Below are 121,896 nucleotides of genomic sequence, written 5' to 3' on the forward strand. Positions count from 1 at the left end.
AGCTATACATACATACATACATACATACATACATACATACATGCAAACTTTCACATTTTTTAAAAAAAAGAACTTAAGGCTTCCACTCATGTAATCAGCCCTTATGAACTCTCCTGATTAGCTGCAAGGAAAATCTTCCTTTCTCCTCTTTCTTGCACCATCCTGGGCTCCCTTTTGACTTTTTTTTTTTTTAACTTATAAATGAACAGCTCATATTCTGAAGTTTGTAGTCCCCTCCCGCCCCCTCTCTCTCTATACAGCTCATTTACATTGGCAGCTGTCGTGCTGCTGGGCATCCTCAAACCCACAAGTTTCCCTTTAATGTTTGAGCAGACAAACATGATCATGCACTAGGCATCACTGTGCCACTCAAAATGCTTTTTTGTTTTTTTTTTATTGCATCTGGGAGAAATCTCAAGGTTGCAAACCTGGAGTCAGAATTGTCTCCATGTGTCTCAGTGGGAAGAGTATCGTGTGAAGAAACAAGTTGATTCTACTAATCAAAAGGAATTTTTTTTGATATCAGGTCATCCTCCGAATGAATTTATATTACCGAGAGGAGGGTCACATGAAGAAAATGGTCAAACAGCACCACCTAGAGCAAGAGCTGAGAAGTGCAGCGGAGCCGGGCTGTGTCAGGAAAGAAAAGCAAGCTGGGGCCTGGCTCAGCGCTCTCCCCTCTGCTCCTGTCTGCACGGAAAGATTAGGATGACAGTGGCAGGAAGCCTGTGCACCTAGTATGCATCACTTGAAGGGAACACACAGATTCCAGTAAACAGTTGGAAGGAAATGTTAATACCAGGCTCTGCTAAACAATATGAAATGACTCCTAGATGAGACAAGCGACTTTCATCAAAGTTTCCTGATACCTGAAAAGACAGCCCAGGGGATCCTGCACTACATGTGGTGTATGTAAATTAAGCAGGGTTTTTTCCCCTTTGTAATCAAGGCTCATACACAAACAAAATCACACTTTAGAAACGGCCTATTTCAACTTGTAACTAGCTTGCTTTCAGGGGCTCCAGGTCAAAAAGAAATAGAGCACAAAGACGCTTTCTCCTTAGGGATCATACACAAATTCACTCTGTCCGTTTCTTTCCCACATGGAGCAACAAAGCCATCAGACCTCTCCATCCACCCATCGGGTCCTTCCTGATTAAAGTGAGATAAATCACAGCCCTCTGTCTCCAGATGGCAGGCGACAAGAGGGGGATGCTTGCCTCAAGAACTCCTCCCCATCCCTCTGCATTCATGCAAGCCCGAGCGGAGAGATGCAAGAAATTATGGATGCATTTTAATTCCCCAGACCCTGCAATTAAAAATGGAAATTTCTTGGCCACGCATGTTGGCTCACACCTGTAATCCCAGCACTTTCAGAGGCCGAGGTTGGCGGATCACCTGGGGTCAGGAGTTCGAGACCAGCCTGGCCAACATGGTGAAACCCTGTCTCTACTAAAAATACAAAAATTAGCTAGGAATGGTGGTGGGCGCCTGTAGTCCCAGCTACTCGGGAGGATGAGGCAGGAGAATCACTTGAACCCGGGAGGCAAAGTTTGCAGTGAGCCAAGATCGCACCACTGCACTCCACTCTGGGTGACAAAGCAAGACTTCATCTCAAAAAATGTTTTTAAAAAATGGAAGTGTTGTTCTTTCATTTGTAAATGTGTTTTGGTAAAAGAGGGGCAGTTTAAGCAACCCTTTTTATTGTCTACATTGTTAAAATTCATCAGACATGGACTCTTGACTCCGTTTTGCCTGGGCAGACCCAATTCAAGCATTTACAACAGCTATAACCTCCTCAAATCAAAAAGAGGAATCAGCATTATTGCTAAGTTCAAATAAGGTCTTGTTTTATTTCATTTTTATTTTTGAATGCAGCCATTCCTCCAGGTGCTATCATCAGGTAAGATTGTCAGTCCTGATTAGGTAAAGGTATTATTACAAAATGCAATTCTTAAAAATTCAGTGTCTAACTACACTTTTAATAAGCCCTTTCCCCCTCCCCTATGTATTCTCCCTTAGACACCCTTCTCAAATTTAAAATCACAGAAACTAAACTATGATGCCTAAAGAGAGCCTAGCGACTGCCCAGTCCTCTAATTTGATGAGTGGGAGTACTGAAGCCCAGAGGAGGTCAAGTAATTTGTTCCCAATGTCTTAGATAAGAAGAAAATGACCAGCTGGGAAATCCCACTCATGTCAAGGCAGAGGCACAGGGCCACAGACTGTGGTTGAATTGTGCCACACTCCTACATCCTTCTTTAGGAATCACAGAACATTCCTGTGTTGAGTCGGAGTCACTGACTTCCTTTTCAGGCTGATTGAGTTCTGTCCTTACGGGCTGCGACAAGAAGTTTTGGTATTATGCTACACCAAGACCATTTATCTAGTTCAAGAAATGAGCACAGTCCTTAGAGCCCAGCAACTTTCCCCATGTCCAGTAAATGTAGCTTCTCCATTAGAAGCTGTCAGAATGGAGCCTTCTGGCTCATCTTGATTTTGATTTGTGCAAGAATGAATGGTTGTGCTAAGACAGCTTTCCTAGCTGATAGTGAGCAAAACTTTTTTCTCATAATCTATAAAAAAATTAAATTAGAACTTTTTTCTCATAATCTGTAAAAAAATATTAAATTAAATCTGGCTCGTCTTGATTTTGATTTGTGCAAGAATGAATGGTTGTGCTAAGACAGCTTTCCTAGCTGATAGTGAGCAAAACTTTTTTCTCATAATCTATAAAAAATATTAAATTAGAAGCACAGAGTTTATTTCATGACTTTTATCTTCCTGCAATTTTCTTGTGGGCATAAATGATTTGTTTTTATCCTGCCTGCCCCCCCAATCCCTTTTCCAAGAGACTAAAAGAGTATCTAGTGCAAAGTAGAGACTCAAATATGTTTTAATAAACAGTGATCCCAGCCACCCAGTGCATGTTGCCAAATGCCAACCCCATAAATGATCAAACACATTATCTCATTCAGCCAATCAAAATCAAGTGCTACCTATTTTTTTAAGTTTTCATAGCCCTTGGGCATCTGCTTTCTCAGCATTTCCCAAACTTGAGTCATTCTCATCCTGCCTTCCTAATTTTGCTCTGTCAATTACCTCTACTATTATTTATTTCATATATTTTTAAATAGCCCCACTTTTGAAACTTAAATACATGCCTTTTAAAAGGAAGCTTTCTTACTACTATACATCAAAAGCCATTATTACTTGTTCTAAGTACTCATAACAACATGTTCACAACTATTAAAATTTAGTAATGTGCATCCACATACTCTCTAAATTCATGGAGCATCTGCATACACTTTAAGAAACAATTCTGCATTACTCACTCAATTTTCTTGACATCCTTCTGAGTCAGGACAAACCTTGGGCCCAAAGAATTGAGGTAGGAGTCCAAGCAAGTTGCCAGCCACATAAAGGCAAACCTTGGCTCGGAAGTCAGGACTACCAGCCCCTAGGTTATGGTTCATGCTCTTTCCTCTGCTCTCCAGAACCTCCTATCTCCAAGTGTAGTTAGCAGCCCACATGCAGCAGCATCCTCTAGAGACTTGTTAAAAATGCAGAAGCTCAGGCTCCACCCCAGGCCTATGCAGACTGAATCTGCATTTTAACAAGGTCCAGGTAATTCACGTGCACATTAACTTTGAAAAGGCCTGGTCTAGATCAGCGGTTCTCTAACTTAGCAGCACATTAGAACCATCTGTAGAGACTTTAAAAATACCAGTGCCTGGGCTTCACCTCCCAGAGAATTGATTTAAGTGTCTGGGGTTTGCCCTGAGTCTAGGTATTTTTAAAAACTCCTCAGCTTATACAAAGCTGGCAGGGCCGGGCACAGTGGCTCATGCCTATAATCCCAGCACTTCGTGAGGCCAAAATGGGCAGATTGCTTGAGTCCAGGAGTTTGAGACTAGCCTGGGCTAAAACCCCATCCCTACAAAAAAAAATACAAAAAGTAGTTGGGCATGGTGGTGGCACATACCTGTAGTCCCAGCTACTCAGGAGGCTGAGTCCTCGCTTGAACCCAGGAGGTCACGGTCTGGTCAACAGAGCAAGACCCTGTATCAAAACAAACAAACAAACAAACAAAAAATGCTAGCAGCTTACCAGCTAGGGAGGCCTGTACAGCCAAGTTTTCCAAATGGGGCTACATTAGTTGTTCCAGAACTTTAGCTGCATCAAAACCACCTGGATGGCTTGTTCAGCTACAGAGGGTCTGGCCATGCCCCTAGAGTTTCCAGCTGAGGGTCTGGAATGAGGCCCGATGATTTGCATTTCTAACAATCTCCAGGCGATGCTAATGCTGTGGGTCCAGGGACCACATTTTCAGAATCTATGCTAAATGAACCGGACAAGATCAAAGCTCAAACTTATTCCAAGAACTTTTCAAGGCCCACCTGCAAGTTGTAGTGGAAGTAAGCATCTAAGGGTGCAAAAAAGTTTCACTGTAGACTAAGTCTCTAATAAAATACAAAAACTAGCTGGGTGTGGTCGTATGCACCTGTAGTCCCAGCTGCTTCTGCTTGGGAGACTGAGGCAGGAGAATTGCTTGAACCTGGGAAGTGGAGGTTGCAGTGAGCTGAGATCACTCCACTGCACTCCAGCCTCAGCAACAGTGCAAGACTCTGTCTTAAAAAAAAAAAAAAAAAAGAGTCATGGAGCTGGAGGTTGTGCTCTGGTTGTTTAAGTAGCTTGTGTTTAAAGGGAAACTTAGAAAGGCCCCCAGAAACAAGTGGTTTTGTTTTAGACAGCAGCCTGGCAGCTTATTGGATGCCCAACAGAAATGACTAGCAGTCTCTCGAAACAAATAAATGGCATTTTGAATAGGACAGAGGCTCAGGAGGAAGAGGTCATAGCGGTAGATTTAACTGCAGGTCATCATCATAAATATAACTGGTTTCATCAGAGCTGTGATAAGGTTCTTGTGGGTGGTGTGTGCTGGTTTAGAGGTCCTAGCAGTAGATTTAACTGCAGGTCATCATCATAAATATAACTGGTTTCATCAGAGCTGTGATAAGGTTCTTGTGGGTGGAGTGTGCTGGTTTAGAGGTCCTAGCAGTAGATTTAACTGCAGGTCATCATCATAAATATAACTGGTTTCATCAGAGCTGTGATAAGGTTCTTGTGGGTGGAGTGTGCTGGTTTTGCTGTCAGAAATTGAGTAATGCAGTGTTAGTGCTACAGCTATTGACAGCAAAACAAATTTCTATGAAAATTACTTTTAATATTGAGTTACTACAATTTAATGGCCACAATTTTTTTAAAGATTGGCTAAATCAAAGAACACTGACTCCTCTCATCATTCATAAAATTAAAGGTGAAACAGCAAACAGAGTTGAAAAACCTACCTAGTCAATGAAAACACTGTGCCGTACCTTTCCCTTTATTTTTATGCGTGTATTTATTTATTTTTGAGAGACAGGGTCTCGCTCTGTTGACCAGGCTGGAGTGCAGTGCTGCAACTGTGGCTCACTGCAGCCTCGACTTCCTAGGCTCAAGTGATCCTCCCATCTAAGCCTCCTGAATAGCTGCAGCTACAAGTGCACACCACCATACCCAGCTAATTAAAAAAAATTTTTTGTAGAGGCGTGGTCTCACTACATGCCTAGGCTGATCTCAAACTCCTAGGCTCAAGGAATCCTCCTGCCTCAGCCTCCCAAAGTGCTGGGATTACAGGCGTGAGACACCTTTCCTTTTATTGCTAGAGATAGTTCTAATATGTTCTGCAAAAGGGCCTAAAGCAGTGTTTCTCATGTTTTTTGATATTACTAATTTTTACTCTGTCTTAGCTCAGGCTGCTGTAACAAAATGCCATAGATTGAATAGTTTAAACAATAGACATTTATTTTCTTACAATTTTGGTGACTGGAAATCCAATATGTGGGTCTAGCACAGTGAGATTCAGGTGAGGGCCCTCTCCTGGGTTGCAGACCGGTGACTTCTTTATCCTCACCTGGTAGGAAGACAATGAGAGCTCTCTGGGGTCTCTCTTTTTTTTTTTTTTTTTTGAGACGGAGTCTTGCTCTGTCACCCAGGCTGGAGTGCAGTGGCGCGATCTCGGCTCACTGCAACCTCCGCCTCCCAGGTTCAAGCGATTCTTCTGCCTCAGCCTCCCGAGTAGCTGGGATTACAGGGGTGCACCACCATACCCAGCTAATTTTTGTATTTTTAGTAGAGACGGGGTTTCAACATCTTGGCCAGGCTGGTCTTGAACTCCTGACCTCGTGATCCACCCACCTTGGCCTCCCAAAGTGCTGGGATTACAGATGTGAGCCACCGCACCCAGCCTCTCTGGGGTCTCTTATAAAAGCACCAATCCCACTCATGAGGATTCCATCCCCCATGACCTAATCATTTTCCAAAGGCCCCACCTCCTAATACCATTACATTTGGGGTTAGGATTTCTTTCTTTCTTTCTTTCTTTTTGAGACGGAGTTTCACTGTCACCCAGGCTGGAGTGCAGTGGCACAATCTCAGCTCACTGCAACCTCTGCCTCCCGGGTTTAAGCGATTCTCCTGCCTCAGCCTCCAGAGTAGCTGGGATTACAGGCTTGCACCACCACGCCTGGCTAATTTTTTGTATTTTTAGTAGAGACGGGGTTTCATCATGTTGGTCAGGCTGGTCTCGAACTCCGACCTCGTGATCCGCCTGCCTCGGCCTCCCAAAGTGCTGGGATTACAGGCGTGAGCCACCATGCCCGGCCAGGATTAGGATTTCAATATATGGATTTTGAGGGAATACAAACATTCGGTCTATAACACCCTTTCTAAGCAGAAAATTTATGGTAATTTAATAAATTTAAACTAATTAAAGTTAAATTAAGTTCCATAATAGGAAATTATAACATATATATAATTTAATTCCTCGCTAGTGAGAGAAATATTAAAGAAGAAGAATTTGTCAGGTAGGATTTGACTTTGGAGGGCTACACACCATTGTAATATCTAGGATTTCTTGGCCTCCCAAGAACCAGTTTTAACTTCTGAGAATTCATGGCCTAAAGGAGAAACAAAGAAAACACACACACACACACACACACACACACACACACACACACGTTGCAGAGCAGCATTATCTTATGATCTGTAAAGGATTGTACTAAATGGGAACTAAATGGTCATTGTGATGGTTATTTTGTTTGTTTGTTTGTTTTTGAGACGGAATCTCTCTGTCACCAGACTGGAGTGCAGTGGCACAATCTCAGCTCACTGCAACCTCTGCTCCCCGGTTCAAGTGATCCTTCTGTCTCAGCCTCCCTAGCAGCTGGGACGACAGGCACAAGCCACCACGCCCAGCTAATTTTTTTGTATTTTTAGTAGAGACAGGGTTTCACCATGTTGGCTAGGATGGTCACTGCAGTAAGCATTTTGCCTGCATTATTTGTTTAATCCTCAGAACAACCCTATGAAGCATATACTACTGTTGTTCACCTTTTATAAATTAAGAGAGGCTCTGAGAAGTTAACAGCTGTCAGCTTTTAAGTAGCAGAGCTGTGAATCCTACTCATCTCTGTTCCCCACACAGCTCCCAGGCTGCAGCCACTGCAGAGGATAGCATCCTCTGGAAGTGTTCTTAGTATCTATGTGAATTTTGTCCTTGCGGCCATCTCACCTCTCCTTCCCCTTCTCTTCCACTCCTGGCCTGCTCCCTGGTTCCTATTACCCAGTGTAAAACTTATTCCTCCTGAATCAGGGTTGGAAAGCAATCTGATAAATAGTTATTATTGGCTTGGGATTCCTAGCATTTGCCTTTCAGCAAAGGATATCTGTAACTCCCAAAAACTGAGTGGTGGGATTTGAGCAGGGGGGAGGAATTTCAGCAGGTGGGTAAAGTATTTGGAGGCTATGTGAGTTAGGCTACTGACAGGAGGAGGGTGGTACCCTTAGGTGGGGAATGGAGGAGAATTTAATAAAGAGATAATTTACAGAGGTTTGAGGAAGGTTAAGGGAAACCAACATGGGATAGCAACAGGCCTCCCCGGGGATGGCAACAAAGGGAGACACAACCATCCGACACCTGAAGGGACAAGGAATAGTCATAGGAACCCAAGAAAGGGGCTGAAGCTTTGGAGAATGCCATCTGGCAGAGACCTTGGCTTCAGCAGAGACCTGCAGCCAACCTCTGGTCACCCAGCAGGGAGAAAAACAAGGAAAGAAAGACTCCTTCCTTGCCCTTGTCCTACCCTCCTACTTTTAAGGGTACCTCTTATGACCACACGCAAACTAAAGCCAGAGGACAAGGGGCCTGCTGATGCAGTCCATAGAGGCCAGATTTTGGGACACAGAGCAGTGTGGAGAAGAGGGCACAGGGGACCTGGAGGGCAGCGTTACAGCCTAGGATGGTGGCCATCTGTGACAGGTGAACACAGGGCCAGTTTCATAAATGAAGCACAGAGGATACCTCAGTTTTCATCAAGTGGCTGGGAGCATAGCAACGAAGGACACAGGGAGCTGGACTGCCTGGCTTGAAGACTGCCCTGCCATTTCTACATTGGTGACTTTGGTGAAGTTCCTTAACGCTTCTGTGCCTTGGTTTCCTTATCTGTGAAACAGGCATGATAATCTCTACTCATAGGATTGTGAGGATAGAATTAATTGTAGCACTTGAACAAGGTCTGACTGAATTAACACCATCCTTATGACACTCCAGGTACAAAGCAGGTAGGAAGAAGCAATGTGCCCTTAGGTACTTACACGCTAAGGGGGAGACACACACACCAGCCCTCACGACACAAGGTTAGGTGAGCTGGCAACTGAGGAGAAAGACTTGGCCGAAGGAGGGGTTGAACCTGCACCTCAGTGGGTCAGGTAGGGTTTTGCAGAGGAGGAGCCTTGAGCAAGGACTTGCAGAATGAGTTGATTTACAGATGTGCCCAGTACACATCAATTAACAGTTCTGGAATTTTAAGGAAGGAAGGAAGTCCAGTTGGGTATTAAAAAGACTGGTAGATTTGTGGATTGTCAGAGGACAAGAAAGAACCCTGGAAATTAGGGCACAACTAAGCAGTGCAACAAGAATCCAGTAGGTGGCATAAATACGCCATTCATTTGGAGTTCCATTTGTCGTTTTTTTGTTTTGGTTTTTGGGGTTTTTTTTTGTTTTGGATTTGGGAACTTTCTTTTTTTCTTCTTCTCTTCCCTAAGCTGCCCATTTCACCAACACTGTTGTTAGCAGTTTTACGTGATCTTTATTTAATGTGATTAGATTTGTCTTTAGATCAAAGCAAACTATTTACAATTGATAAAATAACTAAGCACCTCTCCAGAAAGAAGGTTGACTGCTTTGCAAGTATGAGCCCATTGTCTTAGTCCATGTGTGCTGCTGTAACGAAATATCACAGACTGGGTAATTTACAGCCATGAGCCACTATGCCCGAGGTGCTAAGGCCACCTCTTCACCTCTTTTTTGTGTGTGTGTGTTGGAGTTTCACTCTTGTTGCCCAAGCTGGAATGCAATGGGGCAATCTCGGCTCACTACAACCTCTGCCTCCCAGGTTCAAGTGATTCTCCGGCCTCAGCCTCCCGAGTAGCTGAGATTACAGGCACATGCCACCATGCCTGGCTAATTTTTTTGTATGTTTAGTAGAAATGGGGTTTCACCATGTTAGCCAGGCTGGTCTCGAACTCCTGTCCTCAGATAATCCGCCCGCCTCGGCCTCCCAAAGTGCTGGGATTACAAGTGTGAGCCACCGTGCCCGGCCTAAGGCCACCTCTTAATACATCATATTGGTGATTAAGTTTGAACACATGAATTTTGCAGGACATTCCGACCGTAGTACCATATTTAAAGAAAGGCTGATTCACGTTGAGGTGAACCATCTAAACCCAATTTTCGTTATATTGTTTTCTAGAAAATAGATTAAAAATTAAAATACTCCCAAGCTTGGCATGGTGGCTCACACCTGTAATCCCAGCTACTTGGGAGGCTAAGGTAGGAGAACTGATTGAGCCCAGGAGGTGGATGTTGCAGCAAGCCAAGATCACCCCACTGCACTCCAGCCTAGGCAACAGAGCGAGATGCTGTCAAAAAAAAAAAAAAAAAAAAGGAAGGGAGGGAGGGAAATAATATTATAGAAAGCATATAAAAATATTAAGAAAGAGAAAAAAACAATCAACTCAGGTATCTTTGTAGAAAATGCTAGCAATTTGAGGTATTGCCTTCCTTTTTCTTTTTTTAAGAAAATTAAATCACTTATTGATTACACATGATAATAGATGATACAAGCTTCATTCCAATCTATAATTTTATCTGGTAGCATTATTCAATTTAGATACATTGCATAGGATGTGCTAACAACCATTTTTATAACCACATGATTTTGCTTGATCCCTTTTAATGGTGAACTTCAGGTCACAACAGTAACTATCAGATCAACTACACCAAGATTTCTGAAGACAATGGCATCTCCACCCAAGCGGGTTGTAAATAAATTCCGAATAGAACCTGTCATCACCCTGAAGGAATTCTAACTTCACACTGTTGGGGAAATTTACCAAGATGGCTTCAGAATAGACTAACTTTACACAGCACATTTTTCAGAAAGACATTTATTCAGCATCATGATCAGAGTATTACATTTAGCAATCAACAGCATGGGTGCAAAAAAAAAACTACATTAAAACCCTTTGTTGGAATGCTCTTCACTTTCCACAGAGCAGAAACTAAAATTACCTGTTATACAATTAGTCACAAATACAGTCCTTGAGTGTTTTGCCCATACACATGAGCATTTGTCTAAAACATGTCTTATTTGGAGCAGCTATTGCCTTTCTTTTCCTTTGCATATTTTCTTTTTCTTTTCTTTTTTTTTTTTTTTTTTTGTTTGTTTTGAGATTTTGTCTCGATTTGTTGCCCAGGCTGGAGTACAGTGGCGTGATCTTGGCTCACTGCAACCTCTGCCTCCCAGGTTCAAGCAATTCTCCTGCCTCAGCCTCCCAAGTAGCTGGGATTACAGGTGCCTGCCACCATGCCTGGCTAATTTTTTGTGTTTTAGTAGAGACAGGGTTTCACCATGTTGGCAGGCTGGTCTCCAACTCCTGACCTCAAGTGATCCACTTGCCTCGGCCTCCCAAAGTGCTGGGATTACAGGCGTAAGCCACCGCACCCGGCCACATATTTTCATTTATTCATGGAACAGATAGTAACTGATCAAATGTTATTCTGGGATATGGGGATCTAATAGCAAACAATTGGCAAAGCTCCTGTTGTCATAAAGTAAACAAGACAATGAATGAATAAGCTGAAATAAGGATAATTTCACATTCACTGGAGAAGAAAATTGAACAAGGTGATAAGGAGGTTTGTGTTCTCTTCTTTAGATCGGGCTTTCAGGGAAAGCCTCATTAGGGCATGATGTTGAGCCACACTTGACTTGAATTGCTAGGAAGGATGTAGCATGTGAAGAGAGGGAGAAGGGCATTCCAGGCAGAGGAGCTGTGCAGAGATCCCAGGGTGCAAACAAGCTGGGTGTGTGTGAGGCACCAAAAGAGGTCCTGAGTAGCTGGAGCACAGCAAGAGACCAGGAGAGAGGGAGGAGATGTGGTCAGAGAGCTGGACAGAGGGCTGAATCATGCAGGCCTGGACAAAGGTGTGGGACTTTATTATAACTGTTAATCATTGTATATGAGTTTGTAAGAACACATTTATCCTTCTGCCTTTTTCCCTTTGACATTATTAATACACTTTCTCCATGTCATTACATAGAGCTCAAAGCCATCATTTAAAATCAATACATACAATTCCATCAAGTGGATAATAATTTACTTAACCATTTTCCCCGTGAAAAGCATGTCCTCTTAACAAATATCCCTGAGTGGCAATATGTAGGCCAGGCACAGTGGCTCATGCCTGTAATTCCAGCACTTTGGGAGGCTGAGGCAGGCGGATCATCTGAGGTCAGGAGTTCAAGACCAGCCTGGCCAACCTGGTGAAACCCCATCTCTACTAAAAATACAAAAAAAAATAGCCAGGCGTGGTGGCGGTTGCCTGTAGTCCCAGCTACTCAGGAGGTTGAGGCATAAGAATCTCTTGAACCTGGGAGGTGGAGATTGCAGTGAGCCGAGATCACACCACTGCACTTCCAGCCTTGGTGACAGAGCGAGGCTCCATCTCAAAAAAGCAAAAACAAAAATCAAAAACAACAACAACAAAGCAAAACAAGGAAATAGTTGGGACACAGACATGCGCACAGGGAGAACACATGAAGATGAAAGCAAAGATGAGGGTGATGCTTCTGCAAGCCAAGGAACAGCAAAGATTGCCAGCAGACATCAGAACCCAGGGGAGTGGGCCGGAATAGATCCTTTCCTTACATCTCACAAGGAACCAACCCTGCTGACACCTTCATCTTGGACTTCTAGCCTCTGGAACTGTGAGACAGCAAGTTTCTATTGTGTAAGCCACTCAGTTTGTACGAAACCCTAGCAAGCTAATATAATATCTGTGCCTGCTAGATAGCTAATGAATTAGAGAGTCCAAAAATATGTGACTGTGTCTTGGAAAATATAGAAGAAATAAAGCCCATCAATAGGTGATATTCATCTGAAGCCAATTTGTGGCTGTGGGCTTGAGTGCCACAAATTGCCAAACTACAAATTACAAAGATTTCACAAAATTCAAATTAAAGCCCATGTGGTTTCTGGAGACTCTGAATGGTCTGGCTTTGCCCAACTATGGTGTGTTATCGACAAATTATGCTACCCCATATTAATGCTGTTGGAGGGAGTTGCTAGGAACTGAATGTAAGCATCTTGATTAATTCTTTGTATTTTTAGCAGGTTTTCATGTTTTTCTTTGATTTCTAGGTGGTATAATACATGGCAGTTATTTTACATTTTGTTCCTTTTCTTTCTTGAGAGCTATACCTTTGAAAAGGGGAAAAGTCACGTTCCTGTTCAATTTTAAATTCTTCTCTTCTAAGTTGTGATTTCCTTTAGCTGTCTCCAGCCCATCACGTCTAATATTCATGCATAACAGTGTGCAGTGATGTTATGGAGGAAGCTGACGAGTGGACACAGTGGGGACAGTCTCCAGCCTCCCGGCTCACTCACACCAAGGGGAGGAAAGCATTTGCTGAAGCAGCAGTGGCCAAGCCGTCTGATGGGCGACAGAGCCACCCTTCCCTTCCCAAAGCGCTACAAGAAGGGGGCCTTTTGGGGCGACTCACACTTGGTTTAGATGACAAAATCTCTCTTCTGAGGACTCAGCAGTGAAAGTACACAGTCTCAGCACAAAATCCAGTACAGTATAACCTTTTAAAGCCTTTGTCCTATTAAAGGCTATTTACCTGAGTTGGCAGGTAAAATTACGGCCTGAGGATAAAAACATGTAGGGCAGCAAATGAAAGAATTAGTGCACTGTTAAAATGCGATTTGTCATTCAAGCAGAGAAATCTTTACCTGTTGGGGCTGTCGAGGGCACCTTCAAAGGTCTTGGGCCAAGGACGCTGACAGGGCCAGAGAGGAGCACATTTGTACCCACATTTCAGCAAGAGCCCTTTCCCACACTCACCTCCCAATTCTGCTCTGGCAAGAAGAGTACAGGAAGGGGTGGATTCATTGTGGGCACTGCATTTAAAGTCCCCTTGCCAATCTCCTCACCGTTATGATGTATTTATTTTTCTTGTTTGGCTCTGATAATGATTTTGATTATCAGGTGGCCTGGGGTTTGGGCCACTGGGATGCCTTTGCTTTTTAAAGTGCAAGAAAATGGGCAAGAATTACAAAAAGGCAAGTCAGAACCAAGGCATTTCAAAAACAACTTTATCGCTCTGCCTCCAATGGCCTTTGGAAGGGGAAACATAATTGAATCACTGACTTTGAATACTGAGCCGCTTTGCATGACTCATTAAACTGCCATTTCCAACACTTTTGGCTCGTGCTGTAAGAATGATAGAATCCTATAACAATCTATATGTTTAAATTCTTTTCTATTTGAAAGCGCCTTGTGGTACAAGTGCCTTCAGATGTGAGCACAGACATCAGTTGAAATACAAGACAGTCGTAATAGAGCTAAATTTGATAAACCACTCAAGCATGACCCAGGCAACCCAGCCTGTTAAATCAGGATGCACAATTAATTGCTACTCTTTTATTTATTATCTTTAATCCCTCATTGGATACAGTTGACTTGCTACTTCCTGGGATGAGGCCACAGCATAGGCAGGGATGAATAATTTTTAAATTATGAAGCAATTTCTTTGTTACAAACCTGGGCTCGGATGTAAATTCTAATCATTTCCTTTTCCCAGGACAGTGCCCTCTGAACTCAAAAGGGCGTTCATCCTTTTCCTCCTTCTACCCGTAGCGGGCAGCAAGCCAGGCATGTCTAGTTCTTAGAGGTCATTGTTGTTTTTCTTGCCCTCACTAAGGAATTGGCATATTCCCCTGAGACTCCTTTTTGACACCCTAAAGGCTCATTTAAACCCTATCTGATATTACAAATAATAAAACTCTCCTGGGTGAACTAGCTCTTTCTCCAACCCTCTTCCACCCTGCCTCTCACTTTGCTTCTTCATTCATGTTCATTTTTTGTTGTTGTTTTTTTTGAGATGGAGTCTCACTCCATCACTCAGGCTAGAATGCAGTGGCGAGATCTGAGCTCACTGCGACCTCCACCTCCCGAGTTCAAGTGATTCTCCTGCCTCAGCTTCCAAAGTATCTGGGATTATAGGTGCATGGCATTATGCCCAGCTAATTTTTGTATTTTAGTAGAGAGGCGGGTTTCACCATGTTGGTTATGCTGATCTCAAACTCTTGACCTCAAGTGATCCGCCCTCCTTGGCCTCCCAACATTCATGTTTATTTTAGCAAGTTTTGTACCTCTTAGGAAATAAGGTTTTTCTCACTTTGAGCTGTCAGTGGTTTTGAGCTGAGCCAGAATGAATAACTCAACCAAATGAATTAACAGGCTTTGATTTCAGGAGCACCAGGAAGCCGTTTTCCTTCCTGCTTATTCCACAGCTTCCTCCATTGTCTTGGTGTTGCCTAAAATGCCACTCTTAGGAATTTCATCCTTTGTTTCCTAGTAAAACGTACATTCTTGTGGCAAGCATAATGCTTTATGCCTTTTTACAGTTGAGCTTGAGTTCACAGAATCCCATGCTGAGAGGAGGCCATGTAAGGGGGAGGAGAGGAGGGAAGTGAAGAGTGGGACAGTTGTGATGGGAGAAGGGCCACACGTCTGGAGATACCCAGAGAGCAGGAAACTGCATTGAGGGAGCACTGATGTGGAAGAAAAGCATTACCATGGAGGGTGCAGCACAATCGCCCCTCGGTCTCCACGGGGAATGGGTTCCAGGACCCCTTTCTTTTTTTTTTTTTTGAGGTGGAGTATCACTCTGTCGCCCAGGCTGGAGTGCTGCAGCGTGATCTCAGCTCACTGAAACCTCCACCTCCCAGGTTCAAGTGATTCTCCTGCCTCAGCCTCCCCAGTAGCTGGGATTACAGATGTGCGCCACCACGCCCAGCTAATTTTTTTTTTTTTAATTTTTAGTAGAGACGGGGTTTCACCATATTGGCCAGGCTCATCTTGAACTCCTGACCTCAAGTGATCCTCCTGCCTCGGCCTCCCAAAGTGCTGGTATTGCAGGCGTGAGCCACTGTGCCCGGCCCGGGACACCTTTCAGATACCAAAATCCACAGATGCTCAAGTTCCATGGCGTAATGTTTGCGTATAATTTACATAGACTCTTCCATGTACCTTAAATCATCTCTGGATTACTTATAATACCTAAAACAATGTAAATGCTATGTAAATAGTTGTTATACTGTATTGGAAAGGAATAATAACAGAAAAAAAAATCTGTACATTTTAGGTACAGAATCAGCCATCCATTTTTTGCCCCAAATATTTTCCATCTGCTGTTGGTCAAATCCACTGATGAGGGTACCCACAGATATGGACAGCTGACTGTACATATATACCCTAAGATGCTTCTTTATTAAAAACAATTCCTGATTATAGAAGTAATTGATACTTATGATAGAAAACTTTATAAAATTTGTAAAATATTAAAAATGCCCATAATCTTTACAGGCCAGAGATATCTAATAATTTTCCATGGTGATGTTTCATGGCCCCATAATATCCCGTCATTTATTTTACCAATTCCCCATCAATTTTTGCTATTACAAGTGATAATAGCTAACTTTTACAAAGCCTTCTAGGCTCTTTTCTAAATGGCTGGTGTCAGTTAATTCACTCAATCTTTAAAGCAGCCCAGTGAGGAGGTACAGGTATTATTCTCACTTTAGAGATGAGGAAACAGGCAGTGGGGGATAAGCTGTCCAGAGCCACACGCTAGACAACAGTGAATTCAAGATTCATACCCTGGCAGTTTGTCTCCAGGGCTTGGGCTCTTAATGTTTCTGCACAAATTGTTTTCTGAGGCTATTTTCCCTAAGATAGCATCTCTGGGTCCAAAGTTCAAGAGCATATTTAAGGCTCTTGAAATATTGCTAAATTGCTCTCTGTAAAATTTACTCATTTGGCAATGCGTTTCCACTTCATTTGCTTCTTTGATGTTTGAAAACAAAATGAGGCCGGGCGCGGTGGCTCACACCTGTAATCCCAGCACTTTGGGAGGCTGAGGCAGGCAGATCACGAGGTCAGGAGACCGAGACCATCCTGGCTAACACGGTGAAACCCCGTCTCTACTAAAAATATAAAAAATTAGCCGGGCGTGGTGGCGGGCGCCTGTAGTCCCAGCTACTCGGGAGGCTGAGGCAGGAGAATGGCGTGAACCCAGGAGATGGAGCTTGCAGTGAGCTGAGATCAGGCCACTGCACTCCAGGCTGGGCAACAGAGCGAGACTCTGTCTCAAAACAAAACAAAACGAAACACCTGTGTTGCTGTAGCTGAATAGCTCTATTTACGTTTTGTCTCCCATCCCTGAGCTGGCAGCAGGAGAAGGGACCAGAGAAACAAAGATTTGTCTGCACAGGAGACCTGAAGTCCTTGAATTATGACAGCTTTGGAGATTTCTAAAAGCACATTTCGATCAGGCACATCCCGGGCTTGGCCTCCCTGTTCTTTGAGTTGCCTTGGACATGAGGTGAATTATCAGTGTCACTCCTTTTGGGCTTTTCTTTTTTTTTAAACCACATGTCTGGGAGGCAATGACAGAATTCCTCCCCAGTCCTCTGTCTTCAGAGCACAGTATGTGCACTAGGACACTGGCATGGGGGAGGTGCCCCTCGGAAGGGCAGCAGGGACCAGATAGTAGCCTGAGCTAGAAAGCCCAGAGGTTTACTTGGTTGGTTGGTTGTTCGTATGTTTGTTTGTTTGTTTGTTTTTTGGAGATGGAGTCTCACTCTGTTGCCCAGGCTGGAGTGCAATGGCGTGATCTTGGCCCACTGCAACCTCTGCCTCCTAGGTTCAAGCGATTCTCCTGCCTCAGCCTCCCGAGTAGCTTGGATTACGGGCATGCACCACCATGTCCAGCTAATTTTTTTATTTTTAGTAGAGACGGGGTTTCACCATGTTAGCCAGGCTGGTCTTGAACTCCCGACCTCAGGTGATCCACCCTCCTTGGCCTCCGAAAGTGCTGGGATTACGGGCATGAGCCACTGCGCCCAGCCTATTTGTTTTTTATAGAAAAGGCTTTTAAATGTCTCATGAGAGATCAGTTAACTGAATTATGGAATATCCATTCAATGGGATACTATGAATGAGGTAGATCAGTATACACTGACATGGAAAGATGACCAAGGCATTCTTTTACGTAAAAAAAGAAACAAAGAACAAATTACAGAACTGCACCCGTCATATAATCCCATTTCAGAAAATGCATAGAAAAGATTTCCTCTAGAAACTGCGATGGGCCGGGCGCAGTGGCGCACGCCTGTAATCCCAGCACTTTGGGAGGCCAAGGTGGGCAGAGCACAAGGTCAGGAGATCGAGACCATCCTGGCTAACACGGTGAAACCCCGTCTCTACTAAAAATACAAAAAATTAGCCGGGCGTGGTGGCGGGATCCTGTAGTCCCAGCTACTGGGGAGGCTGAGGCAGGAGAATGGCGTGAACCCGGGAGGCGGAACTTGGAGTGAGCTAAGATCGCGCCACTGCACTCCAGCCTGGGCGACAGAGTGAGACTCCATCTCAAAAAAATAAATAAGTTAATAAAAATAAATAAAAGAAACTGGGATGGATAGAGTTTAGGGCCTTCCATTTTCTTTTTGAGATGGTGTTCACTCTTGTCATCCAGGCTGGAGTACAATGGTGAGATCTTGGCTCACTGCAACTTCTGCCTCCCGGATTCAAGCGATTCTCCTGCCTCAGACTCCAGAGTAGCTGGAATTAGAGGTGTGCACCACCACACCCAGCTAATTTTTGTATTTGTTGTGGAGATGGGGTTTCGCCATGTTGACCATCCTGGTCTCAAACTCCTGACCTCAATCTGCCCGCCTCAGCCTCCCAAAGTGCTGGGATTACAGGCGTGAGCCACCGCGCTGGGCCCCATTTTTTATTTTGTATATATTTCCTTGAAATTTTCAGTGAACTTATGTTACTTTTAAAATTAATATAAAATCAATAGAGACTTTATAGTAAGGTGGAACGGTTGGATTATAAAATTTTAAAATATGCATCACTTGAGCCCAGGAGTTTAAGACTAGTCTGGGCAACACAGCAAGACCTCATCTCTCCAAAATAAATAAATAAATAAATAGGCCAGGCGCGGTGGCTCAAGCCTGTAATCCCAGCACTTTGGGAGGCTGAGGCGGGCAGATCACGAGGTCAGGAGTTTGAGACCAGCCTGGCCAACATGGTGAAATGCTGTCCCTACTAAAAATACAAAAATTAGCCAGGTGTGGTGGCACATTCCTGTAGTCCCAGCTACTTGGGAGGCTGAGGCAGAAGAATCGGTTGAACCCAGGAGGCAGAGTTTGCAGTGAGCCAAAATTGCGCCACTGCACTCCAGCCTGGATGACAGAGCGAGATTCCATCTCAAAACATAAAATAAATGAATGAAATTTAAAAATTGTATCTTAATTAGCTGGGCATGATGGCATATACTTGTGGTCCCAGCTACTCAAGGGGCTGAGGTGGGAGGAGCCCTTGAGACAACGAGGTTGAGGCTGTAGTGAGCCGTGATCACCCCACTGCATTCCAGTGTGGGTGACAGAGCAAGATCCTGTCTCTAAAAAATAATATTAAAATAAACATTGTAAATATGCAAACATATAAACTCATATTTATAAATAGAGAAAATTTTACATGTAGAAGTAGAAAACAGGATCTCAAGGAATATTAAAATAGTACTAACTGAACTGGTGTTTGGGGAATGGAAATATGTTGTTTTCCTTTGTATTTTCTAAATGCTTGGTAATTTCATTGCATAGCTACTGTACACTATTAACATACTTTAAATATAGATGCAGTGAAAGAAGGAATGAAATCATATTAAAATTAAAAAGGCAACTCTGAAAGGAAAGGAGATAACGTGGAGCAGCCGTAGGAGTGGAAAATCAGGATCCAGACACCTGGCTTCTCCCCGAGGCTTAAACTGTGTGATCTGGGACAAGTCACTCTACCTTTCTGGGCTTCAGATTCTGCATCTAGCCTGGGGGTCCTCAAACGTAACTACACATCAGAATCACCTCAGGGGCTTTAAAGCAATCAGTGTTCCAGCCCCTCTGAGGTGGGGGCCTGGGAAGGCTCAGCAGGTGATTCTGATGAGCAGACAAGGCTGGGAACACTGAGCCAGCCTGAGCTCTGGGAGGGGCTCACCCTCCGCCCAGGCCCAGAGTGATCATTTAAATAAGTAAATAAGTAGATGTTTGTGCAGATCTTGAAGAAGAAGAGCTTTAAAGACACAATGTGGCCAGATCGCCCATCAGTTTTGAAAAGTGGTTGCTCCTGACTGTGCGCGGTGGCCCACGCCTGTAATCCCAACACTTTGGGAGGCCAAGGGGGGCGGTCTGGCCAACATGGTGAAACCCCGTCTCTAGTAAAAATACAAAAATTAGCCAGGCATGGCGGCACACACCTGCAATCCCAGCTACTCGGGAGATTGAGGCAGGAGAATTGCTTGACCCAGGAGGTGGAGGTTGCAGTGAGCCGAGATTGTGCCACTGCACTCCAGCCTGGGTGACAGAGTCAGACTCTGTCTCAAAAAAAAAAAAAAAAGTGGTTGCTCTTTGCCTATAACAACCACTTTCCACTGGGGTTTTCACTCGGCATTTGGATGTAAAGAGTATGCATTTTTAAAGCTGTCCAAATGCCTATTTATGCAGCAGACCATAACTCCTCTCTTGATAGGCTGCTATGCTTTATCAAATAAATGATACACATTTAAAAAACTGTCTGAAGGAGCATTTACCTGAGGGACTGTTATTGTGTTTGGTTTTTTTTTTTTTTTTTTGAGCTCTCATGTTTCATTGGGTAAGTAATATCTTTTAACCAATTTTTAAATAGATGTGTCTAGCAAGATGCCATTTTATCAATCTTACATACCCTTACAATCTCTCATACCCTTCAGAGAGGGCTCCTTTAGGTCATTTTAGTTTTAAATTTCACATTAAGGCCAGGTGCGGTGGCTCACGCCTGTAATCCCAGCACTTTGGGAGGCTGAGGTGGGTGGATCACCTGAGGTCAGGAGTTCAAGACCAGCCTGGCCCACATGGGGAAACCCCATCTCTACTAAAAATACAAAAAAAAAGTAGCCAGGCGTGGTGGTGGGCACCTGTAATCCCAGACACTTGGGAGGCTGTGGCAGGAGAATTGCTTGAACCCGGGAGGCAGAGGTTGCAGTGGGCCGAGATTGTGCCATTGCATTCCAGCCTGGGCGACAAGAGTGAAACTCTGTCTCAAAAAAATAAATAAATACAAATAAAAAATAGTAAATTTCACAGTAAGATATTTTACAAAAAAGGAAAAAGAAAGGATCAAATCTTTAAAAATGGCTTTGAAGCAAGCATCTGGCACCTGACTTTTTTTTTACCTTTAGTAGATAAAAATACTTTTTTCACTTCTTCTTCTGTGGTGCTACTTCAGTGCTAAAATCAGAATATTTTTGCCTTTACGGCAATAGACCCCAGCCGTGTTGTTCAGTGAGGATTCATGGATTATTTTTTGAAGAAGGTGGGGAGATTGGAAATGTTGCAGAATGAGAGGGAGTTACTTAGATATGATTGGGAAGTAGAACGACTTCTGGTAGGACAGGGCTTGTGTCAGCATGAGTCATGTGACTCCTCTAAGAACAAGAGGCAGGGACAGAGCATTGACATAGGGATCCTAATGAGGAGAAGAGGAGGATTCAGTAGAAAATGGCAAGTGACTAGAGCATCATAAATAAAACCAAGGATCTTATGTGGATCAGTGTTCTTAGTTGCAGACAACAGAATTCACTCAAGCTAGTTTAAGCAGAAAGGGGTTTACCAATGGGTATTACTGGATTCACAGAATCCCCAGGAAAGCCACACAACCTTGGAAGTTATACATAGGAACAATGCAGCCACAGATACAGCAGCCACAAGAAATGAACCACACTTTTAAAGAGTGGTTTCCAAAGTGTGTCCCCCAACCAGTAGCATCAGCATCACCTGCGAACTTCATAGAAGTGGGAATTCTCCGGCCACTCCTCAGACCTCCTGAAGGAGAAACTATGGAGTTGAGGCCCAGCAATCTGTGTTTTAATAAGCTTTCCAGGTGATTCTGATGTACAGTGAAGTTTGCAAACCACTGCCTGATGATTCTAGTGCAAGCACTAATGCTGCTGCTTCCCACTCTTTGGCACCTGCGAAATTAGGGACTGGATGCTGGAGATTCTGCCAGAGTTAACGCAGAAGAATCAGCTGTGTCTGCCCGTGTGTTTGCCAAAAGAACTCATTCCCCCCTGCCTATATATGGCTGCTGTATCACACCGGTTACTTCTAGCTCTGAGACTCCTGGAAGTCATCCTCTGGGGAGAACCAGAACCATGTTACGTATCTGCACCCTAGCTGCAGAGGACACAAGAAATCACGTTTAGGCCGGGCACAGTGGCTCATTCCTGTATCCCCAGCATCTTGAGAGGCTGAGGTAGGTGGATTGCTAGAGGCAGGGACAGAGCATTGACATAGGGATCCTAATGAGGAGAAAAGGAGAATTCAGTAGAAAATGGCAAGTGACTAGAGCATCAGTAAATAAAACCAAGGATCTTATGTGGATCAGTGTTCTTAGTAGCAGACAACAGTATTCACTTAAGCTAGTTTAAGCAGAAAGGGAGTTTGAGACCAGCCTGGGCAAAATGGCAAAACCCCATCTCTATAAAAAATACAAAAATTAGCTAGGCAGGGTGGCATGTGCCTGTAGTCCCAGCTACCTGGGAGGCTGAGGTGGGAGGATGCCTTGAACCCAGGAGGTCAAGGCCACAGTGAGCCAAGATTGTGTCACTGCATTCCAGCCTGGACAACAGTGAGACCCTGTTTCAAAAAAAAAAAAAAAAAGGAATTTAGCTTTCCATAATCTTCAGCTCAGAATTTAGCTAGAAAGCAACCGGAATGGACATTGAGAGAGCTAACATCAAGCCATTGACTCCATATCCCCTTCCTCTTGTGGATGTCCATGACTACATGTAAGGCAGCCTTTTACAGCAGGGTGGGCACAGAAAATGAAAGCTATTGAGACTGGCCACCCAGTCCTGGCTCCACACGCAGGACAGACAACACCCCATAGGAACCCCAGCCACTGCGTGGAATCCAAAGACTTCTCCCAGATTTCAGGGAGCCTTAACTCAGACTGTGTATGAGTTACCGTAACCGTGACAGAAGAATGGCAGAAGTGGCCTGTGGTTTAAAGAAAATAACGTCCTTCCTAGCTCCCTTTTAAAATAGTAAATTTAGGTAGAAGTTGTTCCCAAGGGAACATCCCTTCCCTGCCTTGATGAAGTGGATTGTTTCCCATACTGAACAGTTAACAAGCTTACATCCAACTGTGTGCACACATTTATTTCATAATCAGAGCAAAATCTTTGTCAATACGTTTTTTTATTTACATTTGCCCTCTTAAGCAGTATTGCTTTAACAGTACTGACTGGAAGGTATATCAAAGCTCATTACCAACAGCCGAAGTTCATTTACTTGGTAGGGGCTGCCTGCCCCAGGTGGAGGCAGGCCAGGAAGACTGAATAAATCCAGCATTGTGTCTCTTGAGGCCCCGCTTCAACGTAACAACGCTGTACCTCCTTGTGATTCTGCTCAAACATCATCTCCTTAAAGAGGGTCTGCTTGAGCACACAGCTCACGTTGTCCACCCAGAGGTCGCCGTGGGTCACAGTGCCCTGCATTGGCAGCTTCTCAGTACTTAGCACTCTGAAATGAGCTCATGTTTATGTTTATTTCCCTGGCGGAACAGAAGCTCCATGGGGGAGGGACTGGTCCATCTTGTTCACCGTGGCGGCTCCATGCCTTCCTTCTCCAGTGTCTAACAGGCTCACGATGCAGTGACTATTGTGGAATGAACAAGTGAGTTTGGGTGGCCCCAGGGCTGCGGTGCTGATGTCACTAGAGTGCGGTGGGAAGCTATCACTCACCTCGCAGGTGGGAGAGGTGATGTTGGGGGATGTGGCTCCTTTAAAATAGCCGCCTGTTCTGCTCGGCCGGTGCGGTGGCTCACACCTGTCATCCCAGCACTTTGGGAAGCCGAGGTGGGTGGATCATGAGGTCAGGAGATGGAGACCATCCTGGCCAACGTGGTGAAACCCCGACTCTACTAAAAATACAAAAATTAGCCAGGCATGGTGGCTCACACCTGTCATCCCAGCACTTTCGGAAGCCGAGGTGGGTGGATCATGAGGTCAGGAGATGGAGACCATCCTGGCCAACGTGGTGAAACCCCGTCTCTACTAAAAATACAAAAATTAGCCAGGCATGGTGGCACACACCTGTCATCCCAGCTACTCAGGAGGCTGAAGCAGGAGAATCACTTGAACCTGGGAGGCGGGGGTTGCTGTGAGCTGAGATTGCGCCACTGCACTCCAGCCTGGCGGCAGAGTGAGACCCTGTCTCAAAAAAATTCTGCTTGTTCTTTCCTCTAGAGACGGGTAGAGTGGGCTCACAGGGTACGGCCAGGAGGGAGGCACCCCGTGGAAGAGGCATCTCAGGCACGGCCTCGGGAAGGATTGTGTTTGTGCCAGAAGGATTGTTTCCTCCAGCCTACTCCTGAACCTGGAAACCAGCAGCTGCTCTCTCAATCAAGGAGAAAGAAAGTAGAGGCGGCACCTTCCTTACGTGGTGCTCATGGCTTCAGGGAAGAAACCCACATCAAGACATGAAGGTATCTTACCTGGGGTCTTTGGTTTAAACTTGCTGTGTGTGACTAATTTAAAGAGATTTGTACTGTTTCTCATAGGTAGGCTTTTCCTTTCTCATTGCCACACAGTTGTAATTATCCTGGGTAATTTCCTTTCAGATATTTTTGTTTTATTTTAAAAATGTGAACATTGGCCGGGCGCAGTGGCTCACACCTGTAATCCCAGCACTTTGGGAGGCCGAGGCGGGTGGATCATTTGATGTCAGGAGTTCAAGACTAGCCTGGCCAATGTGGTGAGACCCCTGTCTACTAAAAATACAAAAACTAGCTGGGCGTGGAGGTGTGCACCTGTAGTCCCAGCTACTTGGGAGGCTGAGGCAGGAGAATAGCTTGAAACCGAACCTGGGAGGCAGAGGTTGCAGTGAGCCAAGATCACGCCGTTGCACTCCAGCCTGGGCGATGGAGTGAGACTCCGTCTCAAAAAATAAATATAAAAATGTGAACATTTATGTAGTATTTCCCCCACATATTTTAGTTTTACATTTCCTAAAACTACAAAAAGCAAAATAAGCAGAAAAGAAGCACACTTTGTTCAGACCTAAGTGCTCTGATACCGTAGTTTCCCACCATACGCAGCAGAACATGTGGGTTAAGAACATGGGCACAGAGGTAGTTTGGTTCACCTATGGGGGCCTCTGTAGTTCATTTAACATCTCAGAGCCTTTAGTCTCCTCTTTTTTAAAATGAGGATGGTGAGAGCCTCTTAAGATTTTTGTGGTAATATAATGAGCTACTGCGTGTAAAATTAGATACGGCCTGGCCCAGAGTAAGTGCTCAACTATCATTACCTGGGAGCAGACCAGGGGCTAAGGTAAGGGTATCCTCAGGAGAGTAAGCTAATCAGCCACTTTGGAGCATGCCCCCAGCTCTCACACAGGAAGATTTAGTCACTGTCCTGGGTTGACAATTGTCATATCACCCCCACCCCCAAATTCATGTTCACCTGGAACCTCAGAATGTGATCTCATTTGGAAATAGGGTCTTTGTAGATGTAATTAGTCAATTTAAAGTGAGGTCAGGCTGGGCACAGTGGCTCATGCCTATAATCCCAGCACTTTGGGAGGCTGAGGCGGGCAGATTGCTTGAGCCTAGGAGTTGGAGACCAGCCTGGGCAACATGGCAAAACTCCTCCCTACCAAAAATACAAAAATTATCCTGATGTGGTGGCGTGCACCTGTAGACTCAGCTATTCAAGGGGCTGAGGTGGGAGGATTGCTTGAGCCCTGGAGGTCAAGGCTGCAGTGAGCCATGATCCACTGCACTCTAGCCTGGGTGACAGAGACCCTGTCCAAAAAAGCCAACAAAAAAACAAATTGATGTCATACTGGATTAGAGGGGGCTAATTCAATTCCTGGTATCCTTATATGAAGAGGGAGAATGTGGACACAGACACACAGGGGACAACACCATGTGAAGACCCAGACACAGAGGGAAGAGGACCGGATGAAGACAGGTAGAGTTTGCAGTGATGTATCTACACACCAAGGAACGCCAGGGTTGCTAGCCACCACTGGAAGTGAGTGGAGACAAGGGCTCTCTTATATTCTTCAAAGAGAGCTTAGTGCTGCCAGCACCTTGATTTTGGACTTCCAGCCTCCAGAACTGTGAGACAATTTATATTGTTTTAAGTCACCCAGTTTGTAGTAATTTTGTTATAGTAGTCCTTGCAAACCAATAGTCATTTAGCAGAGACCACACTGCATTGAGCGGGCCTTATGCCCTGCTTTCAGCTAAAGCCTCTTGCTTTCTTTAGTGGGAAATTTTAGCATGAAGGAGATTAAGAGAACAAGACTTTAGGGTTTTGACAAATGGGCTATAGCTGATACTTCATTAGATTGTCAGGCATGTGAACAGATTGAGGAGGATCTTAGAACATGCATTAATTACTTAGAACATTAATTAATTACTGAACTCAGAAATGTTGCTGCAGCAGCAGCAGCACTGACAGGCTTTCCCTGTGACTTTTTTTTTTTTTTTTTTTGGCCAAGGTCTCACTCTGTTGCCCAGGCTGAAGTGCGGTGGCACCATCACGGCTCACTGCAGTCTCAACCAGGGCTCAGGCAATCGTTCCACTTCAGCCATCCAAATAGCTGGGACTACAGGCATGTGCCACCATGCCTGGCTAATTTTAAAATTTTTTGTAGAGATGAAGTCCTACTATGTTGCCCAGGCTGGTGTCAAACTCCTGGAATCAAGCAATCCTCCTGTCTTGGCCTCCCAAGGAGCTGGGTTTACAGGTGTAAGCCACCACACCCAGTCTCTGTGACTTTTTTTTTGTTGGAGTCTCACTCTGTTGCTAGGCTGGAGTGCAGTGGCGTGATCTTGCTCATTGCAACCTCCACCTCCCAGGTTCAAGCGATTCTCATGCCTCAGCCTCCTGAGTAGCTGGGACTACAGGTGTGTGCCACCATGCCCAGCTAATTTTCGTAGTTTTAGTGGAGATGAGGTTTCACCATGTTGGCCAGGATGGTCTCAGTCTCCTGACCTCATGATCTGCCCACCTTGGCCTCCCAAAGTGTTGGGATTACAGGTATGAGCCACTGTGCCCGGCCCCCTGTGACTTTTAAGAGTCCGTGTAGCACTGTGCAGTTAGGGTATTTTACAGTGCAAAGTGCTCATCAACAGAAAACAAGTGAGAAACCAGCACCACTCAGTGTGGTGCAGAGGTGCCAGCCACACCAGCCTTCCCTCATTAGACCCTGTGCCCTGGCCTGCAGGGTATGTGCAGTGGCCCAAGAAGCAGCCACACCCTACCATAGCATCCTAGCTGGACTCCAGCCCCGCACAGCATCTTGTTCATTTATTTGCTTACTACACATCTATATCTCTCCTAAACTAAGCAAAATCAATTGAAGCGACAACAAAAATCTTTTCCTCCATCTTGCAGCCCTAGTTACTGCCATTTAGCCAACCACATTTCCCCATTCAAGTGTCCATTTCCTTATTCAGCATAGATAGATGGAGCTCATTTATGTGCTGGACGCTGGACAAGCTGGGAATAACAGATACTTAGCACTCTGTTGGGCACTGTGCTGAAAGATTTGCATATATTATCCCTTCCAATCTTCACAACCCCACTAAATAGATAATAGAAAATTTTCTATTTTACAGATGAAGAAACAGGCACAGTGTTGGCAGGTGACTTGTTCAAAGAGCTAGACCAGCTCAAGGCCTACGTTCTTTACCACTGAGGCCTGTGTGTCTCTTAGAGTAAGATACAATCCCACCCTCCAAGGAGCCCATCTGGAAACTTCCCAGCACCTTTTCCTAAAAGCTTTGATCCTGGCCAGAAGACCTCAGCTTTCGTTTTTTCATCTATAAAATATGAACTCTAATACTCTCAGCTTCTTAGAACTGCTGAGTAAGTAAAGTGATGCTTAAGAGTGATAAGCCGAGCGCTCCAAGGTGTCTGTTGAATGGAAGTGACAACAATTTATATTAATTGATGCCAAATGTGCATTTATTGTCATGGAATCAGGTGCGTTCAGCTCAGTTTTGTGGGTTCAAGGTCATGACACCCCTTTCTGTCCTGCTCTCTGCTACATACTTGGCAAAAGGGGCCTCAAAAGGGCGGCCTCCCCTGCTACAGAAGCTTGTGATAGGATAAGACCACATAGATGAGAAGAGAGCTAAGATTTTCTCAATCCTTTTCATCTTTCTTCGACCAAATGCATCCTGCCAACCAACTGACTATATACAGATATCTTCACAAGCTCTTGAAGACTCCAAACAGTACCTTTTGGAGGGTGGCTATTATGGGCTGAATTGTGTGCTCCCCAGCAAAATTCCTATGTTGAAGTCCTAACCTTGCAGGACCTTAGAATGTGACTATATTTGGAGATAGGGTCTTTAAAGAAGTACTTCCATTAACATGAGATAAATAGGGTGGGCCCTGATCCAGTATGACTGGTGGCCCTCTAAGAAGAGGAAATTTGGCCGGGCACGGTGGCTCACGCCTGTAATCCCAGACCTTTGGGAGGCCAAGGTGGGTGGATCACCTGAGGAGTTCGTGACCAGCCTGGCCAACATGGTGAAACCCCGTCTCTACTAAAAATACAAAAATTAGCCAGGCGTGATGGTGGGCACCTGTAATCCTAGCTACTTGGGCAGCTGAGGCAGGAGAATTGCTTGAACCCAGGAGGAGGAGGTTGCAGTGAGCTGAAATGAGGCCATTGCACTCCACACTGGGTGACGAGTGAAACTCTGTCTCAAAAAAAAAAAAAAAAAAAAAAGAAATTTGGATACAAACATACATGGAAAGATGTGAATACACCTGAGAAAGATGGCCATGTACAACCTAAAGAGGCTCGAACAGATCATTTTTTTGTGTGGTCTTGGAAGGAACCGACCCTCCAGAAACCTTGCTCTGAGACCCATCCTGCAGAACTGTGAGGCATACACTGTTGTGAGGCCGCCCAGTCTGTGGCGCTTTGTTCCTGCAGCCCTAGAAACCGAATACAGTGGCTTGCACATGAACAGGAAACTCTTTAGGCTCCAGAAGGTTGGGGGAGGTGGGGAGATTTTGTGGTTTAATCAGTCTTTAGAGATATCCACACAAAAAGGCCTGAACTACAGTGTGAGACAATCAGTGAAGACGCTAAGATTTATAAAACTTTTAGCTCCCAAAGGGTATTGTGGAATCAACTTTATTGAAATTCCCTAAAAACTGAGCAGACTCTCCCTTATTATGGATTAAATCACTGTAGAAAGAGTTTTGGAGTAGCTGTTAGGAAGATGCTTGATTTTTAGTCCTTTCTGCGCTAGTATTAGGATGGGCTAGGTTATGCTGTAGAAACCTACCAGCTAAAAATTTCAGTGGCTTAAAATGACAAAGATATTTTTGCTTTTTTGTTTTTGAGACAGCTTTGCTCTGTTGCTCAGGCTGGAGAGAAGTGGCATGATCTCAGCTCACTGCAACGTCTGCTTCTGAGGTTCAAGTGATCCTCCCCTCTCAGCCTCCCAAATAGCTGGGACTCTAGGTGCATAGCCGGTTAATGTTTGTTTTGTTTTCATAGAGACAGGTTTTACTTTGTTGCTCAAGCTAGTCTTGAACTTCTGAGCTCAAACAATCCACCCCCCCTCAGCCTCCCGCAGTGCCGGGATTATAGGGTGAGCCACTGAGCCTGGCCTGTGGGGTTTTTGCTCATCCAACTTGTCCATCAGTGCACTGTTGGCTTGCTCTGCTTTGCATCCTTCCTGCAGGCCCCAGGCTAAAGGAGCAGCCAGTCTCTAGAACATTCCCAGTCATTGTAAAGGGAAAGGGAGCTCTCGAGGGTTTCACACTGACAATTACATACTCAGGCTCAGAGGTGACACATGTCACTTCTGCTCATGATTCATTGGTCAGAACTAGTCATTCAGTCTCTACCAACTACAAGGGGGACAGGAAGTGCAGCCCTACCCTGTCCCCAGAATAAGAGAGAACTAGAATACTTGGTGAACATCACTGATAACTGTAACAGTTGACCCATCTGGTAACCAAATATTCAATTCAGCCCTCCTTCCCACGCAATATACCCATCCCCCTCCCATTTCCCAGGGAGCCCCAGCGTCCCATCCAGTTTCAGTATTCAGCTCAAAGTTTAGGATGTCACGATGGTGTCTACTTTAGTGAATGAGGCACAGTCTCACTGATGTGGAGTACGGCTCCTCTTGATTGTGAAACCAGCGAACTAGGAAAATGAGCTATTCGTGTTCTCTCTCTAAAAATGCAATCGTTGAATAAGGCTGGGATAACAGCATTAAATGCTCCCAGTGGAAATGGGAGAAGTGGGAGATATACAGCATTTGCTGGTCCATAGCAATCCTGAAGTAGACTAAGGGTGGGCGGACGTTCCGAGACCTCCACTCTTGCAGAGACGGTATGTTTCTTGAATCGGCAGCCCTGGGTCAGCTCCCACGAGTTGTTCCCTGTCTGTGTTCTCCATGGCCTTTGGTTCTGCTTTGTTTTTTCTTTACTTTCTTGGGTATCATCTGAAGAGGGCATAAATGAGATGATCTGTTATATATTATGATATATATGACATATTTGAAAGAATACACACAGGTTTTCATCCACATTTCCTGGCTCATAACTCCCCTAGCCCTTGTTATAATGTTAGGGCCCTTTAGGCCTTAGAAAACAGAATCTCTCTTTCTCTTGCCCTCCATTCACTTGCTTGTTTTCTTTCCAAGGCAGGAATGTCCCCTAGCCTTTCGGTCTTGGAGCTGACTATAAAGAAATTCTCTGATCTATCTTGTCTGATTATAGGCCATAAGATGTCAAGAAAGGGTCCTGCCCCATACCCAGGAGGAAGGAATGCTGCACAGAGAGGCCAAGAAGAATCTGAACAGACAGGCCTTGCTGGGTTTCCCCACTCAGTCTATTAGTATTTATTAGATCATACCTTTTTTGTTCAGCCATTTCCACATGGCTATCCATCTTTCAGTCATGCCTATCAAACGAAGTCTCTGTAAAAGGTCCAAGGGGGTGGATTCTCCATACCTCTCTAAAAGTATGGAGAACTTCTGGATAGCTCAATACGTGGAGGTTCCTGGAATGCAGTGTCCTTAGGGAGGGCATGGAATCTCCATACCCCTTCTATACATATCTATGTATCTTTTTATCTGTATCCTTTGTAATATTCTTTTTTTTTTTTTTTTTTTGAGATGGCATCTTGCTGTGTCACCCAGGCTGGAGTACAGTGGTGTGATCTCAGCTCACTGCAACCTCCACCTCCCGGGCTTAAGTGGTTCTCCTGCCTCAGCCTCCTGAGTAGCTGGGGTTACAGGTGTGCACTGCTATGCCTGGCTAATGTTTTTGTATTTTTAGTAGAGACGGGGTTTCACCATGTTGGCCAGGTTGATCTCGAACTCCTGACCTCAGGTGATCCACCCACCTTGGCCTCCCAAAGTGCTGGGATTACAGGCGTGAGCCACTGCGCCTGGCCTGTAATATTCTTTCTAATAAACCAGTAAACCTAAGTGTTTCCCTGAGTTCTGTAAGCCATCCTAGCAAATCAGACTCAAAGAGGAGGTTGTGGGATCCCCAATTTACAGCTAGTTGGTCAGAAGCATGTAACACAACCTTAGGCTTTCAACTGGCATCAGAATTGGGGACAGTCTTGTGGGACTGAGCCCTCAGCATGTGGTGTCTGACACTGTCTCCAGGTAGAGAGTGTTGGAGTTGAACTGGATTGGAGGATACCCAGATGATGTCACTGCATGTTGATTTACTTGCTTGGCACGTAGGGAAAAACCCCTACACATCTGGCCACAGAAGCCCTCAGTGTTGATTATTGTGGAATGAGCATAGAGGAAAGACAGTTTGTGATTTGACCTCACAACCTCCTTGGGGGATGAACAGCATTCTCTGACTGGTTGCTGCTCCACAGTGATGGTGGGCGGCGGGGAGGGGAGGAATAAGTGAACTAAGGACTGGGGAGGGGAGAAGGAAAGGGGAAAATGGGGAGAAGCTGGCCAACAGGTACCAGGTTTCAATTAGATAGAAGTAAATTCTGGTGTTCTTTTAGTCAGGTGACGATGATTAATGGTAAAGTACTGAATATTATAAAACAGCTAAAATAGAGGCTTTTGGATGTTCTCGCTGCAAAGAAATAAGTGCCTGAGGTGACACATTAAAAACCCTGATTTGATCGTTATACAGTATATAATATCAAAACATCAAATTGTATCCCATAAATATCTATAATTACAAGATGTCATTACAAGGATCATTTAAAATCTCCAGCAGTCACAAACATTTTTAGGCTAGGCTAGTGATTCCTTTAAAAACACGGTTAACTTCTTGACTATTTTAGTCTAGTCAGTGCTGAGACTAAAGCAGCTCCATCTTTGATGCTAATCTGCCACGTTGACTTCTTCAACGCTAGTCCCGGGAATGCCTGTAAGATTTCTACTTTCATGTACCACAAATCCTGCCATTAGATTGTTTACCTTGATGTTAATGTAAACACATACTTACCATAAATACTGCCCTGAGGCAAATTCCCTCTAATATATAAGCCCTGGGTCTGGGATGGGGGTAACAGAGAGGGGATACACCATCTCTTCGCCTGCAGCCTGAGGCATGGCTTGTGTTTTTAAGGGCCTATTACATTTTTGTTTTGTTTTTTGTTTTTTTCCCCCCTGAGAAACTGGATTTGTTGCCTCCTCCTCTAGCCCCTCAGCTTACTCAGACTTTGAGGGTAGGTTTACATAGACCTGCTTAGCACAGAACATTTTCAGGTGCTTTTTTTTTAATTGACATCTTGTAATTATAGATATTTATGAAATACAGTTTGATGTTTTGGTATTATATATTGTATAATGATCAAACCAGGGTATTTAATGTGTCACCTCATGCACTTATTTCTTTGTGGTGAGAACATGGCAAAAGCCTCTATTTTAGCTGTTTTAGAATATACAGTACCTTCCCGTTAATCGTTGTCACCTGACTAGCACAACACCAGAACTTACTTCTGTCTAACTGAAACCTGGTACCTGTTGGCCAGCTTCTCCCCGTTTTCCCCTTTCCTTCTCCCCTCCCCAGTCCTTATTTTCACTTAACATAATGTCCTACAGGTTCATGCATATTGTCACAAATGACAGGACTTCATTCTTTTTTATGGTGGAATAGTATTGTGTATGATAACTACATTTTCTTTATCCATTTGTCACTTGCTGGTCCCTTAGGTTGATTCCATAGTTTGGCTATTGTGACTAGTCCTGCAGTAAACATGGATGTACAGCTATCTCTCCGACATACTGGATTTCCTTTAGCTATCTGGTAGTGAGACTGCTAGATTATGTGGTAGTTCTATTTTTAATTTTTGTGGAACCTCTGTACTATTTTCCACTATTCTAAAATACAGTCCCATCAACACTGTATGTTCCCTTTTCTCCACATCCTTGATAAATCTTGTTTTCTTTGTTTTTTATTATAGTCATTGTAATTGGAGTGAGGTGGTATCTCATTGTGGCTATGATTTGCATTTCCCTGACAATTAGTGATGTTGAAAATTTTTTCTTGTACCCTCTAGCCATTTATATGTCTTCTTTTAAGAAATGTCTCTTAAGGCATTTTGCCCATTTTAAAATCAGGTTGTTATTATTTGCTGTTAAGTTTCTTATATATTCTGGGCCAGGGGTGGTGGCTTATGCCTATAATCCCAGCACTTTGGGAGAGCGAGGCAGGTGGATCACCTGAGGGTCAGGAGTTCGAGACCAGCCTGGCCAACATGGTGAAACCTTGTCTCTACTAAAAATACAAAAATTAGCCAGGTGTGGTGGCACATGCCTGTAATCCCAGCTACTCGGGAGGCTGAGGTAGGAGAATTGCTTGAACCTGGGAGGCAGAGGTTGCAGTGAGTCGAGATTGGGCCACTCCACTCCAGCCTGGGCAGCACAGCAAGGCTCTGTCTTGGGTGGGGGAAAAAAGTTCCTTATATATTCTGGATATTAATCCCTTGTCAGATGTAGAGTTTGTAAATATTTTCTCCCATTCTGTAGATTTTCTCTTCACTCTGTTGTTTCCTTTGTTATGCAAGAGCTTTTCAGTTTGATGTAATCCAATTTGTCTAGTTTTGCTTTTGTTACCTGTGCTTTTGAGGTCTTCTTTAAAAAACCCTTGTGGAGCCCAATGTTGTAAAGCATTTCCCCTATGTTTTCTTCTAGTAGTTTTATACTGTTGGGTTTTACGTTTAAGTCCTTAATCCATTTTGAATTGATTTTTGTATAAGGTGAGAGGTAGGGGTCTAGTTTCATTTTTCTGTATGTGGATATCCAATTTTCCCAACACCATTTATTGAAGAGACTACCTTTTCCCTAATGTATGTTCTTGATACGTTTATTGAAAATCAGGTGGGACATGGTGGCTCACGCCTATAATCCCAGCATTTTGGGAGGCCAAGGTGGGTGGATCACTTGAGATCAGGAGTTTGAGACCAGCCTGGCCAACATGGTGAAACCGTCTCTCTACTAAAAATACAAAAATGTTAGCCAGGTGTGGTGATCCGTACCTGTAGTCCCAGCTATTCAGGAGGCTGAGGTGGGAGAATCACTTGAACCTGGGAGGTGGAGGCTGCAGTGAGCTGACATAGTGCCATTGCACTCCAGCTTGGGTGACAGAGTGAGACTCTGTCTCAAAAAAAAAAAAAAAAAAAGTTGGCTGTGGGTGCATGAACTTATTTTTGGGCCCTCTATACTGTTGCATTGCTCTGTGTGTCTGTATTTATGCCAACTTTAATCATGTTGTTTTGTTTACTACAGTATAATTTGAAATAAAGTAGTATGATACCTCTAGATTTGTTCTTTTTGCTCAGGACTGTTTTGGCTATTGTGAGGTCTTTTGTGGTTCCATATGAGTTTTAGTATTTTTTCTGTTTCTGTGAAGAATGTCATTGGCATTTTGATAGGGATTGCATTGAATCTGTAGATCACTTTGGATAGTATGGCCATCTTAACAAAATTATTCTAATCCATTAACATAGGATAGCTTTCCATTTATTTGTGTCATCTTTCATCAGTGTTTTATAGTTTTAATTGTAGAGATCTTTCACTGTCTTGGTAAAGCTTATCCCTAGGTATCTTATTGGTTTTGTAGCTATTGTAAATAGAATTGTTTTGTTAATTTCTTTTTCAGATAGTTAACTATTAACAAATAGAAACACTTGATTTTCGTATGTTGATTTTGTTTCCTGTGACTTTAAATTCATTTTTTAGTTCTAACAGTATTTTGGTGGAGTCTTTAGGGTTTTCTATATGTAAGATCATGTAGTCTGAAAACAGGGACAATTCGACCATCGGGGGACCGGCCCCGATAATCACGTAGGTTCTTTTCTATTTTCCTAAGCGTCGGCTGGCTTGAGAAATAAAAGGACAGAGTACAAAAGAGAGAAATTTTAAAGCTAGGCGTCCGGGGGAGACATCACACATAGGTAGGATCAGTGATGCCCCACAAGCCACAAAAACCAGCAAGTTTTTATTAGGGAGTTTCAAAAGGGGAGGGAGTATACGAATAGGTGTGGGTGACAGACATCAAGTACTTAACAGGGTAATAGAATATCACAAGGCAAGTGGAGGCAGGGTGAGATCACAGGACCACAGGACAGAAGCGAAATTAAAATTGATAATGAAGTTTTGGGCACCATTGTCATTGATAACATCTTATCAGGAGACAGGGTTTTGAGATCAACTGCTCTGACCAAAATTTATTAGGTGGGAATTTCCTTTTCCTAATTAGCCTGGAAGTGCTATGGGAGACTGGAGTTTATTTCACTCCTGCAGTCTCAACCACAGGTACGCCCCAGTGGGGCCAGTTCAGAGACCTACCCCTAGGTGTGCATTCTCTTTCTCAGGGATATCCCATGCTGAGAAAAAGAATTCAGCAATATTTCTCCCATTTGCTTTTGAAAGAAGAGAAATATGGCTCTGTTCTGCCCGGCTCACCGGCGGTCAGAGTTTAAGGTTCTCTCTCTTATTCCCTGAACAATTGCTGTTATCCTGTTCTTTTTTCAGGGTGCCCACATTTCATATTGCTCAAACACACATGCTGTACAATTTTTGTAGTTAACGCAATTATTACAGGGTCCTGGAACGATATACATCCTTCTCGGCTGACAGGATTAAGAGATTAAAGTAAAGACAGGCATAGGAAATTGCAAGGGTGTTGATTGGGGAAGTGGTTAAGTGTCCATGAAATCTTTACAATTTATGCTTAAAGATTACAGTAAAGATAGGCATAAGAAATTACAAAAGTGTTAATTTGGGGAACTAATAAATGTCCATAAAATCTTCACAATCCATGTTCTTCTGTCATGGCTTCAGCCAGTCCCTCCGTTTGGGGTCCCTGACTTCCTGCAACATTCGACTCCCCTCTTTGCAATTTGGATACCTTTTTTTATTGTCTAATTGCTGTGACTAGGACTTCCAGTACTAGGTTGAATAGGATTGGTAAAAGTGGGCATCCTTACCTTGTTCCTGATCATACCCCATTCAGTATGTTAGCTATGGGTTTGTCATATATGGCCTTTATTGTGTTGAGGTACATTCTTTCTCTACGTAACTTGTTGAGAGTTTTTTCATGAAGCGATGAATTTTGTCAAGTACTTTTTCTGTATCTATTGAAATAATGATTATTTTTGTTTCTTTTTGTTAACGTGATATATCACATTTATTGATTTGAGTATATTGAACCATCCTTGTATCTCTTGGATGAATCCTATTTGATCATAATGAATTATCTTTTTAGTGTGCTATTGAATTTCCTTTACTGGTATCTTGTTAAGAATTTTTGCATCTATGTTTATCAAAGATACTGGCCTGTAGTTTTCTTTTTTGTTGTGTCCTTGTCTGGTTTTGGAATCAGGGTAATATTGGCCTCATAAAATGAATTTGAAAGTATTCCATCCTCTCAAGTTTCTGAAATAGTTTGAGGAGAATGGTGTTAGTTCTTCTCTAAATGTGTAGTAGAATTCAGCAGTGAAGTCATCAGGTTCTGGGCTTTTTTTTTTTTTTTTTTTTTTTTTGGAAGACTTCAACTTTTCTGAGTTGCTACTAGTCTGTTCAGATTTTCTATTTATTCATAATTCAATTTTGGTAGGTTGTATGTGTCTAGGAATTTATCCATTTCTTGAGTGTTCTCACATTTGTTGGCATATAGTTACTCATAATGGTGTCTTATGATCCTTCATATTTCTACGATATAAGTTGTAATGTCTACTTTTTCATCTCTGATTTCATTTATTCGGGTCTTTTTTTCTTAGTCTAGCTAAAGGCTTATTGATTTTTGCTTATCTTTTCAAAAAACCAACTCTTCATTTTGTTGATCTTCTGAAATGTTTAGTCTGTATTTTATTTCTGCTCTGAGTTTTATTCTTTTCTCCCTTCTACCAATGTTGGGCTTAGTTTGTTCTTGTAGTTCCTTGAGGTGCATGGTTAGCTTGTTTATTATAAATCTTTCTCCTTTGTTGATGTAGGCATTTGTTGCTATGAACTTCTCTCTCTTAGAATTGTTTTGCTGTGACCCATAGGTTTTGGAGTGTGCTTCCAGTCTCATTTGTCTTAAGGAATTTTTAAATTCCCCCCCCTTATTGTCTTCATTGACCCACTGGTTATTTAGAAGCATGCTCCATTTATTTATAGAGTTTCTAAAGTTTTCCTATTGATTTCTAGTTTTATACCATTGCATTCCAAAAAGATATTTATTATTTCAGTTTGTTAAAACTTGTTTTGTGGCCTACTGAGATTTCTTAGCTTTTGCTTGTCTGGGAGGGTCTTCATTTTGCCTTCATTTCTGAAGGATAGCTTTGCCAAATAGTTTATTCTTGGTGGAAAATTTTTTTTTTCTTTCAACACTTTGAAGTTTATAATCCCATTGTCTCCTGACCTGTAAAGTTTCTGCTGATAAACCTGCTGATAGTCTAATGGAGATTCCCTTGTATATGACTTGATGTTTTCTCTTACAGCTGTTAGAATCCTTACTTTGCCTTTGCCTTTTGACAGTTTGATATAATGTACCTTGAAAGGGTTTCTAGGGGTTGAATCTTATTGGGGACTTTTTTTTTGAGGCAGGATCTTGCTCTCTGTTGTCCAGACTTGAGTGTAGTAGTGTGATTGTAGCTCATTGCAACCTCAAATTCCTGGACTCAAGTGATCCTCCTGCCTTAGCCTCCCAAGTAGCTAGTGGTTAGTGTTAGTATTAGTTTGTTTGTTTGTTTTTGTAGAGACAGGGTATCACTGTGTTGCCCAGGCTGGTCTCAAACTCCTGGACTCAAGTGATCCTCCCGCCTCAGCCTCTCAAAGTGCTAAGATTGCAGACATGAGCCACCATGCCTGGTCTCATTGGGGACTTTTAAGCTTCCTGGATTTGGATATACATCTCTCTCAAGATTTAGGAAGTCTTCAGCTATTATTTCATTAAATAGGTTTTATATTCCTTTCTCCACTTCCTCTCCTTTTGACATTTCTATACTATAAATACTTGTTTGCTTAAACAAGTATTAAATTTTCATTTTTTTTATTTTTATTTTTTGTCACCCAGGCTGGAATGCAGTGGTGTGAACATGGCTTATTGCAACTTCAACCTCCGAGGCTCAAGCAATCTTCCTGCCTTAGCCTCCTGAGTAGCTAGGACCACAGGCACTTGCCATCATGGCTGGCTAATTTTTGTGTCTTTTGTAGACACGAGGTTTTGCCATGTTGCCCAGGCTGATCTTGAACTCCTGAGCTCAAACCATCTGCCCATCTCTGCCTCCCAAAGTGCTGGGATTACAGGCAAGAGCCACCATGCCCAGTCAACACCTGTCTTAAAGTTCAGAAATTCATTTGCTTAATCTGGTCTGCTGTTGAAGCTCTCAGTTGTATTTTTTTTATTTCATTCATTGAACTCTCCAGCTCCAAGATTTCTTTTTTGATTCCTTTTTATGGTATCTATCTCTGTTGAATTTCTCATTCAGATTATAAATTCTTCCTGGTTTCACTACATTGTTTGTATTCTCTTGTATCTTGCTGTGATTCCTTAAGATCATTACTTGGAATTTCTTTTTCTTTTCAGCCATTTCATAAATAACCTTTTCTTTGGGATCTATTATGGAGATGTATTGTGTTCCATTGGGGGTGTCATGTTTCCTTGATTTTTCTCATGTTTCTTATATCCCTACATTGAGATCTATGCATCTAGTGGAACCGGCACTTTTTCCAATTTTATGGAGTGGCTTTTATAGGAAGAGGTTTTTTCCCTGTAATTGGGTCCTAGGATGTTGATTGGGAATGGTGCATTGCTTTCGGTTCTGGATGAACTCAGTAACATGGTCTTTGTACAGATTCTTCCACTGTAATTCTTGATTGTGATGTCTGCAATTGTCTCAGTGACCTAGGCCATGGGGGTTCGTGACAGTGGTGTTGCAGTTTTGCTGGGGCTGGGGGCACTGGGTTGGTTGTCAGGTCAGAGGAGGGGTGTGTGTGTGTGTGTGTGTGTGTGTGTGTGTGTGTGTGTGTGTGTGTGTGTGATGAGCTGGCAAGCTGTGCAGTGAGCTCTGCAGAAGGGCAGGGACACCACTAGGCTGGGTGCGGGCATGCATGCCAGGGAGCTGCGTGGGGCTCTCTCTGGAGGAACAGGGTTGCATCCTCTTGGCTGCATGTTTGGCTGAGGGTAGGTACATGAGAGCTGGGTAGCTATGAGTAGCTCTTTGGCAAGTAGGGGGCATCTCTAGGCTGGCTGTCATGCCAGGGGCAGGCACATGCAGGCCAGGCTGCTGTCACGGCTTCCCCACTATGCAGGTCCTCCTGTTTCCCTGGGGAATAGGGTTTCTCATGGGTTCAGATATTGGGGTTTTGGTCATTCCTCCAGGCCTAGGCTCTGAGCAGTTGAAGTATTGGTGCTGTAAGTACCATGTGAACGTAGTGGGATGATGGCAGGGCCTCAGGAATGGAGGGGGGTTAGTGGCTACTGGCCCCTAGGACAGGATGTACTCCAGCTGTGGGTCTGGTTTCAAGATGGTGTTGTGCCCTACCAGCTTAGATCATGGAGGTTGGGAGTGCCAAGAGTGTTCCTGTTCCGGGGCAAGGTAGTGGTGTGGACTCCTGGCAACAGTTTCTCCTGGATTTAAGGACTGTGAGGACTGGGAGACCCTCCTATAGCAATGATTTCTGGTGTTTGTGGCAGTGGTGGGGACCTGTGAGGGTCTCCAGCTTACCTTTTTCCCCGTAAGAAGAGGTCTCCTCTGGCTCTGAGCTGAATCCAGTTGGGGAGACAGTGTGTCAGAGGCAGGATGCCTCACTTCCCTCTCTGTGGTGCCATCCTGAGCTTCTGTGCCCTGCAGGGATTTCACCACTCCACTGGTACTTTCCAGCATTCTTTCTCCATCACTCTAGTCAAAATACAGTTTTTTTTTTGGTCTTCCTCAAAGCCAACATGGAAGAATGTTTTTCACAAGACAGGCATTAGAAGCTACATAATATGGGCCAGGCGCGGTGGCTTACTCCTCTAGTCTCGGCACTTTGGGAGGCCAACGTGGGCAGATCACTTGAGGCCAGGAGCTGAAGACCAGCCTGATCAACATGGCAAAACCTCATCTCTACTAAAAATACAAAACTTAGCCGGGTGTGGTGGTGCATGCCTGTAATCCCAACTACTCGGGAGGTTGAGGCACGAGAATCACTTGAACCTAGGAGGCAGTGAGCTGAGAATGCATCACTGCAATGGTAGCGTTGCTAGCCTGAGCAACAGAGCAAGACTGTCTCATTTAAAAAAAAAAAAAAAAAGGCTGCTATGTAATATCACAAGTGACATTCTATCACCCTTTGCCATATTGTTTTGATTGAAGCAAGTCCCACGTCCCACCCACAGTTGGAGATGCACATCACATAGGTGTGAATGTCACAGGCCCAGATGATGGGACAACCATTAAATCTGTCTGCCACACTAATTTTCTGATTATGTGTGTATATATATATATATGTATATATATATGTATATATATATGTGTATATATATGTATATATATATGTGTATATATATGTGTGTGTGTATATATATATATATGTGTATATATATATATATTTTTTTGAGATGGAGTTTTGCTCTTGTTGCCAGGCTGGAGTTCAGTGGTGCGATCTTGGCTCACTGCAACCTCTGCCTCCCAGGTTCAAGCGATTCTCCTGCTTCAACCTCCTGAGTAGCCGGGATTACAGGCATGCATCACCATGCCTGACTAATTTTGTATTTTTAGTAGAGACAGGGTTTCTCCATGTTGGTCAGGATGGTCACGGACTCCAACCTCAGGTGATCCACCCGCCTTGGCCTCCCGAAGTGTTGGGATTACAGGCATAAGCCACTGCACTGTGCCAATTTTCTAATTATTTAAAGTGCATATCTAGCTTCTGTAATAATGTGCTATTTTTAAAATATTGGGCCAGATTCAGTGGCTCATGCCTGTAATCTCAGCACTTTGGGAGGCTGAGGTGGGTGGATCACCTGAGGTCAGGAGTTCGAGACCAGCCTGGTCAAAATGGTGAAACTCTGTCTGTACTAAAAATATAAAAATTAGTGGGGCGTGGTGGCATGCACCTGTAATCCTAGCTACTCAGAAGGCTGAGGCTGGAGAATGGCTTGAACCTGGGAGGCGGAGGTTGCAGTGAGCTGAGGTTGTGCCACCGTACTCCAGCTGGGATGACAGAGCAAGATTTGGTCTCAAAAAAAAAAAAAAAAGCTAGATGAGGATGGTGGCCAGCGCCTATAATCCCAGCTACTCGGGAGGCTGAGGCACGAGAATCACTTGAACCTGGGAGGCTGAGGTTGCAGTGAGCCAAAACTGTACCACTGCACTCCAACCTGGGTGACAAGAGCAAGACTCCGTCTCAAAAAATAAATAAAATGTTGTATTAAAGTTTTAAAACTTTAAAAATCAACAGAAAAATGATTATAAATAACACTGCAAGGTACTAATTTCTTTGTGAAAAATTTGTTAAAAGTTATGCACAGTTCTAATTATTGTGCTTCTAAAGTTAAAGTGTATTTAATAAAGCTAATAGGAAAGATCGAATTTTTTTTTTTTTTTTTTGAGATGGAGTTTTGCTCTTCTTGCCCAGGCTGGAGTGCAATGGTGCGATCTCAGTTCACTGCAGCGTCTGCCTCCTGGGTTCAAGTGGTTCTCCTGCCTCATTCTCACAAGTAGCTGGGATTTCAGGTGCACGCCACTATGCCCGGCTAATTTTGTATTTTTAGTAGAGATGGGGAAGGCTGGTCTCGAACTTCTGACTTCAAGTGATTTTCCTGCCTCAGCCTCCCAAAGTGCTGGGATTACAGGCTTTCTTTTTTTTTCTTTTGAATCCTTACCTCAAATAGGTGGAGGCTTGTCAAAGATTAAAATAATCTCAGCACTTAGGGAGGTTGAGGTGGGTGGACCACCTGAGGTCAAGAGTTCGAGACCAGCCTGACCAACATGGTGAAACCCTGTCTCTACTTAAAAAAAAGAACAAAACAAACAAAAAAAGCCGGGCATGGTGGTGGGCTCCTGTAGTTCCAGCTACTACGGAGGCTGAGAGAGAATTGCTTGAACCTGGGAGGTGGAGGTTGCAGTGAGCCGAGATCATGCCACTGCACTCCAGCTTGGGCGACAGAGTGAGACTCCATCTTAAAAAAAAAAAAAAAAAAAAAAAAAAAAAAGATTAAAAACACTGTTGGCAATGGGGGTCATGTCTAGAAGGCGATGCCTCTCATCAAGCCTTTATGGGGTTGTCACTAGAAATCCAAATGTTTTCTCTGGAGGCTGTCATGGATGGAGACCTAAATTAGAATGTGGAGGACCTGGGTTCACTTCTCCGGGCATTAATTTTCTTTTCTTTTCTTTCTTTTTTTTTTTTTTTTTTTTTTGAGATAGAGTTTCACTCTGTCGCCTAGGCTGGAGCGCAGTCGCGGCTCACTGCAACCTCTGCCTCCTGGGTTCAAGCAATTCTCATGCCTCAGCCTCCCGAGCAGCTGGGATTACAGGCACATGCCACCACACCCAGCTAGTTTTTTATATTTTTAGTAGAAACAGAGTTTTGCCATGTTGGCCAGGCTGGTCTTGAACTCCTGACCTCAGGTGATCCACCTGCCTCGGCCTCCCAAAGTGCTGGGATTACAGGTGTGAGCCACTGCACCCGGCCTAATTTTCTTATATTTAAGATAGGGATAAAAATGATACTTGCACCAGTTGACTCTTCAGAGGCAGATGGATGAAAAAAATCAATCTGTACTATTTGGCTTTCTAGAAGTTCAATATCTAGAGTCTATAGATAGGGGCATTCTTAATCCTCAGCTTTTCTTTTTTATTTCATTTTACTTTGAATTCTGGGATACATGTGCAGAACATGGAGGTTTGTTACACAGGTATACATGTGCCATGGTGGTTTGCTGCACCCATCGACTCATCTAGGTTTTAAGCCCTGCATGCATTAGGTATTTATCCTAATGTTCTCCCCACCCTTGCCCCCCACCCCCTGACAGGCCCCAGTGTGTGATGTTCCCCTCCCTGTGTCCATGTGTTCTCATTGTTCAACTCCCACTTATGAGTGAGAACATGTGGTGGTTGGTTTTGTGTTCCTATGTTAGTTTGCTGAGAATGATGGTTTCCAGTTTCATCCATGTCTCTGCAAAGGATATGAACTCATTCATTTTTATGGCTGCATAGTGTTCCATGGTGTATATGTGCCACATTTTCTTTATCCAGTCTATCATTGATGGGCATTTGGGTTGGTTTGAAGCCTTTGCTATTGTAAATAGTGCTGCAATAAACATGTGTGCATGTGTTTTTTATAGTAGAATGATTTGTAATCCTTTAGATATATACCCAGTAATGGGATTGCTGGGTCAAATGGTATTTGTGGTTCTAGATCCTTGAGGAATCGCCACACTGTCTTCCACAATGGTTGAACTAATTTACACTCCCACCAACAGTGTAAAAGCATTCCTATTTCTTCACATCCTCTCTAGCATCTGTTGTTTCCTGACATTTTAATGATCGCCATTCTAACTGGCGTGAGATGGTATCTCATTGTAGTTTTGATTTGCATTTCTCTAATGACCAGTCATGATGGGCTTTTTTTCATGTTTGTTGGCTGCATACATGTCTTCTTTTGAGAAGTATCTGTTCATATCCTTCACCCACTTTTTGATGGGGTTGTTTCTTTCTTGCAAATTTAAGTTCCTTGTAGATTCTGGATATTAGACCTTTGTCAGATGCATAGATTGCAAAAATTTTCTCCCATTCTGTAGGTTGCTTGTTCACTCTGATAGTTTGTTTTGCTGTGCAGAAGCTCTTTAGCTTAATTAGATACCATTTGACAATTTTGGCTTTTGTTGCAATTGCTTTTGGTGTTTTAGTTATGAAATCTTTGTGCATGCCTATGTCCTGAATGGTATTGTCTTGGTTTTCTTCTAGGGTTTTTATGGTTTTAGGTTTAAGTCTTTAATCCATCTTGAGTTAATTTTTGTATAAGGTGTAAAGAAGGGTCCAGTTTCAGTTTTCTGTGTATGGCTAGCCAGTTTTCCCAGCACCATTTATTAAATAGGGAATCCTTTTCCCATTGCTTGTTCTTGTCAGGTTTCTCAAAGATCAGATGGTTGTAGATGTGTGGTGTTATTTCTGAGGACTCTGTTCTGTTCCATTGGTCTGTATGTCTGTTTTGGTACCAGTACTGTGCTGTTTTGGTTACTGCAGCCTTGTAGTATAGTTTGAAGTCAGGCAGCATGATGCCTCCAGCTTTGTTCTTTTTGCTTAGGATTGTCTTGGCTATATGGACTCTTTTTTTTGTTCCATATGAAATTTAAAGTAGTTTTTTCTAATTCTGTGAAGAAAGTCAATGGTAGCTTGATGGGGATAGCATTGAATCTATAAATTACTTTGGGCAGTATGGCCATTTTTCACGATATTGATTCTTCCTATTCGTGAGCATGGAATTTTTTTTCCATTTGTTTGTGTCCTCTCTTATTTCCTTGAGCAGTGGTTTGTAGTTCTTGAAGAGGTCATTCACATCCCTTGTAAGTTGTATTCCTAGGTATTTTATTCTCTGTATAGCAATTGTGAATGGGAGTTCACTCATGATTTGGCTCTCTGTTTGTCTATTATTGGTGTATAGAAATGCTTGTGATTTTTGCACATTGATTTTTGTATCCTGAGATTTTGGTGAAGTTCCTTATCAGCTTAAGGAGTTTTGGGGCTGAGACAATGGGGTTTCTAAATATACAATCATGTCATCTACAAACAGAGACAATTTGGCTTCCTATTTGAACACTCTATATCTCTTTCTCTTGCCTGATTGTCCTGGCCAGAACTTCCAATACTACGCTGAATAGGAGTGGTGAGAGAGGACATCCCTGTCTTGTGCTGGTTTTCAAAGGGAATGCTTCCTGCTTTTGGCCATTCAGTATGATATTGGCTATGGATTTTTCATTAATAGCTCTTATTATTTTGAGATGTTCCATCAATACCTAGTTTGAGTTTGTAGCATGAAGCAGTGTTCAATTTTATCGAAGGCATTTTCTGTCTATTGAGATAATTGTGGTTTTTGTCATTGGTTCTGTTTATGTGATGGATTATGTTTATTGATTTGCATATGTTGAACCAGCCTTGCATCCCGGGGATGAAGCCAACTTGATCGTGGTAGATAAGCTTTTTGATGTTCTGCTGGATTTGGTTTGCCAGTATTTTGAGGATTTTTGCATTGATGTTCATCAGGGCTATTGGCCTGAAATTTTCTTTTTTTGTTGTGTCTCTGCCAGGTTTTGGTATCAGGATGATGCTGGCCTCATAAAATGAGTTAGGGAGGAGTCCCTTTTTTTCTATTGTTTGGAGTAGTTTCAGAAGGAATGTACCAGCTTATCTTTGTACCTCTGGTAGAATTTGGCTGTGAATCCATCTGTTCTTGGGCTTTTTATGGTTGGTAGGCTATTAATTACTGCCTCAATTTCAGAACTTGTTATTGGTCTATTCAGGGATTAAACTTCTTGGTTTAGTCTTGGGTGTATGTGTCTGGGAATTTGTCCATTTCTTCTAGATTTTCTAGTTTATTTGTGTAGAGGTGTTTATAGTATTCTCTGATAGTAGTTTGTATTTCTGTGGGATTAGTGGTGATATTCCCTTTATCATTTTTTATTGTGTCTATTTGATTCTTCTCTATTTTCTTCTGTATTAGTCTGGCTAGCGGTTTATCTATTTTGTTAATCTTTTCATAAAAACAGCTCCTGGATTCATTGATTTTTTTCAAAGGGTTTTTCATGTCTTGCTCATTCAGTTCTAATCTGATCTTAGTTATTTCTTGTCTTCTGCTAGCTTTTGAATTTGTTTGCTCTTGCTTCTCTAGTTCTTTTAATTGTAATGTTAGGGTGTCAATTTCAGATCTTTGCCGCTTTCTGATGTGGGCATTTAGTGCTATAAATTTCCCTCATAACACTGCTTTAGCTGTGTCCCAGAGATTCTGGCACGTTGTGTCTTTGTTTTCATTGATTTCAAAGAACTTATTTCTGCCTTAATTTTGTTATTTGCCCAGTAGTCATTCAGGAGCAAGTTGTTCAATTTCCATGTAGTTGTGTGGTTTTTAGTGAGTTTCTTAATCCTGAGTTCTAATTTGATTGCACCGTGGACTGAGAGACTGTTTGTTATGATTTCCATTCTTTTGCATTTGCTGAGGAGTGTCTTACTTCCAGTTATGTGGTCAATTTTAGAAAAAGTGAGATGTGGTACTGAGAAGAATGTATATTCTGTTGATTTGGGGTGGAGAGTTCTGTAGGATTCTATTAGGTCTACTTGTTCCAGAGCTGAGTTCAAGTCCTGAATATCCTTGTTAATTTTCTGTCTCGTTGATCTAATATTGACAGTGGGGTATTAAAGTCTCCCACTATTATTGTGTGGGAGTCTAAGTCTCTTTGTAGGTCTCTAAGAACTTGCTTTATGAATCTGGATGCTCCTGTATTGGGTGCATATGTATTTAGGGTAGTTAGCTCTTCTTGCATTGATCCCTTTACCGTTATGTAGTGCCCTTCTTTGTCTTTTTTGAGCTTTGTTGGTTTAAAGTCTGTCTTGTCAGAGACTAGGATTGCAACCTCTGCTTTTTTTTTTTGCTTTTCATTTGCTTGGTAAATATTCCTCCATCCCTTTATTTTGAGCCTATGTGCGTCTTTGCACGTGTGATGTGTCTCCTGAATACAGCACACCAATGGGTCTTAGCTCCTGAATACAGCACACCGATGGGTCTCTTTATCCAATTTGCCAGTCTGTGTCTTTTAACTGGGGCATTTAGGCCATCTACATTTAAGGTTAATATTGTTATATGTGAATTTGATCCTGTCATCATGATGCTAGCTGGTTATTTTGCACATTAATTGATGCAATTTCTTCATAGTGTCATTGGTCTTTACATTTTGATGTGTTTTTGCAGTGGATGGTACCAGTTTTTCTCTTCCATATTTAGTGCTTCCTTCAGGAGCTCTTGTAAGGCAGGCCTGGTGGTGACAGAATCCCTCAGCATTTGCTTGTATGTAAAGGATTTTAATTCTCTTTTGCTTATGAAGCTTAGTTTGGCTGGATACGAAATTCTGGGTTGAAAATTCTTTAAGAATGTTGAATATTGGCCCCCACTCTCTTCTGACTTGTAGGGTTTCTGTAGAGAGATCTGCTGTTAGACTGATGGGCTTCCCTTTGTGGGTAACCCGACCTTTCTCTCTGGCTGCCCTTAACATTTTTTCCTTCATTTCAACCTTGAAGAATCTGAGAATTATGTGTCTTGGGGTTGCTCTTCTTGAGTATCTTAGTGGTATTCTCTGTATTTCCTGAATTTGAATGTTGGCCTGTCTTACTAGGTTGTGGAAGTTCTCCTGGATAATATCCTGAAATGTGTTTTCCAACTTGATTCCTTTCTCCCTTTCACTTTCGGGTACACCAATCAGTTGTAGGTCTTTTCACATAGTCCCATATATCTTGGAGGCTTTGTTCGTTCCTTTTCATTCTTTCTTCTCTAATCTTGTCTTCATAACGTATTTCGGTAAGTTGATCTTCAATCTCTGATCCTTTTTTCCACTTGATTGATTTGGCTATTGATACTTGTGTACACTTCACGAAGTTCTTGTGCTATGTTTCTCAGCTCCATCAGGTCATTTATGTTCTTTTCTAAACTGGTTATTCTAGTTAGCAGTCTCTGTAACATTTTATCAAGGTTCTTAGCTTCTTTGCATTTGGTTAGAACATGATCCTTTAGCTCAGAGGAGTTGATTACCCACCTTCTGTAGCCTACTTCTGTTAATTGGTCAAACTCTCCATCCAGTTTTGTGCCCTTGCTGGAGAGGAGTTGCAATCATTTGGAGGAGAAGAGGCATTCTGGTTTTTGGAAGTTTCAGCATTTTTGCGCTGCTTTTTCCTCATCTTTGTGGATTTATCTACCCTCAATCTTTGAGGCTGGTGACCTTTGGATGGGGTTTTTGTGTGGGGATCCTTTTTGTTGATGTTGATGTTACTGCTTTTTGTCAGTTTCTCTTCTAACAGGACTGTCTTCTGCAGGTCTGCTGCAGCTTGCTGGAGGTCCACTCCAGGCCCTGTTTGCCTGGGTATCACCAGCGGAGGCTGCAGAACAGAAAGATTGCTGCCTGGCCCTTCCTCTGGAAGCTTCATCCCAGAGGGGCACTAGCCTGATGCCAACCAGAGCTCTCCTGTATGAGGTGTCTGTCGACCCCTGTTGGGTGGTCTCTCCCAGTCAGGAGGCACCGAGGTCAGGGACCCACTTGAGGCAGTCTGTCCCTTAGCAGAGCTCGAGCTCTATGCTGGGAAATCTGTGCTCTCTTCAGAGCCGGCAGGCAGGAACGTTTAAGTCTGCTGAAGCTGCGCCCACAGCTGCCCCTTCCCCCAGGTGCTCTGTCCCAGGTAGATGGGAGTTTTATCTGTAAGACCCTGACTGGGTTGCTCCCTTTCTTTCAGAGATGCCCTGCCCAGTGAGGAGGACTCTAGAGAGGCAGTCTGGCCACAGCCGCTTTGCAGTGCTGTGGTGAGTTCCACCCAGTCCAAACTTCCTGGCATCCTTAGCACTGTCAGGGGAAAGCCACCTACCCAAGCCTCAGTAATGGTGGACATCCCTCCCCCAACCAAGCTTGAACGTCCCAGGTGGACTTCAGACTGCTGTGCTGGCCGCAAGAATTTCAAGCCAGTGGTTTTTAGCTTGCTGGGTTCCATGGGAGTGGGACCTGTTGAGTGAGACCACTTGGCTCCCTGGCTTCAGCCCCCTTTCCAGGGGAGTGAACAGTTCTGTCTCGCTGGGGTTCCGGGCACTGCCAGGGTACAAAAAAAAACCTGCAGCTAGGTTGGTGTCTGCCCAAACAGCCACCTAGTTTTGAGCTTGAAACCCAGGGCCCTGGTGGTGTAGGCACACGAGAGAATCTCATTTGCAGATTGCAAAAACCATGCGAAAAGCATAGTACCTGGGCCAGAGAGCACAGTCCCTTACAACTTTCCTTGGCTTGGGGAGGGAGGCCCCTGGGTCCTTGCGCTTCCAGGGTAAGGCAACGCCTCACCCTGCTTCTGCTTGCCTTCTGTGGGCTGTACCCACTGTCTAACCAGTCCTAATGAGATGGCCAGGGTACCTCAGTTGGCAATGCAGAAATCGCCCGCCTTCTGCATTGGTCTTGCTGGGATCTGCAGACCAGAGCTGTTCCTATTTGGCCATCTTGCCAGAGCCACCCCCAGTCCTCAGTTTTTCTAGGAACTCAAATTGGAAATCAAAAACTAGATCTATCTTTTTTTTTTTCTATTTACATTCCTCCTATAAATAGTCTCAAACCTCCCTGAGGCATAAGAATCACCTTAGGCTTACTAGGGGAAAAGTCATTTACAAAATATAAAAGAGAAAAATACATCTAAAATATATTATCCTTATAACATTCTTTCAGAATTTCCATAATGTCCTTTACTTTATCGCCTGTCACCCAAACTCCCTGTCAAGCCCTGCCCAAATTGCCAACTGAGGTAATGACAGTAATGATTGTTTATTGGCTACTTAGTATCAGACAAATGTGCTTTTAAACTTTACCATAACCTTGTAGATGTTCATATCCCCATTGAACAGATGAGAAGCTGGATCTTAGGAAAGGAGACTTGTGCAAAGTAGCAGAGCTAATTTTGGGGAGAAAAATAGTTTAGAAAAAACTGATTTGTGTCTTGTTTGTTTTTTCTCACTTTGGCTCAGAAGTCATTCATTCATTCAAATGCTGCAACTTTAAAACACAGCTAGAAAAACATCCAGTAAATAATATGGATGCTTACACACTGCTCAGTAAACAGCAACAAATATTACTTATTAATATATATGATGACCAGGAAGATAAATGTCTTAGTGTGCAGAGAACAGAGTCCATCATGGCCAAAATCTTAGTACAGTTTGATATTTCAACAGCTGGGCAGGAAAGAAAGTAAAGTGCTTTGGGAAGACAATAGATCCTGGGTGAGATGGAAACGGGATTGGGTTTCCCCTTTTCTTTTGGATGGGAATTTGGAACACCTGGGATCTTGTTCAGGTTTGGCTAATACTGTGGAGAGACCATTTAAGGACCTTGTAGTTTAGTTTCCTTACCCATAAAATGACAGGTCAGGATGTTGACAGCGAATCTGTATGGGTCTGCAGCAACTTCAGTGCTTGCCACCTCAGAAGAAAGAATTTGAGGGGCATAAGGCAGAGGGAGAGACTGAGGCAAGGTTTAGAGCATGTCGACGAAAAGAGTCAAACTCTGTAAAGTATTTGAAGACGTTTATTCTGAGCCAAATATGAGTGACACAGCCCCCAGGAGGTCCTGAAAACATGTGCCCAAAGTGGTCAGGGTGCAGCTTGGTTTTATACATTTCAGGGAGGCAAGAGACATCAATCAAATACATTTGAGCACTACATTGGTTTAGTCCAGAAAGGTGGGGCAAGTCAAAGGGTTGAGAGGGTGGGGCGCGGGTTTCCAGGCTATAGGTGAGTTTAAATATTTTGACAATTGGTTGAGTTTGTCTGAAGACCTGGGATTCATAGAAAAGGAATGTTCAGGTTAAGATAAAGATTGTGGAGACCTAAGTTGTTTTGAAGTCTCACAGTGCTGCCCTTAGAGACAACAGATGACAAATGTTTCTTATTTAGATCTTAGTTAATCTCTTTAGGATTGGGAGGGTCTGGAAGAAAAAGATCTAGCTATGTTAATAGATTCTTTACAGATGCAAATTTTCCCCTATACAGAACAGCTTTGCAGGGCCATTACAAAATATGACGAACATGTTTTGGGGTAAAATATTTTGATTTTCTCCCTTGTCTCATGTTATGCCAGAGTCAGTTTGGAAAGTAAGTCACAATATATAGGGCTAATTAAAACCCATCTGATGAGAATTTGTGATTTGTAGGGCGTGATGCCCCGGACCCCTTAGATAGGAGTTTGGGCAAGATAAAAAAACATAATTTAGTCCTCGTGGGGTTTCACCCTGTTGCCCAGGCTGGTCTTGAACTCCTGACCTCAAGTGATCTGCTTGCGTCAGCCTCCCAAAGTGCTGGGATTATAGGCCTGAGCCACTGCACCCAGCCTGATCTATGCTTTGCAGGCACTTTATCTGTGATATTTCATTTAATGTTTATAACATCATACCCATTTGGCTTTCTAGAAGTTCAGTGGTTACAAGTCTAGAGACAAGCATTTTTACCATCCATATTCTATAGATGTAGAAACTAGGGCTTTAAAAGATAAAGTCCCTTGCTCGAAGTCTCGCTGGTAAACGGGAAGCTAGGAGTCTAAGTTAGGTCTGTCTGGTTCCAGAGCTGCTGCTTTCTGGAACCCTGCAACATGGTGGCGCTTGTTCTCCATTGCAGAGCACTGGGGTTGGTCGTAAGGTGATGGCGATGGCGGTGGCCGTACGGTGGAAGGAACTTCATCCTTCGCAGACCAAGGGATATGGAGGAGAGTGCAATGTGCAGATTCAGACACTAGGTGGCAGAGTGCCACAGGGCAGACAACTCGCTAGGCCTGGACCTGCGGGGTGTGGTTCTCTCCTGCGTCCTGGATTCTTTTAAATTAAGAAAAGGCGACGCGCTCCTGTAAACCCTGTGGTCTTTTACACTAGGGCCAGGGTATGTGCAACTAGATATATGGCCAAACTGTACGTGTTTCTTCCTTTATTGCGAGACATGAAGGAATTAAAGAACGAAAGAGAAAAGGAAAAGAGCAGTGGACTCAATACTGTAAAAGGCAAAGATTCCCTTTAAATTGCTTTTTAGAAAGTTTTTTCAAAAAGATTTTTAAAGTTTTTTAAAAAGGATTTTAATAAATTATAATGTTTTATTTGGAAACATTTAATATTAAATTTCATTTAATTTCCACTTAGTTTTTAAAATTATTTTTATTTTACTCTGTCGCCCAGGCTGGAGTGCAGTGGTGCTATCTCCACTTACTGCAACCTCTGCCTCCTCAGCTCAAGCGATTCTCCTGCCTCAGACTCCGGAACAGCTGGGATTACAGGCGCCCACCACCATGCCCAGCTCATTTTTTTTGTATTTTCAGTAGAGAGGGAGTTTCGCCATGTTGGCCAGGCTGGTCTCGAACTCCTGATCTCGAGTGATCCGCCTGCCTTGGCCTCCCAAAGTGCTATGATTACGGGCGTGAGCCACTGTGCCCGACGTCCACCTAGTTTTTGAAAGAAGTAGTTGTCTTTGAATTTTTATTTTTTATTTATTTTTTGAGACGGAGTCTCACTCTGTCGCCCAAGCTGGAGTGCGGTGGCGCAATCTCGGCTCACTGCAAGCTCCGCCTCCTGAGTTCACGCCATTCTCCTTCCTCAGCCTCCCGAGTAGCTGGGACTACAAGCGCGAGCCACCACGCCCAGTAATTTTTTGTATTTTTAGTAGAGATGGGGTTTCACCGTGTTAGCCAGGATGGCCTCGATCTCCTGACCTCGTGATCCACCCGCCTCGGCTTCCCAAAGTGCTGGGATTACAGGCGTGAGCCACCGCGCCCGGCCCCAAAGTAGGCTCATCTTTTGATGTTGCCCACAAGTGAATAAAGTTAAGGCAAAAGGTAGGTCTAGTGTAGCTGGTCCTTGGAAGCCCGTCTTTTGGCCTTCACCTTACTTTAGGACGAAGTAGGGTCTGTCCAGTGGCCTACAAGAGGAAGTAATTCTGCTTTTTCCAAAGTTGCCTGGAGCATGTTTTCAAAAATGAAGACTCTCACTTTAACCATATGAAGTCTGGTGCACACTATTTTGCATGCTGTGATTACTGGTTATTTAAGCTTCATCAATAAAAAGAAACAGCAGAGCAAGAGTCAAGCTTTAGTCTAATAAGAAATGAGAAACTGAAGCTGTCAGCCACCGAATGGGAACGAAGGGGCACTGAGCCAAGGACATGCCACCTTCCTACTCTACAACTCGGAAGCTCACAAGGGAGGCTGTTTTGCCTCTCTAGTTCCATGTTAAGCTGGTTTTAATCTCCATCTTGATTGCCTTCCTTCCAAATGGATGGATATATTCAGAGAGATTGTCCTGATCCATCCTGATTGTCTGCCAATGTGTCTGCTGATATCGGTAGGGCCACCTGGCATACACTTGCAGGGCCATGTTCCTGTGAATCAGGCAGTCACATTGCATGGCAAAGGAGACCTGCATTTGATGTTCAAAAATGAGAGAGCCCAAGGAGCCTCAGCTCTTGGTTGCAACACTGGGGACAAACAATGAATAATAAAGTGAGTGACACAAGGGCTTAAGGTCAGGAACTCCTGTGGCATTTTGGTTTAGCTCAGTTGGAGGTGTGGGAGGAGTGTGATGGAGCTGAACCCAGATTACGGAGGAAGCTTCATCATGCCAGACCAAGCTGAAACCATTGAGTAGCTTTCAACAGGGAATAACATGACTGTACTGAAAGGGACAGGGCTGACAGTGGGTAGACCAGTTCAGATGACCTTGTAGCAGTCCAGAAGAAATGATGGTGCTCTGAACTATGTTAGCAGCAGTGGAAGAGGGTGGACCCAAGAGCTGTGGGGAGGAAGAACCTGTAGACTTGACGACCACCTAGCTAACATATTCATGGGAATGAGTCTTGGAAGTTCTACAGCACACCTGGAGGGATGGTGGGATCAGCGAGGCCAGCACTGAGAGAAACGCAGGCGTGGATGCCCTGGCACAACCTCGCAGCAGATCCTAATTCCTGGGAGGACCCCTTTCCTTCCCACATTTGACAAAGACAGTCTACGCAGATTCCCTAGAAAAACCTCCTCGCTGCCCACAGGTTGCTTTTTGTTGTTCCCCATCAGAGCAGCCTGCTGGAACTCAGCAAGGCAGTGGACAATCCAATGGTCGTACCAGCTATTGTCCATACCTGTGGGATAACTTGGAAGACAGTTATTTTTGTGTGAGTGCCTGTGTGCTCTGGGGAGAGATGCCAGTGAGTGAAACTGGAATGAACAACCTGACCTCGAGGAAAAAAATGACCTTATCGTTAACAAAATAGCGAATGCTTCCACAGTGCCTGTTTGTACAGAGTGCTTCACAAGCATGAGCTCATGTGATTTCCTCATCACTTGGTTTTCCAGCTGTAACAGGTTTGGAGAAGGCAGCTGTGGATTCTCTTTAGCTTTTGTTTGAGAGGTTTCTCTCTTCCTGGTCAAGAAGCCACATGACCTGAATGTAACTAGGACGGTGTTATTAAGCACTTGCTTGTGGACTCCTCTGGGGTCTGCAGATGACTGGCAGGATGCTGGAGCCTGCAGGTTTTGCTAGTTTCCTACTTGCATGGATTCTTTCTTGCCCCAGCTCTGGATAGGTTCCCAGGCTTCATTAGAATTCATGGACGGTTATCTGCAAAGACTTCTGGACAAGAAGGTATAATGGTTCTTTTATGTGTCAATTTGACTGTCAAGGGACGCTCAGAAAGCTGGCAAACCTCTGCGTGGGTGTCTCTGAAAGGGATGAGCATTTGAATTGGTGACCGAGTAAAGAAGGCTTTCCTCACCACTGCGGGTGGGTACCATTCAGTCTACAGAGGGCTTGAATAGGACAAAAATGTGTAGGAAGATAGAGTTACCGTTCTGCTTGAGCTGGGGCCTCCATCCTCTCCTGCCCTCAGACACTGGCTTCCCTGGTTGTTAGGCCTTTGGGTCTGGGCTGGAGCCACACCCCTGGCTTTCCTGGGCCTCCACCTCACAGATGGCAGACCACAGGACTTCCTGGTCTCAGTAATTGCATATGCCAGTCCCTTGTAATCTATCACTTTCTATACATCTATATGTATCCTATTGGTTCTGCTCCTCTGGAGAGCCCTAATACAATGGAGTATCACAGGAGTGTGTCCCCCAAACCCTATGCTGTGTAGCACCCTGATTCCTGTGGCACCTTTCTTCTGATGTAGGAGATGTTAATACTGGTGGTAAGGTTGAAAATAATTTTTTAAAATGGCTAGACACACAAAGTAGCAGTGTATTTAAACCTTGTCTGCTATTTTAGTAGCATGAGGCATTCCTGAATAAAAAGGAAATAGCAGAAGCAAGCAGGCTGGTCGCTTGGGAAGGGCACCTTGAGGGGCCCTTATCAGAGCTACAGCCCGAGGTACTGTGGCAGGTAAATAAGTTCTGTTCTTGTTGACCAATCAATGGAAGTGTATAGACTTGCCGGTGAAAACCACAACCTAGAGAACACAGATGGCCCCACTGCAAGGGCAAGGAGTCTCTTGGAGCTCAGACTTTCGCATAATATATTTTCTCCACAGCGCCTGGAAATTGTGTTCTTGTTGATTTTCTGGGAGACAGCAAAGCCTCCCTCCTCCTTCCCCTCATCCTCAGGGTGGGAGTGACAGCCTCATCACTTGCATTTTCAAGTAAATCTGGCTTGGAGAAAGCAGCTGTGGATTCTCTTTGGCTTTCTTTCTAGAAGTTTCTGTCTTCCTAGTCAATGAGTCACATGATTTAAATGTAACAAGGGCATGGTTCTCAGGTGCCTGGTGCTTCTGGGCTTTGTAGAGTACTGGCCAAACCCGCCATGGTGGCCATGGTAGGCTGGGGTGTGGGACTCAGGCACACAGAACACTGCACAGTTGGGACTTCAAGAGCAAGGGCATCTCCAGAATCAGACTTCTGTGTCCTTAAGCAGGGTCTAGAATGTGTCAGGGAACCAGTTCTGGGCCTGAAGAATTGTCATTTGTCCTGCTGTTCCTAGATTGTCATAGTCAGAGGAAGAGACTGTCTCACAAGCCCCATGCAGAATTTGGGACCGTCGATGTTTGTGTAAAGGCAGGTATAACTTGCAGTCTTGCCTTTGGAATACATTTGTCTTCCTAAGTTAATCTGTTACAGGGCACCGTATTTGATTTCTTGTCTGGAATTTGAGTCTCTTATCACTAGAAATACGGTGTTGCTTTGGTGAAGAATGCTTTTCTCTCTGCAAGAGGGGCAGTGTGGTGAAGTGATTCCGTGCAGGGACTTGGTGCAGGTCTGCCCGGCTTTCTCACTAATAGCTGTGTGATCTCGGACAAGTTACTTAACCTCTCGATGTTTCTGTTGCTTCATCTATAAAAAGGGGATAGTAATGGTGTTCAACTACTTTATAGGTTTCTGGAAAGGAGAAAATAAGGGAACGTGAGCAAACCACTCAGAACAGTGCCTGCTGTGTGGTTAAGTGCTATCTAAGGGTTTGTTATTTTTCACGACTTGGAATTGGAACAGAATATGAAATAAAGGGTGTCAAGGCAAAGCAGGCTTGTCAGTAGCTTGGAGTAGTGGCAAAAGTCTTGGCTTAGAAAGCAGGAGGCCTGCTCTTTCTGATCAGCCTTCCCGCTAAGTAGTGGGCTCACCCTGAGCCAGTCTGAGCTTCACTTACTTTATTTTAAAATGAGGTGGTAGCTGGGTGTGGTGGCTCATGCCTGTAATCCTAGCACTTAGGGAGGCTGAGACAGGAGGATCATTTGAGACCAACCTGGGCAACAGGGTGAAACCCCATCTCTACAAAAAATTCACCAGGTGTGGCAGTGCGCACCTGCAATCCCAGCTACCTGGGAGGCTTTAGGTGGGAGGATCACCTGAGCCCGAGAAGTCCAGGCTGCAGTGAGCCATGATTGCGCCACTGCACTCCAGCCTGGGTGACAGAGTAAGACCTTGTCTCAAATAAAATAAGATGAGGTGGTGATAACAAATGAATGCATAAACAAAAGGCAGAATATACATACAGTGCACTACTATTCAGCTATGAAAAGGAATTAAGTTCTGACATGTGCTACAACATGGATGAACCTTGAGGACATTATGCTAAGAGAAATAAATCAGACACAAAAGGACAACTGTTGCATGATTCCCCTATGTGAGCTATCTAGAATAGGCAAAGGCATAGAGACAGGAAGTGGAACTGAAGCTACCGGGGTTGAGGGAGGGGATATGGACAGTTTTGCTTAATGGTTATGGAGTTTCTTTTATGGGTGATGAAAAAGTTTTGGATCTGGATAGTGGTGCTAGTTACAAAATATTGTAAATACAATTCATGTCACTGAATTATACTCTTAAAATAGTAAAGATGGCAAACTTCATATTATGTATGTTTTACTACAATAAAAAAGTCGAACATAATTAAAAAGAAGAGTGAAGTAGGCTGATGTTGAAAGAAAAAGTTACTTGCTATAAACGTTGAAACTTTTCTAGACCATGAGGCTACCAGACAAAAAAGTGACTAGCCTGGGCAACATAGTGAGATCCTGCCTCAACATTAGCCTAGTGTGGTAGAGTGCGCCTGTGGTCCCAGCCACTTGGGAGGCTTCAGTGGGAGGATTGCTTGAGCCCAGGAGGTTGAGGCTGCAGTGAGCTGTGAGTGCACAACTGCACTCCAGCCTGCATGATAGTGAGTCCCTGTCTTAAGGAGAAACCAAAAAACCCCAAACACATGTTATTTTGTGACTGAGATGATATATACACACACACACACATACACACACGTAAAGCTTCATGAAATGATGTTACCATCAATTTATCTGATACAATCAAGATTTCAGATTTATTCAACTTTTAAAAATGCTTGTAGTTACATTAATTTTGTAACCCATTATGTCCTGTTTTAAAAACATTGTTGGCCAGGCACGGTGGCTCATGCCTGTAATCTCAGCACTTTGGAAGGCTGAGGCAGGTGGATCACCTGAGGTCAGGAGTTCGAGACCAGCCTGGCCAACATGGTGTGAAACCCGGTCTCTACTAAAAATACAAAATTAGCTAATGTGGTGGTGCCTGCCTGTAATCCCAGCTACTTGGGAGGCAGAGGCAGGAGAATCGCTTGAACCTGGGAGGTAGAGGTTGCAATGAGCTGAAATCGTTCCACTGCACTCCACCCTGGATGACAGAGGGAGACTCTGTCTCAAAATAAATAAATAAATAAATAAAATTAAACGTTGTTGGGAGACTGGCTCATGCTTGGATGTGTCTCCCACTGGCCACTAGGGAGAGCTGATAGGTCAGGCTGAGGAGTGAAGGGAACTGGTGGGGTTGCAGGTAGTAGTAGTCTCTGTGCTGGCTGGGACCCTTCTCAGCTAACCTCTCGCACTCCTTACCAAGGCCTTTCACAGGGGGGCGGGTGGTGCTCATTTGGAGTTTAGTTGAACAAGTGTCTGTTTATTTGAAGAAACCTTCCCTGCCTCATTCCCGCCTGGGGGAGCCCATTTAAATGTGTGCTAGTTGTTGGATTTTTGGCTCAGCACTTGGACCCTCTTCCTCCTGGAGAAGAACAGAACATGTCTCTTTCCTGTTGGCATAACGGCCCCCTTCAGATCTGTTACTGACAGCCTTAAGACTTGCCATGAATGGGCACGGTGGCTCACGCCTGTAATCCTAGCACTTTGGGAGGCTGAGGCAGGCAGATCACGAGGTCAGGAGTTTGAGACCAGTCTGGCCAACATAGTGAGACCCTGTCTCTACTAAAAATACAAAAAATTAGCCAGGTGTGGTGGTGTGCGCCTGTAATCCCAACTACTTGGGAGGCTGAGGCAGGAGAATTGCTTGAACTCGGGAGGCGTAGGGTGCAGTGAGCCAAGATCGCACCACTGCACTCCAGCCTGATGATGGAGTGAGACTCCCTCTCAAAAAAAAGAAAAAGATTTGCGACGAACAACCTGCAAAATTCACCTCACTAGACAGGTTCTGAACCCTACTGTGTGTCAGGCGCCCTCCTCTCAACCTCAGCAAATGAGGCTGGTTCTGCCTGCCATTTTGGTTGTTAGGAAAATGGCATCCCTAGAAGGGAGTTGAAGCTCAGCAGGGAAGCAGCACAGAGAAGCAGCCATGCATGGGGTTGGAAGTCAGCTCCAATGGGGACTGCCTTGCCTGCCCTGGGCTCTCTCTGAAGCAGGTGTGACAAGTCACCTATGTTGGCCGGGTGTGGTGGCTCATGCCTGTAATCCCAGCACTTTGGGAGGCTGAGGCGGGTGGATCACCTGAGGTCAGGAGTTTGAAACCAGCCTGGCCAACATGGCAAAAATCCGTCTCTACTAAAAATACAAAAAAAAATTAGCTGGGAGTGGTAGTGGGTGCCTGTAATCCCAGCTACTTGGAAGGCTGAGGCAAGAGAATCGCTTAAACCTGGGAGTCAGAGGTTGCAGGGAATGGAGATCTCGCCACTACACCCCAGTCTGGGCGACAGAGTGGGACTCCTTCTCCAAAAAAAAAAAAAAAAAAAAAAAAAAAAGTCACCTATCTTGGCTCCAGGATCTCTTCTGTTTTTGCAGGGAGAAGCCAGAGGTTGTCAGGCATTTCAGCCTCCCTCCATGAGCAGAAGGAGGATCAGACCACTGGCTGATTAACCCCATCATGTTCAGTGCTTCCAAAAGTGTTGAACACGATTTTTATCTTTGTTCCCCCACTAGCTCCACCTGCTCTCCTATAAGGCTGTTGTTCATGTTTGACCAAAGTGATGACCACAGCATGTTCCACCTTCAGAGCAGGCAGAAGAGCTGAAACGTCCTTGCGCAATGAGGATTCCCTTAACTTCATTAGCAAGTGGTAACCTCTCCTCTCAGTCAGTTCCTCCACTTCCTCCTCCTGGGGTTAGTATGGCACAACCAATGTCCAACTCCTATGTGACAAGTTAGTCTGGGATCAGCTGTCAAAGTTAAGGAAGAGATGCCTTCAGGTCACTGCCCAGAGACAGAGCTAGACTTGCTTGATAAGACTGCCTCAGAGTAGTTCTTCCACAGGAATTCAGAAATGACTATGCAGCCTTTTCCTGTTGGCCACAGGAAATAGCCATGGCTTGTGGTGAAATAACGCTCACCAGCTAAGGGTTTAAGGGGACTCTACTATGACTCATGCCTGTCCTTGCTTTGATCCTCAGTTGGAAGCCAAAGGCTGTGGAGGTCAGATTTCCCTAGTGCTTTATGGTACAGTCTCCTCAGTGGGAACAGGCTGGAGATGGAATTTTTCCGTCACTGGTGCTTCACCCCGGTACTCGTCAAAAATACCGCTTGAAACTAGCTCCCAAGGCTGTGTGTGGTGGTCACGCCTGTAATCTCAGCGCTTTGGGAGGCCGAGGCGGGTGGATCACTTCAGGCCAGGAGTTCGAGACCAGCCTGGCCAACATGTTGAAACCCCGTCTCCACTAAAAATACAAAAATGAGCCAGGTATGGTGGCCCATGTCTGTAATCCCAGCTACTCAGGAGGCTGAGGCAGGAGAATCACTTGAACCCAGGAGGCAGAGGTTGGAGTGAGCTGAGATCGTATCACTGCACTCCAGCCTGGTGACAGAGTGAGACTCTGCTTTAAAAAACAACCCCCAAAAAACTAGCTCTCAAGACTTTTATGATAGCTCTCTTCTCTTACAGCTGTTTTTGGGTTACCACCCCCATATTTTCCAACAAGCTACCATTTTCTACCTTCCGCTTACATTCACGGTCACTGGACACTTAGCAGATGATGGCTCTGGTTAGTGGCTTCTTGATGGCAGCACTCAAGGTAGTGATAATGGTGTGGCTGAGAACTTACAAAAGGGCTCCCCCACAGAAAAGGCTCTGCAGACATCAATCTCAAGGGTGGACCAGAGTTCCTAGCTCCACCCTTCCCCACAGGTATTTAAGTAGGTTATTAGAAGTATGCCTCCTGAGCAATTCCAAAATCCTGGCCGGAGCTATTATTGGGAGAGGATCCCACTCTGATGGGTTTTTTGCATTTTATGGCTCCAAATCCTTTCTCTCTTTCTATAGCCAAACATTCCGGCATGTGGCTTTGCAGTTCCTTTCACTGAAGGATTTGTTTCCCAATCTCTTTGAATCTGGACTGGTCTTATGATTTGTTTGGGCCAGTGGAGTGCCATGAAATTAATGGAGTACGAGTTCTGAGCCTGAGCCTCCAGGATCCCTGTCCACCTGTATTCTTGCATTTCTGTTATGGCCATGAGAATGCACTTCAGCTGCCCAGCCTAGGTCAGCTGACAGCTGTGAGACCGGCCAAGGTCCGCAGAGCCACTTCGCTGGGCACCCAGAGGTGTGAGCAGTGCATGCTTACTATGGTAGGCTACTGAGGCTTTGAGGACTGTTACCTAACAATATCGTGACCATAAATAACCGAAACGTCCCACTTAGAATGATGCACTTCTTGAAGAGTTATCAGAAGCAACTTTCACCTTCAAATAAAATAGTTCCCTGTAGATTGCTTCTTTCCTTGCATTGCCCCAAACTGAATATTTTTCACTGGTCTTCAGCGCTATAGATGTATTTCATGTCTTGGTAAAAACTGGACAATGAGCACAAGTGAAACGTCATTCTTTATTAGGCATCAAATGAACAGGAGGGGGAAGCAAAGGGAAGAGTGACTGCCTATGTTTCTATAGACTCTGGCTAACAGCCTGTCTACCCGGATGGGTGGATTGCTAATAGCAGTTAATGTTCATCATGTTGGCACCTGGGTGAAACTCCTTTCCATGCAGAGGTAAATGTAGGTACAGATCATTGAAAGGTAATCTTTAATTAATTGATTGTTTTTGAGACAGAGTCTCACTCTTGTCGCCCAGGCTGGAAGTGCAGTGGTGTGATCTCAGCTCACTGCAACCTCTGCCTCCTGGGTTCAAGGGATTCTTCTGCCTCAGCCTCCCAAGTGCTGAGCAGCTGGGATTACAGGTGCAAGCCACCACCACCGGCTAATTTTTGTATTTTTGGTAGAGACAGGGTTTCACCACGTTGGCCAGGCTGGTCTCCAACTCCTGACCTCAGGTGATCCACCCACCTCGGCCTCCCAAAGTGCTGGGGTTATAGGTGTGAGCCACCGCACCCGGCCGAGAGGTGATCTTCAGAAGACTTACTGGTGGGTGATGACAGTGTTTGGGCCCCTAATTTTAAAAAGGATTAGAAGCAGTGACAAGAATTTGGCAAAACAAATTTCTGAACCCAAGACTGTTGTGCACTGGCAAGTGTAGGATGTTTGTCCTCAGCTGGAGTCCCTAAACTCCGACACACACAGGTAAGTAAAATGACTGTGCTCTACCTTTTTAAATATGTGCCAGGCACAGTGACTCATGCCTGTAATCTTAGCACTTTGGGACGCTCAGGTGGGCACATCACCTGACATCAGGAGTTTGAGACCAGCCTGGGCAACATAATGAAACCCCGGCTCTCCTAAAAATATAAAAATTAGCCAGGCCTGGTGGTGTGTGCCTGTAATCCGAGCTGCTTGGGAGGCTGAGGCACGAGAATCGCTTGAACCCAGGAGGTGGAGGTTGCAGTGAGCCAAGATCTCATCACTGCACTCCAGCTTGGGCAACAGAGTGAGACTCCGCCTCAAAAAAAAAAAAATGTTCTACAGACCAATATCTATAGCAAGGTTTATAAGACAGACACCAAGCTTCTGGCTCTTTGGTTATGTAGTGGTCATATATCTCTGATGATGACTGAATGAAGCATATGGGGAACTTCATTAATGTTCCTTTGGTCATTCAAGGCCTTCCATCAATCAATCTCAGCAAGTGTACTTTCTGAGTGTCTTGTCTCTTGGAGGTTAATTTACAGATGAGAGAAGATATAAACAAGTTGCCTCCTTTCCCAGTGAAACACTGATGTCTTCTCCCTCTTCTAACTCATCTCAACTTGGTCTCTGAACTTAGCGCTGTGGACATACCATATGTGTCCTTAGGCAAGAGGATCTTCAATTGGTTCCTGGGTTCATTGGGCTCCTGTGGCTTTCCAACACAGATTACTCAGTCTCTTGCATCTCAGTGTGAACACCTAGGATGACCGTTTTTCTGCTCTGGAAAGGAAAAACACTGTGCACTTCTGCCCGATGGCAGAATCAGAACCCAGGATGGAATGCAGAGGCAGCAGCTGAGAGGGCAGCAGTGCAGCACACTCTCCTCCATGCCACCTGGGTTTCCAGAGGAGACCATGATTTTTTAAATTATTTTTTGAGACAAAGTTTTGCTCTTGTTGCCCAGGCTGGAGTGCAACGGCACTATCTCGGCTCATTGTAACCACTGCCTCCCGGGTTCAAGCGATTCTCCTGCCTCAGCCTCCTGAGTAGCTGGGATTACAGGTGCCCACCACCATGCCCAGCTAATTTTTGTATTTTTATTAGAGACAGGATTTCACTATGTTGGCCAGGCTAGTCTCGAACTCCTGACCTCAGGCGATCCACCCACCTCAGCCTCCCAAAGTACTGGGATTACAGGCATGAGCCACCGCACCCGGCCAACCATGATTTTTTAAAATGTGCATTCATAAGGGAGTGAGCTAACACAGAAACTCATGGGATTAGCATAAAGAAACATTTCTTTCTAAGGGAAATGTATGAGTCATTTTTTTTTTCTTATAAGACTGCTGTGAGTCAAGTTCTATGGCCAAATTCTGGATGAATACAGGATTTATAAACACTTGATATATTGTACAAGCTGTAGAAAGACTTCCTATTGGGCAATGGTATCTTTGCAGAATTTGTTTTTTATACTGGGAAGCAAAAGTTCCACAGGGAACAAGTTAACTCATAAGGTTTAGTCACTGGAAACTGCAAAAGACGAAAGCCTACAAAGATGAAAGAACAGACACTTTCGAGCTCCCTGATGGACAGGAATCCTACTTACCAGAGCCCTTCCTCTACAGCAGCATTTCTGAGTGGGGTTTCTGGACCAGAAGCATCAGCACCACCTGGGAACTTGTTAGAAATGCCAATTCTTGAGCCTCTTTCCAGACCTACCGAATTGGAAAGTCGGGGTTGAGGCCCAGCAGTGTGTTTTCACAAACCCTCCTGGGGATTCCGACGCACACCAGTTTGAGAGCTACACGTTTCTAAGAGACAATCTAGGCAGACTGTACACAGGAAATGGCTTTTTCCTTTCACAAAAATATGTAGTCCCTAGTGCCCTAAGGCATCCACTGTAGATAATAGGTTACATTCTCTCTCTGCAACTAGGATGGTACTGGTATGTACCATCCCTGGGGATTATTGAGAAAATAGTCATCCAAATAGTTGTCATTGTTCTATGATTAAGTCCCCAGTGACAGTTTTGTTGCTGTCCGCCAATCAACTACTAAGCCATTTGGTTACACAGCAGCACTTCACTTCGAGGAACCAGTTTTTGTATGGATAAAGAAAATCTAAGTTACGCTGTGCCAGCAAGTCACTCCCTAGCTTCTCTGGCTTAGCATAATAAAGGATTATTTCTTGTTCCTAATACACCTGCAACACAGCTTGGCAAGGAAACTCTATTCCACGTAGTCACTCAGGGACGACGCTAATGGGATGTCTGTGTCAACACTTGCTTCCGTGATCATCACTATGACAAGGGGAGTACAAGATATGGTAAACTGCACTGGCTTTTAAAGCTACCATCTGGAATTGACACACAACCTTTTCTGTTTCATTGGAGAAGGCACATGGCCAAGTGTAACTTCAAAAGTGTGTGGGTAGTACATCCTATCCTGTTGTGCCCAGAAAAAGAACTGGAGTATCTGAGAGAACTGGAGTATCTGAGAACGGCCCTCGTGACTGCTATTCAAGGTTATGAGTGGGCCACAATGGCCATCATGCAAAGCTATGTGTTCACATTCAAGAAATAGCAGGGCTAAGAGTTTCCAGTTTTTACCTTCTTTCACTATCTCTTTGATTATATTGACTCTCAAATCTGCACCTTCCTTCCCAAGGTCTTTTTTGATCAACCTTTTTCATTTTCTTAAACTTTAAAAAAAAAATTGAAGTTAATATACATACAGGAAAGCACACACGTGTGTCTACAGCCTGATGAATGGTCACAAAGTGAGCATAACAGTGCAACTACCCCCCAGGCAAGAAATTGACCATTACCAGGAACTCACCAGCCCCATTTGGGCTCCTTCCAGCTCCCTCATGGCAACACTCCTGACTTCTAACACCATCAGTTATTTTTTTACACTCATTCATTCAACTAGTATTTCTCAGCTAGGCACCGGAACTTCTCAGTCCTGGCAGATGGTGTTACAAACCAAAGCATGAGATTTCATCCTAGTAAGCTTCCTGTTGGAAGACTGGATTTTTCTGGGGGTGGGGGTGACATATTTTAGGCAGGATTGGGGGTGGGTGAGCTCTCTCAACTCTCAAGGATTTTACCTAATAAATATTTTCCTTATTACCTGTTTAAGCACATCCAGTACTTCCTAAAAGAGCAGATGGGACCATAGCAAGAATCTCTTTGCTGCCTGACACATGAGAAGCGGCCTGCCCAGCTGGCACTTGCTCTCCTACAACCAGCCTCAACAAGGCATCGAGCTGCCTGCACCAGTGACAGCAAAGCAGCACCTGCCTGTCTGCAGCTCAGGGATTTTCTCTGGCTCTCAGTGGCACAGCCTTAGCCTTCCAGGCGGTTTCCAGGGCTGGGTAACTAGTTCCTTCTGGGTTGGGGAATGGGGAACAAGTGTAAAAGTTATTTTGGCTCAAATACAAGATTGACATTTGGTTTTAGAAATAGGAATATTTGTTATGCAGCTTCCATTTTATGAAAATGAGGGATATGTTTTCCATCCTCTTACCTATTTAATCAACAAAGGTCTTAATGGAGATGCAATGGGCAGCTGGATTCTTAAAATGCCAGCTCCTTCCCAATATCCTCTAAATCAGACATTTCTGTCTAAGCATGCACCTGCAAAAATGATACGTTGTTTTCCAGCTTCACTGCAAGATCCTTGCCAGAATTCAGGATAGGTATCTCAAGGATATCATTACAAGTTCCAAATAATGCCATCTTTCATGCTTGAAAAGCCATGACTGTCTGGTCCCTGCAGGGAGTAGCTGGTGCCTTCAGTGGGGAGGGGTTCGAGCGTGAGCAGCTCAGGAACATTGTGGTCTACGGTTCAGCCACATCCTTTGTGGTAAGAAACTGCAACAAAATGTACTTTATATTTTTATAATCAGCTGGCTTTTAAATTACAGCCATGCTGAATAAGAGCAGAGAAAACGTATGATTAGTAATTTCCTTATGCAGAAAGTAGAACAGTTTCTGGCTAAGGCCTAGGGCTTTAAAAAAAAAAAAAAGGTGCTTTTAGTAAAAAAAAGAAAATGGAAAACTCTTTATTCCAAAGCCAAAGCAATGGTTCATGGCCTCCTTCTGAGCAGTAATAGTCCAGCTCCACGAGGAAGTGGAAATGGAAAAGATTAGCTTGGGAAAATATTCTAAGAGCTGTCTGCCTGCCCAGCCACTGTCACCTATATACTGAGCCACCTTCTCTGGTCCTTACAAGCACGGAAAAATGGATCTGTGGCAGCCATGGTTCCTGGACTTCTAGAAATGACTATATTCCAGGAGATGCAGAAATGCTACTGAACATGGATGTGCAGCACCACAGAAAACCTATGTGGGATCCTGATCACCACTGGAAGGCCGGCTCTTTATAGAGCTAAGGTAAAAACCAATGTTTGTTTTGATGTAGTTCCCCCACCCTGCCTAACATGTTTGGGGAATAACAGATGTATCATGTCTCATACTTTGGGAGCAACAGCTTCTTACTGTGGACCAAAGGCTATGTTCAGAAACACCTGGGATGCTTGTTAAGGATGGGGATTCTCAGACCAGGCTGGAAATTTGCTTTTTTGTTTGTTTGTTTGTTTGTTTTTTGAGAACAGAGTCTTATTCTGTTGGCCGGGCTGGAGTGCCATGGCGCGATCTTGACTCACTGCAACCTCCGCCTCCTGAGTAGCTGAGATTACAGGCGTGCACCACCACATCCGGCTAGTTTTTTGTAGTTTTAGTAGAGATGGGGTTTCACCATGTTGCCCAGGCTGATCTCAAATTCCTGAGCTCAGGTGATCTGCCTGCCTCGGCCTCCCAAAGTGCTGGGATTATTGGCCTGAGCCACCACACCCACCTAGACTTCTCTTAAGCTGGAAAATAAGATCAGGAGTTGCCAACCCCATGCTGATCTTACTTGGGAACCTTGCCCAAGCCTCCTGTCACAAATCCCTTTTATGGAGTTTGTGCCTCAATAAACTGCAGCTGTACCAATGGGCATAATCAGGCTTGTTTATATAGTATACCAGGATCCCAAGACAAAAGGCATTCTAAATGCCTAGTGTGATTAAAGCAAACAAGGTACCAGCTAGCATTCATTACTTAGAGGTCAGATACCTATCTTGTATCTGATAAAACAAGCACTCATTTTCTTTTTCAAAATCTAGCATGAGAAATCAGAAGGGCAGCATGCAGACACGGGGATTCATTTGCTCGCTCATTTACATTCATGCCTTTCCTTTCTCAGATGGAACAAAGAAAATTTCCAGGCCCAGGAACCACCAGAGGTACTACCTTATTTGCTCAAAAGGTAGGTTATGCCCATAAGGGGCAGACCACGCATGGCTCTACCTCTCTCTCTCTCTCTACACACACACACACACACATACACACACACACTCTCTCTCTCTCTCTCCTGCTTTTACTGTGCCATTTTGGATCTGTAGGAACTTGGGCTTGAAGAGCTACATGATCTGAAATTCAGCATGTATCAGGTAGTAGGTTATGTCCCGAGAGGGATGTGCCTCCAGGTGGCTGTGACCTCACTTTCACAGTTCATGCAGAGGAAAGTCATCCTTGTGGTCCTAGGAGAGCTGGTCTGTTGCTGCCCAGGTTTGCCCGCACTGCCAGCATGGCTCTCACAGCCCCCCAAGTTGTTTTCCTCTGAAAGGTTCAAATCTTGACTCTGAAACAGACCTCATAATGAAACACCTATGGGAAAAGTCTATTCTCTGGCCTCTTTCCTGAGCTCAATAATGTTTAATTTTTAAAAGCGGGGGAGGGAGGGAAAGAAGTCTCTGATATTTCTCCAGTGCACTTGGCTCTCATAGATGGCCTTGGCCAAAACTCACCACCAGCGATTGTGCCAAAACACCTGGTTTGAATTCTGGCTGTCATGCTGCTTCATTTAATGAGATGGTCCCAACTTACTTTACTGTTTAAAAAGAATTTGGGGCCAGATGCAGTGGCTCATGCTTTTAATCTCAGCACTTTAGGAGGCCGAGGTGGGCTGATCATGAGGTCAGGAGATCGAGACCATCCTGGCCAACACGATGAAACCCCATCTCTACTAAAAATACAAAAAATTAGCCGGGCATGGTGGCGGGCGCCTGTAGTCCCAGCTACTTGGGAGGTTGAGGCAGGAGAATGGCGTGAACCCGGGAAGCGGAGCTTGCAGTGAGCCAAGATCATGCTACTGCACTCCAGCCTGGGCGACAGAGTGAGACTCCATTCTCCAAAAAAAAAAAAAAAAAAAGTGTCCGGCTTCATCTCTCCTTTCTTGTCACTACACGTATCACCTAGTCACCCAGCAGTTGTACTCAGAGTCAAGGACTAGTGCTTCTGCCCCTGAGAAGAACCATCTCGGGCTCCCCATCGGAAGAGCACTTTGTCTAAGGAGGCCTCAAACTTCAGCCTCCCGACTTGCAATCTGAGTCAGGAGCCAAGCTGTGGAAGTGGACAAGTGCCCTCGGAAGATGCTGTCTCCCTGTCGGAGCCGACTGGCGCACTCACCCTCCCTGCTCAGCTCAATCCATCAGCGTGTGCTGCCACTGCCGTAAGTCAATTGGCTCGGGGCGGACAGCTATCAGAGATGAAACAGGGACAAGGAAAAGAGCTTAATGAAATTTTATTTTGAAAATATGGCAAGAGTCTAAGGCACTTCAAACATTTAAATACATAGAGGACCAAAGTAAATGTGACACGGTAAAAAGGAATCCATAAATACAAAGAGAACTACACTGTGTTTCTCTAGAGGCAAATACAGAGCCGATTCCTCTAACACAATCCAACCTTTAGCATTGGAGTTGTGCAATTAATACAAATGATGATGTTACGTGTAGTTCTTCATGGCTTCAGTATGGAATACAAAAGCTGAAAATACTGTGTCAAGTTCATATAGATACCCTTTTTATAAAAAGTCATATATTACATCTACCTGGCTAAGACCAAATGAGCATCATCTTTTCTAAGTTTTATACTTTGAGAGTTGTGTCTGGCCCAGGCCCACGTTACCAATGATCAAAGTCATCTCGACTTCCTTATTTTAAGACAAAAGAAAAATCCAAAACTATGCTGGAATGAGATTTTGGAAGAACTTTCTGGTGGTTCCACATTTAGTAAATATAAATATTTGTGGAAAAATCTTAAAACGTCTCAGTGAGAACCAGACACTTCTTTGTGGGAGTGAACAGAAGGTGCCCCTTCAGATCAGAATTCCCTATGACTGTACAAAACGGAGCAGAGACTCAACAGCAACAGAGACTGGGTTAAAGTGTGCCCTACACAGAAGATGGCCAGAAAGGAGGTGCATGTGCCCAGGCTAGCAGTCTCTGCACTGTGAAAGCTTCAGCCTTTACCCCTGGGCTTGATGCTTCTGTTTGCTGGTGAGCTCAGGCACAATACGTATACATTCAGTATCTGTCACCCCAACAGGAACAATTAGCAGCTTAATAGTGGCATGTAAATGAAGGGCTATTTGCATACAATCAATCAAATGAACCTCGGTGGGTGGGGCCAGGAGACGTCTTCCTTCCAAGCCTAGGGGTGCCCTAGAGACCAGGAAAGGAAAAAAACTGGGGGTTAATAGGTGACCTCAGGCAGATGTGTACCCTGTGACCTAGGATCTGGGCCCACCACAGCCAACAACCAGCTGTGAGCCCGAGCCAGGAGAGCTCTGGCTGAGAACAGGGAACAGGTGTCCACAGCTCCAAGGCCAGCTGGGCTCAGCAGTGCTATGTCCGGCTGTCCTGGGAAGTCACCTTCCCACTCAGAGTGAACTGTGGACTACAGGCTGCCTGCCATCTGCTTCAGGAACAATGCCAGAACCATGGTGAAATATCCCCATGGGCTCGGGGGGTGCTATCTGGATAATTCTGCACAGAATCAAAACCTCTATGGGAAGCTGTGAGCATATGTCTTGCAAGGACAAGCAAGGCCCAGCCTCCGCTAAAACATTAGTTCTCCTGCCTTTTGCGGGGTGGAGGCAGAAAGGATGAACGCTAAAGCTCCAGACTAAAACTTCCATTTTCTGAATCAACATAAAATCTGTCTCCCGTCAATTCCTGGAGGAAGGGGGTCCACCAGTCTGGTGGATTTCAGCCTATTTACAAATGCCAAATGCACAACACTGACCGGAGACTGGGCTTTTGCAAAGTTGACATGGGCATACAGAAGAACAGCGATGTCCTTGTGTCCTGCTTCCAGGGCGATTGAGAGCGCAGTGCTGCCATCCTTAAGATGGAAAGAACAAGCCATGTTGGGTTTCTCAAACCTCCAGACAACCGAAAGGTAACAGAACAAAACACTCTCTAATAATTGGCAAGGTTCCCCAAATATCCCTACTCGTTTGGTCTTCTGGGAAACTTTTTTGGGACCTCTAAGGGTGAAGGCCTGAGGATGTGAAGATGAATGAGGCAAGCCTCCACCCTCCAGAGGTCCCAGTTAAGAGGATTATCTTACTCAACCATTCTGTCCACCAGGAGGGGGAAGCAGAAGATGGGGATAGAAAGTTTTTTTTTCTTCTAATTATGAATGACCAGGCAAGCAGCAGTAGTGTGTGTTTAGAGACTCTGCAATTTGCCAAAGATCTTTTACCTTTCCTCTTAGAGAGGGCACTGTGATCCTAAAACCCTAACCACCTCGGTTTAAGGCTACAAGTAACATCTGTGTGTAAGCACGCAATCCCAGTGGGTTGCACAGATCCATCTTCTGGAAATAAGAGGGGAAACACTACATATGGGTGAAAAAAGCTTCACTTAACTGCTTGATTTCCATTAAATTTCAGGGATTTAAACGGATATAAAGGAGTATCAAGGGAAAGACCAACACAACTTGTTTTCTGTCTGTTTTTTGAGACAGGGTTTGTCTCCCAGGCTGCAGTGCAGTGGCACGATCACACATCACTGTAGCCTTGACCTCCAGGGCTCAAGTGATTCTCCTGCCTCAACCACCACCGTATCTGAGACTACAGGTGCATACCACCACACCTGGATAATTTTTTTTTGTAGAGATGGGAGTCTCACTATGTTGCCCAGGCTGGTCTTGAACTCCTGGGCTCGAGCGATCCTCCTGTCTCAGCCTCCCAAGGTGCTGGAATTACAGGAGTGACCCACTGTGCCCAGCCTATCTAGTCTTGAAATAAGGATTTCCCTCTGGTCAGCAGCAGCAGCAGGACACAGTTCTCTTTGGTTTAATCTTATGATCCTTCCCCTCACAAGCTTTGAAAGATAATAGAAGTAAAATCAAACAAAAACCACAGCACAGCTAACAAACTCTTCTGGAAGAAAGAAGTCAGTCAGAAGCTCTCCCTCCCACAGAGGGGAAGAAGGGAATCTGCTACAGCTGCAGCTTCCGTGTGCTCCTGTGGAGACGGCTGAGTGTGAAGCTAGTCAGTCCCTCATACCAGTGAAAAACTCCGCTGGTTTTTCTCCCTGCTGGCTTGGGCCCAGAAGAATCTGACCTACAAAGGATATTTTCCTAACTTTTTGGTGTTTTGAGCTAAAGAAGCTCTGATCCAAACCTGTGATCCATAGAGATAAACTTTGAAAACCGGAACCAAGCCAACCCGACCTCTGTGACCTTTAAACCATCTCACTGCCTACATGCCAGTTCCTACCTTCTACCTATCACCACTCCTCTTCTTTGGCCTAGAGACATGCAGAAGTACCCCCTTTGGTTGAGTTTCCCGGTCAAGGAGTTATCTGGAAATGTGGACAGCCTGGGAACTGGGAGAAGAGAGCAGAGTGGTGTTGATGGGACAGACTAAGCAGAAATGGGAAAATGCTTCAAGAAGTCAAGCTACTCTACAGGCTCCGGCATATGCTGGTCACAAGCTACTCACTTTGATGGGTCACAGTGCCTTCACTTTGGGTGGGAAAAGGTTCACTATAGTAGGAACTGGTTTTAGTCACCGTGTAACTCCAGCCTGTAATGATAATCCAGATTTCCAAGTGCACCTGTCAGAAGTCACCTACACTGAATTTGATTCTGCAAATCCATTGATTTCCCTTTTGTAGAGGGGCTCTTGGACACGCCCGTTAAATCATTTTTTCATTTCATGAATTTTTGGGGTGGGGCCTATTTATTCTGCTTTGGGTACTAGTTTATGAGCGTGTTAGTTTGCACACAGTAAGTGTAGCCAAGCTTGGCTGTGAAGGGAGGCACCTAGATGGTGACACAAATCCCAGAGGAGAATAGAGGAGGATTTGGTCGCTCCTGGCCAAAAGGCACTCCCAGGGCTCCCGTCCAGACTCCCCCAGACCCCTGGCCAGGAGGCCCAATGGAGACAGCTTACGTTGTCCTCTAGGTGACCGTTGCAGCCGGGCTGGGCCAGCAGCAGCTTGACGATCTCCACGTGCCCATGCTCGCTGGCACACATGAGGGCCGTGGAGCCCTCGTCATCCTGGATGTTGACATCAGCCCCACAGGCCAGAAGGCCCTTCACCATGTCTATCCGTCCGTGACTGACCGCCAGCATGAGGGCCGTCTGTCCCGCCTATGGGAAGAGATGACAAGGACTTCAGAAGTACGTACTGAGCGGGCAGTGGTGGCCTCTAGTGGGGCTGTGCTAGGGAAAGGGGGAAGAGTGTGGTGACAGAAGGGAAAGAACTGGCGATGGAACTACTTGGGGCAGGTGGTGGCGAGCAGGGAGAAACCAGCTTCCCAAGAGCTATGAGCAAAGGAAGGGCATAAAGTAAGGAGCCAACTTCATTTTAGCGTGGAGGATGTCTCAGTAGAGTAAGGGGCTGGAAGTTCAGGTGGTGTTTAAAAGTCAAGCTATGGGCCTGGAGTGGTGGGTCACGCCTGTAACCCTAGCACTTTGGGAGGCTGAGGCAGGCGGATTGTCTGAGCTCAGGAGCTCAAGAGCAGCCTGGGCAACACTGAAACCCCATCTCTACTTAAAAAAAAGCCAGGGGCTGGCACAGTAGCTCATGCCTGTAATCCCAGCACTTCAGGAGGCTGAGTCAGGTGGATCATGAGGTCAGGAGATCAAGACCATCCTGGCTAACACGGTGAAACCTTGTCTCTACTAAAAATACAAAAAATAAGCCGGATGTGGGGGTGGGAGCCTGTAGTCCCAGCTACTTGGGAGGCTGAGGCAGAGCTTCCAGTGAGCCAAGATCGCACCACTGCACTCCAGCCTGGGTGACAGAATGAGACTTAGTCTGAAAAAAAAAAAAAAAGCCAGGTGTGGTGGTGTGTGCCTGTTAGTCCCTGCTACTCGGGAGGCTAAGGCAGGAGAATCACTCCAACCAGGGAGCCCGAGGTGGTTGCAGTGAGCCAAGATCACGCCACTGCACTCCAGCCTGGGGGACAGAGCAAGACTGTCTCTTAAAAAAAAAAAAAAAAGTCAAGCTGTGAACACATCTGGACCTGGGACACTGTTTGCTATGAAGACACTACAACACAGAGACAGGAAGCAACAGTCACTGAGTATCTGATGGGGATGCCCAATCATTTATATGTAGGGGAACTAACAGTATTTCCATGCAAACTACGCAAATGGACGAAAGGCAAAGGAGGGAGAAGTTTCCAGTGTGAAATTTAAGCCCTTATTTTCCTGGTATGTTTGGTCAGCCAGGACTACCAGGCAGTGTATGGACTCAGGGCAGGCCTGCAAACAAGTGCACTGTGGTGGGAGCGTGGCATCTATGCCTGCTCTGCCAGAGTGGCCACCGCAGTCCTGCCTGCTGGTTAGGGGTGCATTCCTGAGCACAGGAACCAGGCGCACTAACCTGACTAGCTTTGGCATTCACATCCCCACAGCCAAAGAGTTCTTCCACAACCCGCATGTCCTTCTCTGCTTCCACAGCGACGAGGGCCGCCAGCATGATGGGGGTGTAGCCTGCCTTGTTCTGGTGATCCACATTACACACATCTGCAAAAAAAAAAAAAAAAAAAAAGTCTCTTAGGAAGCAGCCCCTTCTAACAGCAGCCGCTTACGAAGACACTGAAGGGATGGTGTTTACAGGAGCCCAGTGAAATGGTACCAGGTGGCTGGAGACCAAGAGTGACTTAGAAGGAAATGTGAGAGATGTTTTCATACTAAACCAAAAACCTTTTTTTTCCCTCCATTTCACGAGACCTGAAGCAAGAGAAACAACGGTGAGCTTCTACAGCATATCTTGTTTGCAACTGGTGGCTGAAATGCAATGGCTTGGAAGTCTGGGTGGTGGTTCTAATGGCTGCTCTTGAGAATAAACGATCATATGGAATCTAGGCACTCAGCTGTGTTTAGGAAAGTGAAGCAGGTAGTGAGCTACTCATCAACGAAGTGTTTGTAAACGCTTACGTATGGAACGTTGGACAGGGTGGCACCTACTTATCCAAACACTACTCATTCTGAGACTCTGAATTTACTACTCTGGCCTGTTGGGGGTCCTGAAAAGCAGAATTCCAATCATATAACATCCAGCTCCAGAATTTATGGTCGAGAGCAAATGCAGTTAAGTCCCCTCAACAGAACCGATGAACCAGACCTTTTCTATTCTTGTAATTCTTAAGGAGTCTTCAGGGATAAAATTATCCTTCGGGCACTGAAAAGTTCCTTCAGCCCTTTCTCGGAAATGACCGGAATGGGGAGTGTCAGAAAGCAGCTTTTATGTGGGACCAAATATGAAGTTAAAAATGTTCAGAATGTTTCTATCATGAAGGAAAATAAAAGGTACCATGAACATTTACCTTAAGATCCCAAACAACTCCATACTAAGGACATGTTTTTAAAAGTGGGTGTTTTTAATGCAGAAAAGAAAAGGCCCTGTGGCGGAGAAGCAGGTGAGTTCGTGTGCGCTTCGGGGCTCCTCAGCACCTCGGACTTTGCGGACTTTGCTCTGCATAGATGCTGAAGCATCCTAGATCTACACCTTACGGAGCCAGAATCTCAGCCTAGAAGGGGGAGCAGTAACCATTAAGATAAGTGATTAACCCAAACCATCCAGCAATGGAATTAAAATTACTTAATTTGCCAAGATGTTTTATCAACTTCTAAGGGTATACACTAAGCTGTTCCTGTCAGGAGTGATAGTGAAATCTTGTTTTCAGCCTCCCTGGATATTATCTACTTCTGTTTAAACAATCACTCTGGCTGACTGTATCACCAGCTCTGTTTATAGTCTAGAAAGCCTGAAGAGGAGGGGCTTGAAATTCCTTCCTGTAAGATGGAAGCAGTTATACCCTAACATGGCTCCAAAAAGAGGGAACAAACACACTTATAAGAGAAAGGAAGGATAAATCTGCTTGGCTTTCTTCTCTGCATCAATTCCAAGTTCCCAAAACAGAGCAGAAGCGATTGGACAGTGGATGAAGACAGAATTTCAGAAAATTGGACAGTTTGATTGCATATTCTAAGGTTCACACTGCATCCTCATTAATCAGACTGAGATACTGTGACTTCTCTGTCACACACTAGAAATAAAAATATGTATTACAAAAATTAAAAGATTTGGGGTCTATGTGGCATCAGGCTGCTCCATTTGAACAAGAAGTTGAAAGCTCACAGTTTCTTGAGGGTACCATCTGTGTATGTGCCCCTCCCTCACTTCATGTCTAAGATGTCCACTGGCTCTATTCTGGGATAACAAGTTTCTACTATTCTATTATGGTTGAGAGACAAGAATAACATGCCCTTTGCTCTATGCTGTTTCCCCAATAACAGTATATTTTGGTGAGAATGGTGATCATTTGACCATCTGTTAAGGTGGCTTTGCTTAGTCCCCATCTTGACTAACCACACACTTCTGCAAGGACAGCAGTCATGGAGTAAGGTCAAATCAAGTGGTCCACATGCACCAAGGCTGTGACCCTGGGCCTGTAAGCAGCACTCTGCCTCCTGAGTGCAAACCGGCCAGGCCCGAATGATTCAGCTCAGGAGCGAACGTGAGTCATGCTTCTTACCAGGGATACACCTCTCACTTGAATGCAGCTGAACTGCAGCAAGAAGATCCTCAAAACCTCCTTTCAAAAACAGATCTAGAATCTGTGTCACCCAGTTTTGTTTAAACTTCAAGCCTCTTATGAATGACTCAAGAAAATTCTTGCCATGTCATGTGGAAAAGCAATAAAAAGGATTTTTAGCATGGTCAGAGAATTCAGGAGTGGCTCAACCAGGTTCTCTGAGATGAGTCACAACCCAAGTGCTGTCAGAGAAGAGGGGGTGGAAGGGCAGCCAACATACCGGCATCTAACAGCAGCTTCACAATCTCGAAGTTGGAGTGGGACACGCTGTAATGGAGGGCTGTGTTGCCGTTGCCGTCTGCCAAGTTGATGACATAGCGGAGGACATCTGGGGAAATGGCCTCAAAAGCAGCTATGTAGTCCCCCACCATGGCTGGAATGGCTGACTTCTGACTGGACACGCGGAACCACTCGTGCTGGAGGGTGTTCAGACAGAACCTCTGCCAAAACACCAAGTGGTCGTTAGTTCTTCTATTTATAGACTTTTTGAGACCTAGTTGAAAGCACAAGTAACCTGTCCTTTTACAGTCAAAGTATATATATGCAGTTAGAATCTGCTCTCAAAAACCAACAGCCCTAAGAGAAGCTTCAAACACCAAACTGGGACATTTCTCCTGATTTTAAATGACATGTAGATTCTAATGTCTATAAAGGAGACCAGACAGCACCGTGCAGAAGCAGAGGCTCTGGAGCCAGACCACTGAGTTTCAAATGCAGGCTCTGCTACCTAAAAGCTTTATGACCCTAGGGAAGTTATTCTGCTTCCGTTTCCTCATCTGAAAAATTGGATAATACCATGCTTTCATAGTTTTTGTGATGAGAATAAACACTCAGGCTTGGCTCCATGTATTAAGCTATTAATATTATGTAATCATACTGGCCTTGCAAACAATTTTCATAGAAATTAGGAAGAAATTAACTAGCCTACACTGAATTATGCTGCTTCCTTCCTATCCAGACCAAACTCACCTCCTTCAACTCCTCAGCACAGCACTAGGTTGGGAGACTGTACGTGTATAGCCAACCCAATTCCCACCCCAATCCCAAATACAACTGTTCAACCATGGAAAGGGAAAATAAAAGGGAAGCCCATCTGGAACTAATTTCATTCTCTCATCAGCTCCACTCTGACTTCCTTAGGCTGCGGATACATGAAGAAGGCACTTGCTTTGTGGATGATCAACTCAACCCTGGGTCACGTGAAGCTCAGTGGAGACTGAGCGGTCAGTACTGGTGATGAGGATGACTACAGTGTCTTTTCAATGGGCCTTCATGAGTTTAATATTCATTTCTGCTGTGCTTACTCTTTAAAAGTTTAAAAATATATCAAAGACAGCCTATGTCAAAAGCACCAGAACCCAAGAAGTCCTCTTTCTGTAGAAAAGGTAGAGTTGGGATTATAGAGCTTCCATCTCTTTATCATCCTGCTACTGATTATTTAGTTTTAACCATTTCAATCACATTTTGGGTCACTTGAAAAGTGTCCTTTTTTTTCTGTATATATTCAGATTCCTGTTTCTTTGGAGTTGTCACACTGAAAGAAGGGAAATTATGTGTTCTGGTCATCCTAATTCTATTACTGCTAAATAACTGGTGTCCTGACATGATTATCTAGCCCTGGCATTGTGTTCACTCGTCCACTACTTTTACAACACAATACTTTAAACACTGTCACACCAAATGAAAATTCAATTAAAAAGATGTACCCATCACAGTGTGTGTGGATGACACCATGCTCGGCAATTTGGAGGATGCAGGAAAACAGAATCCTTCCCAAAGGCCAGGTAACCTAGTATTTTGAGAACAGTGAAAGAAAAGTGTACTATGGCTATAAAATCTGGGGTTACAAGGCACCAGTTTTAAGTTTAGGTTAAACCTGATGGGAAATACTGACACTGCAGTGAGATTTTATGGTTTTACTAGTGACCAGGGTATAGCCAGGTATTTTCATGAATACAAATCCAAGAATTTCAATATGTAGTTCTATGTTTCCCCTTGACTAGGAATTTTTTTTTTTTTTTGAGAGGGTGTCACTCTGTCTCCCAGGCTGGAGTGCAGTGGCATGATGATGGAGCACTGCAGCCTGAACTTCCTGGGCCTCCAGCTATCTTCTTGCCTCAGCCTCCCAAGTAGCTAGGACCATGGGTACATGCCATCATACCTGGCTAATTTTTGTAGAGACAGGGTTTTGCCATGTTGCCCAGGCTGGTCTCAAACTGAACTCCTGGGCTCAAGTGATCCACTGCCTTGGCCTCTCAAAGTGCTGGGATTACAGGTGTGAGCCACTGTGCCTGGACTTGACCAGCAATTTTATTTAGTACAGCTGGCCCTCTGTATCTACAGGTTCCATTTCCATAGATTCAACCACTGGCAGAGTGAAAATATTTAAAAAATATGTAATACAAAACAATACAGTATAACAACTATTTATATAGCATTTACATTGTGTTAAGTTTTTGAGGCCAGGCGCGGTGGCTCATGCCTGTAATCCCAGAACTTTGGGAGGCCAAGATGGGCGGACCACGAGGTCAGGAGATCGAGACCATCCTGACTAACATGGTGAAACCCGGTCTCTACTAAAAATACAAAAAAATTAGCCGGGCGTTGTGGTGGACGCCTGTAGTCCCAGCTACTTGGGAGGGTGAGGCAGGAGAATGGCCCGAATCCGGGAGGCGGAGCTTGCAGTGAGCCCAGATCACGCCACTGCACTCCAGGCTTTTTTTCAGACGGAGTCTCACTCTGTCACCCAGGCGTGAGTGCAGAGGTGCAATCTTGGCTCACTGCAACCATCACCTCCCGGGTGCAAGCAATTCTCCAGCCTCAGACTCCCGAGTAGCTGGGATTACAGGAGTGTACCACCATGCCTGGCTAACTTTTTGTATTTTTAGTAGAGACAGGGTTTCACCATGTTGGCTAAGCTCGTCTCGAACTCCAGACCTCATGTGATCGGCCTGCATCGGCCTCCCGAAGTGTTGGGATCATAGGTGTCAGCCACTGCACCTGGCCCTGTATTAGGTATTATGATATAGAAATGATTTAAAATATATGGCAGAATTTAAAGTATATGCATAGTTTATATGCAAATACTACACCATTTTACATAAGGGACTTGAGTATCTGTGCATTTCGGTATCCTTAGGGGATCCTACATTTTCTCAATGCACTAATAAAAAAGACAGCTGTCAACCAGTGGGTTAGTCTGGCCTATGAAAGAATGTGCACATAACTTCGACACATGAGAATATGTCATTCTTGGCCATGGTGTCAGATTAACCACTGCCACAGAAATACTTGTGTCCTATGTTGTACCACTCATGATCACTAAGGCAACCACAAACTCTTTGCTGTTTGCTCTGAATTTCTTAGACTGCGAGATGACAAGTGCGGTTATTTTTATGTTTAAAAATAGTGGCCGCCTGCATTCCACATCAGAGCATAACATACAGTTTCATAACTGAAAGGAATGCTGACCTTGGCTCAGATAGGTTTCTTTTAAAAACATACGCTAACTTAAAAAAAAAAATTCTTGGATGCTGCTCCCTGGATCTTACTGTTCTATAAATAGAAATGAAATATGTAGAAAGATGACGACTGACTGCAATTAGCCCTCCTTTCTGTCTGCAAGTGTATGTCTCACAGATGCCTCCACCCCAGGAAAAGTCCAGGGTGGGTAAAGGATGTCCGAAGTTGGGCCTCAAGGAAACGCTGGCAGTGTGATTCAGGGAGCAAGACCACATGATGTTCACCCAGCCCACTCATGCTGGAAACAGTTCAGGAGAAAAGCATGCAAGCAACAACTCGGGCAGCCTACAGCTGGCCTTGACAATGAACCCACTCATGCACTTTGCACACACTGGGGATGGTGTTTGCAGGTCAGACTCACCATATCTTTGCTGGTCAAAGCTTTGGGGTCATTTATAGTATTTTTCAGTAAGTTGCATGCAGACAACATCTTTTCACTTAATTCATACCTGAAAGGAGAAAAAACAAGTTACGATTGGTCACAAGAAGAAAATCATTTTTATTTCAACCCAAATATATAATTTTTTTTTTGAGACAGGGTCATGCTCTGTCGCACAGGCTGGAGTGCAGTGGCATGATATTGGCTCACTGCAACCTCCACCTCCTGGATTCAAGCAATCCTCCTGCCTCAGCCTCCCTAGTAGCTGGGACTACAGGTGTGCACCACCAGGCCCAGCTAATTTTTATATTTTTAGTAGAGACGGGGTTTCACTATGTTGGCCAGGCTGGTTTTGAACTCCTGACCTCAGGTGATCCACCTGCCTCGGCTTCCCAAAGTGCTGGGATTACAGGTGTGGGACACTGTGCACAGCTTCAACTTTTAAAAATATATTTTTAAAAGGCAAGTGGCCCCAAGCCAGCCTAGGCAGGTCATTATGGCACAAGGTGCTTGGGTGGAGGCAGCACAGAAATCCTTAGGGGTCTAAGGGTTACGTCCACTGTGCAGAGCCAACACCTCCAGCCAGAGATTGAGGCCTTGTTTGGGAGGGTGACATTCGGCTTCACCAATTGGCCTTTATGACATTCTGGAATAACATGTAGAGATTTTTTTTTGCCATTTTTAAGTTTGCTTTTTTTTTTTTTTTTTTTTTTTTGAGACAAGGTCTCACTCTGTTGCCCAGGCTGGAGTGCAGTGGTGCAATCATGGCTCACTGTAGTTTTGCTGTCCCAGCCTCAAGCAATCTTCCTACCTCAGCTTCCCAAGTAACTGGGATTACACGTGTGTGCCACCGCACCCGGCTTTGTATTTGTAGAGACAGGGTTTCACCATGTTGCCCAGGCTGGTCTCGAACTCTTGGGCTCAAGCTATCTGCCTGCCTGCCTCAGCCTCCCAAAGTATTGGGATTATGGGTGTGAGCCACTGTGCCCAACCTGTTCTAAGTTTTTAAAAAATATTTTTAATCTTAAGGGGGTTGAAGGAGACCCAAATTACTTTTTTTCTGAGACAGGGTCTTGCTCTGTCACCCAGACTGGAGTGCACTGGCTCACTGCAGCCTCAATCTCCAGGGTTCAAGTGATCCTCCCACCTTATCCTCCAGAGCAGCTGGCATGTGACACCATGCCCAGGTAATTGATATTTTTGTAGGGATGAGGTCTTACTATGTTGTCCAGGCTAGTCTCAAACTCCTGTGCTCAAGCGATCCTCTTGCCTTGACTTTCCACAAATTACCATATATCCATTGTGCTGACCAGTAAACCACACATCTGAACCCACATTTGGTGACTCAAGTGTTTAACCCATATGAAGAGTAAAAAAATGACATATGGTATATAAATTACATCTCAAAGCTGTTAAAAAGCCATGTGAAACACTTGGAAATATAAACTAAAAACACTTACCTTGTGTTAATGCAGTTAAACTTTCATTTGCCAAATTAAATAGAGGTAAGTTTTGTGAAATGTTCTATTTCTATTTCACATAGTGAAGAACCATACTGAAGTTTCCACTTTTTCTACTCTCTATTTTATGAGCATCAAATCCTTATCTAATGGTCTTGAAAACTTACATTTTGAGGCACATGTTTCAGCCAACCAGAGTGTTTTTCAGCTACTATTTATGATACACCCAACTCCATTCTTGTGGTATTCCTGATCATTCAATGTGTAACAAAATACAAACATGTAAGTGATACGCATCATCTTTACAGTATATGTGATCTTTGGCTGAGGCCTCATCCACACAATGATCCTGTATCAAGATAAATGGCTAAACATAAAATCTGAAATCTTACAGTAGGCTGGCCACCAAAAAATTAAAATGTCTTTAAATATAAGGTAAGGTGTTCAAACAATGGAAGTTTTAGTGGATTGTGGTTCCATATGTTAAATTATATAGCAGAGTTAAGGTTTCAGAAAACAAGGGTGATTAGGTTATCAGGCCATTCTACCATAAGAGATCTAAGAGTTGCAATACTCTGCACTTGTATATATTAGTATCTCAAGATGTGTATACCTCTGAGGAACAGATAAAAGCAAACATTTAATTACAAAAGCTCTGAACTGGCCAACTCTATTGCCAAAGTACATTAAATGTGGGAGGGAAGGGGAATATACCACACCTCTCTCTGATTTCCACCTTCTCAGGTTCACATTCTTGAACCTGCATTTCATCTTCCACCCTGGCAGACTTCAAACCTTCAATATTAACTGCATGGTGCCCTTCTGCCATTCCCTGAGTGTCTTCATCCTCCTCCTCCTCCTCTTCTTCAAGAGGATACTCAATGACATCACACTCATCATCTGACTCGGAAGAAGAGCTTTCATCTGAGCTGGAATCATCACTTGAAGTTGTTTCATACCTAGGTGGCAATTGGGATTTCAGGAGATGCAAGGTGTGCTCACGAAGACCCAGTGATAGAAATTTCTATAAGGGATTTGCTAATTGACTCCAGAAATTTCACTAGTGGTTTTAGATCCTGCACTTAGAAGTTCAAAGTAAGGTCTATTTAAATGCCTGGTGGTTTTGAATGCACTCTAACTTAAATTGGTAATCGGTATCATATAACCAATTGGTATCATGTAACACTTGTTAAAGAAAATAATGGCATCTCCGGCTTAGTATAAATCAAGAGAAAACATACTTTATGGAAAACAGATCGGTAGGTGCTAACTTTTTGTCCCCCCCCACCCCATTTCTTCCTATTTCATCCTATTAATTCTCCCAGTATCAAGGTGAATAGATTACATAGGCAATCAATAGTTTTTCTGGTGTATGCCCTCCAAAATCTCCTGGCCATTATCACTGAATAAAACTTCTAGATTTGGAAAACAGGCACCATAAGGTTAAACCCTAATGGTACACTTTATATTATTTCTTTCTTGTGGGGGCCATGTATCAATTCATTGATTTGATTCAATTGTAGGACAACAAAGGGGCTTAACTATGTACGTGGGCCAATGGAAAGAGAAGGAACAAACAATAACCATTGTATTTAGAAAGCAAACTGGTGATGTGGTTATCAATTGTGAAAGGCCCTACAATTTGGGTCATAAACATGGAGAGCTAAGCAAAAGGACCCATTTTGAAGGAAAAGATGATGATCGTTGGCCCAGAGAGTGATGCTCTCAGTCTTTTTCTGCTCAATTGTGAGTTCTTATATAGGTAAGTACAAGTTGTCCAACACAGTGCAGGAACCCTGCTGCGTTCGCTGAAGACTATTTCTTTCAGATCAGAGGTGAGATGTAAACCACTCAGCTTCATCAGGTATCCTTAAGAGAGTGACAAATCCTTAAAGACAGCACCAGAGGAGGAAAGAAAAGCCCAAATGCACCTTTCTGCCTTTCTGAGGAGGGAATCTTTCATCACTGCGCTGTGGCCGCTTCCCCGACTAGGCACCTTGAAATGTGACTTAGGCAGGAGGCAAAGGAGACTGACAGCATTAGCCTCTAGAACCACCATCTTTCCTTACCCTCCATTAATGCCAACAAACTGAAGATTCTTTTTTGCGCCATTTGAATCTTTGTTACCATCTTTCTTCTTCATGATGGACTTCAGTGTACTTTCATTGTCTGTACATGCTGTGAAAAAGTCAAGGCAATAAAAATGAAAACTCACACCCATACATGTTAAATGATCTTTTTTCCTGTACAGTTCTTTTCTCATGCATGTAAATGTAGATCTTGGCATATATATGTGAGAAGTTTCCACAAAATTCAATGGGAAAGTGTGTGCATGCAAAGAAAATAATTCCAAGTTCCATTAATAACATTCTTCACATGGGAAAAAAATCAATTAGTACTTCCAGACATAACAAAGCCAGTGAAAATTGACATTTGTATCCGGCTTTATTGCTTATAAAGTGATGTCGTGTCTCACAAGCCTCAAGGACCATTTACATACTAAACAGGGATTATTATTTTTCTTCAGCTGAGATAACCTGAAAAAACTTATGCCTGCCAGAACGTGAATAAAATGCTATTTAAAATATTTCATAATTTGTAATATCAGGTAAGCTTTCTTGTACAGCTTTCTTTCTTTGGTAATTTTGAGACAGGGTCTCTCTCTGTCACCCAGGCTGGAGTGCAGTGGCGTGATCTCAGCTCACTGCAACCTCCACCTCCCAGGTTCAAGTGATTCTCCCACCTCAGCTGCCGGAGTAGCTGGGACTACAGGTGTGCACCACCATGCCTGGCTAATTTTTGTATTTTTTAGTAGAGACGGGGTTTCACCATGTTGGCCAGGCTGGTCTCGAACTCCTGGCCTCAAGTGATCTGCCTGCCTTGGCCTCCCAAAGTGCTGGGATCACAGGTGTGAGCCACCATGCCCGGCCTCTTTGGTAACCTTATTTAAAGATATTCTGGGCCTACCTTCCGAATAACGATATTAACTTTCTTCCAGGTCAATTTAAAAGGTACATTGACATTAAATTGGAATGCTGGCAATGCTGGCCCTAGAATCCTGATGCCAATGACTGTGAGTGAGAAAAGTTACCATAGAGGCCAGCGGCGATCTGGTCGTCTGTCAGGTTCACTGGAGACAGCGTACCTTCCTGAGTGGGGAAGGCATCCAGGCTGCTGATTGGCTTTCCTTCTACGGTCCCCACTTCTTGCTCAGGCTGGGATGTCTGGGAGCTTAAGGGACTTCCTGACTGAAGGCCTCCGCACTTACAGGTATATCCCAAATAATTGCCTATCAGGAAAAAGAAAGGTACAGAGTGTGTGATGCTAGGACTGAAAAAGCAGGCTTAAAAAAAAAAAACAATTCTTGCCATTCATAATTTAAAATGGGCCTATTATCCCAGCCACCAAACCTCAGAAGCCCCTTTGACTCTCCAGCCTTCCTGATTTCATGAGCATGGGCAGACTGCCGAGCCTTGCCATTCTAACTCCACAGCACCTCTCCTTTTCTCTGTTTTGGCTGCTACCATCGTAGCCTTGGTTTCTAGTCACGGAAGTAGCATTCTTACTGCCCCTCTTCCATTACTGTTTCCACTCTGGCACAATGCTTCAGAGCATTACTCCCAGCCAGCTCCAATGCCATCATTATTCCAGCTAAAACAAAATGTGACAACGCCTAAAAAGCACCCACTGCTCAGGAAATGTAGTCCACACTGCAGAGCCAGAGATTCTAAACTATCCATAACCTGGTACTGGCTGACCCCCCCAACTTCATTTCCCACTCCTCCTGTCATCCTTACTGGGACAGGGACTGCATCCCATTAAGTGCCAGTACTCGCTGTATAGAGATGCAGGTCTCTTGTTTCCCGGCAGCATGCCTCAGCTTATGCCCTTCTACTACCTGGAATACCTTTCTTCCCCCACCTTCACACAGCCGCACCCTCCCATCACTGCCTCTTCAGGCCCTTCCCTGATCTCCTTCACTAACAATGTTCTTGCCCTGAACTCTCACAGCCCATCTTCTGTACCTTCTCCTGGGATCTGTGATATAATGTACAAGCTGACTTGTATGATGGTTTTAGACTCCCTTGTAGATGGTAAATATTTTGAGGGCATCAAACAGTTCTGATCAACTTTCTCTTAAATCTACTAGAGTGCTTTTGTATATGTTAGCCACTTAAAATCTGTATACTGACCGAAGCAATTTGGATTAAATAACATTTTGTAATTAATGTATACAGATATGTCAATGAAAAGAGTCAAACTCTGTAAAAAAGAGGTTTACTCTGAGCCAAGTATGAATGACCAAGGCCAAAAGCACAATCTCACGAGGTCCTGACAACATGTGCCCAAGGTGGCTGGGTTACAGCTTAATTTTATACACTTTAGTGGACTAGAAGTTACAGGCAAACACAAATCAATGCATGTAAGGTATACACTAGTTTAGAAAGGTGGAAGAACTCAAATAAGTGTGGGCTTCCAGGTCTTCGGTAGATTCAAAGATACTCTGATTGGCAAATGGTTGAAAAAGTTAACTTATTATCTAAAGGCCTGGAATCAACAGAAAGGAGTGTCTGGGTTAAGATAAGGGGTTGTGAAGACCAAGGTTCTTATTATGTAGATGAAGCCTCCGGGTAGCAGGCTTCATCTACATAGATGGTAAACGTCTCTTTTCAGACCTAAATAGGTACCAGACTCTGAATCTCTCCTGATCAGGAAAAGGCCTGGACAGGTAAGGGGATTCTCTACATAATGTAGATATTCCCCATAAGAGACAGCCTTGCAGGGCCATTTCAATATACATCGAAGAGGCCGGGAGCAGTGGCTCATGCCTGTAACCCCAGCACTTTGGGAGGCCAAGGCAGGTGGATCACCTGAGGTCAAGAGTTCGAGACCAGCCTGGTCAACACAGTGAAACCCCGTCTCTACTAAAAATACAAAAATTAGCCAGGCATGGTGGGGGGTGCCTGTAGTCCCAGCTACTTGGGAGGCTGAGGCAGGAGAATGGCTTGAACCCAGGAGGTGGAGGTTGTAGTGCCTAGATTGTGCCATTGCACTCCAGCCTGGGTGACAGAGTGACAGAGTGAGACTCCATCTCAAGAAAACAAAAGAAACAAAACAAAAAAAGACAAAATACATCGAAGAAATATATTTTAGGGTAAAATACTTCAATTTCTTTTAGGGTCTGCTGTCATGTGATGCTATAGGAGAGTCAGGTTGGAATTTGTTATCTTATTGCTATAAAGAGTCTGTTTGTCACTCCTAAGATTTCTGTTTTAATGTTAATGCTGGTCAGTTGTGCCTGAATTCCAAAGGGAGGAGGGTATAATGAGGCATGTTTGACACCTCCTTCCCATCATGGCCTGAACTAGTTTTTCAGGCTTACTATGGAATCCCCTGGCTGACAGGAGGGATCTATTCCGTTGGTTAGGGGGCTTAGAATTTTATTTTTGGTTTACAGATATATTGTAGAATTTTCAATGTGGGTGATGTGGAAAAATGTTTGTAATATATGGTTAATTGAAAAAAGCAGATAATAAAATTCCATGTATTGTGTGATCCTATTAAAATACATTACCACACACACACACACACACACACACACACACGATAAGTTATCTGACCGTGCTAAATGAAACAGCTATGGTAGTTTTAATTTTTCCCTGGATTAGGCTGGGTGTGGTGGCTCCTGCCTGTAATTCCAGCACTTTGGGAGGCTGAGGCAGGTAGATTACTTGAGGTCAGGAGTTTGAGACCAGCCTGGCCAACATGGTGAAACTCCATCTCTACAAAAATACAAAAATTAGCTGGGCATGGTGGTGAGTGCCTGTAATCCAGAGCTGCTCGGGAGGCTGAGGTAGGAGAATCACTTGAACCCGGGAGGCAGAGGTTGCAGTGAGCCAAGATCGTCCCACTGCACTCCAGCCTGGGCGGCAGAGCGAGACTCTAATAAAAAAAAAAAAAAAATTTCCTTGGATTTGCCATTTTTTCTATACTGAATATGGGTTAACTGTGTTCAAAATCACTTTTAAAAATGAAAAATTATTTCACTTGTCTAAAAGTTTTATCCTAAGGATGTACAAAAAGATACAGAAGGCTATTGTTTCCATGTTTAAAACAGTAAAAAGAGGCAGACAGTCTGCTTGTAAGAAACAACCATATAAGCACTGGTATATTTATACAAAGGAATTCTATATGGCCATTACAAATCTTGATATAGGAGAATATTAACATAGATGAGCATGATGTGTATTAAAAATAGGTCATACAATAATACGGAGAAAATAAACCTACTTTGGTAAATAATTTTTTATTTTAATTGAGAGAGTGTCTTGTCTTGTGCTGTTGCCCAGGCTGGAGTGCAGTGGAGCAATCCTGGCTCACCGCAACCTCTGCCTTCTTGGTTCAAGAGATTCTTGTGCCTCAGCCTCCCGAGTAGCTGGGATTATGGGCACCTGCCACCATGCCTGGCTAATTTTTGTATTGTTAGTAGAGACGGGGTTTTACCATGTTGGCCAGGCTGGTCTTGAACTTGTGACCTCAGGAAATCTGCCCGCCTTGACCTCCCAAAGCGTTGGGATTATAGGCATGAGCCACCACGCCTGGCCTTATTTTTAATTTTTGTCTCCGTTCAAGTTTTTTTCTTTCGAGACAGAGTCTTACTCTGTTGCTAGGCTACAGTGCAGTGGTGCGATCTTGGCTCACTGCAACCTGCGCCTTCCCGGTTTAAGCAATTCTCCTGCCTCAGCCTCCCGAGTAGCTGGGGCTACAGGCAAGTGCCACCATGCCTAGCTAATTTTTGTATTTTTAGTAGAGACTCGGTTTCACCATGTTGGCCAGGTTGGACTCGAACTCCTGACCTCAGGTTATCCACCCGCCTCAGCCTCCCAAAGTGCTGGGGTTAGAGGCGTGAGCCCCCGTGCCTGGCCTCTCAGTTCAAGTTTAACGGAAACTAGAAAAGATCAATGGGCTTATTCCCTCTAATGATACATCACACAAATCAGCGGCCTGCCCACAACACAGCTCAGGCCATTCCCACCAAGAGAAGAAAGGCTGGCCTCTCCACCCCTTGTAGGAAAGGCCTGCCTTATAGCACACCAGAATTGATCTGAATCTGAAGTCTTATGTTTGACTCATGGGGAAAAAAAATACAAAAGAGGTTTTGTTCTCATTGCTGCCTACTGGCATTAGTAAATAATTATATTTACATATATATGTATTAGAAAAATCGTGGAAGGATATACAGGAAACCCATTTAACACTGCTTTGCTAAGGCTAAAGAGTCACAGGCTACTATAACTTTTTTCTTTTTGTCTCTAGTATTTCCTAAATTATACTTTATAAATTACTAACAAAAATTAAACATTTAAATCTACTCACAATGTCAGGTGATTACAACTTTATCCCTTTCAAAGTAAAGCTCTGAAATCTCTTAGATTCTTAGAAGAAAAGCAGCTTAAGTGTTGATTGTATTTTGAGGCAATATGAAGAAAAAGAACGAATAACGAGCCCTAAAACAGCTCTGAATTCTATTCTTCATAAGAATCACCTGTGACATTGGCTAAAATGCAGATTCCCAGGCACATGCTGCCAGAAGATCATTCTGCAGTTCTGGGATGGGGGCCAAGTGATGGCATTTCTGACATTCCCCACCACCTACAAGAATCACTGATGCAGGTGGCCCACTTTGAAAACTGGTTTAAAACAATGACGCTATAGTAAAAGAGTGAGAGCTGGCAAAAAATTCAATGTAAGGCATTAGAGATCATCTAAATTTTTTTTTTTTTTTTTTTTTTTTTTTGAGACAGAGTCTTGCTCTGTCACCCAGGCTGGAGTGAGTGCAATGGCGCGATCTCAGTTCACTGCAACCTCCACCTCCCGGGTTCAAGCGATTCTCCTGCCTCAGCCTCCCAAGTAGCTGGGGCTACAGGTGTGCACAACCACGCCTGGCTAATTTTTGTATTTTTAGTAGAGACCGAGTTTTACCATGTTGGTTAGCCTGGCCTCAAACTCCTGACCTCAAGGGATATCCCTAATTTTTAATTCTCATACTTCCAGCTAAGGATTCTGAAGGCCAGCTAGGTTCAGGACTTGCCCCAGGCCACAGAGCTGAACTAGAACTCACATTTCCTAATTCTGTGAACACTCCCTTGTCCACAAATCAACAGCACAATGCTTTCTCCTTTAGCTGTGGGACATGGGGGCTACCTGGACGATTCCTTTACAACTCCAACTTCCTCCTCAACACACATACACACAATACTGAATTCAGCGGTCCAAACAACGTTTAACACTATGTGACCTGATGTCCCCTAACTGCAAATATGAAATGCCTAATGTGCCTTTGACTTCTTTTAAGCAAAGTAAATAAAGCAGGGCATTTATCTTCATTTTTCCTTCTCCAAGTCCATTCATCATTACTTAGAAAATATTGCAGCGGCCTCCAAAAAGTCTCACTAGTTAATCACTGAATGCCAGAACACTCTTTTTTTTTTGAGATTGAGTCTCGCTCTGTCGCCCAGCCTGGAATGCAGTGGCATGATCTCTGCTCACTGCAACCTCCACCTCCCGGGTTCAAGTGATTCTCCTGCTTCAGCCTCCTGAGTAGCTGGGACTACAAGCGCCCGCCACCACGCCCAGCTGTTTTTTGTATTTTTAGTAGAGACGGGATTTTACTATGTTGGCTAGGCTGGTCACGAACTCCTGACCTCAGGTGATCCACCTACCTACCTCGGCCTCCCAAAGTTCTGGGATTACAGGTGTGAGCCACCGTGCCTGGCCGCCAGAACACTCTTTTTAGAGAAATGCTTGTACGAAGCATTTTCCTCTTCAATAACCAACAATGACTTTTTAAACGCAAATACATGGTAGTTTTGACTATTATTGAAACCATAAAACAGATACAAAAGTAGATAATAGTTTATTAAACTCCTGTCTTCCCATTACTAGCTTCAACAATGATTAGAAAATATCTGGCTTCTCTGATAACTCCCTCTGCCCACTCACACTGGATTATTTTGAAGCAACAGCTAGAGATTCAATCATTTTCATCCATAAATATTTCAGTATATGTCCCTAAAAGAACTCTAAAAAATGCAAACCAATGAGGCTAAACCTATCAAATCTTAAAAAAAGATAAGTATGATTATCACATAATCCAGTCAGTATTCAAATTTCTCCAATAGTCTTTTTTTTTGATATGGCATCTCACTCTGTCACCCAGGCTGGAGTGCAGTGGCGTGATCTCTGCTCACCACAACCTGTCTCCCAGGCTTAATCAATCCTCCCACCTCAGCCCCCCAAGTAGCTGGGACCACAGACGTACAAAACCACACCTGGCTTCTTTTTTTTTTTTTTTCGTATTTTTAATAGAGATGGGTTTCACTATGTTGCCCAGGCTAGTCTCGAACTGCTGGGTTCAAGCTATCCACCCACCTTGGCCTCTGAAAGTACTGAAATTACAGGCATGAGCTACTGTGCCCAATCTCCAATAGTCTCTAAAAAATTTCTTTAATAGGGTGTTTGCATCAGAATTCCAGTCATGTATTTCCATTGGTTGCTATTATTTTAAAGTCTTTTAATCCATAGGTTCTCTTTGTTTAAATACAACTTAAAATTTTTTAAAAATTCAAACACAATTTATAGACAATAAAATGCACAGAATGAATTACAGAGAGGGTCTCACACTGTCACCCAGGCTAGAGTGCAATGGAATGTGATCATAGCTAACTGTAGCCTTGAACTCTTGGGCTCAAGCAATCCTCCCACCTTGGCCTTTGGAGTAGCTAGGACCACAGGACCCAGGGGCTTGTGACCATGCCCCACGAAAATGCACTGATTTTAAGTGTAAGTCGGATGGAATTTGGTAAATGTATACGCCTGTGTAACCACCTCTGTAACAGAGATACAGAACATTTCTAACAACCTGGTAAGCCTTTCCTCCCACACCTTCCAGATAGTGTCACCCAGGAATACCAGGTGCTATAATTTTTCTCACCACAGCTTACTTTTGTAAACTAGGGCTTTTTAAAGCTTCTCCAATCAAGGTCCACCTCCTCCTGCAGGCATCCAAGGGTCAAGGTGGAAGGTTTCATCTTGCCTGCGGGAACTTTACCTCTCAGCTACTCCTCCACTCTGTCCATTCTGTTCAGAGTGGTCCTGTGACTTAATTACTCCAACTCTGTGAGTAGGGAGTAATTAGATCATCCTACAGGTCTGGAAATGCACCATCCTTCACCAGCTGAATTCGACCCATACTCTTTTCAAGGCTTGGCCCAAGTTCTATCTTCTCTAGTCTTTTTTCTATGATACCATTCCAACCATTCCACAGAGATCTCTTTTTTCCCCATCATTGTCCTGTAGCACTTATGGTCCAGATTCAAATATGCCCTGTCTCCTCAATGAGATGGTCAGCATCTTGAGTTCCTCCATGCTACATTCTTATTTGGTGTCCTGTCCAGTGCTTAGAACAGTGTGGGACCATTGAGAGCCTTTAATAAGTGTCCATGTAATTCAACCAAAGGTCATGAGGATTCTACTGAGGCTTAACTGGTAAGGAAAAGAACCTCATTAAATTCCAAACTGGCTCTCCTTTGTCAAGTCAGAGGGAATTGGTCACCTATATTGCCAGAAAATGTTCTTTGGATGGTGTTGAAACTCTGGCTGGTCTTGAGTGGCCTATAAACAATTCTCTGAACTTGATAAGGACCCATTTGTAGTTGTAGGCACCACATGCACCAATGTAAGACTGACAAATGACTGCTGTGTTTGAGCAAAACGAAGAAAACGTGCAGCCAGGAAAGCCAAAGAATAAAGAGGCCAACAAACAAAATTTAGTCGTTTCAACCCTAGCTACCCTTTAGAATCACCTGAATTGAGGGTGAGACTTTAAAAAATGTAGATACAATGAACTATCTGGATGGGTCCAGATATGAGAGAGACAGAGCAAGAGAGACAGAGAGAGAGAGAGAATGAACATTTATTTGCAGTTGAAGTGAAACTCCATCTCAAAAAAATAAAATAAATAAAATAGAATTCAGGGCCCTTCCATAATTCTAACCTTGTGTGCTTTCATTAGTTTTACAAAGGCAGTTTAGTCTTGGGAAGGGCTATTATCATCCTTGCTTTAAGGTTAAATTATAAACCAAATTCTACCCACAGTTAGCTTGGCCTGTGCCTAGGAATGAACAAGGACAGCTCGGAGGTCAGAAGTAAGATGGAGTCAGCTATGTCAGGTTTCTTTTACTGTCATGATTTTGGAAAGGCAGTTTCAATGTCCCCACCCCCTTGGGTTTTGGTACACCTCAATCCTGAGGTGTGAGCTATGGAGATGGGAAAGGCTAATGACAGCTCTAATTTCTTCTTGCTTATGGAACATTGTTGGGGAAGGGATTGCCCCCAAGGTAAGAGGAGTGAAACCGTCTTGAAGTTGACCATATGCCTTCACTGGTGTCTGGTTGGGGTCATTCTTATCCACAGTTTTAGTACAGCACATAAGTGAACAGCAGACTGTAAGATTAATAGTAAGCCCTACCACAAGAAGTGAAAGTCCTAGCTTCAGGAGTCCCTGTAGAACCAACCTGAAGCCTTGAGGGACCCAGGTAAATGACCCTGAGAACCAATCAATTATTGAGTTATCAGCAGATAACCTTATCCAAAAAAATGGACAAGGGTGGAGTCAATAAAAGGGGTACTACAGTTTTTCTGAAACATAATTTTTCTCTCTCTGGTTTTCTATTTCTACCAAAGACCAATCATAGTAGGACCAATTTATTTCCAAAATAAGTTTTAGTCTTATTATGCTTGGGCTAATTATTTGCATAAAGTGCAGCAAGAGTAAGTATTTGCCATATAGCACCCCCCTTTTTCTTTTACATTGACTTTGCTGAAATTTTTCATAAGGAATCTCAAATTAGACCTTTTACAAACCTCTTGAGCCCAGCCAAGAATTTATTTGTGCCTGCAGATACCTATATAAATTAGGTGACTTCCTCTTTTCCCGAGGTCCCAAAATAACTTGGGGCTCCTGAGCTTGTCAGAAAGTGACATTCTTTACTTACCACAGGTTAGGAACCCTGTAAAGGACAAGGTATGAGGGAGGTCAGTTTTTCCAAGGGGCTTCCATTGGCTCTAAAGATCAACTTCAGTTCCCCAAAGCAGTCTGTAAACATGCCATTCCAGTCAAAGCCTTGGTAATACAACTAGTGTCTCCAATTGCAGGCATCAGTATTTTCAAACTTCTCCCTAGGTGATTCTATTGTGCTGCCAGGATTGAGATCCACTGAATTAAATTAACCAATATAAAAGTTGACTACTGAAATGAAGAATTTAGACTCCCCTCTAGTTTCAACCTATCAACTTGGATCCATGTGAATTTTTAGGAACTGCTGGTGGTTTAATTAACAGCCCTGGGCCACTAATGGTAGATGTTCATACTAAACAGAAAGTAAGTGCTACCTGAACAATAGGGATAAAAACAGGAGTAATTACAGGCTGGGAGTGGCTCACACCTGTAATCCCAGTACTTTGAGGGGCTGAGGCTGGAGGATGGTTTGAGGCTGGGAGATTGAGACTGCATTCCAACCTGGGTGACAGAATGACACCCCGTCTCTGAGGAAAAACAAAAAACAGGCCGGGTGCATTGGCTTACGCCTGTAATCCCAGCACTTAGTGAGGCTGAGGGAGGTTAACTGCTTGAGCCTAGGAGTTGCAGATCAGCCTGAGCCACATAGTGAGACCCCCCTCTCTAACAAACAAACAAAACAAAACAAAACAAAAAACAGCTGGGCATGGTGGTAAGTGCCTGTAGTCCTAGCCATTGGGAGGTTCACGTGTGATAGCTTGAGCTTGGCAGTTAGGGGCTATGGTGAGCTATGATTGCACCACTGCACTCCAGCCTGGAAGACAGAGTGAGACCTTGTCTCAACAAAACAAAACGACAGCAACATGTGGAGTAATTACAAAACACCTTCAGAATTCTGGCACTCTGGTCTAGATGCTCAAAATTCTCACCAGGTGGCAACGGTTTTCACAGGCACAACTGGGAAGTTAATGGACAGCAGAGTGGGCAACTGTGAAGTCTTCTGTCATTAACTCAAACTTATAACGGCCATAAACACCAATAAAGCATGAGCCTCATTTTACGACTTGGTCAGATTAGTGATCACTAAAGGACAACAAGTGACAGACATCTCAGTGTCCTGGAAAATAAGAGGAACACCTTTGATGCATTAATTATCATTCCGAAGTGCACTTAGCTTTTATAATTATCCATATATTAAATTCTAAGGCAAATGAGATGACTATAATGAAAAACAAGCCACTTAAAATGAAAACTTTATGTCCTTGACATAAAGGAATGTTAAAAGCAAACTGTTTTACAAGAAAAATAATTCAATGAAACTAGAGCTGGAAGGTGGGAGGATCACTTGAGCCCTGAGCCCAGAAGTTGGGGGCTGCAGTGGCGTGAGCCCGGATCATGCCACTGCACTCTAGTCTGGGTGACAAAGCAAGACCCCATCTCTTAAAAAAAGAAAAAAAAAATCACCCAAAACTAGAGCTGAATGGGTTTTAAAGAGATCAATTCTCCAGTCTTCTGTGTAACATTTATCTGTCCAGAATGGGTATTAGTTATTGGTATATAACCATGGGTTTCCAAATTTGTTAGAAAATCAATTTAAAAAAATATATTAAAATGGATTTTAAAAGTTGCTCTGTTCACCTATTCCAACTGTTCTGGTATGCTGATCTATATTTGTATTGATAGTGCCAAGAGCTTTCTGAAAACACAAAAAAGAAGAGTGTAGCCAGCTAATTAACCATGTTGCTGTGCCACATTTTCAGCTTGACATTCTGATTTAATTTTTAAAGAACATCTAAACTTACTCATTGAGAACAGGTAGGCCTGAAATTTCCAATTCATTATGGAGTCCTTTCAAATATTTAGGTTAATTTCCCACAGTATGACTAAAAATTCAAAGGGATCTGAAATAATGTTTGTTTTTAAGAAAAAGGGCTTGAGGCCGGGCGCGCTGGCTCATGCCTGTAATCCCAGCACTTTGGGAGGCCGAGGCGGGTGGATCATGAGGTTAGAAGATCGAGACCAGCCTGGCCAACAAGGTTAAACCCCGTCTCTACTAAAAATAAAAAAAAAAAAAAAATTTAGCCGGGTGTGGTGGCGTGTGCCTGTAGTCCCAGCTATTCAGGAGGCTGAGGCAGGACAATCACTTGAACCCAGGAGGTGGAGGTTGCAATGAGCCGAGATTGCACCACTGCACTCCAGCCTGGGTGACAGAGTGTGAATCTGTCTCAAAAAAAAAAAAGCGGGGGGGGGGCTCGAGCATGAATTCACTCTTTAAGCCCAAATGATGGTTTGGGGAACAGGCAGTAGAGATTATTCATGAAGGACCATCTTCTTTTTTGGTACATACTACTTTGTGAGGAAAAGCATGTAGCTTTGATAGAGGAGAAAGGACAAATATGTTGTTTCTACGCTCTCCTCTCAGACCTCAGCCTGAATGCTAATACATGTGTGGTCACCAACATAAACAGTTAACTCACACTTGTACAGAATAATCCTGCTGAAGGGACTGTAGGAGAAAAACTAATCTCACCCTATTTATTTGACACAGGAGGCCATGGAAGTCCACAATCTCCCTTTCTAAAATGATACAGTGGCCTGGCATGGTGGCTCACACCTGTAATCCCAATAATTTGGGAGGCTGAGGCAGGTGAATTGCTTGAGCCCAAAAGTTCAAGACCAGCCTGGGCAACATGGGGAGACCTTGTCTCTAAAAATAATACAAAAATTAGCCAGGTATGGTGGCATGCACCTGTAGTCCCAGCTACTCGGGAAGCTGAAGAGGGAGGATGGTTAGAGCTTGGGAAGTTCAGGCTACAGCAAGCTGTGATCATGCCACTGCACTCTAGCCTGGGTGACAGAGTGAGACCCTGTCTTAAAAGTAAAAAAAAAAAAAAAAAAAAAAAAGACACAGCAAGTTACCTACACAGCCAGTATGAGAGGTCAGCTCTTCTGACTTCTAGGCCTTCCACTACCTACATCATATTTTTATATCTGCAGGGTCCCAGAAACACTTGGATTGCATTGTTTTGGTGCTTTTGAGAATTAAAAGAAAGTGATTAAGAAGCCAAGTGCTAAGACAGGTAAATGATATATTATTTGAACGAGGAGAAAACTACCTAGAAACGTATTTTGTAATGACTACTTTTGCTTTGGCTCAGATCTCTTGTCTACAACTTACTTTCATAGTTATGGGAATGACTTCGAGTTCATTAACCTTTGATGCACTAAGATAACTAAGAGCATAAATACGGAAGCTGATTTTAAAAAGCAGGTCTTTTCAATATGAGAGATGAATGTTCTATAAATCATGGGGCAGGCAGTTAAATTCCACTGTTATAGTTTTGTTTGTATTTGCTCAGAGACAGTTATATATTTTTAGAGTATCTGTAAGTCATTTGTCTGGAATTTTCTCTCTCCTCTTCCCTCTCTAGAAGAAAATAGTAATTAAAAAAAGAAAACACTAATCTATGTCTCAAATGAAAACAATCCAACTGATTTACAGGAAGAATAAACTTTTTTTTTTACCAACATTTTTGTTATAACAGAAACTCATTTCCTCTTTTTTATTTTATAAAAGAAAATATTAAATGCATTAAACTCATACTATCAGGAATTTAAAAATACAGAACACCTCTGGTCACTATCAGGTTCCAATTCCATCAAAACCAAGATATTGTCTCTCAAATCCTAGAAAAATGTTCGTGACCTTTTAGGAGAAAAAACAAAGAGGCAGACTATGTATGATTCAAATTTTATTACAAAAATATATGTTTCTAAAATACAGACGTGCAAGCATGGACATCTGTAAATACCAAACACACGCGGGCTACCACAGGAGTGCGCCAGGGAGGCTTTAACTCTTTTATTATATGCTCTTCTGAACTTTTAATTTCTTTTTCCTTTTTCTTTTCTTTTTTTGAGACAGGGTCTCACTCTGTCACCCAGGCTAGAGTGGGTGACAATCATGGCTCACTGCAGCCTCCACCTCTCGGGCTCCAGTGATCTTCCCACCTCAGCCTCCTGAGTAGCTGGGACTACAGGCGTCTGCCATCACGCCTGGCAAATTTTTGTATTTTTAGTAAAGACGGGGTTTTACCATATTGCCCAGGATGGTCTCGAACTCCTGGGCTCGAGCACTCTGCCAGCCTCAGCTCTCAGAATGCTATAATTACAGGTGTGAGCCACCATGCACAATCTCCCCCCACCACCCCCACCCCCAGACAAGGTCTCATTCTGTCACCCAGGCTGGAGTGTAGTGGTGTGATCACAGCTCACTGCAGCCTCAAATCAACCTCCTGGGCTCAAGAGATCATCCTACCTCAGTTTCCTGAGTAGCTGAGGCTACAGGCACAGGATAACATGACCAGATAATTTAAAAAAATTTTTCTGTAGAGACAAGGTCTCACTACGTTGCCTATGCTTGAACTATTACTTTATGATGCATGCTCTAGTTGTAATTTTAAGAAATTAAATATAGTGTTAAGCATTATGATGCTGCTAAAAATAACACTTTTTTGCATACTGAAAAGTGACACCATCATCAAATCTTCAACTCTAGGAGAAATGAACAGAATTCTATGGATTGGCCACTAATATACTTCGTTTTGAGCTTTGACACGGATTCTGAATGACTCTGGACTGAACATTTATCAATTTTGCGTTTCCCATTGTTATCTATTTACTTCTTTATATTGATACAATGGTTAGTTGGAGAGGTATAATAATTGGGTAGGGGCATCACCCAGAATAATGAAGATAAAAATTTAGGTTGAAAACAAAAGACCACTTGTACAATTTCTGTGTGGCATCATTTGTTCTAGATCTACATTTCTATTTCTGGAAATACTCTAACCATAACAACAACGTCAGCCAACTTTCATTGAGCATTTATACTCTGTGCTTTACTCCTATTGACTCACTGAATCTTCATTACAACCCTGTGAAGGAACAAAGACAATCTGTTCTAGTGACAGAGAAAGAATGTGAACCCACACTGTCTAGCTTCAGAGCCCAAACTGAACAACTTCCTTAAATTAGAATACTGTGTTAGGTTCATATAAGTGATCATTTATATGCTCTTTTTGGTAGGTGTCAGACCCAAATTCCCTACTGTTTTATTTGGGAAAAACAAACATTGAGATGAATACCCTTCTATACTCCAGTATATCTTTTGGTCCAGAAATACATTCTAGACTGTGGTGAGTGCTATTCTCTATGGTATGGTGTGCACAGGAATGCACAGTGCACCCTGAGCCACCTGGATTCTCAAAGCTTCTAAGTGTTGAGCATCTCCACTTTATCAAGTTGCTTTAATTTTCAGTCCACATGACAAATGCCAGATAACAAAAATGGAATACTCTGCGTTCATTTCCTAACCTAATTAATTCCTCATTAGAACGTGAAACAAAATGGTGAAAACACAAATATGATGTGCATTACAGAAATACTTAAAATTTGTTCTTGTGTGCTCTGAGAGGGGCTGCCATTGTGACTAAATAAGTGCTGTTAACGATATTTATTGTTTTGTTCACAAGTGCTGTAGGTCTTCTGTATTTTAGCTGATTAATTAGGTGTTTGTTAGCAGGGTTGGATCTAACCAGTGATGTGTGGCATGTCAGTGTGACTGGAAATAGATGAAAAAACACTGTCACACAGCCAGACCAAACTTGCTCCCTGGTCTCCGTGCTCAGAGGGTCAGCAAATTACTTCAGTGTTACAGCTGAATATTTTTGGCAAGAATGTGAAATAGAAACCCCAGTTTGGGGAGGAGGGAGGAAGGCTGGGAACAAAATGCTTTTATAATGGATGATCCACTGTGCCATCTGTGTCTGAAGGTATTTAAGAATTTTATTTTGACTTCATCTGACATCATGATTTTTAAAAGGATGTCAAAGCAGACATGGCATGAGTTCTTGCAGACTCTGTTTGAGTCCACAGATCATTTTAATCCTGTTTATTCTAAAATGACTTCCCTGTATGTTTATTAGACTCTTTGGATTCTAAAAGGCCAAAACCCCACACATGAGCTGTCATATTCATTTTTTTCTTCCACAACAAACTAACTGTCCTATAGCACAGATACTGAAAACTAACAATAATTCAGGTTTGAAAGTGGAAACCTAGGAAGATATAAAAATAATCTATTTCAGTCTATTTTAATCATTGCCCCATCAGACACTAATAGAAAGACTGGAATTTCTGTGGATGGCTTAAGTCTGTATTACACATTTTCATGTAAAATTAATCTAATGCACACTCTTTCCCAGGTCACACTGATTCATGAGAATTGGAGAGCCAGCAACGGAAGCCAGGCAGTGTGCTCCTAAGCTGAGGATGATGTTATACACTGTGAGAGGCAGTGCACATGGGCACAAGCAAAATCAGGTTGGTAAGGCTCACAGGGAATGACTGTAAGCCATAAAATCATCCAGGGTGGCTTTCTGATTATTAGCTTCAATTTCAAGAAGGAAGAGTGAGCAGGAATCCCAATGAATACGAGAAAGAATAAGACAGACAAAAATGTAAGCGCCTATCGGGCCAGGTGTGGTGGCTCATGTCTGTAATCCCAGCACTTTGGGAGGCCGAGGTGGGTAGATCACCTGAGGTCAGGAGTTCAAGATCAGCCTGACCAATGTGGTGAAACCCTATCTCTACTAAAATACAAAAAAGTGGCTGGGCATAGTGGTGGGCACCTGTAGTCCCAGCTACTCAGGAGGTTGAGACACAAGAATCGCTTGTACCTGGGAGGCAGAGGTTGCAGTGAGCCGAGATGGCACCACCACCCTCCAGCCTGGGTGACAGAGCGACTCTGTCTCAAAAAAAAAAAAAAAAAAGAGTGGGAAAAGACTCCCTTCTCTCCAAGTTTGACCACCTCATCTCAAACAGCCCTCACCCTGACCACTACCACTTGCTGTTCCCATAACCGGAGTTAATTTCTTCACAGTATTTATCACCTCCTGACATATTATAGATCTACTGTCTATATCCTGCACCCTACCTAGAATGTAAGCACCGCAGGGACAGGGGCTCTGTTCTGTTTTGTTCACATTATCTTCACAGCCTATAGCTTGAGACAGAGTAGGAATCCAAGTAATAATAATTTTTACTTCGTATTTTTTTAGAAATGGAGGTCTCACTATGTTGCCCAGGCTGGCCTCAAATTTCTGGGCTCTAGCAATCCTCCCGCCTCAGCCTCTAGAGTAGCTGGGACTACAGATGTGTACCATTGCACCTGGCTCAAATTCAATAATTATTTGCTGAATTAAAGAATGAATTAATGGAGTCTCTCCTCTCATAAACGTTTTAACTGAAAACATTTTATGCCACTATTTCAATTGCTAATATACTGGTAATAGTGGGTACAAACAGGGTAGGATTTTTTAAAGGCAGTTCTATAAATAATGAGCAAGTAAATAACTGAAAGACAAAGAATAAAGCATCTTACCAAACTAGCAGCCCCAGAAGACAACCTCTAGGCCAGCCAACACCAGTTTACTTTTCTGCCAGCGTTAGTCCTCAGCCAGAGGCCAGTGAGGCTACCAGATAATAAGAATCAGCAGAGGTGCTTATAGATTTTGATTCTTAGTTTTCATTCTACAGATTACCACTCTAAAACTTTCTCCATTTCTCCTCCAAAAATGGTTCCAGCAGTTAAAAAATAATCCTTAGCTTCTGGAAAGACATTTTCCCCCATCCTTCCTCATTCCCGGGTCCTCAGGGTACCACCTACCTGTGATTTTACCCAGACTGGTTTTCTGGAAGTCAGGGTTCCTCAGCTCTTCAGTGCTTGCAGATTTCATGACAGAGTTGATAGACGACAGGGTGCTGATGAGCTGAGAGTTGAGGGAGCCAATCTGTGAGTGAGGCTCCCCAAAAGCTTCTGCCAGTTCACTATAGTTCTCAGCCAGCAGTGTCTGCTGTTCTGCCAGCAGCTTCTGGATGCGCTCAATGTAGTGATCCAGGCCGGTCATCATTCCAGGTGGAGCTTGAGGCTGGGGGTTCTCCAGAGATTCCCCTACAGGGTCATCCCCAACCCCCACGCTCCTTCTGCTGGCTGTCAGCCCCACAGTCAACGGTGGTGGCCCACAAGCTATGGTCCTCATTTTCAGACCAACCAGATAGTTGTCGTTAATATTTATCTGCCCCACACCTGACTCTTTGGTCTTCACAGCTGATGGCCTGTCAAACCCAGAATGGCCAGAAAGCAACGTTCCAACACCAATGGACCGCGTCTTGGTGGAGGAGGTGATGTCCTTGACACGGCCTTCTCCTACAGCTACTGTCCGCGTCTCCACAGTCTGGGTGCTGGTCTGCTTGTCCCAAGTGCTTAGACAAGTGTTGCTGCAGGACTCTATGAGGGTGGCCGTCTCGGTGTTGGTGAACTGGTGCACCTGTTCCAAATCCGTGCTAGTGTCCTGGTCTGCAGTACGAGGCACTGCCATGACGGCAGCTTCCACCTGGCTAACAGCCTCAGTGTTCACGCCCCGGGAGGCGCACTCCTTTGGAGAGCAGACGGTCACGTCAACAGAACAATCTCCACAACCGATAGACCGCACTTCTTTGAGATTCAAGTTTGTCTTGAGGAGTGTGAGGTCGTTCACAGACTCCTCTGTGTTGCTGCCTGTTTCGCAGACGCTGACTTCCACACTCACACTCTTGTCACACATTTCCACAGACCTCCCAGCACATCGGTCATGCATTTCCACCCTCTCCTTAACAATCCACCAATTGATAGGCAGCTCAGGCCCTACGACTTTATTCTTACATTCGGGCTGGCAGGAGATGCCTACACTGTTTGTTTCCACGGAGGTCCCAACACACGTGTCCACCAGGTCCATGTGACTGCCGACCATTTGGTCTCTGGTCTGCACCACTGCCTCCACCACCTTACTGAAAACAAGCGGCTGGGCCATCGTGGCTTTGTCAACCTTTTTCCTCGATCCAGCAGCCTGCAGCTCTTGTTTTAGTTTAGTCATCTCCCGGTCATGGGTGGTTTCTCTAAGCTGTACTTCTAGGCGATAGATCTTTTCCTTCAAGGCTTCTATGGTCTGCTGTTGCAGCTCAATTTCTTTGTCAGTTTCAGTCATCACTCCAAGCATGGCCTCTGTCACGCTGACCCCACAATTTCTCATCTCAACAAGTGTCTCTACAGCTGCATCCTTACAGGACCTGGAGCCTCTGTGGTACACGACGATGTCGTTCATGTTCTCCTCGGCACCCACAGCCACAGACTGGCACTCTCCATTCTCCCTGAGCTCTCAGGAGGCCTCACAGCTGCTGTCCTGGATCTTCTGCTCCAGGGCTTGCATGTCTGCTGTAAGCTGCCGGAACTCCTTTATCCTCTGCGTGCTCTGTTCTACGGTCTCCATTTCTTCCTCCTCATAGTCAATGTATAATTCCCCGCCACTTCTTCGGGCCCGGGAGAGCTGTTCCAGCTGGGAGGCTTTCCCCGCACTGTAGGACCGCTTCCTCACACCACAGACATTGTTCTGGGATGCAGCCCTTTGGTTTTTCAGCTGTGAGACCAACTGCCTTTTCTCTTCTTGCAAGACAGAGATCTTTACCTGGAGCACAGGGATGGTTCACACCTGCTCCTCCAGCTCCTTCAGGCGTTTCAGAGCAATGGCCATCTGCTCGCGGATGTGCTGCAGGTGCATGGGGCTCACGTTGGTCACTGGGGTGGAGATCCCTGAGCTCAGGGGGCTGTGGCGGATGGAGCTCCCCATGGAGGAAGTGGTGGGAGCAGCTGGGGCATAGCTACCATAATCCCCATTACCTTGGTATCCATTCTGAAGCTGGTGCATGGCAGGATTGTGGTTTCCAGAACCCACAAAAGAAGGGAGGGAGCTTGTGGAGCCCATGCCTCCAAAACTGGCCAGCCTGGGCCTTCTGAACTCACCCGGTGTCATCTGCATGGTGGCTCTCTCCTGTTCCAGTCTTCTCCGGGTCTCCATCAGTGTCTTGGTGACATGAAGGTTATGCTTTGGGAGTTGTGGTGAGGGAGGTGGCAGCTGTCGATTTTCTGGGATGGTAAGAAAAGGGAGTGAGGTCTCCAGAGGGGGAGGTGGCTTTGAGATTGGAGTTGATGTAACTTGACTTCTGGCTATGAGGAAGTTGGGGCACTGCTTGTTGTCATCACTGTTGGAGGATGAGAGGGATTCAGTGGAAGTCCATATACCTTGCTGACTAGATGTGGTCCTGGGTTCTGGGCATGGCACGGATGGCTTCCGCCTCTTCTAGATGTTCAGTCTTTTGATGGTATTTCCCTTCTGTATGTCATCCACATATTTGAGGAAATCTAAGTCTAGTTGATAACCATAGGGGGTCTCCACAAAGTAAGGGTCTTTCTGTTCCTTGTCCTGGTCTCCATTGAGAATATCACCTGCTTTTCCTAGAAGAGGGAGAAAAGAATATTATAATGACATGCAATACACCTAATGGTAAAAACTAATATTTGTGTTTGTTGCAGTACAGCAAGCTGGTATGATTTTAAGGGTTGACACACCTATGTTTTGAACCTGGATCTACAACAGCTGGGTAAGCAAGTTTGTTTTGTTTTTTTTTGAGACAAGTCATTCTGTCACCCAGGCTGGAGCTGCAATGGCATGATCTCGGTTCACTGCAGCCTCCGTCTCCTGAGATCAAGCAATTCTCCTACCTCAGCCTCCTGAATTGCTGGGATTACAGGGGTGCACCACCACGCCTGGCTAATTTTTACACTTTTAGTAGAGACAGGGTTTCACCATGTTGGCCAGGCTGGTCTCGAACTCCTGACCTTAGGTGATCCACCCAACCTGGCCTCCCAAAGTGCTGGGATTACAGGCGTGAGCCACTGTGCCCGGCTTGGGTAAGCAAGTTAATAAACCTCTCTTAACTTCAGTTTCTCCCTGAGTAAAAATGGAGATGCAAATATTTAACTCATAGGCTTAAAAACAATGTAATGAGATAATGATTGTATTATTTTTTAAAATTGTATCTTAGATTCAGGGAGTATGTGTGCAGGCTTGTTACAAGGATATATTGTGTAATGATGAGCTTTGAGCTTCTAGTGTACACATCACCCAAATAGTGAACACCGTACTCAATAGGTAATTTTTCAACCCTCACTCCCCTCTTTCCCCACTTTTGTAGTCTAAAATGTCTACTATTTCCATCTTTTTCCATCTTTATGTCCATCAGTACTCAGAGATAATGATTAATGAGACAAGCACATAGTAAGTCCTTACTAAATATTTTTAAAAGAATTCATTATAGAAGACACGAAAGGCTGGGCATGGTGCTCACTCCTGTAATCCTAGCACTTTGGGAGGCCAAGGCGGGTGGATCACCTGAGGTCAAGAGTTTGAGACCAGCCTGGCCAACATGTGGTAAAACCTCGTCTCTACTAAAAATAAAAAATTGGCTGGGCATGGTGGCAGGCACCTGTAATCCCAGTTACTTGGGAGGCTGAGGCAGGAGAATTGCTTGAATCCAGGAGGTGGAGGTTGCAGTGAGGCGAGGTCACACCATTGCATTCTAGCCTGGGCAATAGAGCAAAAACTCTGTCTCAAAAAAAAAAAAAAGACATGAAAGCATTGTCCAGTAGATAATTTCATTGGTCATCTACAGTCTCTTGGAATATAGACAGCAGACATTAAGATTCCTGTTTTTCAAAGTGTTATGTGAGGCACACAAAAAAACTAAAAGTCAGTAGCAGACAGACAAAGTCAGCAGCATAACCAGGAGGCCTGGGATGAGATGTCCCTGCTGCTGTCTTTTGCAGACTGGGCTGCCTTTCTAAATGGAGGTCAAGGGCACTCAGCTCCTGACTACCTCCATGGGCTTACAATTTGCCTTGGCACCTCCCTGGCTGAGAAAGCTGGGGCATGGGATATTTAGTGATTAACTCTGGCAGCATGAGTAGAAGCACACAGAGGAAAGACTTCAACTCTATGTTGTGTTTTCCACTTCTCAGTTTCTCTCCTCATTTAAAAACCAAACCAAACCCTGTCTTAACTGTAGGAAAAGTTTTCTCCGTGTTGACTTCTTTTGGACAAAACATTCCCTATCCCAGGAACACCTTGTTTTGTATTGTCATGAGTTCAAACAGATGCAAAGAATGAAGATAAGGGCAAAACCTATATACTCCAACCACTGGATCATGTGGCACTCAGTAAATACTACTTAAGGCTAAACCAGACATTTAAAAGAGGAAACACAAGAACCTTTCAAAGCGCAGACCTTGTCGCTGACCTGGGCTATGCATTTCAAACTTAAAAGCAAGGTCATTTTTATTTTTTTAAATTGTAGGATCAGGTCATGTGTTGTTTTCCCAGAGCCACGCTAATAAGCTGTGCATGTTTAGAGCGATGGAAAGAACTCAAAAGCAATGAGTGAAAATGTAAGCCATCAGTCTCCTTGCCCTCTCCTGAGTATACAAACCCACTTCACTGCTGTCCAGTTTGAAGTAACTTCCAGCAAACCTGGTTGCTGTCTGCCCTCCCAACCCCCAGCACTGCCGAACATTTACACCCGACAGTGAGAATGCTACGAAGAACACTTCTGCTTCCATCTGCCCGCTTTCTTCCCAAATGTTGGAAAGAAAGTACAAAAATAAGATTGCCAAGCAGAGGAATAAAAAGGACATATATTCCTTACGTGCCAATTTAAAACAATATTAAATTGCTCTAGCTGTTCGATTCTAACACGTGTGGGGAGTGAATTCTCTGTGAAAGAAGTGCCCAGCAGCAGTCATGCTCCAGCCTAAGAATGGGAGGGCTGGTCGGGAGTGCTGTGCCTGGAAACTTGTGCTCGTGTTAATAGCACGTAGCTGTCCTTCTCTCTTTCCCTTTTAACTTTCATCTGCACATGGAGAAGCTGATCACTCAAAATATGCAGCCAGACCTGTTTCCAGTACTGTCTGAAATTCCATTAACAAAGGGAAACTGCAGCTTGGGTGTCAGGCAGGCGGATCTGGCCCTCCCGGGATGTGTGTGTGAGCCGGCGAGTCTAAGCTGGACTCCTGTAGACCTGTGGGGTCGCTGCGGTGGAGTAAAGTGGCCGAGCAGCGCACAGCCTTCCCGGCCGGCCCCCCTCGCCCAGGCCCCCCTGGAATTCGGCCAGCGGTGACCGCCCCACGCCACTCGCAGCTCACCTACCAGGTGGCGCCCGCTGCGCTCCCTGCCAGCCCGCGCTGCACCGCACGCCAGCTCGCTCCCAGCTCACCCGGACCCAGCCTCAGACGTCCTCGATCCTCACCCCATAAGGAAAAGTTGCAACATTCGTGTAAACTTGGCCGGCCACGCACAAATGCCATAGGCTGAGTTTTCACCAATGAAGTCTCCCTCCGGCCGCAGTGACACCGCCCCCACCACACTCAGCTGTTCCGCATTCCCTGTTTTCTTAATGAAAACAGGAAACCGGTATCTTCTGAAAATGTGTGTTCTTCACTCCCGTTTTGCCAGTGGATTTTTAAATAAAGCTAGCACTTCAAGCATCTCTACAGAGAGGCTCTGTTTTTCCTATACTAGTCACTTCTTCATGAAAGAGTCTGTGTCCTCCTGCTCAGCCCTGGGTCACCTGAGGAGGTGCAGAGGCACAATCAGCCCCACTGTTCTCTGTGGGTTCTCAGGATCCCGGCAGCACTCACTGGTTTCAGAGCCCTGCCTGACTCTTCTCAGCCCTGGGCTTATGACACGTGGCAAGTAGTTATCCTTTATCATTAATTTCAACTGAGCCTTTGCCACTGATGAAAGCTTCTTCTTAAAAAATGAAAGAAAAACAAACCTTTTTCCAGATACAAAAGTAGTACATGCTTGTAAAACATTAAAAAAAAAAAAGAAAAAAGCCACGTACAGATAATTTAAAGAACGTAAAAAAAAGGGCACTCAGATCTTACCATCAAGTGACAAGCGTTAATATTTTGGTGTAACTCCTACTTTTTCTATGTATTTCTTAACTTAGCTACTTTTCCCACTTAAGGATTTTCAGTAGGAAAGATGAAGTGACTCAACATCAGTATTTAAAACACAACAAAACTTATCACAGTTTTTACCAAAACCTAACTGGTCCATCTTTAGTTATTTCTTTAGTTCACCTTGTAGAAATCACAAAAAGCCTGTATCAGGTTGAATTACCCCCAAATGAACTTTGGACTTCTGGGAATCAGGAGAGGTTAGAATTTAACTAAGTTAGGCTTGCTTATTTCCTAATACTGCTCAAACCAGGCTACCCAAAGGACTTGTAATTCAAGTTTCATTCTCCAGCAAGTAAAAAAGTAAGATGTGTTTTCAAGGTGTCATTTTCACAAACAATTGTCCATGGTAAAAATTATTCTACAATAAAACTACCCGGTGTCATTATTTTTTTAATATCCTGTTTTCTAGTGTATGTTTACATACATCAACATAAATTAGGCACTTATGAGTCTCTGATTTATTTCCCAACTTTAACAAGACCAAAACACTTTTTTGTCTTTTGTACCAGACTATAAGCACCCAGAGAGCAAAAAATTTAATTAAAAAAAAATTTTTTTGGAGAGCACGCTGGCTCACGCCTGTAATCCCAGCACTTTGGGAGACCGAGGAGGGTGGATCACTTGAAGATCAGGAGCTCGAGACCAACCTGGCCAACATGGTGAAACCCCATCTCTACTAAAAATATAAAAAATTACCCAAGCATAGTGGCGGGCATCTGTAATCCCAGCTACTTGGGAGGCTGAGGCAGGAGAATCGCTTGAACCTGGGAGGTGAAGGTTGCAGTGAGCCAAGATCACACACATTGCACTCCAGCCTGGGCAACAAGAGCAAAACCTCATCTCCGCCCCCACCCCCCCAGAAAAATATACATTTTTTTTTTCATTGCTTCCTCTCCCAACCACACACCAATTATCAACATGCTGGGAAGAAAGGAGATGTTTGACAACGTTTACTGAAGGAATAAATAACTGAATATACAGTATAACATAATAAACTTGCTAGAGTGCAGTGGCGCCATCTTGGCTCACTGCAACCTCCACCTCCCTGGTTCAAGGGATTCTCCTGCCTCGTCCTCCCGAGGAGCTGGGATTACAGGCGTGTGCCACCACGCCCAGCTAATTTTTGTATTTTTAGTAGAGATGGGGTTTCACTATGTTGGCCAGGCTGGTCTCAAACTCCTGACCTCAGGTAATCTGCCTGCCTCGGCCTCCCAAAGTGCTGGGATTACAGCTGTGAGCCACTGTGCCTGGCCAACAGTACAAGATAATAAACTTTGAAAAACATCTTGATGCTCTGAAGACAGAAGTTGTTCGTTAAATATTAGTGTTAAGGACATTTCTTCCATGATACTGTTTCAGTTGTTATCTTTAGGTTGTGGAATTATAGATGATTTTTATTCTTTATATTTTATAATTTTTACAACACATGGGTATTGCTCTTTTTTTTTTGAGACAGGGTCCGACTCTGTTGCCCAGGCTGGAGTGCAGTGGTGCGATCATGGCTCACTACAGTCTCTATCTCCTGGGCTCAAGTGATCCTCCCGCCTCAGCTTCCTGAGTAGCTGGGAACTATAGGTATGTAGCACCACGCCTGGCTAATTTTAATTTTTTAAAATTATTTTTAATAGAGATGAGGTCTTGCTATTTTGCTCAGGCTGGTCTTGAACTCCTGGCCTCAAGCAATCCTCCCACCTCAGCCTCTCAACATGCTGGGATTACAGGTATAAGCCACTATACCTGGCCTGGGCATTTGTCTTAAAATATATTACAAGAAGTCACTGTTTGGAAGGCGAATGGAATTGACTGCAATAAACTGAGAAAGTTCACTTGGGAGGTGAATGAATGGGGGTGGCCATGGCAAAGACAGCTTGATGTTCTTTAGTATGCATTATCCCCTCCTTCCACACTAATAGGGGCAAATACAAGTCTGTAAGCAGAAGTGTCATGTAGTATACCCCAGGAACCTGCATTAAAAAACAGAAATAATCCTTTCACCTATGTTCTTCTTTGTGCCTTCCTCCATCCTGCTGCCTGGAATGCAGATGTGATGACTAGGACACTAGTGTAACTTTGAAACATGAGTTCATATCTAGGGGTGGAGGAACGATGTACTAGAAGGAACTTGGGCCTCAAAGGACTTTGTGGATCAGAGCTACTATAACATTTCTGAAAAGCCTACCTCTATACTTTTAAGTGAAAAAGATACAAAGGTCTATTTTGTTTTAGCTATCGTTTGTTTTGGGTCTTGTTTACTTGGAGTTACACTGAATTCTAACAGGTACTATAGTTCTTCCCCCTTCCCCTCTCAAAAATTAAGACTAGATCTTAAAAAGGAGAAAGATGCTAAATTATTAACTGGAAAAGCGTTACAATAAAACTTAAATTATTAATTCAGGATCAAGAGGAAGTATAAAAACAACAGTTTTGGCCGGGCACAGTGGCTCACGCCTGTAATCCCAGCACTTTGGGAGGCCGAGGTGGGCAGATTGCCTGAGGTCAGGAGTTCAAGACCAGTCTGTCCAACATGGTGAAACCAGGTCTCTACTAAAAATGCAAAAAATTTAGCTGGGCATGGTGGTGTGCACCTGTAATCCCAGCTATTCAGGAGGCTGAGGTAGGGGAATTGCTTGAACCAGAGAGGTGGAGGTTGTAGTGTGTCAAGATCACGCCACTGCATTCCAGACTGGGTGACAGAGCAAGACTCCGTCTCAAAAAAAAAAAAGCAGTTTTAAAAAAAAAAATCTACCTGGGTTATAAAGAGACTCTTAACTAAGCCTTTTTGGACTAACAGAACTATGCCTGCTTTTGCACAGTCAAAATTGCACTGGCTATATCTGCAACTGAAATCCTGAGAGTAATAGCTTCCAACTAAACATTCTGGAATCGGAGGGCTGTCCCTGGTGTTTACAAGAATTTTTTGAATGTCTGGAAATCCAGTGGTGGAGACTGCTCCTGGCACCACCTCTACCTTCATTATATAAACATTTATTGAAAGCTTAATTGGCTATAGGAAATGGTCCTATTCAGTGGAAGGAGTAAGAGGAAAAATTTATAAGAAATAAAATGAGATATAGTCTAGCTGAGAGATGACTACCAAACACCCTTAACATAACACTGATTGAGATCAGTGACAAAGGCATAGATCAACAATGCAGGCCATGAGTGGAGGCTCATGCCTGTAATCCTAGCACTTTGGGAGGCCAGGGTGGGCAGTTCACTTGAGATCAGGAGTTCGAGACCAGCCTGGCTAACATGGTGAAACCCTGTCTCTACTAAAAATACAAAAATTAGCTGGGTGTGGTGGCACATGCCTGTAAACCCAGCTACTTGGGAGGCTGAGGCAGGAGAATCGCTTGAACCTGGGAGGCGGAGGCTACAGTGAACCGAGATTGCACCACCGCATTCCAGCCTGGGCAACAGAGAGAGACTCCGTCTGAAAAAACCCCAAACAACAACAACTCCGCCCCCACTCCAAAAAACCAAAACACAATGCAGTATGAAATTATGTAAACTAGTGATCAAAACAGAACTGAGTTAGCCAGAGATGAGTTCTGAAGACAAGGTAAATGACAAGAGTAAAAAGGTGAAGAGCCAGGGCAGAACCTGTTGGTGCTGCTGAAGGAATGCCAAGGTTAGACAAGGGGAAGAAGATGAGTACAGGAGAGGCCACCAATCTCACATCCTGGAGCAGGGCAAGTTTTTCCACTGAAACTAGGGGCTAAAAAGCATCAACAAAGATCGTCTTGACAATTGTGTGTGCGTGAGACTGACGTAGGGAAAGAGGCTAAATTCAATAGGACCAGTTCAAATGTTATAATACCCAGGGGGAAGTGCAGACCAAATAAAACATTTATTCACACATTCGACTTACATTATAATTGATATTGATAATAAAGGCACATGAATTAATATCTACTTTCTGTCTCTGTCTCTCTTTCTCTATCTCTCTAGTTTTCTGTGGATCTTCACTTACTATTTACCATGCACTGTTCTAGGAGCTGGGGACACCAAACAAAATGGACAAAGTCTCTGCTCTCACAAGGCTCACAGTCTAGTGGGGATGGGGTGCATAGAAAAGTCATTAAAGGCAGAAGTGAAGCAAACAGCTACATGACAGCTGGCATTGCCAGAATGTATACCAGTGTCTCAAGGTAAGTGGATGGCCTGCTAACTAACACTGGGCTCCATGTTGTCTCAGGTTGGCATCATCTCTGAGCCAACTCACTCCTAGACACCAAGGGGCACAGAGTCCATTTCCTCCCTCTCGCTCCCAACTAAGTTTGCACAGTCTGCAATTTGGGGTAACCAAACACCAATGCAACCGCATCAATTAGAGAAAACTCTCCAAGTTCAGACCAAATTCCTACGTGTTCAGAGAAAAGGTGAAATCAACAAACTGATGGCAAGTCTGCTCCTTATTTATATATTTATCTCCTATAAAACTTAGTGCTCTGTGAGAGGGGCCCAATTTACTGCCTCAAGAACAGTGCGAAATTTGCTTGCAATTCTTCTGCATTAACAAAGTGAAATGGAGTTATGGATATTTCAAAAATCATTTCATCTAGATTCATAAAGTACTATATGATTTTAACTTTTAATGAAACTAAACTTGCTGTCCAAATAATACATGGTTTTGAAAGACATAAAAATTAACGTACTCACCAGGAAGAAGATTAGATCGCAGGAAACTAGTTGAGTACTAACCTGCTTGCAGTGATTCTCAACTGGAGGTAATTTTTCTTTTAAACCAACCAAACGAGGCGTGGAGTTGATTTTGCCCCCGCAAAGGGACATTTGGCAATGCCTGAAGATATTTATCGTTGTCACTGCTTGGGGTGCTACCCGAATCTAGTGTGTAGAGGCCAGAGCTGCTGCACACATTTTGCCATGCACAAGACAGGCCCTCCTTCCCCCAACAAAGAATTATCTAGCTCATAACGTCAGTAGCGCTGAGGCTGAGAAAGCCTGTGCTGGGGACAGCGAGAAGAATAAAAATTCACAGATAGCAACTGAAATTTTGGCCATATAATCTGTATTCTTCCATTGGGCATGGAGGCTCATGCCTGTAATCCCAGCACTTTGGGAGGCCAAGGCGGGTGGATCACCTGAGGTGGGGAGTTCGAGACCAGGCTGACCAACATGGAGAAACCCCACCTCTACTAAAAATACAAAATTAGCCCAGCATGGTGGTGCATGCCTGTAATCTCAGGTACTTGCGAGGCTGAGGCAGGAAAATTGCTTGAATCTGTGAGGCAGAGGTTGTGGTGAGCCAAGATGATGACATTGCACTCCAGCCTGGGCAAGACTGAAACTCCATTTCGGAAAAAAAAAAAAAAAATCTGTAGTCTTCAAGTCTTTCATTTCCTTTTGGGGCCAATAACACTATGCTCAAGTGCTCAAGTGATAAAAAACGCCACTTTTGAGTAAAGAAAAGCATTCAATACTTTCTACATACTCTACCACAATGAGCCATTCTTTAATATGAGCAAAAAGCACTGGGGTGAAATAATGTGTCCTGTGGACTTTAAAATGGAGGAGACTTTGATATTATTACTTTATCTATTAATTAGGACACACTGACTTCTTTGTTCTGATTTCACTGCTGCACACTCTAGGCCCAGTTACTGACTGACGGTGCTGTGAAAAATAATTACGCCCCTGTGCCACAACTTTCACACACTATGTGTTTTTCTTCGCCAGATACCACACCTGACTGTTGAAACTGAAGAACTTTGCTAATTCCCATTAATGTTATTGTCCCCTCTCACATGAAGCATGAAGATTTTGCTTGAAGAGCTGAGTCAGTCCTAGAGAAGTACATAATTATCACAGATTTCCACATTTAAAAGCCCCAGAGTGTAAGCATCCTGCTGTTCAAAGCAGTCAAAAAGATCCCACGTCAGCAGGAAAGCAAACCAGTAGGATGAACTCAGGAAGAGAGGCAAGTTCTCATGAAGCTAATTACTCAGAGTATGAGAGTAATTAAGTTAGCACATCAACTTTTCCAGGAGTGGAAAGTGTTCTAAGAAGACAGCGAAGTACAACAGCGTCCTTCTGAACGGGTTTAGCAGGTGGCATCTCCTGATGACACTGTTAGCATTAAGCTCTTTGAGACCCAGCAGCTTCGCTACCTGTATCAAATTTGTGTGAGGAACACCATTTGTTAGAGAACACACAATAAAAAGGGTAGCAGTATGAGTGTTCCTCCTTCTGGTTTAAAGGAAATGTATAACAGACGAGATTTTCTTTTGCTCTTGCATTTACCAAAGAGTTGTTTTTAAGCCTGCTCTTTTCCCTCCCAGATAAAACCCATTCATTCAGTCATTCAAATGATGGGCACCTGCCAAGTGCTAGGCTTTTTCTAAGAAGCCTGAAATCCTTCTCCTCACAGAGTTTATACTGCCTACTGCAATTCACCAATACCTCTTCAGGTTACAGGTAGGTAGGTAGGTAAGTATGTATTCATTCATTCTTTTAGAGACAGGGTCTTGCTCTGTCACTCAGGCTGGAGTGTAGCGGCACGATCACAGCTCACTGCAGCCTTGAACTCCCCAGCTCAAGAGATCCTCCTGCCTCAGCCTCTCTAGTAGCTAGGACTACAGATGTGTGTGACCAAACCCGGCTAATTTTTAAATTTTTTATAGAGATGGGGTCCCACTATGTTGCCCAGGCTAGTACAGCTGTTTTAAAAAGCTACCTAAACACTTCATGCAAATAAAATTGTAACATTAAAGAAAGCAAAAGTATATGCCAGAAGTTCCTAAGAAATATCAGGTCAGTTGACACATATGTAGCATAACTGCAATTTTACAGGCTTGGTTTGTTTATATGATTAAGTTAGAATGTGGTCTTGCTTCCTGTACTCCTAACTCTTCCTAACTCCTTTTGGCTTCTCCCCACAAATCTTTGGATTTCCTCTCACAGATAATCTTATCTGGACTTTTTTAACAGACATTAACCTGCACACTACTCCTACATCTTCCACTGTCTCCCATCACTACCCTTCTCCATACCAGCTCCATCTTCCACATCTACCTGTTCCCACACTCTGTAAAGAGAATGCTGATGTAAGGAAGATGCAGTTGTTACACTGAAAGATGGATGTATTCTTTCATTCAGCAAATATTTATTAAGTGCCTGCAATAGGCCAAACACTGCTAGGTGCTAAGCACAACAGACACAGAGCCTGTCTGGGTAGAACTTATGAAGTATAGGAGGAGACAGACAAGTGATCACATCAATAACAACTGTATTAAGTGTTGTGAAAGTAAAATGCAGGCGTTATGTTGGAACAGAGCAGGGACCCTGCCTAGGCTACGGGTAGGGAGGGTTCTTCAAGGGAGCGGTAGCTAAGGAGTCCACCGGGCAGTGTGGTGGGGATGTGTGGAGGGATGGCAGAAATTCTAGGCAGAGGAAAGAGCATATGCAAAACCTGCCACTTTTAAGAACTGGGAAGGGGACTTTGCAAAGACTGCAGTGAGGCAGAAAGGGGACAGACAGAGCCCTAATTCCACAGGACCCTGGGGATCAAGTTTTTGCATCATAGATGCATTGGTAAGCTATTGAAGGGTTTTAAACAAGGGAGTGAAATGATCAGATTTGCATTTTAATAAGATTGCTCTGGCTAGATGCTGGAGATTAAAATGCATTCTCCATTAGGGTTTCCATGGATTATTCAAGTCCCCATGAATTTCTGTCTAGGTATAACAGATTCCTTTGCACCATATGAATTTTATCTACCCAATTAGATAGTAAGTGGTAATAGTAAGGTAAGTTCTGGTGGTATTCAACAACTAGAACTTTGACACTGTCTGCATTTGGGCTAGCCAGCCTGTAGCCTTAACTCTGTCTGCCCCTAATACTTAGGAGGAAACTGAGAAGGCCTGACAAATTCCAGCTACTCTGGGCTGAGCTGGAGACCGGGATCAGGTCTCTGGGTTTGTCTTCTAGGGCTCTGTTACGTCATTCTGCTATTAAAGAAGAAAATTTTTTCTTTAAACCAATGGATGACTCACCGCAGAGAAAAGTGATGGGATTCCTTTTCTGAAGGTCATTAAAGTATGAGAAATCTAACCTGGGAAGGACGGATATGGCATGAGTGAGGGCAGGAAGAAACAGGAGACAACATTTTAGGGAATCCAGGTTCTGATTTAGCATGTTGAGATGCAGAACACAGACTTGCCCTGTGTTTGAAACTCTAGGATGGGAAGAGCAAGGACTGAAAACGCCTGTGAGGCTAAGACAACACCAACCCTGGCAGCCAGCAAGCGTCTCTGGAGGCAGGAGAGAAAGGCGGGCAGCACGCTGTTTCCAGCTTTGTGTACCTCTCCACCCGCATCTGACCAGGGCCTGAATTGGACAACAGGGAAAGCTAAAGGTAGAAGATAGGCCTGGGGAACTTAATAGACTCTGAAAACGCAAAACTTCCACCCACCAGATGGTCTCTGACAAGCTGAATTTCAGGTTGGCTTGCCTCTAGGGTCCCGAGTGTTACTGTTGGCCTGCCTACCACAGATCTTGTTGCAGGTGACCCATACTGTCTGAGATAAATACATATCTAGAACTCAGGTAACACCCTCCGCCTACCAGTTATTAGTCTCAATCGTCAGCACACATCAGATTGGCTATTTAATGCCAGTGTCAAGGGTCTATTTGATTCAAACTCTTTTGAACCCCCACTAGCCAAATCTAGGATAATTTGAGCATTAAAATAATATAATTAATGACAGTAACAAGTTACAATCCAGAGAACAGGTATCTCCTTGTGAGTCCATCATGCTATAATAAATATGTAGGAATACCAACTAATATATACAAGGAATTATGTCAACAGAAAATCACCATGGACCAACTATTAGAACAGTGGCGGATTCAGGTAGGAATCACTAGCTAAGGCTACTGGGTAGAGATTTCCTACTAAAGACTAAGATACTGATGTGGTCTCAGAATATCTCACCAGAAAATATTCCTGGCAACGTCTACAACTTCTCAATTACTATCCTTGCAAAGTGATGTGCCAGGACCTCCATTTTAAAGAATAAAGCCTAAAAGCTCTTTTCTGTGGCATGAAATGTCAATCATAAAAAAAAAATGGTGACTCTATGATGAGAAAGCTGACAAATAACCACCTCGACCAGGTGATCAAAGTTGACATCATGTATCTGCATGGGGAAGAGCAGAGCATCACTTTTGCACTGTCCTGCCAAGAAGGCATGGCCTGGACCCTGCCTGAAACACATTCTACAGAATGTCAGGCCTCTCTTTTTAAAACCATCATGGCCATGAAAAAAAGGTAAAAATGAGAACTTTTCAGATGGTAGGAGGCCAAAAAGACATGACAACTGCATTGCTACACACAGACACACACACACACACACACACAGATGGAACAAATATGGTAAAATGTTAACCACTGGGAAAGCTGAGTCTGGGTGAGGAAGACATGAGAGCTCTTTTTATGTACGATTAAAATTATTTAAAAATAAATTTTATTTCTGTCTTTCCTTTCTTCATCTGTGCATCAATGTCCTTAGGGTGCACGAGTGCAGTCAGCCTGCCACTAGGGAGCACAGCCCAGACTCTGCGGTTACTCATACTGCAAATATGCAGCCTGTTTTCAGGGGCAGATGGCTTTGCTTTCCTGTATTACATATTATTTGAGAAATTTTACATGTGTTTCAGGTATTCCTGGAAACGTCTACAACTTCTCAATCACTATCCTTGCAAAGTGATGTGCCAGGAGCTCCACTTTAAAGAAGAAAGCCTAAAAGCTCTTTTCTGTGGCACGAAATGTCAACAATTTAGCCCCAATCCAGCACCTCCCAGGTTCCTCCCCACCCCAAACCTCAACATACTGAGAAATTTTCAAGCTTATCTATCTTTGCTCATTCTATCCCCTCTACCCAGCACACCCTTCCCCACACTCTCCCATCTGTCAAAATCAGCTGCATTGTCCTAAAGGGCCCACATACCTCATTTTTGTAAAGCCCTACTTACCCTCAACTGCTCTGTCCTGGGAAGAACTGGTCCCCTCCTTCCCTCTTTTTTCCTAAGTCACTTTGCCTGTATATGCGGAACTGTGTTACAGTTAGCAAGCACATGCCTGTGTTTCTCTACCAGACTCTAAGTGTCTACGGGAGGCAGAAGTCAAGCAGTTTTTTTTGTTTTTTTTTTTTTTTTGAGATGGAGTCTCGCTCTGTCGCCCAGGCTGGAGTGCAGTGGCTCAATCTCGGCTCACTGCAAGCTCCGCCTCCCGGGTTCACGCCATTCTCCTGCCTCAGCCTCCCGAGTAGCTGGGACTACAGGCGCCCACCACCACGCCCGGCTAATGTTTTGTATTTTTAGTAGAGACGGCGTTTCACCGTGTTAGCCAGGATGGTCTCGATCTCCTGGCCTCGTGAGCTGGGCTTCCCAAAGTGCTGGGATTACAGGCGCGAGCCACCGCGCCCGGCCCTCAAGCAGTATTTATGTTTGTATTCCTCAGTACTTGGCGCTTGGTACATGGCCCTCTTAGTATCTGCTGAAGTGTAAAGCCCCACATCTAGGCATCTACTGATGAATAAGTGTAACAGAGGAAGAGATGTAGTGATTTGAAGCAGGCACTCTGGGGCCAGACTGCTTGGGTTTGAATCCTGGCTCTGCTGCTTTGCAGCTGTCGGCAAATTAGACTATATTCCAATTGTTTGAGAAAATAATAGTACCTGCATCAGTGTGTTGTCACTTAGAACAATGTGTGGGTTCTATTGTCACTACTAGTGGTACTGGATCACCCTCTGTTGTCTGGAGAAGAACACAACCCTGGCCCCCCAGAGAGGATCCAGAACCCTTCCTCCTCCATACCCTGCCCCCACCCCCATGAAGTCAGGGTTTAAGGTATTTGTGATACTTGTTCAAGACCAAGTAAGTCTGCTAAAATCTTGAGTTCTACATTGGTTTCTTCTTCTTAAGAGTGTATGAAGGAGATGCCAGCAGGGAGCTGTAGGGGATGTGTGTGTGCGCACGCACTGCTTGGGCAGAGTGGTATGTACTAGTTAGATAAGGGGGAGTCCCAGTCCAGCACAGGAAGGAAATAAAAGCAAAAGCAGACAAACACCCCCCAACTTTTAAAGCATATTATGGCCAGGTTAAAATATCTCCATCTCACAACAGGAGGACAAAGGTGAGTGCTGATTATTCTGCACACTCATTCTGCAGCTCTCCCAAAGTCCTCAGGGCACAGTGCTCTCTAACACACTGTGCAAAGACGGTGATCTAAACCACCCCGAGCACCTCCATGGCAGTCGTCCTGAATGGCCTGCCTAGGCTGGGGGAAGATATACTTTTGTTTTCATAAAACAAGAACAGGAACTATGATCACTTCCTAGTTCATGGATGAGCAATGGGCAAGAGAGCCCTGGAATCGTACAATGCAGTGATGTGATTCATCCCCTTAAAATGAGGGGGGTCAGTGGAACTCTGATTTCCAAAGTTGCTTCCAGGCTATGAGTAACTGTCGACTATACTTGATACAAAATTTCTTAACATGGCATGAAGAAAAATGAATCACAGCAGGTGTCAGACCAGATGAGCTCAGGCAGACAGAGCCTGCCGTCTTCCCCTCTGCACGTCCCACTCAGCAGCACCTTTCCAGCTGCATCCTAACTGGCATGACCTAACAATCCCCAGTGCAGTGTCCCTCCTGGGTATTGCCAATTCTACTCTGGGCATGAGTTAAGAGGCCAGAAGCCAGGCTGCACGTAAGAGTGAGGGGAAGACAGCGGAAAGGGTTACTATTCCCAGTAGTGGAACGGCCTGTCTTAATAAAGGGCACATTGTGCTAGAGAGGCATGTGATGGTAACAGGGGCCTTGCGGTTTATACAGTGGCCCTCTTCTCCAGTGTTCAGTGCCAACCACAAGATGCAGCAACTCTTTACCCCAAATCTGTCTCAAAACAGCCAAAATGCCATGGGCTCCTAAGTGCAACCCCAACTATGCTGCTCTCTAATGTCCACTGTCTCATTTTAAAAGTTATTGCTGAAATACAGCCCAAATCAATCACGCATGCACAGAAGAGAATGAGCTTGGACTGTTATTTTCCAAACTTTCTTCAAAAGTAACATGCTGTTCTAAGCGTAAAAAGGAAATGTGCCAGTTCAGAGAGTAATTCTGTGAAAAGCAGAAAAGGAACACTGGCTAACTTAGGGATAAAACAGGCTTTTCTAACAAAACATTACAGTTTTTTGGCCAGGGGGAGGTGGGGTGGTAGTGGAAAACTAGTATTTGTATGAATCCCTGTCCTTATTTTGTTTTATAGTGTGTTTATACAAGAAGCCAGCTTTAATGAATATTGAGCAACTCCCTATTGGAAAAACAGAGCTGAAAACAAATACCCAAAGATGGATTTAGCAACAAAAAAGGAAATTATTGAATTGAACTAAACCTTAAACTCAAAAACTCAAATCTTAGCATATATATATGTACAACCATTCACTCCTGCAACAATGACATCTTTATGTTAAAGCCATAGGTAAAGCTGAAATTTTCACTGGACCAAAAATCAAGTACTGGGTTATTCTTTCTAGCTTGAAGTAAAAGCAAATCTTTTTCACAACACACAGAGCTCGAGTTTATATTTCACCAACCCCCACGCAAACATCATGCTCTCCTCCTCTCTTTCTTTTGTGGGCATTCTTACTTACCCACCCAGAAACAAAATAACTGTGATTTTCAGCGAGCAGGAAGCCAGGTCTCAGGCAAACTTCCCTCAGCATTAAAGGGACTCCACACATTAGCAGGCAAAGAGCCCAGGAGCTGTTGCAGAGAATTTATTTATACCCATTTGGAATTTCCTGACGAACTAACAGCCTGCTGGCCACGGGGTTTAATTCCAGGACTCCTGGCGTCAGTGAGACAGCAAAAATTACCAACAAACCAAACTGCTAGCAATATCTTAAAAAAGAGGCAAAGCCCTCTCTCATCTTCCTTCTGATTTTTCAAACTATCCTCATACTCTTCAGGCATATGAAATGCTGACTTAGAAATGCAGCTGTAAGCCTGTTAATTCTAGGAAGAAATCAGAAAGGCAGCAAATGTTTCCTCATTGTTTGTGCTGACTTACTCCCTCTTTCCCCAACCCTCCACTGCAGAGAAAGGCTCTCTGTTACAATTTGAGCTACAGCACAGCAGCTGGCTTGTGAAGGAAATGATTGAGTTTTATGCTGAACCGAGGCTGGAGTGGAGGCAAGTGGTTCCTTTTTGGTTTCTTCTTATTTAATGCAACATACAATTAGAAGGCTAAAAACAATCACCATTTGTAAACCATAGGCCCAAGCCTCCTTCCCTTTCTCTGTACCCTCATACTCTTAAACATTTTATTAATAACATCTTCGAGCAACCTTTGTTTTTGTTTCAAAAAGTTAGTAAGAATGGTATGTTCCCCAATGATTTAAATTCATTACCTCAAAAAAATAAAAAAAGTTCTTTTTTGAGATAGTGTATCACTCTGTCACTTAGGCTGGAGTACAGCGGTGCAATCACAGCTCATTGTAGCCTCAACCTCCTGGGCTCATGTGATCCTCCCACCTCAGCCTCCAGAGTAGCACGACACCATGCTCAGCTAATTTCTGTATTTTTCTTGTAGCGATGGGGTCTTACTATGTTGCCCAGGTTGGGCTCGAATGCCTGAGCTCAAGAAGTCCTCCAGCTGTGGCTTCCCAAAGTGCTGGGATTACAGGCATGAACCACCACACATGGCCCAGAATTTTTTTTTTTTTCAAAAGCAGAAGAAAACATTTCTGTCAAAAGTAAATGATAACATAAACCTCAAGAGAATTTTTAGTGTTACGGGTATGTTCTAAAACTGGCTTGTGGATATACAACTGTCCACATATACTAAAACTTATCAAACCATACACTTCAAATGGGTGAATTCTATGGTATGTAAAACAGCTCAATAAAGTTTAAAGTAAAAAAAAAAAAAAGGAAGAAAAAATCTAACCCAAATCTCTTACTAATGGAGGCCTTGTTGGCTAAAGTAATATGAAATTATTTGGATCTGCTGTTTCAAAATACCCGGCACTTGAAGCTTTGTTTTTAGTTTGTTATTTTTTAATCTGTTGGTTTATTTGGTATAAACCAAGCCCAAATAAGTGCCATGGTCTTATAGAGTTTAATCTTTGTGTCTTCACACAGGAAAGTATGTGTCTCAAAGATAATCACCTTTAAGGTCTCCCATCAGTAACTGTGGTCACCAGTAGGAGACGAGACAGAAGGAAAGTAAATGGAATAAGGCAGGGCATGTGCAGGCACCAAGATGAGCCAAACTAGGCAGGTCCAGTGAATTCTTATAAAAC

At 43.9% G+C, this 121,896-nt stretch overlaps 2 protein-coding genes across 4 annotated transcripts; both read right to left on the reverse strand.

Annotated features, from left to right (window-relative positions):
- Positions 1-68,829: 68,829 nt before the first annotated feature.
- On the reverse strand, positions 68,830-102,815 carry LOC117978543 (KN motif and ankyrin repeat domain-containing protein 1-like). Of its 3 annotated transcripts, XM_063601011.1 has the most exons (10): positions 101,341-102,815; positions 84,624-84,821; positions 83,602-83,710; positions 82,252-82,491; positions 80,055-80,142; positions 76,392-76,611; positions 73,954-74,096; positions 72,513-72,713; positions 70,352-70,450; positions 68,830-69,768 (listed from the first exon to the last, which is right to left on the reverse strand). In XM_063601011.1, exons 1-10 carry the CDS (start codon positions 102,812-102,814, stop codon positions 69,706-69,708), a joined length of 2,835 nt encoding a protein of 944 aa, XP_063457081.1. In that variant the 5' UTR covers position 102,815; the 3' UTR covers positions 68,830-69,705. The 3 variants fall into 3 exon arrangements, with proteins under 3 accessions (XP_063457081.1, XP_063457082.1, XP_063457080.1); XM_063601012.1 differs by lacking the exon at positions 82,252-82,491; XM_063601010.1 differs by having other exon boundaries at positions 68,830-70,450.
- Positions 102,816-103,192: 377 nt separating this feature from the next.
- On the reverse strand, positions 103,193-103,845 carry LOC134729689 (KN motif and ankyrin repeat domain-containing protein 1-like). The gene has a single exon (XM_063601015.1). The coding sequence runs from the start codon at positions 103,562-103,564 to the stop codon at positions 103,193-103,195; it is 372 nt and encodes a 123-aa protein (XP_063457085.1). The 5' UTR covers positions 103,565-103,845.
- Between the last annotated feature and the right edge of the window lie 18,051 nt (positions 103,846-121,896).

This window comes from Pan paniscus, chromosome 21 (assembly GCF_029289425.2).
Source record: "Pan paniscus chromosome 21, NHGRI_mPanPan1-v2.0_pri, whole genome shotgun sequence".
In the NCBI taxonomy this organism is placed as follows: domain Eukaryota; kingdom Metazoa; phylum Chordata; class Mammalia; order Primates; family Hominidae; genus Pan; species Pan paniscus.

What these genes read in the sequence shown, in the direction of transcription:
- LOC134729689 (XM_063601015.1), bottom strand. Translation starts at nt 103,564, where the DNA reads ATGGAGACCCGGAGAAGACTGGAACAGGAGAGAGCCACCATGCAGATG.
- LOC117978543 (XM_063601010.1), bottom strand. Translation starts at nt 102,814, where the DNA reads ATGAACGACATCGTCGTGTACCACAGAGGCTCCAGGTCCTGTAAGGAT. An exon ending in TTTGTTGGCATTAATGGAGG is followed by an intron (nt 82,492 to 83,601) that starts GTAAGGAAAGAT and finishes ATTGCCACCTAG; the next exon opens with GTATGAAACAACTTCAAGTG. An exon ending in GAAGCTGCTGTTAGATGCCG is followed by an intron (nt 74,097 to 76,391) that starts GTATGTTGGCTG and finishes TTTTTTTTGCAG; the next exon opens with ATGTGTGTAATGTGGATCAC.